General features: G+C 34.8%; 3 protein-coding genes across 6 annotated transcripts; 1 reads left to right on the forward strand and 2 right to left on the reverse strand.

Moving 5' to 3' along the window:
• Positions 1 to 11,469: 11,469 nt before the first annotated feature.
• On the forward strand, positions 11,470 to 80,617 carry glra1 (glycine receptor, alpha 1). The gene is given in 11 exon segments (XM_051127918.1): positions 11,470 to 12,336; positions 18,288 to 18,412; positions 30,239 to 30,277; positions 43,032 to 43,099; positions 47,930 to 48,153; positions 52,851 to 52,933; positions 53,596 to 53,733; positions 58,868 to 59,082; positions 64,672 to 64,818; positions 77,821 to 77,925; positions 77,927 to 80,617. Coding segments are annotated over 11 exon segments (1,374 nt in total). The 5' UTR covers positions 11,470 to 12,289; the 3' UTR covers positions 78,110 to 80,617.
• Positions 80,618 to 86,758: 6,141 nt separating this feature from the next.
• On the reverse strand, positions 86,759 to 92,974 carry g3bp1 (GTPase activating protein (SH3 domain) binding protein 1). Of its 2 annotated transcripts, none has more exons than XM_051127915.1 (12): positions 92,820 to 92,974; positions 91,562 to 91,678; positions 91,391 to 91,472; positions 91,130 to 91,303; positions 90,134 to 90,224; positions 89,937 to 90,027; positions 89,527 to 89,737; positions 89,291 to 89,392; positions 88,203 to 88,320; positions 87,762 to 87,887; positions 87,555 to 87,664; positions 86,759 to 87,468 (listed from the first exon to the last, which is right to left on the reverse strand). In XM_051127915.1, the coding sequence occupies exons 2-12, from the start codon at positions 91,654 to 91,656 to the stop codon at positions 87,238 to 87,240; spliced, it is 1,431 nt and encodes a 476-aa protein (XP_050983872.1). In that variant the 5' UTR covers positions 91,657 to 91,678; positions 92,820 to 92,974; the 3' UTR covers positions 86,759 to 87,237. The 2 variants fall into 2 exon arrangements, with proteins under 2 accessions (XP_050983872.1, XP_050983871.1); XM_051127914.1 differs by having other exon boundaries at positions 87,762 to 87,890.
• A 3,904-nt stretch (positions 92,975 to 96,878) lies between these two features.
• sparc (secreted protein, acidic, cysteine-rich (osteonectin)) lies at positions 96,879 to 106,436 on the reverse strand. 3 transcript variants are annotated; one of them, XM_051127921.1, is made up of 11 exons: positions 106,276 to 106,395; positions 102,214 to 102,457; positions 101,891 to 101,960; positions 101,693 to 101,719; positions 101,162 to 101,249; positions 100,401 to 100,522; positions 100,050 to 100,170; positions 99,407 to 99,540; positions 97,635 to 97,783; positions 97,366 to 97,514; positions 96,879 to 97,283 (listed from the first exon to the last, which is right to left on the reverse strand). In XM_051127921.1, exons 3-11 carry the CDS (start codon positions 101,945 to 101,947, stop codon positions 97,255 to 97,257), a joined length of 876 nt encoding a protein of 291 aa, XP_050983878.1. In that variant the 5' UTR covers positions 101,948 to 101,960; positions 102,214 to 102,457; positions 106,276 to 106,395; the 3' UTR covers positions 96,879 to 97,254. The 3 variants fall into 3 exon arrangements, with proteins under 3 accessions (XP_050983878.1, XP_050983879.1, XP_050983877.1); XM_051127922.1 differs by having other exon boundaries at positions 102,214 to 102,364; positions 106,276 to 106,358; XM_051127920.1 differs by lacking the exon at positions 102,214 to 102,457 and having other exon boundaries at positions 106,276 to 106,436.
• Positions 106,437 to 122,572: the final 16,136 nt, after the last annotated feature.

Genomic DNA, 122,572 nt, shown 5'->3' on the forward strand with positions numbered 1-122,572 from the left:
ATTAACGTTACTCCAAATTTCACAAAAAACTTATGGATGTAATTATAACATAAGTCACACGTGGAAGTGATTTGCTGTTTTTGTCACTCTTGTCACTTGTTTGGCAATGTACATCAGAGAAATAGTCAGATTTTTTAATGTTCATCCAATCTCATTTTGTTTCTATTTTAAATATGTTGTCTCTGAATTGTTTGGCTACTGGAAAGAGAATATAGGGAAATATAATTTAATTAGTGTTTCTTCTAGCCAAATTTCAAATATATAGTGCACAAACTACACATTTACTATAAAATCATTGTCAAGTTTCTTAAGGGATTTGTATTTGTGTATTCTTTCTTGTTTCTATGTTTTGTTTTTATAACTGTGCTGTCTTAGTAGTTTGATGTTTGTGCTGTTTAATAGAAAAACAAAATCAGGAAAAAAGAAATCACATTACGAAGTCCCAATCTGAATCAAATAATTCGCGAACCCACACTGAAGTTCAATCTTAAACAAATAATTCGCAATTTCAAATTTTAAAAATACAAAGTTCTGATCTGAATTGAAAGATTCAGGAACCCGCTCCGAACTTCTGACTAAATCAAATTATTTGCGATTTGCATACTGTGATTTGCATACTGGTGACATTTCAGTAGGAAATTTGTTGAAAGAAGTTATTTTTAGATCTGCTTGTATTAGTCTATTAAAAGCAGATGAACACAAAACAGCTTAATAACATAAAGTTAAAGAGGGTAAACTTTATCATTCAACCGTGCATGTATGTTTTAAACACTTAAGCTACCTTATATGTTTTTACAGTGGTTTTCCCATGTATTAAATGTTCGCAAGTATGCGGTGAACATCATATTTTTACCCTTTGCACGTCCTTTGGTGCCGTAAGCTAGTCAATGCATTTTCCTGTTGACATGATGTTATGTTGTTGCACGCCAATACAGTAGACTGTGTTGCTAGCAATGCTAAGGACATAAGTGTAATTCCTAGGAAATGCCTGAATTGAAATTTATACCTTGAAAGCAATGTAAGTTAGTCATCTACAATCATGATGTCATTTGCTTTGGATGTATGCACTAAAAATCCACCATGGCTCTATTAAAACAACTGTCCGATCTCAGCTGAACAGTTACATTATGTCTCTTTTCCACTCAGGACACTCCACTCCTCACACATGAATCCTTCCTATACCAGAACTTTAGTTTAGTTCCCGAGGGATGTGTAATTGCATTCGTCTCAGACCAACGGTACAAGCAGACAAGACTTATGCATTATTCATCTGCATTCCCTTTGCTGTAGTTCAAATTAGAGGTCATCGTCTAGCAGTGGACGGGGTGATATTACACTAGCCCAATGGAAATAAACTCCTACTGTGGTGGGAAGGAGAACCATAAAACTTTCATTGTATTTACAAGTACCACCTTGTGGTTTAGGTTTCTTACAAGGTGTTTTTGGTCCAGGTCTCTCTCTCCCTCTCTCTGGTTTACCTGTCATAATCTCCCCACCTTGACACACTGCAGGAACTCTCCCCGATCATTGATTCTGCTGAAGCAGTAGAGAGCTCAATAACTCAGCAGGCTCACCCTAACACCTTAAGAGCGCAATTAACGACAGAGACACTCTCATTTCTCTTCTCTAGAATGAAATTGATCATTGACATTCATACATTGGGTAGTGGAGGCATTGATATTATCAGTACAAACAGATAGTGGTGTATTACAAATCTGTTGGGCTCTCCATACACGTACAAAGAGGCCTTGTTATTTGGCCTTTTCAGTGTTTTGCTAATCTGTTTTCTTTAAATATTTCCATATTGTTGTCATTAAGAGCAGGTGTTTTCAAACGTTGGGGTCATAAGGGGATGCAAGCAATATTAATATATTAGTGTTTACAAAACAGACCAATGTTTAAAAGTCTGGGGTCAGTAAAGATGTTTTTGAAAGTCTTGAGTCTTTTACGCTCAACAAGGATGCATCTATTTGATCAGAATTACATAAAAAAAACTGTATTATTGTGAAATATTATTACAATTTAAAATAATATATTTTTTAATTTATTTCTGTAATCAAAGCTGAATTTTCAGCATCATTACTCCAGTCTCCAGTATCTCATGATCCTTCATAAATCATGCTGATTTCTTATTAATATCAATGTTGAAAAGCATTGTGCCGCTTAATAATTGTGTGGAAATGTGACACATTTTTTTTTTCTTCTTTTTTTTTTTTTGATTTAAAAAATGCATTTATTTATAGCATTTTTTCATAGTATTATAAATGCATTTATTGTTAGTTTTGATCAGTTTAATCATCCTTTCTGGAAAAAAATGTAAAAATTACTGACCCAGTTCTGAGGGGAAAAAAGAGACTGTGACTGTGTCTCATAATTCTGACTTAACTCACAATTGCATGTTATAAAGTCTGAATTGCAAGAAATAAACTCACAATTCTGAGAAAAAAGTCTGAATTGTGAGTTTTTATCTCAATTCTGACTTTATTTCTCAGAATTGCGACGAACTTTGCAGTTCTGATTTTATAACTTGCTATTGCAAGTTTATAACATGCAATTCTGAGAAAAAATTCTGAATTGTGTGTTTATATCTCACAATTCTGACTTTGATTTTTAGAATTGCAACAAATTCGCAATTGCAAGTTTATATTTCATAAATTTTTCACAAATTAATTTTCACAAATTCAGAATTACGACTTTATTTCTCAGAATTGCAAGTTTATATCTCACAATTCTAAAAATAAAATCAGAATTGCGAGATGTAAAAGTCGCGATTACCTTTTTTTAATTTTTTTTATTCAGTGGCAGAAACAGGCCTCCATAAATATTACACTATCACACTTATTATTTTCTCACACAGTATAGATGGGTTTTTATGCACAAAAATATAGCTGCTTTATAATTTAAGAGCAACATCTAACAAACAGATTATCATATTTGGGAATCAAAACATGAGTTATGAAATAATTAAAGTTTTTGCATTGCAGGAAAGCAGTTGTATGTAGCATGTAATGTAGCAAATCTGCCTGGAATATCATTGGCTAATAATGACGTCAGACCATGATGAAGGTGTCCCACGCGGCTCCTTCCTTAGATTTTCAGATTCCCAGTGATCACCCCAAGCGGTCATATTCAGAGGTCTTTGCAACCTCAAAACACGCATCACTTGTATTATTTTTGAAATAGGACAGTGCTCATTTCAAGGGCAGTCAATGCTGGGGACATAACATGCTGTGGCAGTAAAGCACCAACCTTGCGATTTATCAGTCTGGCTAAATTAAGGAGATTGCAAAACGTGGTTCCCCGTGCGAATATGAACAAATGTGGCTTTTAATGTGATTGCCGGAGGCAGTTGTGCCATCAGTCAAGGTTAGGGCCGGTAGCGGTCAGGGAGTGGTTTCGTACCCGTCTTAAATGTGCGACAACAGTACATGTGGATGCTTTGAAATGGCACCTGTTAAAATTAATGAGCCAGCTCTCCTCCCTTCATATGCATGAGATACTTTTGAAGACATGATGGCACCGTGCGTCGGATTACAAGACGCACGCTCTCGCGTCCGATACAGGATGCGGTAATTTACTCTGGCAAGTTGGTAGAATCATTCATAAGCCACTCGGTTAACACATAAACGAATTTGTCAGAACAGACAAATAATCTCGCATCGGCTTCTGCCGATTTGTCACACGGCATCAGCGACACACGCTCCCTGTGATCATTTTGAGCCTGGATGAGAACCAGAGGATGTGCTCTTTCACTCCAGAGACAGGTGGATTTATCATCCCCATAACAAATGCTAGACACATAATTCCCCTAAAACTGAAGCCAGATGGAGGAGGGAATCATAACTAGCAAATCGTCTCGGCTCTGTTTCTGCAGCAGGGTGTTCCTTATAAAGGGAAATCGGCAACGATGCAGCATTGAGGGCTGGAAATTGCTGACAGTTCTCTGAATTGGCATGTGTGACCTGCTAACATTGGCTCTCCAGCGTGTCCTTGCTCCTGGATGCGTGATCCCGAGCACAGGTGTGCCCATTCAGCATGAATGATCAACGTTATGTGCCATCCTGTTGTATACTGAGATGGAATGCATTTCCCAGTTGCTAAAATGGGTCTGTGTTTTATTATAATAAGGCTAGACAGAAAGCTAGGGAACCTCAGTCATGCTTGAGCAAAATTGTCTCGGTTTCCCCAATGATTAGCTTTTTCCAGGTCATTTTACATTAATATAAATAGGTACAACTAAAAAATAAAGGTTCTAATAGGCATTGATGGTTTCATGAAGAATCTTTAGCATCCATGAAACCGTTCCATGGAATAAAAGCTTCTTTATAGTGGAAGGTTCTTTTGGAAATTTATTTGATTACAGCAAAAGCAGTAATATTGTAAAATATTTTTTTACTATTTAAAATAACTGTTTTCTATTTGAATATATTTTAAGATGTAATTTTTTCCCGTGATCAAAGCTAAATTTTCAGCATCATTACTCCAGTCTTCAGTGTCACATGATCCTTCAGAAATCATTCCAATATGCAGATTTGCTGTTCAAGAAATATTTTATTATTATTATTATTATTATTATTATTATTATTATTATTATTATCATCAATATTTAAAACATTTAAGTACATTTTTTCAGAATTCTTTGATGAATGGAAAGATCCAACGATCAGCATTTATCTGAAATAAAAATCAGATAATACAAATTTTATTGCTTTTGATGCTTTAAATCAGGGGTCACCAAACTTGTTCCTGGAGGGCTGGTGTCCTGCAGAGTTTACCTCCAACTTTCCTCAACACACCTGCCTGGAGGTTGCAAGTATAGAGGGTATGCATTGACGTCACTTTCCCGCCGGGACACGCCCCCTCAGCCAGATGAGTGGCAAAAGAGCCTTCAGCGTCAATGGATTCAATGTGACCGATACTTTAAATTGATCAAAAGTAATGCTAAAGACATTTATAATGTTACAAAAGATTTCTATTTTAGATAAATGCTGTTCTTCAGAACTTTCTGTTCAAAGAAACCTGGAAATATTATGCTCAGCTGTTTTCTACCTAACCATAAAAATATTTTTTGATCAGCAAATCAGAATATTAGAATGTTTTCTGAAGGATCAGTGACTGGAGTAATGATGCTAAAAATTCAGCTTTAAAATCACAGGAATACATTACATTTTTAAATGTATGCAAATAGAAAACAGTTATTTTAAATACTAAAAATATTTCAAAATTTTGCTGTTTTTGCTGTAATTTGGATCAAATAAATGAAGTCTAAGTGAGCAGAAGAAACGTCTTTAAAAAACATTAAAAATCTTACTGTCCAAAAACTTTTGACTGGTAGTGTAGTTCACTCAGAAATGAACATTTGGTGAAAATTTGCTCTTTCTCAGGTCATCAGAGAAATAGATTAATTTGTTTCTTTATCAGAATAGATTTAGAGAAATGAATTACATCACTTGCTTACCAATGAATCCTCTGCAGTGAATGGGTGCCGGGAGTCCGAACAGCTGATAAAAACATCACAATACCGTCGTAAGTAATCCACACCACTCCAGTCCATCAGTTAATGTTTTGCAAAGCAAAAAGTTGCATATTTGTAAGAAGCAAATCCACCATTAAGACGTCTTCTATCCATAATAATACAGTATCCATTAAAAAAGTTTAAATCAGGAGAGAAATATGCACAGATTAAACACTGTTTACAAGAGAAAACCATCCAAAACAGCTCTAAACAAATATGTGGGTGGATTTTGTTGTGAGAGAACGCTTATAAACATTAGGCTTTAATTGATGGACTTGAGTGGTGTGGATTACTTGTGATGTTTTTATCAGCTGTTTGGACTCTCATTCTGACAGCACCCATTCACTGCAGAGGATCCATTGGTGAGCAAGTTACACGACACTAAATTTCTCCAAATCTGTTCTGATGAAGAAAAAAACTCATCTATATTTTCTATGGCCTGAGGGTGAGTACATTTTCAGCAATTTTTACAGCTATTCATTAAAGAGTGTAGGCTTCTCTGACACCAGCTGTATAGAATAGCGTACCGCCAAAGGTCAGTAAGTCACATCATTCTCTTCGCATTATTTACCAGTTTAATTTATCGGCTGTAAATGCAAGCAGAAGATGTTTTATTGTACATTTCTATTGCTGCTGAACCACATGTATAGAGATGATTACCAGCAAGCTGTTTCATCAAGAGAGAGATAATATGAGCACGCTACATTGAACTTATGAGTTTGTGCAGCCTTTGTATCTCCCACTGAAAAAGCTCCTCGTTTATGATGAAGCATACAACACATTTCCATCTTTTCATTTCATGGCCTTTCCAGAGGAAACACATCCTTGATTACACCAAGAATATTCCCTATGTCTGCTACATAAAACTGTATAGGGCAGTGTAAGGCTCAGGACCGTCGTAAGTCATTTTGATGCACTGGTTGCTACAAAAGCACACTTTTTATTTAGGTAGAGAAGTGGATTATCTATCTATCTATCTATCTATCTATCTATCTATCTGTATGCGTATATTTAAAAGGTTTACAGGCTAATGATCACTACTGACGCAGTTAGTGCTGTTAAAAGTTAATCTGTAACGTAATGTAATCTCATACTGTATGCTAACCTAGTTACATTACCTAAGAGAGACATTCAAAAGAAATATGCTGTGTTAGACACTCCGTGTCCCGTGGATTGGGAAATACTGATCTAGATGAATCAGTCAGCTCATTCACCTCCCACGGATGGAAATGTGAGATGAAAGTAAGAGCTTTCTATGCCTGAACAATAAGTGACGGTGCTTACATAGCACCATTGAAAATCGACTTTCGTCACACTGATCATATGAAACTAACCGGATTAAATTAGGAGCATTTTCTCATTAGATACCAATTAGATATGTTAATTCAGTGCTTAGATGCAGTATATTTTAGATATTTATTCTTTTGGTAGCTGACTAATGCATTTTTATGTCTTGGCTTTTATTGATGGACAAATGTTAGAATGGAAAAAAGTGCAAGAATCCGATCTGGCTCTCCGGTGCTGTGAATGGAAGTAAACATTTTATAGTCATGTTCTCTTAGATTAATCCTGTCATTCTGACATCCTGTTCAGCATGTAATGCTTGTGTTAGCAGTTTTACATGGTATATATTTTTTTAATCTTAACCTCCTATTCAAAGGTTTTAATATAGTGTGTTCAAAGCAGCCTGAACTGACATTATTCAATTCTGTCTGCGTTTTGGCCCACTTACAACAATGGCAGTGGGAACAATGCAGAAGAGGTAAGTCTTCCTCCAGTCTTAGCCGTGGAGTTGTTGATGTCTTTAATCACTTCTTTCTGTTCTGTTTGTGTTGTCAGGGATAACGAAATTTAACTGAATTTCTAGACTCCTTATTCATTGTGAAATATTAGGGCTGTCAAGGTGTTATAGAGTTTGACAGAGATAGACAGAGCATCTATGAGTCACACTTCTGTAAAAACAAACACAGGTCTGTAACTGATCACAGATCCAAGCTCATCCAGACACTTTAAGATAATAATAACAGATATATAATATTGACTTATTTAATAGATATTCCAAATTACAAGTTCAAAATTACCTAAAATAAGACTAGGATGCTGACTGTATTACGTTGTGACAGTGTTTATTCGAAACACACGTTTGTTATGATTACATCATGTTTGTCTTTACACTCGCAACTTTGCGCTGGCAAACATCATGCTTGTTATTATGCCTGCAGTGAAGTGACACTGAGCTGCAGTGAACTTTACTCCTGATGTGTGTTGCAGCAATGACGAAGGAGAGGCTGGGACTACTTGTCACATGGGATATATCTCAGTAACTATTATTTTGACTCACAAGTCCAATTATGCCAATGTATGTTTTCTCCAGTAAAGGGTTTGTGATTTAGTTAAGTCTAGTTCAAAAACCTTTGAAATTAGATTTTTGTGAATTCTGTCTTCTAAATGTGACTCTCGACCACAAAACCAGTCATATGTAGCATGTGTATATTTGTAGCAATAGCCAACATTGTATGAAATCATTTGGTTATTAAGTAAAGATCATGTTCCATGAAGGTATTTTGTAAATTTCCTACCGTATTTGATTATTAATATGCGTTGCTAAGAACTTCTTTTGGACAACTTTAAAGGCGATTTTCTCTTTTTTTATTTTTTTATTTTTGCATCCTCAGATTCCAGATTTTCAAGTAGTTGTATCTCAGCCAAATATTGTCTTATCCTAACAAACCATAAATCAGTGCAAAGTTTTTTTTAATTCAGCTTTCAGATAATGTATAAATCTTTTTTTTTTTTTAATTGACCCTTATGACTGGTTTTGTGGTCCAGAATTATTAGAATTATGATCAAGCATGTTTTTGTATGTTTTGTTTGTCAAGTTTTAATCCATTATACTGATAAATATGAAAACTGGGTTCTCTTTTTTTACATTATTCACTCTTTTAACCAGTGTTAAAATGTGCAGTTTTATACACTATCTCCAGATACCTGTTTAAACATTTGGAATGTTGTACCTGGAATGATACAGTTACATTCTGTTAACTTTAATGTTTTTGGAATGTTCCAAAGCAGTGTTTCTATGTTTCTATGTTGTGTTTTTAATAGAATTAGGTAGAAAGAACATTGCAAGAACAACTAGGCTATATGATAAAGGTATAGTTTTTTTCCCTTCCTGTTTTATGAATTGTTTTTGTTTTATAACTTTTTCAATGTTCCAAATCAGTGTTCCTAGATTGTTGTGTTGTTAATAGATTTAGGTGGAAAGAACATTACAGAAACAACTATATGATTAAGGTATGGTTTTTTTGTACCCTGTTGTGACAACATGCCATACAAAAGGTGAATGAATAAATGTCATTATTCACCATTTTAACCAGTTTAGTGAAAATGTGCGGTTTTATACACTATTTCCAGATACCTGTTCAAACTTTTGGAATGTTGTACCTGGAATGATACAATAACACTCTGTTAACATTAATGTTTTTTGGAATGTTCCAAAGCAGTGTTCACAGAGTGATGTGTCGTAGAGTGATCACTGCTTTATTAATTGTTTTTGTTTTATAGCTGTTTTAATGTTTATATTTTCCTGAAAAGCCTATAAAAGGCTATTTATGAAAATGTGCAGTTTATACACTATTTCCAGATACCTGTTCAAACTTTTGGAATACTGTGCCTGGAATTATACAATAACATTCTGTTAACATTAACGGTTTTGGAATGTTCCTAGAATGTTGTGTTGTTGATAGAATTAGGTGGAAAGAACATTACAGGAACAACTAGGCCATATGATAAAGGTATAGTTTTTTTTTTTCTTTATGAATTGTTTTTGTTTTATAATGGTTTTTATGTTTATATTTTCCTAAAAAGCCTATAAAAGGCTATTCTTGGTTGATTTTATTGTACCCTGTTGTGACATTATTCCATACAAAATGTGAATGAATGTCATTATTCACCACTTTAACCATTGTATTGAAAATGTCCAGTTTTATACACTATTTCCAGATACCTGTTCAAACTTTTGGAATGTTGTACCTGGAATGATACAATAACATTCTGTTAATATTAATGTTTTTTGGAATGTTCCAAAGTGTTTCTAGAGTGTTGTGCTGTTAATAGAATTATGTGTATAGGTATAAAAGGCTATTTCTGAAAATGTGCAGTTTATACACTATTTCCAGGTACTTGTTCAAACTTTTGGAATACTGTGCTTGGAGTGATACAGTAACATTCTGTTAACATTAACGGTTTTGGAATGTTCCAAAGCAGCGTTCCTAGAATGTTGTGTTGTTAATAGAATTAGGTGGAAAGAACATTACAGGAACAACTAGGCCATATGATAAAGGTATAGTTTTTTTTTTTTTTTCTTTATGAATTGTTTTTGTTTTATAATGGTTTTTATGTTTATATGTATTTTCCTAAAAAGCCTATAAAAGGCTTTTCATGGTTGATTTTATTGTACCTTGTTGTGACATTATTCCATACAAAAGGTGAATGAATGTCAATATTCACCATTTTAACCAGTGTATTGAAAATGTGCAGTTTTATACACTATTTGCAGATACCTGTTCAAACTTTTGGAATACTGTGCCTGGAGTGATACAGTAACATTCTGTTAACATTAACGGTTTTGGAATGTTCCAAGCAGTGTTCCTAGAATGTTGTCTTGTTAATAGAATTAGGTGGAAACAAAAAAATCTGCCTTTTATGATTTTTTTTTTTTGTTTTCTAATTGTTCCAGAAAAGCCAATAAAAGGCTGTTTATGGGTGATTTCATTGTACTCTGTTGTGACAACATGCCATACAAAAGGTGAATGAATAAATGTCATTATTCACCATTTTAACCAGTGTATTGAAAATGTGCAGTTTTATACACTATTTCCAGATACCTGTTCAAACTTTTGGAATGTTGTACCTGGAATGATACAATAACATTCTGTTAATATTAACGTTTTTTGGAATGTTCCAAAGTGTTCCTAGAGTGTTGTGCTGTTAATAGAATTAGGTGTAAAGGTGTAAAAGGCTATTTATGAAAATGTGCAGTTTATACACTATTTCCAGATACTTGTTCAAACTTTTGGAATACTGTGCCTGGAATGACGGTTTTGGAATGTTCCAAAGCAATGTTCCTAGAATGTTGTGTTGTTAATAGAATTAGGTGGAAAGAACATTGCAGGGAAAAAAAAAATAAAAAATCTGCCGTTTTATGATTTTTTTTGTTTGTTTTCTAATTGTTTTAATGTTTATATTTTCTAGAAAAGCCAATAAAAGGCTGTTTATGGGTGATTTCATTGTACCCTGTTGTGACAACATGCCATACAAAAGGTGAATGAATAAATGTCATTATTCACCATTTTAACCATTGTATTGAAAATGTCCAGTTTTATACACTATTTCCAGATACCTGTTCAAACTTTTGGAATGTTGTACCTGGAATGGTACAATAACATTCTGTTAACATTAACGGTTTTGGAATGTTCCAAGCAGTGTTCCTAGAATGTTGTCTTGTTAATAGAATTAGGTGGAAACAAAAAAAAGTTTTTTGTTTTCTAATTGTTTTAATGTTTATATTTTCCAGAAAAGCCAATAAAAGGCTATTTATGGATGATTTCATTGTACCCTGTTGTGCCAACATGCCATACAAAATGTAAATGAATAAAAATGGTTACAAAATAATAGTTGTTGGTTATACGCTTGTTGCGTAAAAATAAACAAACAACAAATCGCTTCTTTTATCTCTTCAACAGTCTAATAAACATCGTAATTGGTTGGTCAGAAATACCCCAGTGGCGCGAACAGATTTATAGGCACTGCAGCTCTCTGCCATCCAATGTCTTTTGTAGTATGTTGTAGTATGACTGAAAACTGCCATACGTGAATACATACATACTGCCCTAAAACAGCGTCCAACATATGGCAGTGCCCATCTCCAATCCGAGGAGGAGGCATTTGTCTGGAGTGCCATTCAGACCAATGACAGCAGCATGTGGGCGTGTGTTGAGAGTGTGTGAGGTGCTTTTTGAGTTTAGTAAATGACTGCAGCAAGAAATACAGTGAGGCTGAGGGGGCTTATGAGCGATGGAACAGGCTCTGCGTGCTGAAATATCAACGTTTGGGCTTTTCTGACGAGGATTCGTGAAAAACGTTGAAAACGAAAATGAGCAGCGTCTCCTAACTGGACCAGACAATGGAAGTAGCTTCATGCAGCATTAACAATTCACCCCTGGGAAACAAGTACGTACCAAATCAGACTACCTCAGCCAGAGGTAGCTACAACTAACGCGTGGCTCGAAAGCGGCACATTGGTTCATTGGGATGCGTGTAAAAAGGAGCGTGGAGGAAAAGAGCACACGCGTATGCATGTTTTTCCAATGACTTTGGAGACATTCCGGCGCTCTGAGGAGATATAGTGCATAGTTTCGGTTGTTTTAAATGTTTGCGATGGAGCGTCTTTGAATATTCCTGGCGACTGCGCGTCTGATGCTGCTATGGATCGTCCGGAATGAACATCTGAATTTATCTCATCGAGTTTTTTTTCACAGCGCTGCTTCCACCTGAAATTCCGCAACCCGCGTGAAACAGGAGCTCCGCTTCACCTACACAGCCGCTGTCGGGAAAATGACCAGCTCGTCTGCATGCTCTTGAGATTTGTTTGGCCTTTTTGGGAATCTGAAACAAGCAAAGGACGAATTGTTCACCTCAGAAGTGAGAGAAGAAGGAATTGTAGGGTGCACTGAGCTGTAGCCAACTACATCTACTCATCTCCAACCTGACACAATGTTCGCACTCGGGATTTATTTGTGGGAAACTATTGTATTTTTCAGGTACGTATCACGCTGTTTTGATGATACACTGTTTTCTTTACTGAAACGCGCTATTTGTTCTACCGTTTTCGGTCGATATAGATGCTTTCTTTAGTTTTGCTGACAGTATTGTGTTGAAGAAAATAGGTATGGGCATTTAAAGTAACGATTGACTCGCTGGCTTGCTAATTCATTTACTGTAATCTCATCTCTGCTAATTAAAAATAAACTAAGTCATAATTCCGTGTCATTCAGGCATCTAAGTCAGAAATAGCAAGGATTCCCTTTAAAATAGGCTAAATAGCGAACACTAGTGGCGATTCGGCGAATAGAAAGTTATCAACAGGCATATGAAGGCAACTCATAATGAATAGGCTAGTGTTATTAAAAGTTTGTGCGATTTATTTATTTAAAAGTTTCAGAACAATTATATAAAGTATTTAAAATAATAATAATAATAATAATTTATTTATTTTATATATATAAAAAATATTTTATATTTATATTTAATTAACTTTATTTTATATTTTATTTTATTTTATTTTATTTTATTGTATATATATATAAAAAATAATAGATTATGTCAGTAATGTTGTGATCATAATCGGTTGAGATCTTGCGCAGCTCAAATTGTCTTTTTGTCAACCCTGTATCGCTTTTAGCAATCTAGTCAGCTGTCTTGAAGACATAGCGAAACACTAACATTTTTTGTAATGTGTTTATGATGTGTAAATCTATAAAGAAGTGATACATAATGACATTATTTATGTTTTTTTAGCAGTAGACAACGATTGGACAGCTGTTGCTATGGTTACGTCATAGCGCAACAGCGATGTCACGCGGGTTTATTTTGAAAGCGATATTTAAATGTATCATTATGTTAAAACAATAAATACTTTTAAAACCCCTAACCTTATTATTTGAAGGGTGCAAGCCTTAATTACCAGGTCAGAACCCCTAACTCCTCCAAAACCGCCAATCTAAATGAGGGATGTTATGAATTGTTTAAACCATAATTAAATATAACTGTTATAAAATAATAATTTAATATAATTATTATTCAATAATACAATAATAGTTATATGAGAAGAAAGTGTAGGCCTCTGAAAATCTTACACCACTTTTAACGCTGATTTATTAATTTTCACATTTTAATTAAAAATTAATATTTGATTTGATAGATGCAATTTCAGTTTCTAGGTTAATGGTCCACATATGGATTATTCTATCATAATACTGATTATCTCCAATGTAGGAATCCTCTAGAACGATAAATGTACCACAAAAGGATTCATTTTATCTAGCCGGTGGTTTGCAGTAATTATTTTGCATTCTACGGCCAGTGTTTAGTTAATGAACTAGAATCAGGATATTGCAGTCTCAGCTCTTGCCGCTGAACTTTGCAGAGCCTGTTAATTGATATCTCTTTCCCCGTCTCAGCCTACACCCCAACCTCATTTCACATGCGGACTTATTACTAAACATTGATCACTCTGTCAGTGCTAATGCCACTGACGAATACAAATTGTACACAAACATAATTTGCTCTATGAGTTGCATCTCTCTAATTGATTTCCATATTAGCCTGCGCTTTTTCCATGCAGGAATTGTCAGGTGAGAGGCTGCTGTGTGCATGTCAGTGGAGGAGCTGAGGCATGGCTGTTAAAATACAGCACATGCATAAAGCAGTCATGACGTTATGTCATCACACTATCACACTAAAATATGCAGGTGAAGGCGTGAATGGCTAATCCAATTAATGGCAGAGGCAGTGGCGTGCATGTAGTTTATACACACTGTAAGAACGTGCATCTTGTGGTAACGTCTTAATTAATTGGCTTTAGTCAAAAACATTATTTAATGACTAAATAATCCTCATTTAGCCTGAGGAGAGCAAGATATTACAAAATTGCTTCTTGAAGTATTACAAGATATAAGAACGTTTGAGGAAACGGCATAATAATACAAAATAAAAAACCTGTAAAAATATAATTTAAAAAATGTAAAAAAAAATATATATATATTTAATAATAAAAATATAATAAAATGTTTAATATTTTAAAATGAATACAAAAGGTTAAATTTGAGTAAAAATAAATAAAATTAAAATAAAAATTAAAAGATTGTCAGAAAGTCATCAAATCCCATTAAAATAAAATACTTGGTGTGTAGGTTTTGTTAAAGCAGAGTCAGGAAAAAAACGTGAAATGAAACCAAGCAAGGACTTGTTTTTGTAGTGCTGTGCCAATGACACTCTGTTCCCTGTGTCATTTTTATTTGGGTATTTATTTATTTATTTTTACAATGTCATCTTTTTTCGGTTTGCATGAAGAGCCAGATGTGCCCTGCACTCATTTTGAAAGTGTAGTTGCATTGTTTTTGAGACATTACTGCATTTCCTTTTTCTGTTGAAAATTGCTGTTAAAAGCTTAGAGATTAAAAATAAAAAATGCACTTGCCTCAAGGGGTTAATATCTGCTAATAGAGATTAGTATCAGAGTTTAGTTTTGGTCTCTCGGGTAATTATAACTGCACAGGTAGTGACAGTAATGAAATAAGCGGATACATGTGTGATTTTTATTTTGTGCTCTACCTCAGAGCTTTTTGCTGATTAAAAGTAGAAGTAAATGAGGGATGGCTAGTTCAGTATCTGGAAGATAAACTCTATAAATAGTCTTCTAATGTATCATTAATCAAAGACAGAATTGCAGCACAGATAGAAACACTGACGAGTCACTAGCAATACTCATTTTGATTTCGATCCATTACCTTTCAGGTCTGAAGTGTGCATGCGGAAACTGTTTGAAGATCAAGTACGTTTGGGCTTATTGTGATATGTTCTCTTCTGTCCTTCAGTTCTGTGACCGTACAGACAAATTAAGAGCGTCTTGAAGAAATGGCATCTTGGTGCCAGAGAGGCCTTTGATTTCTTGAGTGTTACAAGATCAATAAGGATTGTGTTCATCAGTGGTCCTAAGAACATAATGAGCTACACTTAGGGCTAATGATTGGATGCTCACATTAAAGTATGCAGGTCTCTGGGTTGTTTGCATATATTTTCTGGCAGGATGCTTGGCTTTGGTTCCTGCAGCATCAGCAGAAGGATCAGGCCCTCTCCACTGCCATGACCAGCATCGATCAAGGTTCATTTGTTCAGCGCTGCCTTGATTAGTGAAACCATTAATTACTAAAGACGGAGTTTAAAACGAATCCAGCTTAGCTGGAGACGGATATGCAGGGAAGCAAAACTAATAGAGACTGTATCCTCAGATTTTACACTGTCACAAAGATTTTTTTCAATGGTGCATTCATGTAAAGAGCCTATAGTGACAGAGAGTGGTTCTGGAAGAGACTCGATAATCTGGCATGCTGTGACTAATCTTATTATGTTTGCATTTGAGAAGTTTTACAGTAAACACAAAGGAATTTGTTTCTCACAATCAGAGACAATTCATGCGTTTCATTTATATAGTGTGTATATATATATGTATATAGCCAAGGCTGGAATAATTAATATGTGACCCTGGGCCACAAAACCTTAAGTAGCACAGGTCTATTTGTAGCAATAGCCAAAAATACATTGTATGGGTCAAAATTAATGGTTTTTCTTTTATGCCAAAAATCATTAGGATATTAAGTAAAGATCATGTTCCATGAAGATATTTTGTAAATTTCCTACCATTAATATATCAAATCTTAATTTTGGATTAGTAATATGCATTACTAAGAACTTAATTTGGACAACTTTAAAGGCGATTTTCTCAATATTTTGATTTTTTTAAACCCTTAGTTTCCAGATTTTCAAATAGTTGTATCTCAGCCAAATATTGTCCTGTCCTAACGAACCATGCATCAATGGAAAGCCTATTTATTTAGCTTTTAGTTGATATCTGTTTAAAAAATGACTCTTATGATGTTTTGTGGTTCTGGGTCACATACTAATGAAACATTTGACTTAAGTACAAAAATAAATTAGGTCTGAGGTCTCCTTTTTTGTTTTGGCTAAAATTGCTTTGGATTATAAAAACTGATATACTGTGAAATATTACAATTTAAAATAGGCATTACTGCAGTCTTCAGTGTTACATGAACCTTTAGAAATCTAATATTCTGATTTGCTGCTCAAGAAACATTTTTTTATTATTCAACATTTGTTATTATTATTATTATTATTATCAATGTTGAAAACAGTTGTGCTGCTTCATTTTATTTTTTATTTTTTTGTGGAAACCATGACATACTTTTTCAGAATTTTTTTGATAAATGGAATGTTTTAAAAAAATATTTATTTACTAAAAATAGATGAATTAAAATTAAATAAATTATTAAAAACAACAAACACAAAAAAACTAAAACTTTAGCTAAAATTAACATGGTAGTAAAAAATATGTTTAAAAAATCTATTTCAAAAGAAAAAAAAATAATGTGACCCAGGGCCACAAAACCAAACATAAGGGTCAATTTTTTGAAATTGCAACATCTGAAAGCCAAATAAATAATATTTGGCCAAGATATGAATATTTGAGAATCTGAGGGTGCAAAAAATTCTCAAAATATTGAGAAAATTGCCTTTAAAGTTGTCCAAATTAAGTTCGTAGGAATGCATATTGCTAATCAAAAATTAAGTTTTGATATATTCACGGTAGGAAATTTACAAAATATCTTCATGGAACATGATCTTTACTTAATATCCTAATAATTTTTGGCATAAAAGAAAAATCAATAATTTTGACCCATACAATGTATTGTTGGCTATTGCTACAATACCCGTGCAACTTATGACGGTTTTGTGGTCCAGGGTCACTAATAGTATCTCAATGATACTAAAATGGCACTGCTTTATTGCCACTTTTATTTGATAAACAGCATAAGGAAAAATAGCCTGTGTTAAAGTGAAACAGTTTGCTTAAAAATGTTTTTCATTTAAGAGTTCTTAGGACAAATCACACATTTTTTTTTTTTTTACCTCTAGATGAGAGATGTGGAGCAGCACTTCAGAGGGAAGTTTTTCCTATGATGTATACGCATTTAAATGCCAAACGCTTCTCCAGTTTAATAGTTTCCCCGGCACCAGTAAATGTTAATGAGCAAAAAGAATAATGATGTGCATAGCAGAAAAAGCCTGACTATTGGTTACTTCGAAAACAAAGCATAGTCAGTGACGCAGAAAGTCAATGGCTATGAAAGAATAATGGATATGCTGCCAAAACAGGAAGACGGGATTCAGTGGCTGGTTAAGAAAATAGAGCAATTCCCCACAAAGAAAGACGGCATGAAATTGGCAAGAGAAGGACCATGTCTCAAGGACTTAGATGAAATCAATATACCACAGGCTATTTTATGATTATTATCCTCCATTTTTGTCAGACGCACTGATGCTGTAGATTTAAAAAAACGTCCATTGTTCCTGTGAATCTTCAGCTGTGTGATTCAGGACCTGAATCAGTCGATACATATTAAAGTCCATCATGTAGCAGATAAAGAGCCCTAAGGAAGCACTTAAAAATGCTACTAATCAGCACTAAAAGTGCTCGTAGGCTAAAAAAGCCTGTGGGATATGTTATCATGTGACTCACAGGCAAGTTAGTGACCTGACATTTAGGTTACACCAAGGTGTCAAAGCGACAAACGTGCACCCTATTATCACTAATTAAGTCCTAACGGCTTCTAATGCTAATGAAGACATGGATACTCATGTATGACTTGGTCTCTTAATTTCCATGTTCATATAGCACTTTCATGGCTTCTCCTTTAGACAAAAGTCAATGAGCTTCAGCTCTGGAGATTTAAATCCAAAGCTAATTTTTTAATCAATTGCTCAGTATTGAAAATGACAGCACGTAATGTAATATCAGAGTCAGAGATATCGGTTTGCCTCAGGGCAGAGAGTGTAATAATTTAAAAGATGTCATAATGCATAACGAATGTCCTCCTCTGTTCTTTAACGCACCTGTCTTTGTCCCAATCCACAGCTTGGCAGCGTCCCAACAAGCAGCGGCTCGGAAAGCTGCCTCCCCAATGCCCCCGTCAGAATTCCTGGACAAGCTTATGGGAAAAGTGTCCGGTTATGATGCAAGAATCAGACCTAATTTCAAAGGTAGGTGCATCCACCAAGACACTGCTGGATATCACAGGAATGTAGCCAAACGCTGCTTTAAAAAGCCAGTTTAAAGGAGAAGTCCACTTCTAAAACAAAGATTCACATATAATGTACTCACTCTCTTTTCATCCAAGATGTTTATGTCTGTCTTTCTTCAGTCGTAAATAAATTGTTTTTTGAGGAAAACATTTCAGCATTTTTCTCTATATAATGGACCGATATGGTGCCCCAATTTTGAACTTCCAAAATGATCAAATTGTTCCGGTTCATGACAGTTGGTGTATGTCAGAAAAACTCCCATCTTATGTTCTCCCCTTTTTTGTTGAGGGTGTTTGATCTTCTTTGCATGTTTACTTTGCAAAGACTGTGTCAGTACTTCTGCAGCGATGTAGGATGATTTTAAAATAATTTTTGAAGTTGAGGGAGAAAATACGATTGGAGTTTTTCGACAACTGTCTTGAGACAGAATACACAGAGTTCCAGGAGAGAAAGGCAAGACGGGCGTTTGAGAAAGTATTCAAATTGTATTTTTTAAATGAAAAAACCCATCGTTTCTCTAGATAAGACCCTTCTTCCTCGGCTGGGATCCTTTGAAGCCGCATTTAAACTGCCTTTTAGAAGTTCAAAATCGGGGCACCATATCAGTCCATTATATGGAGAAAAATGCTGTAATGTTTTCCTCAAAAAACATAATTTCTTTACGATTGAAGAAAGAAAGACATGAACATCTTAGATGACAAGGGGGTGAGTACATTATATGTGACCCTGGACCACAAAACCAGTCATAAGTGTAAATTTCTCAAAATTGAGATTTTTACATCATCATAAGATTTCTGTTGATGTATGGTTTGTTAGGATAGGACAATATCTGGTGGTGCAAAAAAATCTAAATACTGAGAAAATCGCCTTTAAAGTTGTCCAAATGAAGTTCATAGCAATGCATATTACTAATCAAAAATTAAGCTTTTACAAATTACAAATTATCTTCATGGAACATGATCTTTACTTAATATCCTAATGATTTTTGGCATAAAAGAAAAATCGATAAATTTGACCCATCCAATGAATTTTTGGCTTTTGCTACAAATATAGCTGTGCAACATAAGACTGGTTTTGTGGTCCAGGGTGACATATGTGAATCTTTGTTTTGGAAGTGGACTTCTTCTTTAAGCACATATTTAAAGATTTGGCATGCAAAAATGTGTATGATAAGTGCATATGGATGATTGATTATTTGTAACCCTGGACCACAAAACCAGTCATAAGGGTATATTTATTAAATCTGAGTAAATAAGCTTTCCATTGATGTATGGTTTGTTAGGATAGGACAATATTTGGCTGAGATACAACAATTTAAAAATCTAGAATCTGAGGGTGCAAAAAAATCACCTTTAAAGTTGTCCAAATGAAGTTCTTAGCAATGCACATTACAAATCAAAAATTAATTTTGATATATTTACGATGAAATTTACAAAATATCTTCATGGAACATGATCTTTATTTAATATCCTAATGATTTTTGGCATTAAAAAAAATTGATAATTTTGACCCATGCAATGTATTTTTGGCTATTGCTACAAATAGACCTGTGCTACTTACGACTGGTTTTGTGGTCCAGTGTCACATTTGTCATTTAATACAAACAAGTGATATATTGTGACAACATGTCGCAAGCAACACTTTAAAATTCTAATTTTAAAGCATATTCGATTCAAAGCTGATACACGAAATTCCATTTTCCCTCTAAAGGTTACTTAATAATAATCAAAGAACAGCAGCCTGCTAAATATCTCAATGGTTGACACATATATTTTGTGCAGCCGTTATATTAGGAAACCTGGCTGGCTACATTCCTGTTTAAGGTCCATGATCTTGAATCATTATCCTGAGTGAATGTCTGTGGTGGTACTCGGTATCCTATATATTATAGTGTGTGACGTGTGCTGGCAATGTTAGAAATAGCCACTGCAAGATACATGTCAGAGGTTTCCTTATATTCAACAATATATTAATGTCAATCACTGCAAATTATAGTGTCTGCCTGTTCCTTAGCTATTCTTGGAAATACAAGTTCTATCAGTAAAAGACAAAATCAGTTTTACACATATTCTCTTTGTAATACATATAGCAATTATAACACACCTACAAATAAAACATGTATTTTGAATTACATTTTGGACATTGCGAGATTAAATGGTAGTTTGTGTTTTTCTCTTACTTTTCAGAATTCGGAATTGTGTAATAAGAATTTATATATTCACTGCTTATGTATTATGTTTGTGTATATTGTATATATTCAATTCAATTTGAATATTGACCCTCATAAAAATAATATTTGAATGCATATTGTTTATTAGAGTCGAATGTATTAGATGTTTGATATTTTGCATGTGTGTTGACCAGTAACACTTTATAATAAAATTTATCAAGTGTTATATTATATAGTGCTTGACAAATCAGTACTGTGCATTGAAATATGAACTCCTGATTTGTTAAGCTTTATATAAAAGTTGATTTATTGATTAATGGAAGTTATTATAAAGTGTTCTCTTTTGACCAAGATATGTTTAATGTAATGCAAACACTTAAACCAAGTTAAAAATCAGAAAATGTGAACAGTTTATATGTGTGCACTCTCACTCTTCCTGTGAACCTATAGGTAGGTAAAAGCATTACTGAATGATAGAAATATTACAGTAATGTATCCCAAGACTTTGTCCAGACTGTTAAACCTGCTTGAATGCTTAAATGGCAGAGGGCCCCTGTCTGATTTTGAGGCCTTGCATCTTAACCTTGCTCGTGGCAACGGATTTATTTCTTTTATTTATTTATTTCTGTTGACAGTCAGTGCTGTGATATGGTGAATGAATTCTGACATCTTAAATTTTGCTGTTTGCTGAGTTTTGCTGCAACCTTGTTTATGGTGAACGACGTCATATTGCGGAGTTGGCTGATTGTTTTCTCACTTAAATTTACCCTGAAGTAGCAGATATTCTCAGCGTCATAAACTCCGCATGGCTTTCGACGTGTAATTTATTTGCCAGAAATCGAATTCGGTAATTAAAACGAATCAAGTTGCAATGCCAATTGATAGCCGCTGTCTGAATCAACACTGGCCCTGTTTCGTGAACTCATTATGTAATTCATTCAGTTCATTTCATGAGGGCACATGAGCCCTGCGGTCACATGACCCGACCAGACATTATGAAGTACAAAGGTTCGTCACGGCTGTCAGGTCAAGCGTGTAACTGCACTCTGAGCCGGAAGCTCACGCGTCCTCTGCTCCGCTAAAGACCGCATCCCTAAAATTCATCAAGCAAAGCAGCCTGACAGCATCTCTCCATAAATTTGGGAGGAAAAAGCAGAGAGCGAACATTAAAACGGTCCTGCGCTCCTACATAAACAGCATGTGATGTGAGAAGACATTTTTTCCAGCTCATGGTGAGGAGGAGTTCACCTCCTCTGATTACTCTGCCTCTCCTGCAAATTTGGTCATACAGTGAAAAAAGGGAGTGAAAAAGATAAGAACTGCCTGAAGCAACGAATGTGCTGGCATGAGAAGAAATTACACTGATCATGACTGGGACTCACTGTGGGAAATCCTTCCAACTGATTTAGTTGGGACCATTTGAAATGGAAAGCTCATAGCCCTGGCATATTTGGGGCACCCCATGCAGCTAGGACCGGGAGAGAGATGTTTTCAGATCTTTCACGCGTATCTTTTCAGTAGATGAATTATGCAAGATTGCATTTCAAGGCTGAAGTGTGTAATTTTACCTGTTGATAAGTTTACAATAAGGTTCAATTCATTAATTTTAGTTAATGCATCAGCTATTATGAACCAACAATGAACAATACAGGATTTATTAATCCAGGTTTATGTCAATTTTTATATACACAAGTTTTTTTAAATATGTTTTAGAAAGAATTTTCTCGTTTTTGCAGACAAAGGCTGCATCAAAAATACAGTAAATGCAGTAATATTGTGACCCTGGAACACAAAACCAGTCACAGGCAGCAATTTTTTCAAAACTGAGATTTATACTTCATCTGAATGCTGAATAAATAAGCTTTCCATTGTTATGATAGGACACTATTTGGCTGAGATACAGCTATTTGAAAATCTGGAATCTGAGGGTGCAAAAAAATCTATAATATTGGGAAAATATTGAGAAAATCGCCCTTTAAAGTTGTCCATATGAAGTTCTTAGCATTGCATACTACTAATCAAAAATTAAGTTTTAGGTAGGAAATTTACAAAATATCTTCATGGAACATGATCTCTACTTAATATCCTAATGATTTTTGGCATAAAAGAAAAATCAATGATTTTGACCCATACAGTGTATTTTTGGATATTGCTACAAACATACTCATGCTACTTATGACTGGTTTTGTAGTCCAGGGTCGCAAATATTGTGATTGATTATACTGATTATACAAATGATTAATTTCCTAAATACCCCATATAATTAGGCACATATCAAACCTCCAAAAAATCATATTTTCCCCCAGGCATTTTTATTATTTTCACCCCTTTTTTTTCTCAACCCTGAAACAGACAAAATGGGATTGGTTTAAAAAGGATTAACACAGAACTTGTTAATTAATCTACATACTGCTCATGTGTTCCTGATAACAATATAGTGATAACAAATGTAACATTTATCATATTTTTCACATTTTTATAGGACTGAGGCTAAAAACAAATTGTGTGACTACAACGTCTTTATTTTTGTGACGAATATTTTTTAATTTAGAAGTTTACCTAAACCACAATTTACTGTTTTAGTCCTTAACTTGTCAGATAGTAATCAGCAAGAAATGCTTTCTTTCTTAATCGTCTTCTTTATATTCTTCCAGAAATATTAATGTGACAAGTTGTGACAGGGTTGAAGACGGTAACACATTTGAAGGGATACATTGCCTTCAATTTAAATTTTTGGTTTTGTTTCTTTCTTGTATTGTCCTCTTATTTCTGGGACAACATATCTGTGTGCCCAACACTGTCTTTCTGCTGCAAATATGGGTGCTTGTCAAAGTTTAAGTTGACATATTACATCAAAAAAGGCGTATATAAGTTGTCATGATTTTGGTAAGAATATGTTTACTGAAACTGTGACTATTTTCTATTTTATTCATTAAAATGTTTAATAAATAAAGTAAATAACCCAAATAACTCAATGGTTTTTTACTCAAAATGGCCACTGCTCCTCATTTAGTAGGAGAGTAGACCATATATGCGATAATAATTGATTAAAATAAAATGTTGAAAAATAATTTTCTGTCTTAATTTTATGCAGTGGGATTGAGTTGTTAAGGACTTTACCCTTCCTGACTATAATATGCCTTAAAAATATATAATAAAATGATAATACTAACCATTTTCTGCACCAGTATTAAAGAGACCTGAATTATGTCATTTCTGGTGAATAATGTCACATATGAGCAGAATCTAAATTTTTATGACTAAAAGACATAACTGTAGTTAGTCTGTTTTTTACAAAATATCTTGCAGTTTTTTTAGAAATATATTTTTTACATGAAAGGAACACAAATAAATGCTTACATTATTTCCAGAAATCACAGACACTGCACATTTTGTTAATCATTTTCTAAGTACAAACTCAGTGAAGTGCCTTAGGGACATAATAAAAAAGGCTTGGTTTAACATAGACATAAGACATTATTTTATGCTAAAAAATATAAAAATACAATAATTATTTTTATTCATTACAATGGGCATACCAAAGTATTGTGAAAAGCTTTGAACAGTTAAATTTTGGTAAACCACAACTTTAGAAACTCTTTGGTACTGAAATATTACCGAATCCCAGGAATGACTATTTTCTATTTAAATATATTGTAAAACATAATTTATTCCTGTGACGTAAAGCTGAATTTTCAGCATCATTACTCCAGTCTTCAGTGTCACATGATCCTTCAGAAATCATTCTAATATACTGATTTGCTGCTCAAGAAACATTTATTATTAGCAATATTTAAAACAGTTGTGCTTCTTAAAATTTAGGTGGAAATTCTGATCATTTTTATCAGGATATATTTATTTTGTAACATGTCTTTACTGTTGCTTATGATCAATTTAACATGTCCTTGCTAAATAAAAAGTATTTGTTAACACTTTCTATGAAGCCCATGTTTATAATACATTATATGGGTGTTCTTAAAGCATTATAATGAATGCATAATGCATTATAAAAAACCTTATGTTGTATCGTCTCATGAATATTCATAAGAACAGTTTTAATGTATTATAATATTTACTTATTTGTGATTTATAGCTTATAAAAGTGTGATGATTTATAACACAATGAACACGTTGCATCTACTTAAATTACAATTGATTATATTTCTCATAGTTATAATGTATTATCAGTCTCATATTTTGCCATGTTACTATTGTTGCTTTACTTAAAGCAGACAAAACACACTGTATTTTTTTTCAAACAGCCAGATTTCAGATATTGTCATAAATACACAAGCATTGTAATGTATTGTAATTATGATTATTCATGAGATGATATAACATATTAGGATTTGTTTATAATTCATTATGCATTCATTATAATGCCTTAAGAATACCCTTATAATGTATTATAAGTACGGGCTTCACGGTGTTACAGAATACTTTTTATTTAGCAAGGACACGTTAAATTGATCATAAGCGACATTTAAGACATGTTACAAAATAAGTATATCCTGATTAAAAAATGATCAGAATTTCCACAAAAATTTTAAGAAGCACAACTGTTTTTAATATTGCTAAAAATAAATGTTTCTTGAGCAGCAAATCAGCATATTAGAATGATTTCTGAAGGATCATGTGACACTAAAGACTGGAGTAATGATGCTGAAAATTCAGCTTTGCATCACAGGAATAAATTACATTTTACAACATATTTAATTAGAAAATAGTTATTTTAAATTATAACAGGGTCATTCCTGGGATTCAGGAATATTTCAGTCCCCCAGAGTTTCTAAAGTGGTGGTTTATCAAAAACTCTTCAAAGCTTTTCACAATACTTTGATATTCCCATTATAATGAATAAAACTAATTAGTGCATTTTTATTTTTTTTTGCATAAAATAATATCTTATATCTATTCAATTTTTTTATAATGCGTTATGCATTCATTATAATATCTTATATTAGTATTATAAATAAGGGCTTCATAGAAAGTGTTACCAAGCATTCTTTAAAAATAAATAAATAAATCAATCTTACCAAACCAAAATTTTTCAATGGTAGTGTATATTTAAATTATTATTTTTTTTTTTTTTTGTTTTGTTTTGTTTTTTTGTTTTGTTTTTTCAAATGCATTCCCCCAAAATATATCTCATTATATATCATATGCATTCTGACCAGCTCAACGAAAAGTTGTGAGTAGGTGGTTTGGACTGGACTATCTGTCTGACTAATAGCAAAAAGAAGAGAAACCTGTTTAAACGCTGATCTTTTTTTCATATTTCGATTGGTACCAAAGATATTACACATTTTAGCTTTAAGCCTCAGTTTTAAAAATCATCTTCGGTCGAATAGAGCATTTGGTAGCGCTTGCTGACAGATCAAAGTGGCGCGTTAAACAAATTGGAGACGTGTGAACCTGAGAGGAGCGGGAGCGTTCGTCCGCAGACAGGCCGCTAGCTTGAGCTGTAATCTGCGGCCGCTAGTGATGAATGGTTTGGAGCGCAGCTGCGCCTCCCGTACCCACGTTAACCTTGTCCCTTCTCATCAGTCACAGCGAGGAGCCGCGAGGCCGACAGCCACGAGGTGCTACAGATTCCGCCCAAATCGCACAATCATGGGCTGCGGTTTACCATAGAGCAACGCTCTTCCTCCCGCCCCATTTCAGATGAGCTGCCACCACGCATTATAGTCATGATCAGTGTAATGCTTTCTGATTACTATGTCACTTTGCTTCTGAATGGGTTCGATGAGACAAGTGTACATTTGTAAATATACAATCTGCTGCGGTATATTTACTGATTGCTTTTTTGTTTTCTTTTTGGATGTCCTGTATGTCTCTGTTACCTCTTTGCATCTCCTCCTCATTCATGTTAAAGTGCAGAAGCGAAGCCTTATTAGCTGGTGGAGCTTGATGTTAATTTGGTGCTATCAGCACATGCTTAATGGGACTTTAATAGGATTAATGGGAATTCTCTAATGAGTCGGGGTGCAGCGTTCACATACAAATGGCAATGGTGAACCTACTGATGCTTTTCGCTCGGTATAAATGATGACGAACGACTGAAATCCTGTTTCTTACACGATGCTGGATAACTTATCTGCCATCTTCGGAGAGCGGCAGAATGTATGTTCCTGCCACAGTCTGCTTTAAGAGGCCGCTACAAACGATTTTGTAAGCTTTCAGAGATGCTATGAACTGTATTTCCACCATGGGGGTAACGAAGCGTCTCAGGATCGCGCTAGATAATTGCGTTTTGATCTCATGGGTAGGGAGAGAAGGCGGTGCGTCGATGTGAGCCTCCAGAAACATCACAACAGAACAATCAAATGACACCGAGACGGAGCAAGGTTAGATGTGATTTTAATTTTTCATACACGTTTTAGCTCATCGCCTACAAATTGTTCCAATTCTCACAGGGACGCAGAGACGATCATCCATGGAAATTTAATTCTAAAACTTCTGTTAGTCGCATTTGAACTCAAGGGTGCAACTCCAGAGCGATTTATCAATGTCTGCACACTGGAAAAAAATGCACTTACTTTGAAACAGTTCTCACTCAGAAATTGCTTATCAATTTTATTAATAATTTCTAAGAAACAAGTAACAGTCAATTAAATGTGGAATTTTGAAGCCGGTTATTGTATTTTCTTATAAAGCCTACGCCAATAATCTTTGTTTTGTATGCAATTTTTGCGCGATTCAATTGAGATTGGCTTTACGTAATTAATATTTTGTTATCAGTGCACTTAATTTATTGTTTTATTTCCAGATGGGTTTTCAATTAAAATATGAATAGAAAACCATTTTTACATGATTCAGTTGAGTTTCTTTTGAGAAAAACTGTGGCATATCATATACAAACAGAAATTTAAGGGTCTTCACAGCAACCCGTCAAAATAAATGTTTGGTCTCATTTGAGAAAACTTTGACAGAAATATGTTATATAATGTAATGATAGTACTATTAATAATAAAAATCTTATTAAAACATTATTCATTAAGGAATATTTACCAGAAAATGTATTTACCAAAATTTATTTACCAGATAAATCTAAATGCACAACACAGTATTTATTTAAATAAAATAGATTAATCAGAGATGCTTTTAATTATTAAAATGTAATGAAATCTTTAATTTGGAGTCCCGAAAATGAATGGGAAAAAAAACCCTGAAATTGTTAAAAAATAAAACTGAATTTAAAAACGTATTTTAGGAGCCTTAAAAATATTTTTTAAAAAATTATAAAAAAAATAATAAATAAAAAAGTTGCTGTTAAATTGCACAAGTTTCATGATTTAAAAATGTTTTTATGATTATTTTCTTTTTTTAATAACCATTAAAACACAGTCTGTAAAAATTAAAATGGAAAAAATGGAATGTTGACATTTTTGGGGGAAAAAAAATAATTTGGGGTGAAAAAATAAAAAAGGAATTCCTAGGGCTCTACTTAATTAATTTATTAAAAGTAATGATTAAAAGTATGAACAGAAGACTGAAATAGTATTTTCATAGTTTACAAAGTTCAATGATCTTTGTTTTATGTGCAATTTTTACAGGATTCAATTGAGATTTGCTTCAGATAATTGTTAATATTTAGCTGTCAGTGCACTTGATCAATTTATTGTTTTATTTCCAGATGGGTTTTCAATTAAAAGTATAAATAGAAGACCGAAATAGTATTTTCTTATAAAACATACTCCAGTAATTTTTGTTTTATATGCAATTTTTACTGATAAAGAAACTTAAATGTCTTTAAAGCAACCCGTTAAAATAAAAGTTTGGTTTAACTATGGACCTATGACAGAAATCTATTACTTAATGTAATGATAGTACTGTTAATGGTAAAATTATTATTAAAACATTAATTTTATAAAATCAATTAATTAGAGATTACTTTGATTATTAAAATGTAATGAAATCATTACAATGGAATCCAGAAAATTAATGGAAAAACAGAATTTGATAAAAATAAAACTTATTTCAGGGGGGCTTAACGTGATTTTTGTTAACAGTTTAATAAATTGCTGTTAAATTTTAAGTTTCATGATTTCAATTAATTATGCATGCTTTTTGATTAATTATCTTTTATTTAACCATTAAAAAAGTCTACACAAATTAAAAAATGGAATGTAGGGAAAATACTGAATTTGGAAAAATAAAACCAATTTCTTTGGGCCCTACTTAATCAATTAATTGTTTTATTTCCAGATGGGTTTTAAATTAAAAGTATGAATAGAAGACTGAAATAGTACTTTCTTATAAAACATAGTCCAATATATTACTCAGTTTTTACGGGATTCAGTTGAGATTGGCTTTAGATAATTAATATTTATTGTTAATATCAGTGCACTTACTCAATTTATTGTACTTAATTAGATTTTTTTCTTATAAATTGTGTTTTTTAACCATTTAATATGCCTTTTTTCCTTCTCTGACCTCTCAGTATTAGCTCTGTATATGATTGCTGATGGAAATGCACCGTCAGAAGTGGGCTCCTGTAAAATATTTGCCGCTAATGTCATTTATCTGAGAGCTTTAGATGGGAAAATCAATGCCGGGTCACGCGGACTGGGAATTGAATGGTTAAAGTAGCGTTTTCACAAAGGATAAGCCTCTTGGGAAGTCCTGGATTATGCCGGCGTCTGCGTTATTGGTGAAGTCGGGCTGAAGAAGAACGGCCTGATTTTGACGTCCCTAAATCACCCGTCTACCTTCATGTGTGTATGCTAATTAGGATCCACTGGATGAGTGATTTTCTGTTTAGGGTGACGCACAAATGACGACCACCCACGGTGCTGGTGCCTCATCGGGATAGACTGAAATGCATTCGCTGTGGCGCATTACTGTACACGATATCTGTTGGTCGCACACGTGCATGGTAGTGTTTTATTATAAGGAGCATCTTTTATGCTTGTGATTACCATACAGAACTGCACAAGAGATGCACTGTTGTTGTAGCTTCTGTATGGTTCTGATGAACATCACAAGAGAAAACGGACTGGAATCTAGTGCACTGTGACCTGCCGTATGTTTTCTAGATGAAACATTTAGGGAAAATGCCCCAAATTGGTTCTCTTTGCAAAAGCGGGAGCTGTTTTGTAGCTCCCAAAGTAAGTTCCCATTCCTTTTGTATTGCACAATCCTGCAACCCAATGCCAGGCAAATCAATTCGATCTACAAAATTGCATACAAATCATTTTACAGTTTGTGCAAAACTCAAAGTGAAGCCAGTTTGACATGTAGTCTTTGCATTTTCCCTCTCTCTAGTGTATTGCATCTGTTAGTGCATTTTGCCTCCCGTGACCAGATATGCATTGCAACCCCCATCCTTTCTTTCATTTCAGTGCTTTGCCTCTTGTCCTGCCCGCTCTGAAGTTTTGGACGAATAAGTGCATCCCTCCTTACCTGCTCTTGCCCTTAGTATGCCCTTAGCACCCAATATTCCCTGCCACACACTTCAACGCACAAAGTGTTGGCAAGTGTAAAGTAGAATAAGTGAGCCATGCTGCTTATGTTTTTTTTTTCTGTTGTTGGTTCCGCAAAAAAAAAAAAAAAAAGCTAAACATCTTGCTGTTAGAATATCATGTTATTAATCCTGATCTTTTTTTCATTAGACCCACAAGGCTCCAAATCGGATGGTACTCACAAGAAAGGTACTTTCTTTTTATTTATCCAGGTTATACAAGCTTATTGATGCAATCATGCAATCCGGGCGATATCTCATCTGAGAACCGGCTAAATGATGAGTTATAATGAGTTTGTATGTTTTGCTAATGGTTGAGAGTGACCTAACTAATGCAACTGACATCTGGTCTTTTACGAAATGGCATGCTTAAAAGCAACACCAGACGACGCATTCACATGTACGTGGTGGTTTTAGTTTACTTGGATATCATTGCTTGACCTTTAGTTACCGGTGGGAGGATAAGAGTAATTGGGCCTCAGGCAGGACATTTGCAAAAATAGCATGCATTTAATTATTAATTAGCTTCTTTTTGCTTTTGCTCTGGAAATGGGTATTTATTTAATTTTGGATGTAGCCTCCAGTTGTTGGTTTAGTTTTGGAGCTTGTCGACTGCCACTGTTTAGTGCCAGTGTGTCCCTTTGTGTATCCGGGCATGCTTTTTATCTGTGCACCATTGATTTTTTCCTCTGATCTTGGCTTAAATTATAATTAAATTGGGAGAGCAAATGAATTTCTACACCTGACTGAACAAAAAAAAAATGTTGACACTGTTATTCATCTGATCTTATCAAATGATCTTGCTTTCAGATATTGCGTTTAAATAATCTCATATCTGATTTTGATGTACAGTCGTTCCCGTAATGCATGTAATGTTGTTTCTGTGAGTATTGAGGCTGCAGAGATGCAGTTTTAGTCCTTTGGGCTGCTAGATTCTTAATTTAGTTTTATTAAAGGCATTATATACAGCTCACTCCCTTTATGTAGACTAATGTGAAGCCTTGTGGATGTTTGTCACGGCTCCTGTGTTCTCAAATGAATGATCATAGGAGAAGTATCCACAAATCATATTATTACAGTGTTATTCTGCATTTATCGCACAGCGTTTAATCATCATTTCTCCTAGCTGAGATTACTGCTACCTATTTGTGTGCTGTGTGATGTTTAATGTGTATTGTATGCATATATTAGCAGTGCGTTAAGAGCTATGTTCATAATTAGTTTTGAGCTTTTCAAGCCTTGGTATCTTAAACATAATTAGGGATGACCATGTAAAGGTTGCTGCTTGAAGCAGAGAGTTGTAGATGTCTTTGAAAATGATTTTTAATTTGTTAGGCATGCAATGGTTCTGAATGGGGTTGTTTTTATTGCACATATTTTATTTAAGTCATTTGCACATCCAATATAGAGCTCAATGTAGTGAAGAACCAGTTCATTTTGAAGTTGCAAGGAAATATGGCTTTGCAACATTTAGTTTTCTAAATTTTTTTCCATTACTCAGTTTTTTTTTTTTCATAATAACCACAGTATGTAGGGCAGTAAGCTAATACTGTATGTTAAAATCAAGCTATTCTTTTGTAAAAGTTGTTAGCTACACTACAAACTATACAAACAAAGAAGTACTTGCTACAATATACAAGTCAATATATATGAAGATATATAAAAATATATATATCAGGTTATAAGTTAAGAGAAATATTAGCAATTAGTGTGACAGCATCAAACTTATTATTTATAATTATATAAACAATATGTGAACTGAATCGAAAACGGTTAAATATGTTTAAAGTATTTAGCTACATATATATTTATTTATTGCTACGAAGAGGATGTAAAATGCCTGAAAACTTGATGAGTCAAATAAATACATTTTATAGCAGGTTTATTAAAATAAAGCATTCAAACAGGCTTGCAAACATATCTCACAAATCCTTTTATAAACAAAGTGTAGAGAGTGTAAATAAGAGATTGATTGTGCAGTGTAGAGAGCTTTGTTGATTATAATGCAACTTTGTGAGATCACAATGAACTAAGATGATTGACAGCTTTTAATGATTTTTCAGGGAGTTTGTAAATAAGATATTGATTTAATACAAGAGTTAAACAAGAAGTTAATATTAAGTGACTTACATTGTGTGACTATAACACAGTTGCCTGGTTTTGCTCTATTTCGTCATCAAAAATAGTCTGAAACAAGTCACAACTGAGCCGCTGCACATTGGTGTTTTGTTTATGAATGAACGTGCGTTTTTAAACTAGTGAGTCAATGATTCAATTTCCCATTCATAAAGAGAGTCACTTGCTTTATTTCTGAATGAATCTGCCGTTCAAATGAATCAAATGAATGAATGATTCAGTAATTAAATCAGTGACTTGCTGCCACCTACTGGCAGTTTTAGTTTTAGTTTTCAGTTAAGTCATTTAATATTTCTGTGTTCAAAAAAGTTTATATTTAAAACATTAATTTCAACATGAGTTTATGGATTAAACTGCACTTATGCCACCACTGAGCATCATTAAACATGAAAATACACCTACCACTTTTGTATTCTTCTATGCTACCTCTGTAGTACAAATTAATTTTGTTAGTACTGATTTCATTTGATTGGTAACTAATTCTTATTCTGTTGTTTAGTTAGAAATTTTAAAAAGCTTACTTTTTTATATTTGACATAAAAGATGACATACTTTTAGTAAAGTTAGAAAAATGCCATTACAAAGGTAAAAACAAAATTCCCCTGTAAATCACTTTGAGTCAAATATCACCTTGTAATGGGAGATATTATCAGATTTTTTGATTATTGAATAGAGAGTGCTCCTAAAATTTCGACTGTGCTCCTAAATTTTTTTTAAGTTAGGAGCACAAGTGCTCCTAAAGAGAAAAGTAAGCCTAGAGCTTACTGTGTATATGTATTTTTGTGTATATATATTGTCCCTGGACCATTGACCATTAGTTAAGACTAAATAAATAAGCTTTCCATTGATGTATGGTTTGTTAGGACAATATTTGGCAAAGATGCAACTATTTGAAAATCTGAGTGTGCAAAAAAATCTAAATATCAAGAAAATTGCCTTTAAAATGGTCCATATGCATTTCTTAGCAATGCATAGTACTAATTAAAAATTAAGTTTTGATATGTTTACAGTAAAAAAAAAAAAAAAAAAAACCTTCATGGAACATGATCTTTACTTAATATCCTAATGATTTTTGGCGATAATTTTGACCCATACTGTGTATTTTTGGCTATTGCTACAAATATACCCGTGCTACTTAAGACTGGTTTTGTGGTCCAGGGTCATGTGTGTAGCATTTTGTCAACTACACAGTTTAAAGAAGTGCTTGTTAATGGAAAAATTACACTATTTTGAAAATAAAATGTTCAAAATATTGAAAACTGTGTATATATATATATATATATATATATATATATATATATATATATATATATATATATATATATATATATATATATATAAAACATAAAATGATAATAATAATGACCACTGAAATCTGGATTGGGCAGATGAGATGGTTGGTCATTTCAACGGAGACTCGTCACATTAATCTAATTTTCTTCTTATCTCTAATCTTATTATTTCATCCGCATAGCTGCTCTGTATAATGAAACAATTGACACAGTCTCTCCTATCGTTCAAACCATCAGTTAACCTCAGTGTGAATCAATTTTGTGGCGATATTGACCATTTTATCTCATGACTTGTGCGGCCGAAGCTACCCAGGTAATCCAGTGTAATCAAACCGTAGTCGACTCATTCTCTATTCTGGCCTCGGAGCCTCAGCCCTCCTATTGATTTATGTCTCTCTCCAGCCTCCCTCCTCCAAGGCTGTCATGTTTCCCCTATCAGTGATGCTAGCCTCAGGGGCAGGAAGAGATCCTGGTAATTTAGCAGGGTGTCATTACTTATAGGCATGTGACAATGCTAACTCAGACACTCTCTCTGAAACTAGCTGTCACTGCACGGGCATCTCTTCCCGTCTGAGCCGCCGCTGTCCGACTCTTATGAATTTTAATACAATCCCCTTAATGGTTAGGGTCGCCTCCAGCTGAACTGAACCTGGAGTGATGGATGGCTGTGACTCCTGCTCAATCTGGATTTGGTTTTGTTGGAATGGGTTGTTTTAAGTAGGAAACACATGGAATATAAAATGATGTTTCAGGCTGGGATACATATAGCTGCTCTTTATGTTCGTTAGGCAGACTGTTAATTGTCATTTTGTGCATGTAATGATTTGTTGTAGTGCTTAGCTAACACATTCCAGGGCTATATTGCTTTTTTAATGCATAGAATGTTTTGTTTGTTTTTGAAGTGATCTGGTAGAGTATTCTGATATTTTTTTGTCTACTTTGTTATATTGGTTTTTGTTTTTGTAGAATTCTAAAATAGTATTTTCTTTTTGTACTATTTTATACTATATTCTGTTTTAGTACTAGTCTAGTATAACATTCTGTTTTGTGTGTTCTATTTCATAATATATTCTGTTTTTAGTATTATATTTTTAACTGTTCTGTACTATAATTCTATTTTTAATAATGGTCTATTATAGTGTTCTTTTTCTGTTCTATTTTATACTATATTCTGTTTTTTTCTTAGTATTATATTTTGTGTACTTTGTGTTTTAAGTAGGAGTCTATTATAGTGTTTTTGTGTTCTTTCTATAATATATTCTGTGTTTTAGGATTCTGTTTTTGTACTGATCTGCACTATAATTCTATTTCAGTAGTAGTGTATTATAGTGTTCTGTTTTTGTGTAATATTCTACATTATAATCTGTTTTTTGTAGTACTCTAAAATAATGATAATATTGTACACCATGTTGTTTTAGTTTAATAGTAGCCTAATGTATTCTGTTTATGCTATTTTATATTATGTTCTCTTTTTTGTAGTATTCTAAAAGTCTAATATTGTCATTCAGTTTGTTTACTATTTTGTGCTCTATTCTATTCTGTTCTGTTCTATTGTATTGCTCTGTTCTTTCCTGTTATTTATTCTATTCTATTCTATTCTATTCTATTCTATACAGTTTTTAGTAGTAGCCCAGTATATTATTCTTTTTGTTTTTTAGTTTTTTTTTTTTTTTTTTTTAGTATTCTATTAGTATTCTTTAGTATTCTATCATTCTTTTTGTGTATTATTCAATTCTTTATTTTGTAGTATTGTACTTCTGTTTCTGTGCTACATTCTTTTTTTATTTATTTTTTTTTTTTTTACTATTCAATAGTATTATTTTTAGTAACATTTTTAGTTTAATATTTATAGTCTAATATAATATTCTGTTTTGTGTGCAATTCTATACCATTCTTTTGTTGTATCCTGTTTATTTTTTTACTATTCTGTGCTACATTCTGTTATTCTATTCTGTTCTATTCTATTCTATTCTATTCTATTCTATTCTATTCCATTGTTAGTAGTAGTCCAGTATATTATTATTTTTGTGCAGTATTCTGTTCTTTTATTTTGTAGTATTCTATTTGTTTCTGTGCTACATTCTTTTTTTTTTTTTTTTGTTGTTTTTTTTTTTTTTTTTTACTATTCAGTAATTTTTTTTAGTATTGTTTTAGTTTAATAATTATAGTCTAATATAGTATTCTGTTTTTGTGTGCAATTCTTTGTCATATTTAGTTTATTTTTTACTGTTCTGTGCTGCATTCTGCATTCTATTCTATTATGTTCTATTTTTAGTAGTAGTCCAGTGTATTATTCTTTTTTTTGTATTATTCAATTCTTTATTTTATAGTACTTTATTTTTCTCTTTGTGTTACATTATTGGTAGTAGTTTTTTTACTATTCAAAAGTAATATTTTTAGTAATGTTGTTTTAGTTTAATAATTATAGTCTAATATAGTATTCTGTTTTCGTGTGCTATACTATACTATTCTTTTGTCATTTGCAGTTTTTTTAACAAATCTGTGCCTTTCTATTCTATTCTATTCTATTCTATTCTATTCTATTCTATTCTATTCTATTCTATTTTTATTAGTAGTCCAGTATATTATTCTTTTTGTGTACTATATAATTTTTAGTATTCCTTTTTTTTACTATTCAGTAGTAATATTTTTTAGTAATGTTGTTTTAATACTTAGTCTAATATAGTATTCTGTTTTTGTGTGCTATTGTATACTATTATTTTTCGTTTTTTACAAATCTGTGCTACATTCTGTCTTTTCTATTCTATTCTATTCTATTCTATTCTATTCTATTCTATTCTATTCTATTCTATTCCATTGTACTCTATTCTGTTTTTATTAGTAGTTCCAGTATATTATTCTATTTGTGTACTATATCATTCATTTTTTACTATTCAATATAATTATTTTTTAGTAATGGTCCTGTATATTATTATTATTATTATTTTTGCATTCTATTCTATTCTATTCTATTCTATTCTATTCTATTCTATTCTATTATATACAGTTTTAGTAGTATTCTGTTTTTGTTTCTGTGCTATGTTATTTTTTTGTAGTATTTTTTTGTAATGTTGTTTTAGTTTAATGTTTATAGTCTAATATAGTATTATGTTTTTTTTGCAATTCTATATCATTCTTTTGTCGTATTGTTAATTTGTTTACTATTCTGTGCTACATTCTGTTTTTCTATTCTATTCTGTTCTATTCTATTCTATTCTATTCTATTCTATTCTATTCTATTCTTAGTAGTAGTCCAGTATATTATTCTTTTTGTGTACTAATTTATATATATATATATATATATATATATATATATATATATATATATATATATATATATATATATATATATATTTTAGTAATGGTCCTGTATATTATTTTTTTGGCATTCTATTCTATTCTTTTTTTGTAATGTTGTTTTGTACTGTTTCGCTCTATATTGCTCTATATTGCTCTGTATGCTGTTGTACCTTATTTTCTGTAGTATTGTGGTTTTATATAGTAGTAGTATAATACTGTTCTATACTATATTCTGTTTTGTAGTATTTTAGTATAGTATTGCATTTTTTGGTGTTTAATTTTTAAATATTACTTTAGTATATTTTGTACATACTATATAATATTTAATATATAGTATAAACATAATATTGTGTATATATGTACTACATATACAATACTATTTTTGTCATTTTTGTAGTAAACTATATACTGTTTCTATTGATTTTTATACATTTATTCTTTCAGGTTATAATCTAAACTGTTTTCTCTTTTTGTAATATTCTATACTGTAGTTATACTATATACTTCTATGTACTATAAATGTTTTTTTGTGTGTTGTTTTTGTTCCACTGTAAATCTCTTTACACTTGAAGATATCGCCGCTGATACCATCATCACATCAAACAACAACATCTCAACAGAAATGGATTTTGGATTATGTAGCTACATGATTTATTTGTTTTTTCCCCGTTTCACTCGTTCTAAAGAAGCTCAGCTCCTTTACTGGAGCTTAACACCTTTTTTTTTTTTTTTTTTTTTTACCATGTCTGTGTAACTAGAGCAGCGCAAATTGAAAATTGCCCCATGCCAATAGATTTACTCAGCATCAGCCCGTATGTCAGGACATGAAGAGTAAGAGGAAGCCCTTGACATTTGCCCCGGTGTTGATTCAGTGAGGTGTGATGAAAATAGTGTGCTAACACGGAAAAGCCGGTAGGGCGCTTTGCTGTCCCTTTGTTACCAGTAGATCTCACTCCACCCGCTAGCCGCCTTGCCAAGACCTTATAGGTGCTGCCGAAGCCATATAAATATTTAATGCCTCGGTGCCATTGTATTTCTGCTGAGAACAGCTCGATTTTTAACATGAGCAATATCATTAAGCTTTCTTTATTTATATCAGACACTTTCATTTGTGGTGGTCCACTTACCTGGGAGGCATCTTAAGTGCCCGATGTTTGTAATAAATCTGTTTTGCTCCCGCACCAAAAGCGTCCTCCGGGTACAACATCTCGTACGCCATTTTCCCACCGGCTGACCGGCGTAAAACAGATTAATGGCTTTTGAAGGCGTATCGTTCTCCAGTTGCAGCTAGGTAAAGAGATGGACTCTGCTATTGATCAGTTTAGACATGGACCTTGTTAATGAATGACTATAAACCTGTATGAGTTGTGGTTGTTGGTTTATGAAGTAGTAATTGGTCTCCCGGCTCACTGTTTTTTCTGTTCGGTGTAATTTATGGGTGTTCTAAAGAGGTTATACTTTCCCAAGGGACTTTTGATTAATGATTGTTCTGTTTATGCACGAAATTCGTCACAGTAATGACTCTCTGAATGTCTCTTTTCTTCGTAAATACTTAATTGTGCGACGTCAATACAGTACTGAAAACCGTTCCCTCACTTTCTCTCTGGGAAAGACGAGGCTGATCTTTGCGACTCGCGTGTCCTGTTTTTGTCGGTGTAATAAAGAGAAGCGCAGTGAAACGTGTGAGGCTTCTAAACTACCGTCACCTCTACGAGATGAGGGTGGAGGCACGGCTCAGAAATTAAGGTCTGATTCGCTGGGAAAGACAGCTAAGTAAAAAATGTATAAATAACCTGAACGTCCCTTCGCTGGCGGTTGCTTCCCCTCTGCAGTGAGCTGCTCTTAGGAGAGCGGGGCGCAGATTGTTTGGCAAAAACATGGCAAAGCAAATCATTCTTGGCGATGACTCACCCGTTCCTGACAGTTAATGAGCTCTGTCTTTCTCTCTCTTCTCTCCTTATTGGAGGCTGGGCTCACAAATGAACTGCAGTGGGGGTGAAGACATTAGATTTCCTCTGCGCTGCGCCACATACGGCAAGGAAAGCCAAGAACAGACAAATGATTACAGCCGGTATAATACCCAGTGGAAGAAATAAGCCAAGAGCAAGAAACTATGGGGCCTGACACTGTATAGAGGCTCAAACAGGAACTGCCTGATAATGTGCTACAATTTGAGCCAGTTCCAAACCTATTTAGTCGCCTGCAAAGGCTGGTTCAATAGGTGCACTCTTAAAAATAAAGGTTCTTTTTTGGAATCTTCGGTTTCGTGAAGAACCTTTAACATTCATAGAACCCTCTCCAAGTTCTTTATAGTAGAAAAAGGCTCTTTTAAGAACCTTTTTTTAGGAGCCACTAAAGGGACATGGTGGGTAGCTAGCGGTAGCCTCTAACATTATAGCGTGTAGTACATAAAATTTCACTCACCACTTGAGAAGGAGAGATGACTGATAGGACGATGGTGAGTGATTTGTATGATCGCGAATCTTGAAAGTGAAAGTAAAAAGCGAGCGTGCATTCAAAAGCGATTTCAATGTCCCCCATATTAAAGGATTAGTTCACTTCCAAAACAAAAATTAACAGATAATTTACTCACCCCCTTGTCATCCAAGATGTTCATGTCTGTCTTTCTTCATTTGTAAAGAGAGTTTTTTGAGGAAAACTTTTCAGGAATTATGTCCATATAGTGGACTTCTGTGGTGCCTGTGAGTTTGAACTTTCAAAACGCAGTTTAAATGCAGCTTCAAAGGGCTCTAAATGATCCCAGCTGAAGAAAAAGGGTCTTACCTAGCGAAACGATCTGTTATTTTGTAAAAAAAAAAAAATAAAATTTATACTTTTTAACCTCAAATCTTCTGCAGTGATGTAGGACGATTATGACGTTAGAGGAGAAAATGAGATGGGAGTTTTTCGACATACCCTGTATTGAACCGGAATGCACGGAGTTCACACAGAGCTAGACAAGACGTGCATTTGAGATTAAAAATTTTATTTTATTTTTTTAAAATAACAAATCGTTTCACTAGATAAGACCTTTCTTCCTTGATTGTTTAGAGCCCATTTAAACTAAATTTTGGAAGTTCAAACTCGCAGGCACCATAGAAGTCCACTATATGGAGATAATTCCTGAAAGTGATTTCCTGATATCCACAGTTTATATAGTGTATAATTACCCAGTGATATAATTGTTAGAGAAAGCATAGAAATATATTTTTTCCTCCCATCTCATATTTATTCCCTTTTAAGGCTTCCATAATACATGTCATTTCCTTTCGGAAAACGATATTCAGAATTGGTCACATCCCTAGTGATTTAGTTTAAAAGCATTTTTTATGCTGGTTCCAAGTCTCTTCACATCCCGATAGCAATCACTAAGTTAAAGGTGACCTATTATGCCCCTTTTTACAAGATAATACGTCTCTGATTTGAGTGTGTATGTGAAGTTTTAGCTCAAAATACCCGACAGATAATTTTTTCTAGCTTGTTAAAATAGCCACTTTTAGGGTATGAGCCAAAACACGCCATTTTTGTGTTTGTCCCTTTAAATGCAAATGAGCTGGTGCTCCCGGCCCTCTTTTCAGAAGAGAGTGGAGCTTCAAAAGCCGGCAAAATCAAAACAGGACGATCTCATGCACTGAAAATGTCAGAAACTCTCACTAGCCTTATATGTTTGAAGTAGAATCGGTTTATAAGTGTGTCATCTGATTGTACTGTGCATAATAAGTGTGCATTTAGGAATTACACAGACAGGGAGCACTGGTCTCATGGTGCCGTCGCGTGCTATCACACACTTTATCAATCCCACTTGTGATTATGAGCTTGACAAATTCAAGTGGTCGACTTCACATTGTTTTCAAATGCAATTTTTAACTACCACATTCCTATTTACGATCATTCTGGTTGCATGTAAAGGCAGCATCAGTGAAAACAGACAGAAACAATGGTAGCTTTAGCAACATTAGCTTTACAGAGTGCCAAGATGCACTTTCAGAAAGGCAATTTGGAAAACAAACGCGTGATGCTTACTTAGTCTGGAGCTGACGTTCAAGCACGAAGTGTTGGTATTGATCCCTAAACATATAGGGGACTAGACCAAGTTTTTTCTGGGACATTTCCTTCAAAAATGAAGGTTGAAGGGAGTCTATGGAGACTCCTTTTCCGTTGGTGCATCCCAAAACACAACACTTGTAATGCCTCTTTGTCGCTGACATTGTATCTGTGTCTATGCTTGGGGATGACTTTTTCCTTGCAACAATGTTATTGTAGGGAGAAATCTGGATTTGTGTTTTCAGAGAGACTTTTATTATTTATTGGGGTTATAAAAAAAATTAGTGGGTGGAGTTTTAACCATTATAGGCTGGTTGCGGCCATACTACCGTGTTCAAACACCTTATAAAAGTGATTTTTGCATAATGTGTTTATATCATCTGTGAAATGTTTTTGAAGCTAGCTTGCTATTGCTAACCTCTCCAAAATCACCTAATCTACCTTTAAGCTAAATTATGAGGTAACATCACATGTGACCTTTAATGGTAATGCACTACAACGAGTGAAAAAATAAATCCAAGATGGTGGAAAAAATGATGTTGCTTTATAAATAATGTTATATTTTGGTTAGTGTTGGAAAGTATGAATAAAAATGGCATATTCCATTGCATAACGTCTTTAATTCTGCTGAACTACTTATTTTTAGGATTGTTAGAGATTTGTGCTGTTAGCTTAGCAACACCTATTCAAATCAATTGCGAGTTGAGTCTATGTTCCGAATGCTAATCATATGGTGCCAGTTACGTTATAAATTGTTTCGACTGTGGTTACAATTCTCACTTAGAAAGTAGCTGCCTTTGTAGTTAGTTGGTGATGAGGCAGCTCATTAGGTTTTGAAACAGAGCCCTTATGAAAATAAACCATGGTTTTACTACAAATAAAACAACAGAACATGGTTATTGTAGTTAAACCATGGTAACCACAAATTAACCATGGTTTTGCTACACTAACCTAACCTAAGTTTTGCTAAGTTTAACCATGGTATTTGTAGTAAATCTGTAGTCGGTTAGCCAAAAAACATGTCTACAACACTTTTACTGTAAAAAAAAACACGATTAATTTTTATAAGGGAAATATAATCCTTGGTCAGGCTAGGCACCATGTTGAATTCAACACTGATGAAAACAATGCTGTGAAGGGTTGGATTGCAGTCTTTACAATTTCACGCACTGTATAAAGGTCTTGCATCATGTCATTTTCACAACTCACAATTTTCAAAACTGTTTTATGGAGTATGTGCTCACTCTTGTCAAAAATTAAATATGGCACTACCCCGACTAAGATCTGTTCCTCAATTAAAACACTTCTGATGGCAGTTGTGTGTGCACAATTTGTCAAATCATACATGTAAGGTGGATTTATTTCCAAGGCAATAGTTTTCTTGTGGATTACACCTCAGGAGAAATTTGCAGCCTTTATAGAGCGACTAATAAATTTTGCCCGACTTTGCAGATTGCAATATGTTTCTTTGCAGTAATCTACTCATTCAGCACCTTAGGATGCTGCGTGTGGCTCGTCAGCAGGCAGAGAAATGGGGTTCAGGGTTTCTCCAAGCTGTTCAGCAGCTCTGTATCTAACTAAATCAGAAGTCTGGAGAAGCCTGACAGGGTCTTTACGAGGCCATGAGCGCCGTGTCACTCAGAATATCCCCCTTTCTGTGTTTACAGAGCCATATGTGATGGATTGCTTGGTTCTTTTAACGGCAGAAGTATGGTTTCTGTTCAGCATCTCCATGACTGCAGGTTTTCATTTGTGCACCAGCATAAGAGATTTACTTGTATTTCTAAAACAGAAGTGGGAGGAACAATGGCTTGCCTTTGAGGGTTTGTTCTGTCCTGATAATAAAATCGCTGGTCCTCGTCTTTACAGAAGACTCACCTCAACATCCTGTAGAAATAATTTGACTCAATAATTTAACAGTTTCTTTGTTTTGTAGGCTAAGATGATGCATATATCTTAAAAATAAGATTTACGTGGTTTATGTCAATTACAGTGTGCTTATTTAGCAGTCAGCAGGTAAGTTTGGATTAGTATTGTAGTTGTTTCTAAATAAAAAAATATGTTTTTGTAAGATTTGGTGAAATTTAGAGAATAACTTGTTTCATTTTATCAGTATCTGTTAACTTATTTGTTGTTGTTTTTTTTTGTTGTTTTTCTTTTCTTTTTCCACAGGTCCACCTGTGAACGTAACATGCAACATTTTTATTAACAGTTTTGGATCCATTGCTGAAACAACAATGGTGAGTATATTGATTAACATGATGCACATGATGAATGGAAACTGATGAATGAGTTTCAAAAGAATCAGGTGTATTCATCTATTTTTCTTTTTTTTTCATTTCTATACTTTTTTTGCTCAATACAAATGATTAAGTTAATGTTAAACTGTAAAAATTAACAAATTTAAATGTGATTTATTTTTTTTAATCTGTTCTGTTCATTTCAAGGTTTTAGTTAAATGTTTTAATATTTTGAGATTTGTTTATTTGTTTATTTGTTTGATATTTTGAGACTGAATCGCAGAATCCAGTCATAAAAACGGAATTTACTGAATAACACAGAATGTCACTGAATTTCAAAATTTGAATGAAGTAATTAAAAGTAGGTCATTACACTTAAATCAAATCATACTCATTATACTTTCAATAAATCGATGTGAAACTGTAGATTAGATATGCTTTTGATAATAATATTTAATTTAACCATTAAAAAGGAGTAAATATCCAGTAGAATTAAAAAACGGAATTTGGAAAAAAATAAAACAGATTTCATAGGGCCCTAAATAGAGGTCTTTTCTCACTATGCAAAAAAGATGATGGGCTAATGAAATTGCTGACAGGAGTTAATAAAACCTACCCACAATTTCACTAAAATGAAGTAATGAATTATTAAAACATGCTCATGATCAACCTAAAACGAGAATTAATTGTAAATTCGTGGCTGCGTCATGAATATTTTTTTCCCACATATCAGGTCTGGGGCTCTGTACCATTCATTTAATAATCATTCTAATAAAAAAGTCTGCACCATACCCTAGTGAAAAAAATATACTAAAAATGTATTTTAAATATATTTATTTTGTGATAAGGATCCTATAAATGTGCAAACACCCTATATTTTTGGTATACTAAAATGCTCAGTACACTTAAATTGTGCAGTTGTCTAACTAAAGATATACTGAAGTATATTTGATTGTGCTAAAATGGAACTATTGCAAGTATACTTCAGGTGCTCTTTAAATATCTTGCATCCCAGGTGAAAAAATTGCACTTCCATAATATACTTTTCAGGCACTCATTTTGTACTTAATATGCTAAAAATTCTATAGTTACCACTTGTAGTACACTTGAATCCATTTTTCATACACTAGTACACTTGGCTGTACTACAAGTGGTAACTAAATGCATTTTTAATACAGAGATAGTATGTTAAAAGTACATTTTAGTTTATATTCATGGTGTTCCAAAATAGCATATTTGAGTACACTTAGATTTAGACATACTAAAGAGATCATACAATCCTTAAAACACATTTAGACAAAATATTAAGTAATATGCATTGTGCAGTAAAGAAATACTCCAAATGAAGTTTAATTATAATTTTAAATCAATCTTGATTAAGTGACATGTCATTAAATATGTTTGAATTTTAAATTGGATTTAAAGTATACTTGGTATGAAATAAATGTATTTTGAAATAAATTATGTCATAGGTTTTACTAGGCTAACTATAATGATAACGACACAGAGGAACGATATTTGTGACTCTGGACCACAAAACCAGTCATAAGTAGCACAGATACATTTGTAGCAATAGCCAACAATACATTTGAATGGGTCAAAAAGATTTTTCTTTTATGTCAAAAATCATTAGAATGTTAAGTAAAGATCATGTTCCATGAAGACATTTTATACATTTCCTACTGTAAATATATCAAAACGTAATTTTTTCATTGATTAGTAATATGCATCGCTAAGAACTTCATTTGGACAACTTTAAAGGTGATTTTCTCAATATTTCAATTTTTTTGCACTTTCAGATTCTAGATTTTCCAATAGTTTTATAAACCAAACATCAACAGAAAGCTTATTTATTTAGCTTATATTCATTATTTTAATTTATTTGTATTTTATTCAGATAAAGTAAAAATATACAAAATGACTGGTTTTGTGGTCCTGGGTCACATTTTTTGATTGTTTTTTTTTTTTTTTTTTTTTTTTTTTTTTTTTTTTTTTTTAAATGATGAACAATGAAAACATTAACACCCAATACAAATTCATACTGCTTTAAAGGAGAAGTCCATTTCTAAAACAAAGTTTCACATATAATGTACTCACCCCTTGTCATCCAAGATGTTCATGTCTTTCTTTCTTCAGTCGTAAAGAAATTATGTTTTTTGAGGAAAACATTTCAGGATTTTTCTCCATATAATTGTCACGCTTCAGGCAGGAACAGACTAACAACGACGTAATGAAACGAAATATCTTTAATAATCCAAAAGAAACACTGGAAACACTGGAAACACTGGAAACACTGGAAACACTGGAAACACTGGGAGGTAACGTTAACGTCCGACAAGGAAAGGGGGAAAACACACGCTATATATACACAGACTGATTACAACCACAGGTGCAGACAATAAGGGAGATACCAAAACACACAGAGCTGCAGGGGGAAATGATGGGAGAAACCAACTAATCAGTCCAGGGGTGTGACAATAATGGACTGATATGGTGCCCTGATTTTGAACTTCCAAAATGCAGTTTAAATGCGGCTTCAAACGATCCCAAATGCGGTTGTAAATGATCCCAGTCGAGGAAGTAGGGTCTTATCTAGCGAAACGATGGGTTATTTTCATTTTAAAAAATACAATTTAAATACTTTTTAATCTCAAATGCTCACACAAAAAAGGTAAAACAGCGATATAGTACAATTTCGAAGTTGAGGGAGAACATGAGATGGGAGTTTTTCAACATACCCTAACTGTCATGAACCGGAAAAAACAAGAGGAGTGTTTAAATTAAAAAAGTATATAAATTGTGTTATTTTTATGAAAATAACCAATAGTTATGCTAGATAAGACCCTTCTTTCTCGGCTGGAATTGTTTACAACTGCATTTGGGATCATTTGAAGCCGCATTTAAACTGCATTTTGGAAGTTCAAACTCGGGGCACCATATCTGTCCATATCAGTCCATTATATGGAGAAAAATGCTGAAATGTTTTCCTCAAAAAACAATTTCTTTACAACTGATGAAAGAAAGACATGAACATCTTGGGTGACAAGGGGGTGAGTACATTATGTATGAATCTTTGTTTTGGAAGTGGACTTCTCCTTTAAAGCGGCAGACGACGAAACTGCAGCACAAGTTTATAATAAACAGACTATCCGATGTTGTGTATGCTAATATAATCATCATTTTTGGGGAAAGATGGTGAACTGAAAATGTGCACCCATTGATTATATTGATTATATGCCCGCAAGTACCTCTTGGGCCATGCTGTTTCTAATGTGTTTTCAATGTGCATACATTGCTAGATGGTTGCAAAAGCAATACAATTTTTCCCAACATTGATCTGCTGAAGGTTTTACTTTTTCCGAGCACAAAAATAAGTAATGCCAAGATTTCCTGTTTGGCACCAGCTGAGCGGGGCCAAAACTTCAGCAGCTTGCAGAAGTCCCTCAAGCAGAACAAATGCAGCGTTTTCCACTCTTTCTTTCCTCCATAACCAGCGGAATTGATCCGAGTTGCTCATGCTCGTGTTCACACTGAGCGAGCGGCGGCGAGGTGGCGGGGCAGGAGCAGGTAACGCCAGTGATATCGATAAATCTTTAGCGCTTGTAGGGCAGCCGAGAACAATGTTTCATCCAGTAATGATCTGACCGACTCCGGCCACTCCGTTCCCCCCGGCCTTTCACTGTCCTAATTGTTTACCTTCTTTGTAAGGCACTGGGCCCGCGGGACAGGCGAGCGGCTATTTAATTAGCTCGGCAGCTCTTTCATTTTCTCGAGGAAGCACGAGAGAGCGAACGTGTGAATTTCGACGTCGGTCATTTGTTAGCAGAGTTGGGCGCACTGGAGTCGTGCAAACTTTTTCTAATATGTCACCGTCAGGATAGGATCTGGCCTTGGGCTTGAATCGCATTATGAGTGGGTTGTTGCCATAAATCACTCTCCTTAGCCTAGAGAAATCAAATCAGAAAAAAGCAGCGTGCACGCTGATGAATGTGCGCCCACTCCTCGCTTGTTTGCAAAATCATTCTGTCGGAAACTAGCTGTTTGGAGCATTTGACTGCGGGCGTCCTGTCAGATAATCGCAGTAGACAAGAGCAAAAGGTTTTACTAATTTCACTATATATATATATATATATCCGTGACGTTAAATGTGTGTAATTTGAAGAGGAAAGATGTGTTTACATAACACCTGAGATTACGCCACCGGTAATGAAGCCGCTATGTTGTTCTCACAGGGTTCATTTTGCATCCGTGGGCTGTTTATCATAAAGGAGAAATATTGACAAAGTAAAATCGATGGGACTTGTTCTTTTCCCGTGCTATGGTGGCTGCGCTCTCCGAGCGGCAAATCTAATAACCTGAGACAGATGATTCTCCTCCATCAAAATATTTCGAGATTCTTGGGATGAACCGGTCACCTTACATTAGGATAATTGCCCTGAAATGTCCTTGCATGTTGAAGCTGATTGCCATTGCAAAGGTCATCCACTATATTCTGTCCCAAGGTACATTACTGCCCAGACGGTTTAATGGTCTCCCTGAAATGATATAACCACATGCCTGTTTTGGAGGAGAATTGACAATTATGGCTGTATGTTGGGGCGAAATGCCAGTGCTTTACGGTGTCTGCTTTTATGCACTCTCTGCCTGCACAGATAACAATTATCTCGAGCAAAATATATACTGAGGTGACAACAAATTTACCTGGACTAAGGTTAGACGTACTAGCATGTTCTTGTGAAGCTTCACAGGTTCCTGAAGCTTGATAAAATGTGCCAGTCTCGCTTCCTCACCTCTGATCTGTTGACATGGCTGTCTTTGTGCGCCCAACAGGATTACAGAGTGAACATTTTCCTGAGACAGCAGTGGAACGACCCTCGGCTGGCCTACAGCGAATATCCCGATGACTCCCTTGACCTTGATCCCTCCATGTTGGACTCCATTTGGAAACCCGATCTGTTCTTTGCCAATGAAAAGGGAGCCAATTTCCACGAGGTTACTACTGACAACAAGCTTTTGAGGATCTCCAAAAACGGGAATGTTTTGTACAGTATAAGGTGAGAGGAAAATATGTAATTGATTCTGTCAATAATATATAATATAGAGATGTGTTTGCACACTTGTAAGGGAGACCGGGGCTAGTTGTCACAGCAGTGTTTACTGCTGTCTGTATTTCTCAGGGTGGATTTATTTCTGTGTGCCCTTTGAAAATATGACATACAGTTCATTAAACACACGTTGACCTTTTGGATAACATGGCTCAGGTCAGGTTGTCACACTATATGGTGTAAGTTGTTAAGTTGTTGCAGTGGAGCCTGCCATTAAACATGTTGTGTAATTAAAAAAAAAAAAAAAAAAAAAAAAATATATATATATATATATATATATATATATATATATATATATATATATATATATAGGGGACTGTTAAGAAGGACTGTTCGGATTGAGTTGGGCAGGTCATTACACCAGGAGGGTGCATTTAATGTGAAAGTCTGTAAAAGTGATTTTGTGCCTCTTTGGGATGGCACAATAATGCACCGTTCACTTGCAGAACACAGGCTTCTAAAGGGCACATAAGTCTGAATTATTAAAGAAATTATTACTTTTATTCATGCATTAAATGATCTAATTGATTAATTAATTAATTTAATAAATCCGCTGGTGACTGTAAAGACTTTTTTAATGTTACAAATGATTTTTATTTCAAATAATTGCTTTCTATTAATCAGAGAATCCTGGGGAAAAATCCTTATTGCGGTTTCCACTAAAATATTAAGCAGCACAACTGTTTTAACATTGATAATAATCAGAAATGGGTAACACTTTATTTTAAGGTGTCCTTGTTACACGTTACATGTGCCTACTATTATAATAACACTTATTTAAGCATAATTACATGCAAGTAACCCTAAATCAAACCCTAACCATATAGTAACTACATGTAGTTAATTAATATTACACATACACTGCAACAAAGATACCTTAAAATAAAGTGTAACCCAGAAATATTTCTCAAGTAGCAAATCAGCATATTAGAATGATTTCTGAAGGATCATGTGACACTGAGGACTGGAGTAATGATGCTGAAAATTCAGCTTTGCACCACAAAAATAAATTACATTTTACTATATATTCAAATAAAAAACAGTTATTTGAAATTGTAATAGTATTTCACAATTTTACTGTTTTTATTTATTTTTTAATAAAATAAATGCAGCCTTGGTGCGCATAAGAGACTTCTTACTTGATCCTAATTTTTTTTAACATTTCTGAGTCTTGTTAAAGTCATAGACTGTTTAAACTGCACAGCATGTTTGCGTCATTGTGTGGTATTATTTAAAATGATCTTTATTATTAAAAAATGAAATGGCTTAAAGCCAAAAAGATATGAGTATCCTTCCAAGCGTGTATCCCGTTTCTAAATTCACTTTATGTCTTATCATTGTAGCATTAAAGAGGACTGGGCTTGTAGTGAATAGCCGTGTGGATTGGGAAGTCTCATCTCTTAACTTGACACTATCAAATGAACCTTTCAGATCAGTTTGGTCTTAGCTGTGAACTCCCTCTAAATTGCAGCAGCCACAGTGCACAGTTAAATTGAACATTTCAGGTAAATAACCACTATCCTGTGATAGTGGCGTGATTACAGCCTTGAGTGAGTTTCAAATCAGAGCTTGGCGCTGGACTGTTTCTTTATCTAGCTTTAGGATCGTATGAGACAGAGTTAACAATCATAGATTTAATACAGTTTGGGTGCATTTCTTAAAGGGACAGCCAGCTAAAAATAAAAAAAAAAATCTCTCATTATTTGCTACTGGTCCAGTGCTGTATGCTATTTCCATGATAATAACAATTCATAGTGACCACAAGCTGACAAAATGCACCATAGAAATGGTCTAGGCTATATTTTTAGTCGTCTGAAGAGCAGAACAGACTGATGTTTAAGTTATTCACCGATAATCCTCTCCTCCGCTGCAGCTCTCAAATCAAATTTGGCATCTATGTTCCAGGTTGGACATCAATAACATCAAACATTATTGGTTCTCCAGTGTCTCATAACCAGGTGCCTCATAAAACTAAAACTGCTTGTGCCATGTTTGATTTGAGGGCTGCAGTGGAGGTGGAAATTATTAATGAAAACAACCAATGACAGCGAGGGAATAATGACAGAATTGCAATTATACGTCCAGTGTTGATATTTTTAATCAAAACTAAAGCTGTTAAAAAACAAGTTATTTGAAGTAAAGTTGAAATCTAATAAAATCTAAATAGTATTACATGGTGTTCTTACCAGATGCATGCAGTAAAAGGTATTTTGAGGTTTTGTCCCAACCAGCTGCGACGGCGATGCACAACGAGCGACAGCAGATTCTATTTTAGAAATTATTTCTGTGACATCGTAGCTGGAACCACACTCAAACTATGGCAATAATAATCTCAGGTACTGACTGTGTGCTTATTTAATGTTAAAATGATCAAAAATTTGTTTGCATGACCTTTGTTGCCATAATGAAAGCAAAAATTGATAATTTACCTCAGATCTTGAACATAAAGTAAAGCAAACATTAAAATTGTGAACTTTGTTTTGAACCAACAAATGTATTCTATGACAAAGATTGTATCAGTCAGGTATGTATTTTGAATAATTTTAATATTTGTGACCCTGGACCACAAAACCAGTCATAAGGGTCCATTTTTTTACATTTTGAAATCTGAAAGCTGGATAAATAAGCCTTCCATTAATATATGGTTTGTTAGGATAGGACACGATTTGGCTGAGATATAACTATTTGAAAATCTGGAATCTGAGGGTGCAAAAAAATCAAAATGAGTAAATCACCTTTAAAGTTGTCCAAATGAAGTTTTTAGCCATGCATATCAGTATTAAAAAAATGTAAGTTTTGATATAATTACGGCAGGAAATTTACAAAATATCTTCATGTAACATGATCTTTACTTAAAGAAGTCCACTTCCGGAACAGCAATTCACAAATAATTTACTTACCCCCTTGTCATCCAATATGTTCATGTCTTTCTGTCTTCAGTTGTAAAGAAATCATGCTTTTTGAGGAAAGCATTTCAAGATTTTTTTTCATATACTGGACTTGATTGGTGCCCCGATATTGAACTTCCAAAATGTAGTTTAAATGCAGCTTCAGAGGGCTCTAAACGATCCCAGCCGAGGAAGAAGAGTCTTATCTAGCGAAACGATTGGTCATTTTTTTTTATACTTTTTAAGCACAAAAGCTTGTGTTGTGAGAATGAACGAACGACTCAAAAAACCCGAAGACGTAAAACAGGTGAACTAATTCCAGTACAGAACCTAATTTGTTAAGGGTGTTTAATCTTCTTTGCATGTTCACTTTGCAAAGACTGTGTCGGTACTTCTTCAGCGATGTAGGATGATTTTGAAAAAATACGATTGCTGTTTTTCGACATACCCTAACTGTCTTGAACCAGAATACACAGAGTTCCGGGAGAGTAAGAGAAGACGAGCGTTTAAGATTAAAAAGTATTTAAATTGTATTTTGTAAATGAAAATAACCCATCTTTTCGCTAGATAAGACCCTTCTTCCTCGGCTGGGATTATTTATAACCGCATTTGGGATCGTTTGAAGCCGCATTAAAAAAAATCCATAAATGTTTTCCTCAAAAAACATAATTTCTTTACAACTGAAGAAAGAAAGACATGAACATCTTGGATGAAAAGGGGATGAGTACATTATATGTGAATCTTTGTTTTGGAAGTGGACTTCTCCTTTGAAGTGTCTACATTTTTAAAACATTAAAAGTTTTATGTTAAAAAATATCTGAATATTATTTATGCATGTGTAACTGCGGGTTAAATCATTCCATGTCCCTCTGAGCTGCATTAAACAGTCTAACACATCTAAATGGCACTTCAGATGCTACTTCTGCAAATATGAATTTCATTGATACCAGCACAATAACACACTTTGCAAAATATTGTCTAATTGTTGTTATTGATAAAATCACAGAAACTATTGAGATATATGTTTTGTCAATATCACACACCCCTAGAAGCTAGAATAAAGGATGTTTGTTTGTTGATTGGTTAATTTAAACACAGATGGTCTTTCTTTTGACATATTGCATGTTCAGATATTAATACACAAAATATTGTGAAAAATGATCAAAAATGCAAAAAAAAAAAAAATGCTGGTAAGGAGTTAAGTTTTAAAATCACTAAAACTAATTATTGCTAATACTAATGCAAATGATCAATACATTTGCTAAAATAAAATAAAACAAAACAAAGCGAAAAATAAAAATAAAGGCCAGTTCAATATTAATAGTATTATATTTCAATGCAGAATTAATGTCCACGACTTCCGGTTCATTAGCTGCTGTGGGGAAATAACGAGAAGAATAACTAAGTGCAGTAAATGGCAAAACTGTTAGCACTACAAACCACTGTGTTTATAATTAGGATAATGCATTAAAACAATATGGTAAGACACAAGTTTGCAATTTCAAGCGGCAAAATGAGCTTTTTTGTACAGCTAAAAATAGCTGGAAGCAAATAAAGCCAGACGCATTAAATTTACAAATGGCTGCGACCGCTCTTACGGGAAAAATAAGGCGGGTGTAATTATACAAAAAATACTGATTGGGTAAACTGTTCCTTTAAATTGTAATGGTTTGACCAGTGAAAAAGGAGGAAAGTAAGAGCTGTCTAATTTGATCTGTTGTGGAGTTTGTTGCTGATCGCGGCTGTTGTTGTTCTCAGAATAACACTGGTTCTGGCCTGCCCCATGGACCTGAAGAATTTCCCTATGGATGTGCAGACCTGTATAATGCAGCTGGAGAGCTGTAAGTATGCCCTGATCCTTTCAGCCAGATGGAGAGGATTTATTCAGCGGTGCAGAGATGGATGTTGTACTGGCTGGCACCAGCAGATGAAGAGCGTAGTGATTTAAAGCCGCCTTCAAGTAGATTCAGCAGTCAGCAGAGAGACGCTTCGAGCGCAAGCCAGCGCCGGCCCTTCCTGCCATTACGCTTCTCTGTTATTTACTATTGATTCTCAAATTTGCCAAATTATAGCGTGTTTCTGGGAGGGAAACTTTGTTTGATTGAAGCTTTTTGAAAATTATGAGCACTAGGAGTCCAATGACGGATGTGGAAGGGTTTTTTGTTGAGGGGTAGAGTGTTTTAGAGTGGGTGACGGATGGGGTTATGTAATATTTTAACAAATCTCTCCCGTTTTCTACATCATGCAGATAAATGCACTAGCTTTGATTATGGTCTGTGATTTCTTGCCACATTTTGCCATTATTTGTATTGATTTTTCAACGTTGGGTAGTAACTGATCGCATGTAATCTGGATTACGTCATCATGTTCCAAAAATTAAGTGCTTGTAATTAAAGTATATTACATTTTTAAATACTCATAATCAAATTACAGTTCATTTTTATGGATTACATGTTCCTGCTGGCACAAACAAAGCTTTTTTCTGTCATTGTTCTTCCACTAGTTGGCTACACGATGAACGATCTTATATTCGAGTGGGATGAAAAGGGAGCCGTGCAGGTAGCGGATGGACTGACTTTACCTCAGTTTATATTGAAAGAAGAGAAGGATCTGCGCTATTGCACCAAGCACTATAATACAGGTGAGTGTCGCTCATCTGCATGTGAAGCTGTACACTACACTACACACCGGATACAAATGCTAATCACTTTTGTTGGATCTTTTGTTACAAAGCACTTGGTACCCAGACGGGTTCAATGAAAGGTTGTGGACCACAGCTCTGCTTTGAATCTTCTTCATGAACTTTCGATTGGGTTAAATACCATCTGTTCAGCCAGCGTTGACAGTCAGGATTTGTTACACTCCAGATAAACTGGAAAATTGCTGAAGGCCAGACTAGTTCAGATCGAAAATAGAAGCAAGCCAAAACAGCAGGGACAGTCAGAGCAGATTCCCTGTCTCTTTTCTTGAATTATTATCACTGGGGATAATGAGAGTTTGTGTTTTTGTTTTGTTCGATAAAGTTTTAGTGGATATACTTTATTTTTGCTTTAACATTAGGCTTTTTTTAAAGGAGGTCACATTTGTCTGAACTCAGCTTAAGACGTCACAACTTCTAAAAGAAAAAAGGTTACTGTATTATGTTAAAATTACATGAAACATTCTTTGATTTAACCTTAGATTTAGTTAAAATGGGATTCAAATTTTACCATTCCAATTTTATTGTGTATAATCTAATTTAATCATAGCATTGATGCTCAATCATGAAACACAGACAGAATTAAATTTATATGTTTAAATACAAATATTTGCTTTAAATTGAATTTACTCAAAAACAAGACAATTACATAATTTACACTATATATAATGAGCAGTTACAGGCATTGCTACAACCTGACATATCAGCTATGCAAAATTTTTTACTTGTCACAGAATATTTCTTAATGAAGAAAAATATGTTAATGTAGGTTTCATCTCCCCATTTTTGGCTGGTATCTTCATGCTTATTTGTTCTTTTTTTATGCTTTTTGTTTCTTTGAAAATATGGATTGAAAAAATGTAAAATATGGTTTATCATTTGATAGACTTCTGTCTATATGAACTTTGTAATAAAAAATGAAATTTAAAAATTACATTTTAAAAAACAACACTTTACAATAAGGTTCCATTTGTTAACATTAGTTAATGTTTTAACTAACATGAGCAATGAACAATGCATTCATAACACTATTTATTAATCATTGTTAACGTTAATTAATAAAAATACAGTCATTCATTATTTGTTCATATGTTTGTTCACAGTGCATTAACTAATGTTAACAAACCCATGATTTTAATCACTGACATTAATATTAATGTACTGAAAATTAATATTAATATGCTGAAATTAATATTAATGATTAATAAATACTGTAGAAGTATTGTTTTTCTTAGTTCATGTTATTAGTTAACTAATGATAAATAATGCTTTAAATAAAACTTTATGATGAAGTGTTGCCGTTAATATTAGTTTATGTTAACCAGTTTAGTTAACTATCAATGAAAAACACTTCTAAAACATTTATTAATCTTAGTTCATTTAATTCTTTACTAATACTTTATTAAAATCAAAAGTTGTATTTGTTAATATTATTTAATGAACATAAGCTAAATTGAACAAACAATGAACAGTTGTATTTTTTATTAACTAATGTTAATGTAACTGCTCATTGTTGGTTAATGATAGTTAATGCGTTTAGTAACATTTACTAATAGGACCTTTTTTAAAATATTTCTGTAAAATTAAGGCTTAAAAACGTACATACAAAAAGTTTGCTAAAACTTTACAATAAAATTCATTAGTTTACATTAGTTAACTACATTAGTTAACATAAACTAAAAATGAACAATACTTCTACAGCATTTATTAATTTTAGTTAATGTTAATTTCAGCATTTACTAATGCATTATTAAATCACAAGTTGTGTTTGTTAATGTTTTAGTTAATGCACTGTGAACTAACATGAACAATGAATGACTGTATTTTTATTAACTAACATTGACAAAGATTAATATATATAGTGTAATAAATGTATTGTTCATTGTTCGTTCATGTTAGTTAATACATTAATGTTAACAAACTACACCTTATTATAAAGTGTTACCAAAAGTTGTTTTACAGAAAGTAAATTGGTAACACTTTACAATAAGGTTCATTTGTTAACATTAGTTAACTACATTAGTTAACATGAACAATACTTCTGCAGCATTTATTAATCTTAGTTCATGTTAATTTTAGCATTTACTAATGCATAATTAAATCACAAGCTGTGTTTGTTAACATTAGTTAATGCACTGTGTTCGTGTTAGTTAATACATTAACCAATGTTTATAAATGACCTCTTATTGTAAAGTGTTACCAGTAAATCATTTGACATTGTTAATAGGCTCTTGCTAATAAACAATGAAGTTGGTTTTTAAATTAAATTTAAAAGCTATTTATTTACAAAAAGTTTACACAAATTTCTGCTCATGCGGACCTGTCGTTTTTGTTTTGTGTCAAGTACTATTCATCTAGATATCACTTTTCTCTTGTCCATATTTGCATGTGTGACTATGAGCTAATTCAGAACAAACTAATACCAGTCAGAATTCATTACTTTAATAGGGCTCAATATTTGCACAATCTCTCTCTCTCTCTCTCTCTCTCTCTCTCTCTCTCATGTCTGATGTGCATCTCTTATGCAGGAGCAGGTCATATTTCTTTACTTTGCTTGCTTTGCACTTCACCTATCACCTTTGTGTTTGTGCTCCTCAAAGTCCATGAAAGACCCTGAAGATGCCCTTACGCTCTGATCATCCCTCACTGTCTCCATTTCTCTCTCTGCATAGTCGTGTTGCTCCAGCGTGAGCACTGGACGGTCGCCGCTGTGCTGCGTACATGCGCTCTGCTGCTCCCCAGTCAAGCATTAACCGGAAATTAAAGTGTCTTTTTTCTCAGATTTATTAGTGGCAATCTATTTTGATTTGCAGAGCAGGCTTAAGCTGCAGTGTAGCCTCCTCTCAGTTTGTCTTCCTCATCCGATTGCATCCTCCAAGTCCCTTGGGAGAAATAGATACTGATGTGGTTTTAATTTTAGAGCTGGTCAGTTGCATCTGTCCTGTTTTTCACTTGGCTGTTTACGATCAACAAAGACCGCAGTCCAAAGAAAGCGTTTGCTCTCTGTGTTTGAGCTTCTGCTTGAGTCAATACTGGCATTTTTCTTTGTCTTTATTTATATTCATTTATGCAACATTGTAGTCAATAGCTAATATTCCCAAGGGTAAGGGAATAATCTAGAGGTTTATGCTGCATCAGCTCAATAACAACTGCGAAAGCTCCACAATTCCACTTCACCCGAGTAAATGCTGGAAGTTAAATGAACCTTGACCCTGACATTTTCAGCTCGGCTGTCTAGTTATAGTGTGGGAACGTGGAAGCTTTTAAACTAAGAAAGGGATTTGACAATTCTGGTTCCAGTTCCTGTTTCTTATTGCAGTTCTGGATCTTTAATTGGTCCATTTTTTGGGACTTTAAATTTAGGAATGAGATTTGACAATTCTGGTTCCATTTCCGTTTTTTGGTTAACAGTTTTTTAATGGTTCCCTCTTTTTTTTTTTTTTTTTTTTTTTTTTTGGTAAATTATGATTGTATTGCAGTTGTAATCATATTTTGCATTTGCAAAAATTTAAATTATAATGAAATTCTATTGCTGCATGATTAGATGATTTTAATAAATTCTTTTAATGGATTTTTATTGACTTTTGCAGACTGATTATTATTTTTTTTTTTTTTTTTTTTTTTTATTTTTTTTTATTTATTCATTTATTTACTTATTTGTAGGTGGCATAAACACAAAACGAGCAACCAAAATTACATAACTATTCTTTTTTTCACATTTCCAATTCCTGGATAGCAATTCCTGACCGTAATAGTTTTTTTTTTTTGTTGTTGTTGTTTTTGCTTGCAATTTTAAGGAAGAAATACAGTTCTATTGCCAAATATTTGATCATTTTAATAAAATAATTTTTTAAGAATTCTCCTTTTGATGACTTTTGCAGATTTTATTTTATTGTAAGGATTTTTTTGTACATTTATTTATTTATTTTTTTTTTTTTTTTTTTTTTTTGAGGTGCCATACATGCTAATCCAAAATATGGAAACATTTATTTATTTATTTATTTATTTATTTATTTATTTATTTTTATTCTTTATTTTTTTAACAAAGTACTACTAACACATGACATGTATTGTTGTCATATGGGAAAAACAGTCATTAAATACACTGATCCAAGTTTGTAAGCTGTATATATTTGATTCACAAAATAACCAGTTCACAAAAGTGATTTTATTTATTTATTTATTTTTTATTTTTTGGTAAATTATAATTGTATGGCAGTTGTAATCATATTTTGCATTTGCAAATTTAAATTCTATTGCTGCATGTTTAGATCATTTTAATAAATGTGATAGATTTTTTATTGACTTTTACAAAATTATTTTATTTTATTTATTTATTTATTTATTTATTTTTATTTACTTTGAGGTGGCATAAATATTTTTATGGAGGAAATATAGTTATATTGCCAAATTATTTGTTTATTTTAATAATAAATATATATATGTTTTTAAATCTTTTTGATGACTTTCGCAGATTTTATTTTATTTGTATTTTTTTTAATTATTTATTTTTTTATTTTTTTTTATTTTTTTTTAAGGTGCCATACATGCTAAACAAGCGATACTAATCAAAAATATGGAAACATTTAATTTATTTTTAATAAGTATTACTAACAAACACATAACATGTATTGTATTTGTTGTCATATGGGAAAAACAGTCAGTAACTACACTGATCCAAGTCTGTAAGCTCAGCTCTGTATATATTTGATTCACAAAATAACCAGTTCACAAAAGTGATTTATTTAGGAATCAGACTGCACTTGTTATGAATTATGCATTCAATTCCCTAAAAAGAACCAACTCATACCACTTCACATCAAGAGCCATTCGTTCTGTAATTGAACTACACTGGTCATGCTCTCTGATTTGCTTCACACATTCAGTATCTATATTTTAGTTTGGGAAACTCTTAATAAAATCGAACCTCATTTAATTCTGGTATTTTGGAACGGTTTCTGATTATGAACCAGCTTTCGTTTCCCAACTTTATTTAAACCCTGTGATGACAAAACATTGGAGAATCGAAATAAAAAGTGAGCTGACAATAAAAAAGCGCATATTATTTGTGTTTCAGGGAAGTTCACCTGCATAGAGGCTCGTTTCCACCTGGAGAGACAGATGGGCTATTATCTGATCCAGATGTACATTCCCAGTCTGCTGATTGTCATTTTGTCTTGGGTGTCCTTCTGGATCAACATGGACGCTGCTCCTGCCCGTGTAGGTTTGGGCATCACAACTGTGCTGACCATGACCACCCAGAGTTCAGGATCAAGAGCTTCTCTTCCTAAGGTCAGTTGAGTCTCCATCATGCTAAAAATCCCAATTGTTGCATATTATTGATTGTATCACTGCAGCATGTCATGGACCTTACTAGGCTCAGTCACTGTCTACATAAACATCATACTGACCGTTTTTAAACCTTGTAGGTAGATTTACGATGCTCTTAAATATGCAGCAGCTTTGTTAACAGTCACACACATTTGCTAGAAAATAATGGCAGCATTACATGCATATTTGTATGTGCCCACACTGAGCTATATTAGAAAGCTGCACTATTAATCAAAATAAAACTCAACATGGCTTAGTGTGAAATCGCAAAGTCTAGGTAAATATATGCGCTCTGCAGCATCTGGTTTTTCAGTAAATGCTGCTCTGCTCAAACTCCAAATCTCCGTCTGTTCTGAATTTGGGTCTTTTTGATATGCATTTGGGAACACAACATATACCAACCATTTTCACATACTTGTAATCAGAAGAACTTATCAACCAAGAAGCTCTAAGAGCCGTTTTCCGTCAAAACTGAAGTTGGATGATTTAAAGTTTGAAAATGAAGAAAGTAAGACCATAAATACTATGGTTGTAATTTCATAGTTAAATATAAAATAAAATTATTTTTCTTCTTTTTCTTCTTAATACATTTTTCTCAAAAACTAAAAATTTTTGAGAAATTGCAATTGCAATTTTTTTTTAGTAATTTGTATATTTTGATTTAGTTAATATTTATATTATGTTATTTTATTATAATATTTTTTTAGTAACAATATGGTGAAATATTAATATATATTCTTTTATTTCATTTTTTATTTATAATTATTTTTATTATTAATAATAATAATATTATTATTAAATGGCATTTTAAATTGTGATCACAATTTTAATCAGAAAAACCACAAATAGTTTTCCCCCCAATCATACAGAAAGTCTGAGATGCACTTGTCCTTGATGTCCAGATATGAAGTCTAGGTGGACTTGGCTTTGAGAGATAATATGTGTCTACATTTTGTTCATTTTATAATTTATAAACGCACATTTTTGTAAAATGTTAACAAGGCTGCTGCGAAATTCCCACTGTAGCATTGAATTTGTTGTAAATAAGGTTTAGTACAAGATGTTCAGTGCCAAAGGGCTGTTTGTCATGCTTCTGAAATATAAAAAAATCCAGGCCATTCATGAAAAATAATAATAGTAATAAGAATAAGTCCTTTTCATACATATTTAGCCTGCGGCATTGGGATGACTAGGATGTGGCTGTTCAGCTATTTCATTTTTCGTTAATGCTTTGCATTGATAGCTGTTTCTGTTGATGATTTTTCAATGACCTGCTATTATTGGCCATTTATTTATTTATATACAACTTATTTCATTTGTAATTCTGATGTCGCTTTCTGTGTGGCGTGGCTGTTAACAATTAATTACTTTCTGTCATAATAGAAATTGTCCATCATTTCCAAATCTCTATGTGACCTTAAATGCACTTCTTCATCCTGCTGTAGTACATTGTTCACAAGGATTTTCAGATCCTACATGCTGCAAAATTATGAGACAGGATATAGCTGTAGTTTGACATTTTGATCATCATTTACATGCATCAAGATTTGGCACAGGTTCAGATAGGTTGTCATGCCTGACTTAAAACCCATCTAGCGTGGATTTGTGAAATTAAAGAGGACTGTATATGTACGTCCTGAGGTACTGTTCCCAGTTTTGATATTGGGCAGGCTATTTTTGAGTCAGTCATGCTTCTTGCTGCAGTAGGGTTGGGTGATCTGATGATTTTATATCATGATGGATCTTAAAGAAGTCCACAATCTACTTTCCAAGGGAATTGTAGAGGTTGTGATCTTTTGTATTCTGTAATAATATTAAAACTACTGCAATGACTGCCTATAAAAATTACTATAGTTGGCGAACTGAACTGTGTATTTGTTGCATTGTGCCACTGGTGTTACTTGCAGCATAAGTTTTTCAACCTTTCAAGTGTCAGCGCAAGCTCCAGCCAATCAGACCGCCTTATGCAAATACCCTAGTGCAGACGCTAGCATTCATGCAATGCCGGAAAAGTAATGTGATTGGCTGTTGTCACTTTGATGGTTGCACCAAATTTCAGACATGCCCTCCGCCAAGAGTTGACGGCAATGGCCCATGTGAATGTACCGTAATACTTGATAAAGCCACGTTTGCGAGTGTAGCACTTCTTTGTGTAACCACTCTATTTCTGCTGCTCCAAAAGCGCCACCTACTGGCAAAGAATGCATTTGCATTTTTAAGAAGTCCGTCTGCTGTTTTTGTTCAGACCAATGTGAAAATCAACCTTTATTTTACGCAGCAAACACGCAGAGTTGTAAACGTGACAGAAGCTAATGTGCTTTCTAATAATCTGAAGAGTTAAGACATGTATGATGTATTTGTTTTAAATTAATGTAGTAATTTATATGTTTGACTCATCCCAAGACTGAAGCCTGGAATACACTACACGATTTTTGCCACAATTTTCCAACGATTTACAGTCTGGAGGAGTTGTCGCTAGTTGCCGAAAGTCAGAGCCAGTCTGCAGATTTGATTCGACACATTCTATAAACCAATTTTCAGAAGTCGTCACAGTGACGCCACTTACAGCTGCGGCACAAAGTGGTTGCAGAAAAACACTGGTAACCAGTGGAGGTAAACGGGTAAAATCCATGGAAAAAGAGGATAAAAAATATTTTTGTGCCTTTTTTATAGAGTACTGTAGTCAAAGACGCCATTTGAAGCTAAACGCAGATTTAAACAGACATACTATGGATGAAAACTGCTATGATTACTTTACTTTTTAAGCATAAATTTGATTTAAACAATAGGTCTACATAATATTCACATATGCTATTCATAGGGGACATATTGTATTAGCCCTACAGTTACAGCATGAAATATTATTTAAACCTATTACTATTAACATTTTTACATAACTTTTTTTTTTTAATTTTATCTCCCAATTCTGATTCAAAAATGCAAGTTTATATCTCCTAATTCAGACTCGAATTAACAAAACTAGTGAGTTTGTTAATTCTGAGGGGAAAAAGCCAGAAGTGTGGGATATAAACTCTGAGCCGAGGGGAAAAGAGAGAATGACGAGTTGTTTTTCCCTAGAGTTGTGGGATATAATCTCATAATTGCGAAAATAAAGTCAGAATTTTTAAACATAAAATCAAATTTACCTTTTTATTCTTTTATTACATGGCTTCATAGACTGGCACTTGAACCGCCCACAAAAAAAATGTCATCCCTGCTTCGGATCTGTAAGACTGTTCCACTGTCTAACATCAACTTCGTTGAATAACTGCTTATCGCTGGGTGACAAGCTCTTGTAATATGTCAATAACATTTTGAAAATGACATCTAATCGAAATAATCTATACTCTTTTTACATCTAAGTATTTTGTACCGTATCCGTGTATTTCTATAGCCTTAAAGGCTATCTGTCCCGGGTTTTCTGCAACCATGCTGTGCGCGGATCCCGAATGTTTACAAACAGATAATTGGTCTCTAGAAAATCACGTAATGTATGATGGTCACAGCCTCCTTTTTTTTTGTTTTTTTTTTTTTTTAACTTTAGATTTTTATTCCATCCAGTCAGGGTATATCAAATCTTTGATATTTTCAGCTGATTTTAGAACACGTATTGTTTCATTTGTCAAGTGTCTCCAACAACAGGGTGCACGTTTCTGCATGAGTTTGATGTGATCGGAGCAACTTTAAACAACTGAGGATCATACACTACCAGACTTTATTTATAACTATTTACAAAGTCGGTAGGTGTATGGTGACTGATGTTTTAAAAATCTGTTCAAATTGTATAAGTTGTGTAGTGTATTCCAGCCTTTAGATGTAATGTTTAACGTTTTATAAGATTTTTTTTTGGTTTTGAAAAACCTGTGTCTGAACTGTAAATCTTTTACCACTTAATATGTTACCACAGACATTGCCCAACCCCATTTTACTTATGCAGTCTTTAAAAGGGTCATCAAAAGCCTTAAATTAATTTTTAAAAATCCCACAGACACACTGTTTTTGGGAGAGTTAAATTCATTTTGGGCTACCAAAATGTGAAGAGTGCCTGCCTGAAAGGCTACCAGGATTTTGAAATGTTGTGAGCCCTGGTTTTAAAATGTAACTCATTTTGGCAACATATTGTTTAATGCAATACTGTGTTTTAAATAGTGCAAACAGATATAACCATAGGTTTGTTCCAGTCTGGATATTCCCAATATTACATCTCAAAATTCAGATTCAGATTTTTTTTGTGCTATAACATGATGATAAGATATTTTGTGTAAATCATCCACCACTATGTTGCAATAATGATCATGCATTTTTTTTATTTTTTTTTATTGTCAACACTCAACATATGTCATTGGATTGCTGTATCTTCCATATGTGACCCTGGACCACAAAACCCGTCTTAAGTAACACAGGTATATTTGTAATAATAGATAAAATATACAATACATTGTGTAGCTCAAAATGCTGATTTTTTTTTTTTTTTTTTTTTTTTTTTTCATGCCAAAAATCATTAAGGTATTAAAATCTTGTTCCATGAAGATTTTTTGTAAATTTCCTACCGTAAATGTATCAAAACATTATTTTTGATTAGTAATATGCATTGCTAAGATTTTCATTCTGACAACTTTAAAGGTGATTTTCTCAATATTTTGATTAGATTTATTTTACAAATTTTCCAATATTTGTATTTTAGCCAAGTATTATCTTATCCTAACAAAACCATATATCAATTATGGTTATTTATTCAGCTTTCAGATGATATATAAAGCTCAATTTAAAAAAAAAACTGACATGTTTTGTGGTCCCCATGGTCACATATATCAAGCTACATTTATCTACACAGCTTTGTGTTTTGGCTAATACTCAAAATATTATTAGGTTTTGATAATAGGTGTTATTGATGCAAGTTATTATAAAGGTTTCAATTAACAAATGAGAAACTCTTCAGTAAGAGCATCTGAGCTTAGCTGTGAAGATCAGAGCGGAGTATTTCATCAGCTCTGTCTCAGCCCAGCACGCCCCCGTCATTTCAACAATGCTTTGTGAACCGTGCGCTCTGTAATGCCACCTAAACTCCACAACCACTTTGGTCACTGGCTTGTCAAATAAAGTGAGTCTCAGCCAAGCGGTCGGGCCGGCAGCCGAGCTCTTTTCCAGGCCAAAGAAGCAGCTCTCAGCACGTCTCCCCGAGTGCACTTCAATCGCCTGTACGCGCGGAGACCGGGCCACTTTCTGATGACGATCACACTCTGAAAAAAAATGTGCATAAAGACTCGGCTGCTTTGCCGCTAAACCTAAATTCTTAAAATTGACGTATTTTATTCATTAACACTTTGATCCTCTATCTCAGACTGGGTAGAATAGTCCTTTTAGCTCTCTGGATTTTCAGATGAAAGGTATTCTTCCCTGTAATGGGCATATTTTGCTATTTTCTCAACTGGAAAGTTTTGAGTACTTGAGCTAAGCGAGTGACTCAGTGAGTGAACTTTCAGCCAGGCGGTGACTCAGAGTTGTTCCTCGTTGCTCTTTGCCAATCCTGTTGGTTTTGTCTTGCTGCAGGTCTCGTATGTGAAAGCCATTGACATTTGGATGGCAGTGTGCCTTCTCTTTGTCTTCTCTGCTCTGCTGGAGTATGCGGCCGTCAACTTCATTGCACGCCAACACAAGGAGCTGCTGCGCTTCCAGAGGAGGAGAAGGCATCTTAAGGTGAGCCCTACAGTCCAAACACAGTCCAGCGATGAGCCCTGACCCACTCTAATGAATATTCACTGTGTTGGGGATTCAAACCTTAAGTGTTCTCATGGTTGCGTTCAGAGTTACAGAAAAAAGTAAATATTTCATCAGGGCATCGAAGAGCAGAGTCTGACAAAAAATGGCATGGTGCCACATTCAGGGCTTTCAAAACAATGCATTACTACTGATGAAAATAAAAATCACAACCTAGATTTAGTAGTTCTTAAGAGGGATGCTTAGGATTCTGCAGAACATTTCAGAGAAAAAAATGTAAAAAATTATTCCTAATATATTAATTAAATGTTTAACACAATACGATAATTAAAAGTTTTAATTATGTGCCTTAATAAAATAATACACACCACTAATTAATTTATTTTCCTGATTTTAAAAAAACATGTCTTTTTAAAAATTATAATATTGTAGAATATTATTACAATTATTATTACAAAAAGTAATGGTTTTCTATGTTAATGTATTTTAAGATGTATTTTATTCCTGTGATCAAAGATTAATTTTCAGTATCACTACTCCAGTCTTCAGTGTCACATGATCCTTCATAACTCACAGTCGAGGTCAAAAGTTTACCAACACCTCGCAGAATCTGCAAAATGTTAATTATTTTACCAAAATAAAAGGGATCATACAAAATGCATGTTATTTTTTTATTTGGTACTGACCTGAACAAGATATTTCACATAAAAGACATGTGCATATAGTCCACAAGAGAAAATAATAGTTGAATTTATAAAAATGACCCTGTTCAAATTTTACATACACTTGATTCTTAATACTGTGTTGTTACCTGAATGATGCACGGTTGCATTTTTTTTTTTCTTTTTTGATCAAATGATAATTGTTTATGAGTCCCTTGTTTGTCCTAAACAGTTAAACTGTCCGCTGTTCTTCAGACAATGTCCTTTAGGTCCCAAAATTCTTTGGTTTTTCAGCATTTTTGTGTATTTGAACCCTTTCCAACAATGACTGTATGTTTTTGAGATCCATCTTTTCACACTGAGGACAACTGAGGGACTCGTATGCAACTATTACAGAAAGATCAAACGCTCACTGATGCCCCAGAAGGAGAAACAATGCCTTAAAAGCTGGGGGGTGAAAACTTTTGGAATTTGAAGATCAACTTAACAAATTTTGTTTTCTGTGAAACATGTAAGTATCTTCTGTAGCTTCTGAAGGGCAGAACTTGAACAATCCCCCCAACCCCCCTACGCTCTTAATGCATCATTTTTCCTTCTGGAGCATCAGTGAGTGTTTGAACCTTCTGTAATAGTTGCACATGAGTCCCTCAACAGGCAGTTTAACTGTTCAGGACAAACTAGGGAATCGTGAGCTAACTTTATGAGAAATATCTTATTCAGGTCAGTACTAAATAAAAAATAACATGCATTTTGTATTATCCCTCTTCTTTTGCTAAAATAATTAACATTTTGCAGATTCTTCAAGGTGTATGTAAACTTGACCTCAACTGTATGAAATCTTTCTCACCCCAAATTTTTAAATGGTATCGTATAGCCATTATATATTAATAAAGGTTTCTTCCATAAAGTAGTCATCATATTTGAAGGTACCGTTTGGATATTCTCTCATGACTTGAGCATGCTTAGACTGAAACCATCATAATGTGAGTTGAAGTTGAAACATTAATGCACCTTCCATTCATTGAGTAATGTGAGTTGGCATGGTAAAATCTTTCAAGTGGCTCAGAAAGCTCAGAATAAATCCTGAATCCCACCGTTGTAATCCTCAGTTTGCCTCTGGGCTGCTTGTAATAGGTGCAGTGAGATTAGTCTCTGGTTCCCTTAGCCCTATACAGGTAAATCCACAGAGACAGTCTACACAGCCCTCGCTGATAGCAGTCCTTCCACCATTCAGACGCCAAGGGCAAATAATGCAAACTGTTCGGTATAAATGCCACAGATTGTCATCCAAAAGATGCCTAACCCTAGCAGCTAGGGTTTGGTTAGCATGAGTTAGCCACTGCTGATAGGTAACTGCACCATTCTGGGGGCAAAAATCATTTTTAAATCGTAAAATAGCAGTTTATTCATGTTAAAAAGTTTAGGGTCAAAAGGATTTATAAATGCCTCTTTTTTTTTTTTTCTTTTTTTTTCCAGCAAGGCAACAGAATACACTAAAAACTGTAATATTGTGAAATATTATTGCTATTTAAAAAAAAAAAAAACTGTTTTCTGTTTGAATATATTCTAAAATGTTATTTATTCCTGTAATGCAAAGCTGAATTTTCAGCATCATTATCTAGTCTTCAGTGTCACATGATGCTTCAGAAATCTTTCTAATATGAGGATTTGCGGCTCCAAAAAAAAAAAAAAATTTTTACAATATACATTTTGCCTGTCATTGTTTTTGTTCTCCGAAACTTGAAATGGAGAATATTTCTCCATTTTGTGTTTGACGTCATGGCTTCAGATAGTCGCTGAAGGGAATACTCTCACAAAGCTCATATGGCCGTATGATTAAATATTAGTGTGTATATGTAGTGTTTTCATTTCAGGAGGCGCAGCGCAGCAGTAGGTTTGCTGCATTATCATTATCACCCCCTGGTTAATGAAACTCCCCGGCCACAGTGATCCACGGCTGGGGTTCAGCCCTTCATTCTGCCTCACTGGGGCTATCAGTCAGTGCCTGCTCTCTGCACTGCAGCCCGGAGCTGTCACCTCCCTGCACTACACAATAAAACAACTCCCCGGCATTACCACAGGAGCTTATCGACCTCCTCCTCCTCCTGCATGTGCCTCTGAGAGGCAGCTGGCGTCGGGTGTAGAAAGAGGATTCCCCCTGCTGGACAACATAAAGATGTGTGCTCAGCAGTGATGGGACTGACCCCAGAGGAAGCTTGTATTGCAAATACTTGAATAGTTATTAATATACGAATCTTGAAATTGCTATAAAAATAGAGTCCTTGCACGTACTGCACATTGGGCAACCTGAATCTAGCTTGTCACTCTCGCATTAGCTTACTTGCTACTGAGTTAATGAAATCTAGAAGTGTCTAGAAGAATCCCTTCAGAAATCCTTTCCCGTAGCCCCTTGTGTCCAGAGTGCAATAGTCAGGTTCCGGAAGTAAAATCCCATTCATTTTCTCTATAGGGTTTTTTTATTTTAACGATGACTTACAAATCATTAAAGACAGACCTACTGTGAGGCACGAGGTTGTTAAACGATGGTATGTGCTTTTGTTAAAGCCATCAGCCTGCGTTATTTCAACTTTATTTTTTTAGAAATAATCATGCAATGAAATTTCTGTTGAAAAACTACATTACCCATGATTCCGCATAGAAATTTCCACCAATCAGAGAATAGCAAAATAACAAATCACGCTAAAAGAATACTTTAGCAGGCATATTTTGCAATATAAAATATGTTGTTTCTTTGTGCATTAACAACAACTTTAAAATAGATTTTAAAAAATATATATTTTTTTTATTCATCTATTGTTTTTAACTCGATTATTTGCAGTGCTTCATGGGATTGTAGTTCTTTCCCTCATTGTATTTTTGTTATTTTTTTTTTAAATGCTACTTTGCTTTAAAACAAATGTTGTAATGTTGTGATTCACTTTGCAGCTAGTTTGTTGGTTCATGCCATGTAACTCTAATGTAAAAAATGTGTGTGAAAGATATTTTAGAAAGTGAAAGGACACTATTACACTCTATTGAATGCGCACTTCAGAATCTCACTGGGAGTAGAAGGCCTTCTGAGTAGTTTTATGAATACTGCGAATTACGCTCTAAAAATTGCTGGGTTAAAAACAACCTAGCGCTGGGTAAAAAATGGACGTACCCGGCGGTTGGGTTAAATGTTTAACACAACTTTCTGGGTAGTAACCCAACTGTTGGGTAAAAACAACCCAATTGCTGGGTATGTCCATATTTTACCCAGGGCTGGGTTGTATTTAACCCAGCAGTTTTTAGAGTGTGGAAATTTTGTTTTTTTTTGTTTTTTTGCCAACAATATAGTAAAGTAGTATGTATATTTTTGGCCGTCGTAAGGGTCCATTTTTTTGTGATTAAGATTATACAGCATCTGGAAGATAAATAAATAAGCGTTCCATTGATTTATGGTTTGAGATGCAACTATTTGAAAATCTGAAATTTGAGACTGCAAAAAATGAAAATATTGAGAAAATCGCCTTGAAAGTTGTCCAATTTAAGTTTTTAGCAACGCATATTACTAACCAAAAATTAAGTTTTGATATATGGAAATATCCAAAATATCTTTGGGAACATGATCTTTACTTAATATCCTAGTGATTTTTGGCATAAAAGAAAAATTTATAATTTTGGCCAAACAGTGTATTCTTGGCATTTGCTACAAATACTGTTTTGTGGTCCAGGGTCACATTTGAATGCAGCATTAGTGTGATTGAACTTCCAGAAGTCAGCTAATTAGGTTTTACCTTAGAATTATTTCAACCAATCGGAGTGAAGGATTGAAATATGAATAGCATAGTAGTACATGAAGGTATGACTGAAATAGGAAATTTAACTAATGTTCCAGTTCTGTGTGCCAAATGCATGAGACAGTGAACAGTTTTGAGTGAACAAAGCCAAAACAGAATTAAAAATGTAAATTTAATTCATCATTATTACATGCAGAACCTTTAGGGTTCAAACGAAAATGCAAGCTCACTTCCCAGTGTTTAATCCTAAAAATGAATGACTGAGGAACAAGTTAATTTGCCTAAGTAAACTAATTTATCACTCATTCTTTAATAAAATAGTCCAGTTTATGTCTACACCGCATGAGTACATACTGCATGGCCTGTGCTATAACTGGGTGACACAGTGTGACCTCTGGACTGCAGATGTCTTTGCTTTGCCTAACAATGACGAGAGCATATTAGTGAGTAGCCTATTGATGGAGAGTAATCACCTCGTTAGGGCTGATTGTGATGCAGGGTGGATCACTCTTAGAGAACTCTGAACACTGCTGCTGCTGTTCATATGGGGGGAGATTGTCTATGCAAATAAGCACGAGTAGATAAGTAAACCGCCGTCACACTCCTCTGGCTGGCCGTCCTGAGTTGGGGTGGTGAAGGTGCAGTGTGAGGCTGATTTGTCTTGTTTTATTCGGTTTGGTGCAGTCTGAATTATAGTGCAGCTCAGCGTGCTGGAGTGTTTAATAGAGCTAGAGGTGTTGAGTGGACTTGGCACTGGGCAGTAGTTTGCTGCAAAGTACTGCAGTCTTTTGTTGTTGCTTATTATGGCACTCTCTGGAATACTTGATTCCTATTGGTTGGTCAGATCATTCGAAAGTCAGGTGTTTTTAAATAATGTTAGGTAATGTATTCTGACTACTTTTGAATTACTTTTTATGTAGCTTTTGACATTGTATTACTCAGGGTTTTCCAAACTGGAGTAAATAAATGAACTGCAGAGGTTTTTATGAGTTTATTTAAAATCTGTTAATTAATTAAAACGAAAAATTGAATACATTCAATGTCATTTTTACATTTGGAATATTTTATTAGTTTACATACATGTCAATGTGACCATTAGCCAACATCAGAGTTTAGCAGTGTCTTGTAACTTAATTTTTTGTCTCATTCCCAAATTTAAAAGCATGAATTGCAAATGAAATTATTACATTTGCATGTCCATTCTATATTGTAAATATTCAAATGACACACAGTAAAATTTGTAATTATGTAATCCATAAAAAAGTAACTGTAATCTGATTATGAGCATTTTAAAATGTAATATAATCTACTTACAAGTACAAGTAATTTAGTAATCTGATTACGTAATCCAGATTACATGTAATCAATTACTGCCCAGCACTGTTTGCTAACAGTATCTGTGATTTGTTCTTTCTCTCCACAGTCTACAAATACGATAATAAATATGATTAATCAATATTTCATATTTATTTATAGTCATACTGATGCTTGGCAAACCTCTAACAGAATTAAAATTCTGCACGTAGTATGTCCTGCGCTGCTTGTGCTGCAGACATGAATGACATGTCAAATCATGTGGGCTGTTCAAGAGAGGATTACTTTTCTAAAATGGGTTGAACAAAATCCTGTAGTTACATTGAAGGAGATCATAGCACCTTCAGGCGAGCTCTTTTGACTTGTCAGTAAGCAACCACCCAGAAGAACCTAAAAACCCTATAGCATAACGTGTTAAAAACTACTTAGAACAACTACATAGCAACACCTTGGCTACCTTTTAGAACACCTTTGCATAGACTACTGCAGGGGAACAAATTGGTAAACTCTGTTCATGACTTGGTAAATCGAGGGAAGGAATTAGTAAATCGTGTTCATGATCTGGTAAAGTGATGGAATGAATTAGTAAATCGTGCTCACAACTTTGTAAACGGAAGGAACAAATTAGTAAATCATGTGCACAACTTAGTAAACTGAGGTAACTAATTTGTAAATTTTGTTCACGACTTGGTAAACGTAGGGAACAAATTGGTAAATCGTGTTCACGACTTGAAAAACCGATGGAACAAATTAGTGAATTTTCACGACTTAGTAAACAGAGGGACAAATTAGTCAATTGTGTTTACGACTTGGTAAACCAATGGAACAAATTTTTAAATCGTGTTCACAACTTGGTAAAACAAGGGAACAAATTAGCAAATCGTGTTCACAACTTAGTAAAGCGATGGAATGGATTAGTAAATCGTGTTCACGACTTGGAAAACCAATGGAACAAATTAGTAAATCACGTTCACGACTTAGTAAACCGAAAGAACGAATTAGTAAATTGTGTTTACAACTTAATTAACCAAGAAAACGAATTAGTGAATTGTGTTACGACTTGGTAAACCAATGGAATGAATTAGTAAATTGTGTTCACAACTTAGTAAACAGAGGGAACAAATTAGTAAATTGTGTTTACGACTTGGTAAACAGAGGGAGCAAATTAGTAAAGCGTGTTCACAACTTAGTAAACTGAGGTAACTCATTTGTAAATTGTGTTCATGACTTTGTAAACCGAGGGAACAAATTAGTAAATCATGTTCACGACTTGGTAAACCGAGGGAAAAAATGTGCAAATCACATGTGCAACTTGGTAAACCAAGGAAACAAATTTGTAAATTGTGCACATAATTTACTTTATTTAATTTTTTTTCACCCTGCATGTCATGTGCGGGGCTCCATAGAATACTTTGTTGAGTGTAATCATGTTCAAAGTCCCTGAAAACCTCTGCAGTCCCATTTAGCCAATCATTGGCAAGCATCATATTCAAGACACGTAAAAGCTTTAAAAATCATGTGGGATATTATTGATGCATTTTATGTGGTAGAATAAAACATGAAAATATGTTGAGCTTGGGTTAACCTCAGACCTTATTTCAGGTGTTTAACCTAAAACCCATTCAATAAAATCTGTGGACTTTGGATTTAGGACTCATTCCTGCAGCAACATCTATTGTGGTAGTAACTTTTTTTTTTTTTCTTTTTTTTTGGCAGATGCTTTGTTATAAGAAAAAGCGCAAGGCTAAATACATAGCTCTATAAATACAAAACGGAAGTGTTCATTTAGTAAGCATATTTGGAATCAGTGCTTGGCCTGAAATGTCGCTCTTGAGCCAGCAATTCTCATTATATTCTGGAGGTCACTGCACAGGGTTATGGGAATAGAGATTTTTAGATGTGTTTGGACCGACGATGCAGCTGATGTCAGTGATTGTTCTGAAACAGAGCTGAAAATGATTCTGGCCATTAAAGAAACCGGAAAGGCATAATACACTTGCATGATATACACAGAGCAAATGCTATTTGTCGGTTTCTCATTTAAATTCCCAGCATTTATGAGGGCACAGATGTTTATTGGCGAAAAATCACATTTTTGTAAACATATATTCATTCAAGACTCATAACCATTGAGCACATCAGCATAATGCCTGAATCTGTTTCACACACAGTTCATAAAATATTCATTCCAACTCACCCATAGGTGATAAAACAACAGATACATGTAAATGCAATGCATTGTAATGCCCTACACAGATAAATGTAGTACATCATCCCAGTCTCAGCATGTACGACGGAGGTGACTTTCACTTTAATATATGCTTAATGTAAAATCAGCACTGTCCCGGACATCTGATGCTGAATATTTTGAATATATATACGATAAAGGCATGAGGCTGCTACCTTACAGCAATTTCAGTTTCTGTCATTTATCACAACATCCCAATAAAAGGCATCAAAACATCAGTCACATCTACGGGCTTTGATTGATGAAGGAGCCGAGAGGTCCTGTATATAGCGGTGGATGCCACACCCCTGATTTGCAAACGCTGCCGTGAGCTGCATTCAGACGCACGGCCGTAATATCGCACTCCGCTGTAAACCTCGAGCGAGCGTTCGGCTTATTGTTTTTTTCCCTCCCCTCTAACAGTCGGACTGGGAACGCGGCTGGCACGCCTAATGCAGTAATGGCGGAGTTTTAATTAGGAAGGGAGGGTAATGAATCTGGCAGGGGCCGGGCCGGGAGGGAAAGTGACGCAGGACGCAGCGGTGCTGCAGCCCGGCTCCTCTTTACAGCTCCACGTCACGTCTCGGAGCCACCACATTAATCATATGGCAGCAGAAATAAAGCCGAGCATCTGTAATACTTACAAATGGTGAGCCAGTGCAACTGAAGGACAAGGAAAGGTCGTAGCACCCCGGCATCAAAGATAGCGTCGTATACGAAAACAAAGGGGCAGTGGAGTAACATCACCCCTCACACACACACATCCTGGTGTGATCTTCCATTTACCCCGACACACATTAACAGTTATAAATGGGATGGCTGAAAGACAAGGACAGAAGGAGGACAAAGTGTCTAAAAATGGAGTCCTGAATAGAAAATGGCTGATCTTTCAGTAAAAGCGAACAGGATAGTTCCCCGCACTAGTTGTTTGCACCTGCAAATTGAAAACATGCATTACGGACATAATGACCCTATTTCGCATCCGCGCTTTGTGTTTAAACAGGCACAATCACGGTGAAATATCTACCCACGCCGAAATGTAATTAACAGAGGTGGTTATTTTGGTCCTGTTTTCATTAACGTGTACGATCGAGTCCATCTGCTAAATCTCAAATAAGAGCGTGTGGAGGTGGGGAGCAGGGCAGGGTCAGTCCATTAACTTGCGTGAAATATTGTGACCTCTGACTACACCCTGTGCCGTCTAGCTGACATATGTCAATAGTTAATACCCATAAAAACATCTAATCCACCCAACAGGAGTGGAGGATTTAAGGACATACTCCACCCAAAAAATTTAAATTCTTTCGCCCTCATGCCATCCCAGATGTATCTGACTTTCTTTCTTCAGACTTACTTTCTTTTTTTCCTTCCCAAATCATGGGCGGTAACCCAAAAGTAAGACAAAGGCCTCTTTTACATTACATGGTTCAAGTGACCCAATTCTTTTTTTTTTTCCTTCCACTTATCACATATGACCCATGATCATGTAAGGGTCATTCTAAACTTGTGGGTACATCTCATGTCCGTGAAGTATATTTTTAATACATTTTCATCAATATAAAGCCCCAATGCTTAATTTTCTAGTACACAATTATATTTTTCCCAAACACACTACTGTATGTTCAAAAAGCCATATCTTTTGTTCAAAAATGATGTTCATATCTCGTACAACCCTGATATTCATCTGTCTGATTTTGTGACGTTGCTCATTCTACTCTGCATTTAAGCATGAAAATTGCCTCAAATATAAATTTATTTAATAGTTTTTTGTTTAGTTAGATTAGGTTTTCAAGACATTTGGATGTCCACTTCAAAAATAATAAGTGTTAATTGTGATAAAACCTGTTTTATTTGTCTGAAAAACCATTGTCAACTAAGTAACCCCTCTCAAAAAAAGGAATGGTTTGTCCCATTCTCACATAATTTGCACAGTATGATGATATTTCCTCTAGAAGCACATGGATGAAACACTAGAAGTTATGTTCTGTCTTTGCCCTAAAATTGGTTAAACTAGCAAACCTGTGTCAAGAGTGGATTAACTGACTGTCAACAGTGTTACACATGTATTATTGCTGCAAATTTTAACTAGAGACAATTTAACTAAAACTTATGTCTTATGAAAATATATCTCTAAACATACCATATACTCAGTAGTTCTAGGCTTTCATGTTGAGTATAGGCCCAAAACACTAAAAATGTCAACTAAGTTACCTGTCAACGGTGTTACCCAGTAATGGTAACATGGTAGCAAACAGTAGCAAACAGATGGTGCACATATTCCTGCAGATCACCTTTATTTATATAGCACTTTATACAATATATATTGTTTCACAGTAGCTATGTAAGGTCATGTTGGGGTTTTTGGGAAACAGGAAAACTTTTTTTCTTCACATTGTCAAATTCTAAATGTACCCCTAATTATAGAATGACCATAAGAAGAAAAAAAAAACACATGGGTTCTGATATTCTCAGACCGGTTTCAGGCCTCATTTATATGTGGAAACAATTCTGATTTGAATCAGATATGTGCACTTGCGTCCCCTACATAAGTGGACAGATTGGATATTCCTGTTGATGCAGTGTTGCCAAGTCTGTGGTTTTCCTGTAGAATTGTGCTATGTTTGTTTCCACTATTTTAGCCTGCGGCTTAGAGAGACCTATCCCCCCCCCCCCCAAAGACCCCTGCCGGAGGGGAAAACATTCGGCTAGTTTTGAATAGTTTTTGGGCTGGTTTTGTTCCACAGACCTGGCAACCTGTCAGTACATCTACCCTGGGTTTTTCGCCAAGTGTCGGGTCACTTTTAAAAGATAATGTAAACTGGTCATCTGAAAAATCAGATGTAGTCAACAAATTGGAATTGGGTATGGAGAACTGCAGTGTAAATATAGCCAAAATTATCACGATGGTAATCCATATGGCCCCAATTGATGAAAAAATATGTTCTGAAGCAAAGCGTAAAAATAGCAGCATTTTAAACTTCGCTAACACTTTAGTATAGGGAACAGTTCTTACTATTAACTAGTTACTTATAAGCATGCCTATTATTAACATTGTGGCTGTTTATTAGTACTTATAAAGCACCTATTATGCACAACCATATTCTACATCCCTAATCCTACCAGTACCTGAACTTAACAACTACCTTACTAACTATCAATAAGCAGCAAATTAGGTGTTTATTGAGGCAAAACCCATAGTTAATGGTTTGTTATTAGCGAGAACTGGACCTTAAAATAAAGTGTGACCTAGACCTTTACACATTACACAACTTTGTAGTGTTTCTGTGAAGCGTGAACTAATGAATCTATGTATGATGTTAGAAGTGCCTGAACTTGTTACTGGAGGGCCACTGTACTACAGAGTTTAGCGCCAACCCCAATTAAACACACCTGAGCTAAAGTTATCAAGGTCTTCAAACCCATGAGAAATTTCCAGGCAAGTGTGTAGGAGATAGCAGTCTGACTTTAAACTGAACCCCACAGCCCGGTTGTGCATTAAATGTTTTTAATGCGCAATGAGGAGACAAAGAAACACACGACATACAGTGTGTTTGCAATTTGATGTGTAAAAAAGGTTATTTTTGTCACTTATGACTTGTTTATCCATTGGGGTTTGGCTGTGCATTAGCATTTGTTACTGTCGTAAAGCAAAAGAAACAGAAGAAGAGACTTTCAACCAGCATAACAAAAAATAAAGGGATAGTTCACCCAAACATGAAAATTCTGTCATTAATTAGTCACCCTCATGTTGTTCTAAATCCATTGTGTTACTCTTGATAATGGCGGCGGACTGTCCCGGGACTCAGGGAGAGAAGAAATCGTTTAATAAAGTTATTTTTATTTCCTTTGTGCAAAAAAGCATTCTCGTAGCTTTATAAAATTATAGTTGAACCACTGATATCACATGGACTATTTTAACAACATCCTTAGTATGTTTCTGTGCCCTGACCGTGGTAGGACCCTTGCTGTCTTTGCAGGGTCAGAAAGCTCTCAGATTTCATCAGAAATATCTTAATTTGTGTTCTGAAGATGAACAAAGTTTCTTGCAGGTTTGGAATGACATGAAGGCAAGTAATTAATGATTAGAATTTTCATTTTTGGGTGAGCTGTCCCTTTAAGAGTGAACCGTAATGGTTATTTGATAATCTGGTTACACTTTATTTTAAGGTGTCCTTGTTACAGTGTAATTATACATTTAAGTACTGAGTAATATTAATTAACTACATGTACTTACTGTATGGTTAGGATTAGGGTTTGGCTTAGGGTAACTTGCATGTGTTTATGCATAATTAATTGTTATTATAATAGAAAGTACATGTAACATGTACATGTAACAAAGTGTTACCAATAATTTTACTCTTTTTGTTTTTTTTTTAATAAATTGTTTATTATTTTAATTTGTCTAAATGATGAGACGTCATGGTATATTTGAAGGGCTATTTTGGATTATTAATGTCAAGTAATGTCTTGTGATACAGTGTTTAAATATGTGACCCTGGACCACAAAACCATCATATATTTAGCAATAGCCAAAAATACATTGTATGGGTCAAAATTATCGATTTTTCTTTTATGCCAAAAATCATTAAGTAAAGATCTTGTTGCATGAAGGTGTTTTGTAAACGTCTTACCGGAAATATATCTAAACTTAATTTTTGATTAGTAATGTGCATTGATAAAACTTCATCTGGACAACTTTAAAGGTGATTTTTCTCAATCTCACGTTCAGATTCCAGATTTTCAAATAGTTGTATCTCAGCCAAATGTTGTTCTATCCTAAAAAACCATACATCAGCTGAAAGCTTATTTCAGTTTTCAGATGATGTATATATGTCAGTTTTAAAGAATTGACCCTTATGACTGGTTTTATGGTCCAGGGTCACATATGTGCTCTGAAAACTGGTTTACACCTCACCAGTGAAGACACTGGATTGCACAGTACATTATTTATTTAAGGTGAAGTGTGTGAATAATGGGTTTCTTGACCGATTGACAGGAGGACGAGGCGGGAGACGGCCGATTCAGCTTCGCCGCCTACGGCATGGGCCCCGCGTGCCTCCAGGCCAAAGACGGCATGGCCATCAAAGGCAACAACAACAACGCGCCCACCTCCGCCAACCCCCCCTGAGAAGAGCGTGGAGGAAATGCGCAAGCTCTTCATCAGCCGCGCCAAACGGATCGACACGGTGTCGCGCGTAGCCTTTCCGCTGGTCTTCCTCATTTTTAACATTTTCTACTGGATCATTTACAAGATCATACGCAGCGAGGATATTCACAAGCAGTAAAGAGATGCGAATACAGCCGCCTCCACACCCCTCCCCACGTCCCACCGTGCCCGCCTTCCTCTCACTGCAGCGCTCTCACTCGCTTACGGTGATGACGAGTCCCCGGCAGAGGTATTTATTCCTTTTTTCGTCTCTTTCTCTCCTGTCCTCCTGAATTATCCGGACCTGTGCAATAGCAATGCAGTAAAATGCATGATATATGAATGTGGCAATATATTTACTAAAAAAATGAAAATGACTAAAAGTAAATATTCAACTTAAGAACTTCTGAACTGATGACTGGGAATCCAAGAGGAAAACTTGTAAAACTTTTTTTGCAACTTGAAGACGTACTGCATTGCGTGAATACGGAAAAACATTACTGCTGTAATATATCATATATTTAAATGATAATACTTCAGTCATTGAAAATGAAACATTTTTGGGCGTCTCGAGGCAGTTTGGGGCTTCCATGAATACACAATGAAAATGTCGCAGGTCCCAGAGACCGAGATTTGCTTTGGAGTCTCACGATGTTTCATTCTGATATCAATTATTAATGGATCTTGATGAGTGCCAGTGAAAAAAAAAAAAAATTTATTCAAGCTGTGGTCAATGTGTTCCTCTATCTGTGCTCATTTTCAGGTTTCTTTTTGGTTTCAAACAGATTATGTTCTGTTCACGTGCCAAACATCAACCTTTAGGTTGACCCAGAAAAAAAAAAAAAACATTTTTTTATTTATTTTTTTTTAATTCATATGTTCATCTTTGGATGTATAAGCTAAATAAGCTAATAAAAAAGACTAAATATTAGTATATGTAAAATAAAATATACTTTTAACTCTTTGCATTTTTTTGGTTTTGCCATTTCCATCTCAGAATATGTCAGAAATGGGCAGAAAGAAAAGCAAAGGGATTTTCATAACTCATATTTCATACAGTGTTATTTTTCTAAGCGTGGTTTAGCAGTACAGCCAGTGCCATGGTAATAGATCTATATTTCCAACCAAATGTATATTACAGTGATTTTTCAACCTGTGTGTATAAACACTGCATTGTGCAACAGAATAAACAAGTGCACAAGGTTTAGTTTATGAAATTTAGGATGCATCTTCATCTGGCTTCTCTATGCAATAATCGTATATGCAATTATTTTCAGTGTTCATCATGTCTAAAATGGCCATTTTTATTCCAAAGGCCCCCAAAAAAATGCTTTTTCATACATGCTCAATTTTCTCTTCCAGTCATGCTCATTTGCTGTCTATGCATGGCTAGGGTTTTTTTGTGGCGCAGATGATATAGATGTCATTTTTCACTTTTGTAATGTTTTGTTTGACTGCCGAACTGAAGAGAAACACCATTATATAAAGTGAGCATGTGGCAGGTTGCGTGATAGATGCTCTGTGCAGGATATGCAAGATTTTGCCATGCGTAACATACTTTTTTTTGCGTGTGTGTGTGTTTGACACTTTGTTTGTTTAAAACCAAAGAGCAGTTTTGTTACTCTTGTCATTGCCTTTCAGGTTTTCAAGCTCCAGTTTGACCTTTTTTTTGTGTGCATTTCATCCCGTTTGATGTGACGTTGACCAATTTTGTAAAGCCTGTAACATTTGTAATTTATTCAGTTTTTCACACACGTATTCAAGAAAACCTACAAGTGTATGTATTTGTACACTGAAACTATTCAGCTAGTCATTTTGTGACAGTATTACCATTTACATTTTAATCTAAATAATGCTATCAATGTTTTGATGTACATGTATCATTTTGGTTAAGAGTGAAGCTTGAAGCTAACAGTTAATTGATGGCACGTTATTTATTTAATAATTATTATTTTTGTTGTTTTAAATTAAAAAATATATTTATTTAAAAATTTTATTTTTTGAAATAAATGATTTATTAATTTATTTAAAATGACCAGGCACCATAGTAAATTTGAAGGGCTATTTTTGATTATTAATGTGAAATCTTCTCCCTCAAATGAATTGGCTTGTGATGCAGTGCTGTGAAAACTGGTTTACAACTCACCGATGAAGACACTGGATTACACCATATATCTACTCGAGTTACTCTCAGAAATTCAACAACATTGTAATGTGAAACGCTATCCACACGCTTACCTCCACGAGCAGCACAATGTAGCAAGAACACATTTCACACATCATTTGAATGTTCACACGTGATGAATTGTGCTGAAAGGAGTGTTCACGACTGGATCTGTAACATTGCAAACAATATTAATCATCGTTATTTCGAATAGTTACCCAACTAGTCATTCTTCCAGCGGGTTACGCTTCATCTGAGACTGATAGAGGCACACGACGTATAATATACATCACAGTGTACAGCGTGGAAAGTGCGAAAGTTGCTTTATACACTCAACGTGCTCATTCTTGACTCTTGAGCTGGGAAACTCAAATATGTAGTCAAAAACACATTTAGAGAACATTTGTAGAAATATGTTCAGCTTCATGTTGCTGTTAATGACCGATTTCTTTATTAATGAACCCTGCTTAAGGCTATTCACGACGTCGCTGGACTGTCCCCTGTGTAAATGACAGCAGTGGCGCCCCGGGCCCTCACACACTCCACGTGCTAAACGCAATATACCAGACAACTTATAACAAATAATAATACTGGCTCGGGAACACGAGGACAATGTGATGTGAAATATGTGCTATATGCAATTTTGTTCTTTGGCTTAATAATCATGAAAATATCAATTTAATGTCCTGATGGTTTCAGAATCTTAATTTGAGGCATGTTTTTTTTTGTTTTGTTTTGTTTTTTTAAGCGTTCATTTGTTCTTTTGGTATTTTGATTAATGCCACATTGGATTTTATTGCAACTGCCCAGGAAATGACTGGAAGTGATGACGGACATGGCGATCATATGTAACTTGTACGCAAAACTGTGGGTAAAATTTATTTTTGCACAAGTTGGTATGGCCTTAATTTTTGTGTTTCTTTGCTTCTGTTGTGTATTGGCACAAAGTGCATCTCTTCATTCGCTTCCTGTCATAATCCGAGTGCACTTCCGAGCAGTGAAAAGAACAGCAAATTCTTATTTTTATGTTCCAATACTAAAACATGGAATTTTGCATGAATAGAATTAAATGGCAGATATTTTTGGCTTGTACAGAAATGTGAGCAATTTGAAGAAAAAAGGAATGTACCATTTCTGCTATATCTGTATATAACACGATATTTATTGAAATATGTCATAATGCTAAATCTAATTCTACTATTAAAGGTTTTCTGAACTAAAACATCTCAAGGGTTTGTGAGAATTGTGATGTTTGTGTGAGCTGGACTATGAATCATCGTGACCTGTGGGTCAATGACGTGTCGTCTGTGTGCGTGTCTCTTGAATTTCATTTATTCAGAGAAAAACGTTCCATAACAACAAAGACTTGATTACACCTCTTCTATGATGAACATGTTTTCAACTTTTGAATTAAAATTCTTTTGTATACTGTTGTCCGCAATCAATGTGAAAAAATGACAGGGTTGTTGCAATGGCAAAGAAGTAAAAGGGGCTATCATTTTTTTCCCCTAAAGAGCAGAATGTGAAGCAGTTACGTTAGTGCTTCTGATATTACTCATATGACAAAAAAAATGGTCTGATATGTCAAAGTCGGTATGATACACATATATTACATTCAGGAAGCCATTTCATAGTTGTAACAAAAACCATATATATGTTTATATACACTACCAGTCAAAAGTTTTTGAACAGCAAGATTTTTGATGTTTTTAAAGAAGTCTCTTCCACTCACTAAGCCTGCATTTATTTGATCCAAAGTAAGTATCCTTCAGAAATCATTGCGATATTCTGATTTGCTGCTTAAAAAACATGAATTATTATTGTTGAAAAGAAGCTGAGTATAATATTTTTCAGGTTTCTTTGATGACTAGAAAAGTTCAGAAGAACAGTATTTATCTGAAATAGAAATCCTTGCTAAATAATTAATAAGCATTAATTTCTATAATTCTTTAATTATTCATTTCTATAAATAATGTTACAAAAGATTTTTATTTCAGATAAATGCTGGACTTTGGATCTTTCTATTCATCAAATAATCCTAAAAAAATGTACTCTGTTTTAAATATTGATACTACTACTACTACTACTACTACTACTACTAATAATAATAATAATGTTTCTTGAACAGCAAATCAGCATACTAGAATGATTTCTGAAGGGTCATGTGACACTGAAGCGTGGAGTAATGATGCTGAAAATTTAGAGGTTGTGCTAGACTTAAACATTGTCCGTAATTTTGATGGACTGGGACGTAAAAATTCTGTCATAATCTATTATTACCCGTCATTTTAATTTTCATATTTCAATTAGAATAACACATTTAATTACTTTTATTTTTGTTCACATTTTCATTTTTAATCATGAACCTACAGGACGACAGCGCAGTGTTTAAAAACAACAAAATACGCTAGGGCTGGGTTTTTTTATTTTAATTTAGTAGATACTCATTTTACTGAACCAATATCGATTCATAATTCACAAACGATCGTTTGGTCTATGCTGTTTTCGCTTGATGAATGAACTACGTAGCGCGTCTTCCGTCCAATAAATAGCAATAGGCTAGGCTTTGTGTTACTTTTGATATGAAACAAAGTCTCAGATTTGAAATTTTGTCAATTTCCTTTGGAAATTCAAGCAACAAATACCGTTTTGGCACTCTTTATTGTGGCGTGATAGATCGTTGTAGCTTCTGTGCACTCGTCTGTGTGTAATCAAACGCATAGGAAAACATTCGTGATGGTTTCGTTTTTGTTCTGGATCCCCTGCTCTGCTGCCAGACTGGAGCGCAACCACCATCTGGACAGGGGTGGGAATTACAGCTACAATTTACAATAGATCACCCTCAGAGTAATCTGTGAAAATGTAGGATGGGCATCAGATTTTTCCATCACTGATAAAATCAAATTCCGTCAATTTTCGGTTAACTCGATCTCTGATCTATATATACACCATTGTTAAGCAGGAATAATTCTATTATTGTATTACAGTACTTATAAGATTCGAAGTCACACTGAATGTTGAGATTGTTTTTAAAATTCTTATTTTGAAGCATTTGTTTGTTTGGAGCTTTATATACCCCGACCAATTTTTAGAGGAAAGTCAATTAAGCAGATTCAGGCACTGGAAAGTACACTTTGCATGAATTTCCCAGAGGCCCCGTACGGCTGCATTTGAATACACCCATACTTGGCCTTATGGCCATCCTCGCTCAGGCTTTTAAATTATGCAAGTGGATTATGAACCACAAAGGCTCAGTCAATTTTTCCTCTCGCTCGAGTAGTCTGGAAGAGCCCCCTCCCCCCCATCTCCAGACCACCCGGCCCCTCTCACCGCCCCGGCCCGCGCTTTACAGTGGGACTGGAATTACATTACAGCTGACACCGAAAACCGCCACGGGGCCTGAAGCCAGTGAAACATGAAGGCTTTGACAGAACGTTTTTTTCCCTCAATATATGAGAAATGAATATTTTCAGTCTGAGCTGGGAATTTTGAGCATTTGCTTTTATTAACAACTTTTGCAATAAAATAAAAACTCTGGAGGTAAAATGTTTTTAAAGGGATAGTTCACTCAAAAATGCAATGAAAACTCTTGTTATTTACCTACTGATCCATGGATACACAATGTAGAATGCGAAGGTCACTCTTTTTCATGCAAATATAATAAAATCAGCTTCCAGAAGGTCACAAAAGTGCCTTAGAAAAAAAAACTAATACAATCATCATCAGTGGATCCTCTGCAGGGAATGGGTGCCGTCAGAATGAGAGTCCAAACAGCTGATAAAAACAATCCGTACAGTAATCCACAACTCCAGTCCATCAATTAATGTCTGTGGATTACAATTTGTAATTATATGTTGATTCATATGATTCATATACACATGTATATATATATACTCTTCGCGTCTTCTAGCTCTTGCTTAAAGTCACTTGAATGTTTAAATTCGTAAGACAAAAAGCACGCAGTTAATACATGACATCATCTGTTTCGAGTGCTGTTTTTAAGGTGAAATATATGCGGGAATTTTCTGCGTTTTAAACGCTAAGTAGAAATTCGCGCCGAAATTCAAACCCTGCTATGTTATGCAAAATTTCTCCACATCTCTTCCGATGAGGAAGTAAACACATCTACATCTTGGATGGCCTGAGGGGTGAGTACATTTTCATTTATCAAATGAAGTAAAAAATTAATTAAAACAGTGGCTTGTACAGACATCTGGAAGGGCCAGGAAAGAAATTAAAGTTTCTCATTGAATAATGACTGTAATTTCTGTCTGTTCCTCACACGAAGACGTGTGTACTGTAGTATAAATCATTCTGTATAAGTCATTCTGCCAGCTTTTTGTTGGTTTAAGGTATAAAAGCAGCACCAATGGGGACTAATTGCAAGGACAAAAGGAACCAGTACATTGCTTCAAAATGTCCTTTTAAGATACACTTTGGAACAACATGAGGGTGAGTAAATAGAGTATTTTGGGTGAACTAACCCAAAAATAGCTGTGCCAGTGTGTGTTGTGTTGCGGAGCCCAAGGCTTTGTGAGGGTCCAGCTGGGGGGCCGTATGTTTGGTGGGTTTGACCAGCTGTGTGAGGACATATTGAGCTCATGTGGGTCATGGGGGGTGTGGGGCTTCAAAATAAAGTGTCTGCACTTTCCCTCTCATGAATACTAATGCTGAGCCACCTGCTGGTCAACACACTCCGACATCATGACTACAGCTAATCACACTCACTGTTAATCTAGTTTATAAAGTGCTACAGTTGTGCGTTTTAGTCTGATGCAAGCACATGAATTCATAATTAGGCCCAGTAATCTCAGTAATGCAATCACACTGAGAAAATAGGAATATGACTGGCCAGCATGTGCTTCAGGATAAGGTATCTGTAAAGAACACTGCTGGGGCAATATAACATATTGATATTTGTTGAGAGTGGCAGCACAATATTGCAAAATCTCATCATTTTGGTGGCTGGGTGATGGATGTCTATAGGTGCAAAATTGACTTTTCTGTTATGACCAGCACTACCCGGCAGTAATGGAAAAAAGATTGAGCCAATGCAATGAGGATCATCATGCTGCAGCCTTTAGAAATTAGATTTGCATATATTCTCATATACATGCACACACACACACACACACACACACATACGTATATATAAATAGTTTACATATAATTTTAAAACAAGTTAGATAAAGAGTAATCTAAAAGTAATCTAAAAAAGTAGCCACAATACATTGCCTAAAATGAGTAACCTCGATTATGGTACTACCCAGGTTTCAATTTCATCATGTAATCTGTAATCAATTATAGAATTAAAACTAGTTTTGGAGAGTGGTTTACACTATTAATTTCCTTACCTGTCCAACAAAAAAGCAACTTTGGCATCACGTCTCGTTTTCTCCAACATCAAAATTCTTTTGCAATTTTTTTTGTTCCTTCAACTGTACAGGTATTGATTCTCCCATTGTTTACGCTACTAAAAACTTTTTTTTTTGCTCTTCACATTACCAAACAACACTATGCTACTAGCATATCTTCAGAAGCTGCAGATAATGTGCACAAGGATTCTCTCCGATGTTCAGTGAAACAACGTTGGTCATGTGATTTCAATGACACTATTCAGATGACTCTTCACAAAATCAATTTATTTCTCAATGTATAAAACTTAAATTAGTACTGAATGACTGAAAGCACCTGTAATTTCCATGACACTATCATTCATTTGTTAATGATGCATAAGCATTTTAAAATCAATTTTACAAAGCGCAACCAAAGAAATATTCTGGATATGAAGAGGGGGGAACACAATACTTTAATTGCTCTTAAAAACACAAACTAGAGAACTGGTTTGGATTTCTCCCCATTTCAAATGTTTAAATAACCAGCATTTAAAAATTCTTGTTCAGTGCAGTTCAGAATGTTCAAAGTCCCATTATGGAAGGCATTTTCTGTCAGCTATAAATAAGTGAATTAAATTACAAAAATGAAAACCAGATCAAATTTCATTATAGAAAACGGTATGCAAAATATATGCCAAAATTGCCAAATCATGTTAAATCATCTACATGGCTTGAATATGCCCCGCCCACTGACTGCCACATAATTTGCTTACAGGTTGACTTGGAAAATGAAAACAGAAATGTGAACTATGAAATAAGAGACAATAAAATGAAAAGTAAACATTAGATTTTAAAATGGTCACTTTTGTGTGAGCATTAATAAAAAGCGGTGCAAAAACATTTGTATGTTCTATTTCATATTTTCCTTTTCACTTCAATATTGGCAGTCTTGCCTTGAGAGTGCAGTGAAAATGTCAAATCTCCAACTGCATTTTATTTTTCAATTAGGTAGGAACCATGCATTGTCACAGTGGAAATTAAGTTGAAAAATGAAAAACCAAATAATGAACTTTGGCACACATTGTGTGTAAATGTTAATCTAGTTTTCATTTCTTAATTTAACTGACTTAAAATGAGCAGAAACTACCTTCCATAGTCTATAAGTTACAAAAACACTAATTTAAGTTGTATTTCCAAGCTTGGAAGTCCAATTCTGCATTTCCACATTTTCCCAGTGGCTATAGGAACCCTGTCCGTATTTCTTCCCCCAGACAAGACACACCCATGCTTCAAAATAGTACATAGAGTTTATTTTGTTCTCTCAACAGTGGAGTTGTTAAAATATGTTGTCATTCTTGATGAAGTGCAACAGTAGAAGGCAAACAGGATTCTTTACATGCTAGATAGTCACTCACACACAACCATGATTTGACTTGGCAACAATTCCAAATAAAACCATACTTGCACTTGACCTGAAAGCGGGTGCTAGCAATACACAGGATTGCCCAAGCAGTAAAAACACGTTCCTTTAAGAAACAGGGAGAGAACGCTAAAACCAAATGCTAGGTTTCTCCTTTCCCCAATTCAAGTAGTTTTGTTTTTCTACAACAAATTCAAGTTCAATCTCAGAAATAAAAGGAAGAGTCCAGATAAAGAAGAATCATCGCACTCCTGGGTCCTGGAGTGAGGGATGGAGACAGGGAACAGGGAAGCCATCTGTGTTAACCAGGGTGACTTGCATCAGCAGTGAATGACATGGGAGCTGCCTCACTGACGTGGTCCTGCGTAGCGGCCCTCGCTGGGTCCTGTGCCTCGACCCGCTCCAAAACTGGGTTTCTGAGCCATGCCTCCACGGGCTGGCGGTCCCCTTGACCCGCCGACCCTGTCGCGTGGTCCTCCCGGGCCTCTGGGGCGGATGTCTCGCCGGTCGCCTTCACGGGCAGAGCGGGTCTTCTTTTCCTCTACGTTCAGCCGAACGTCTCCTCGCAGTTTAATGGGCTACGGCGTAAAAGAAAAGGTCATTCTGATGATCCAGCATTAGTCAAAACATCCTGTACTGCACAACATCTTAAAGTCACACGTACCCGATTGTTGAGGATCTTCTGCACGGGCTCAGCATCATCAAATACCACAAATCCAAAGTTAGGCAGCTTTCCACCACTGTTGATTCTCAGCTCAAGGACGGTGCCATACTCTGTGCAAGAGAAATAAGCAGTCAAGTCAATACAGGAAAATTTGATCTACATTTTAAAATCAGCTCAAGCAAAAAAAAAAAAAAAAAAAATGCTTACGTTCAAAGAACTCCTTGAGCTCGTTCTTGTCCACATCGTGAGGTACGTTTCCGACAAAGAGTTGGTGGCTGTCAGGATACCGGACCGTTCGCCGCACCTCTGACTCTCCGCTCTCACCCTCCCGCACTGCTAACCAGAGATTAAACATTAGACAAATGACACTGCCATCTGCATATGATGCATGTCCTTTCAAGTTGCTAGTGGACCAGCCATGATGTGTGCTTTTAATTTAACTTTCAATTTTGTGGGAGACACCATTTATATGCGGACATAAGGTTCATTACAATGCTCAGGCTGCCTTAGGCAGCTTTCCCAGAGCCAATAAGATTTTGATAGATTGCAAAAATCTGCTAATCAAGTCTTACGTAATAATTAAAAAAAAAAAAAAAAAGCATACATGTTCACATGCACTCATACTAGATTGATTACACTTTTGCACACCTCCTGGTCTTGCTGTTCTGTTGGCTGGAGAGGGTCCTGGTCTTTGGTCACGTGGTCTCTGGTCTCTCTGGGGTCTCTGCGCTGTGGTCTGTGTTTCTGCTTTTACCTCGACACGCGGCTACGGATCACAAAAATACAGTTAAATACACTGCATTAACTATATATATATATATATATAGCAAAAAAAAAAAAAACAAACAAACAACACACACTACAGCCTATTATAGTCATAAAATGCAACCACATTAATTGGATTACAGAAATGCAAAATAGACTAAAGGAATGTAGTAAACATTTGGGATCTGATCCCAGCAGTTGAAAGACTTTTACCCACAATAGAAATAATTTCATACAGTGTGTTCAGACACTTTTTCTATTGAGACTGCAGGGTCGTAGGAGTTGTATAAGTGAAATAAAATAAAAACCCAAACAATATAAAACCGAAACGTACAATAATAAGCTACACAGTTTAAACTTATTCTTAATTTAAGAGATTGTAAAATTGTCACGCACTTGCATTAAAAACAGAGCATAAAGTTTAAAGATACTTGCATATTGTCTCCATGAAATCAAAATAGATTTTTTTTTTGTTTTTTTTTTTTAAATGAACGCGTTAACCTTAAGGTTATCTGTGAGCTAGTGTGCTCCAAAACAGATTTTGTATTTTGAATTTGTATTTTCTGTGCAGTGAATGGCATGTAGTGCACTACATAAGGGGATAGGGAATGATTCAGTGCAAATATGCATTCCGTTGTCACATGAACCACCGCAGCATGCACACAGCCTACTCCGGTCCCAAGAGATGATGGCACGGAGCAGATCATATGCGCGAGTCTGCGCAGACCACAAAACGTATTGGACACATTTGAGATCTTCACAGAATACCATTTTACATATAGATACTGCAATATGGATGAGACTGGCTGTCATACGCTGTCAAATGCAGCTTTACTAGCTCAACGCTGCATGTTTCAAAGCACTTCAGTGCACCTTAAACAAATGTAAAAAGCAACTTCCCATACTAATATCCAGGATAACCCTAAAACAATATTTCTTTGAGAGTGAGAGAGTTGGTTATGAACATCTACCTGCGCAGATGGGATTCGGACAACATGTGGTGGGACTCCTGTGGCAGGGACCACTCCTCCTGGTGGGAGATTCTTGCTAGTGACTGAAGCCCATGAAGACGGCTGAAAACAAGAGAGCATTTGACGTCACAGGTGATCTCACTTATCCGGTTTGTGATGACTGTACATCGTCACAAATACAGGTCTGTTGACACAAGAGGGACCCAGCAGACAGTGATGAATGAGTGCGGTCTTACCCGGTTGTCCTCTGGCATGGTGGGTGCAGTGTCAGCAGGTGTGGGCGAAGGGGGAGATCTCTGACTCTTTTCCTCAATGTGTACCTCGGGCTCGCTGACAGGCTCCGGTTTCAGTTCCACAGCTGCTGGCTCAGGCTCCACCTCTGCTTCTGGCTCAGGCTGGGGCTCTGGGGTTACGGACACCTCTTCTTGCGGCACCTCGGGTTCAACGCTGCAAGCGCACAAACTTGTATGAAATTTGCAAAGACTCACCCCTCTTTCTAGAGGGCGTCATATTGAATAGAGACTTTGATTTCTAATAGACAAGTGTGTCAGATTTGTTTTAACCTACAACACACCCGCATAGCTTGCATCCTGCTTTACTACCAAACAACTAGATTAAATGAGCTGCAAAAAAGAATCCTAGTTACCAAGGCGGCTGTTCATAGTACCCAGCAGACTCCTCCTGGACCACTTCAGGTGAGTGCACCCGCTCCAGTTCCTCCACATCCTCCTCAGACTCTGTGAACAACAGGAGATAAATGAAATCATCTGCTCACAGCAAGAGCAACTGGGAGACAGATTACACTGAAAATGCCTAAATACACCAATAATATAAGCTGCTCACCCTCAGGAGGTTCTGAATCTGAGTCCCCAAATACTTCATCCTGGTACCGGAAGATGTCATTGTGTACATAGAACTTGTTTGCAACTGTTCCCTAAAGAATCACAGCAATATAAAAACCAACAATGAATAAATGTCTTTTTGCCAGATATTGCTGCATTATATAATAATGATCAAAACAGGCTGATGCTACAGAAAACCAAAACCCTTGAAAATGGGGAGTTTTAAGTCCTTAAGTCGAACATTATCACACTTTTCAGCCATCGAATGTCTATGATCTTTTTAGTCGTATGAGAATACTGGACTAGGACTGTAATTATTTTAAAAGATAAAGTTACCCAGATCAATATGAACAAGGACAACTGAGTCAATGAATGGAAAAGATTGGAAATGAGGAGTAAGAACTGGACACTACAGTTTGAAAGAAAGCTTCAGTCCACACAGAATCAATATCTAGCCAATGATTTCTCCAAGTGCATAAGAAATCACAATTGATCCCACTTACTTTGTTAAAACACATTACTAGTCTTGTGGTGAACAATTCAGAGTTAACCAAAAAAAAACTATTGTCTTTGTAAAATTTGCCTCCCCTCTAGAATAGCAAACAATTTCTTCAGCTGATGTCCAGTAGTAAGTCTAAAGCTATAGGTGACACAGAGGTGCCTAGTTTATTTTTATTTTTCTTATTTCAACCATTCAGCTTCTCTCTGAAATGCATCACAGTACTTACGTTTGTTGCAACTCCCACTTCTAAAAGGCTTTAAGATTCAAAAATCTTCAATATTGCCATGACTTGGAGTATTGTTTCTATTAAAACCTACAGTGATGGCCTATCAACTCACTTAATAGGTCTTTGTAATTCAGGTTTCGCTCTATGCAACCTCACGTTTAAAATAATTTATGTCTGCACTGGCATATATTCAAAGGCAACAGTTTAATTCACCCGAGGCCATGCTAACAATTTGATCTGATAACACATTTATGAAGAAACGTTCATACCTCAGGTGCCAGAACAAACGTCTGCATGAACTTCCTCATAGGCTGCATGTTATTAGACAGCTCCCCCAACACTTGCACCACCACTCCCTCGTTCAGGGTGGCATGAGCATCGACGTGCCTGATTTTAGTGTGACAATCACGGAAGCTCAGAGCCATCACCTTCTTATGGATTTCCTGTTGAGAAAGAACAATATTATATTGAGCTACTGCACCAAATCATAAACAGCATTAAAAATTCACAACTCTTGTATTAAAACTCACAGACTGCCCATAGACTGCTTCAACTGGTTTGCCATTATTGTCCAGACCACCGTGTACATAAGACGAGTTCTTGCCGTAAAACCTGAAAGACAAAACAAGTAACGTTTAGGTGTACTACACTCACTTGCGTCTAACAACGGAAATCTGAATATATAGGCAGCAAATTCTTACCTGTGCAGGTAGTCAGGAGCCTGGTTCAGCAGGGTGTAGTACTGTCGGACAAACTCTCGCCCGACAAGCTGGGCACTTGGCTTCTCCATCACCATTTCTTTGGTCAACTGGTTTCAGCTAAAACAAAATGACTCATTAAAAATGATGACAGAAGAAACCTCTACAGAAGAAAATTTACATTTTTCCACCCTCATGTTGCTCCAAAGCTGTATGACTTTATGCTAAGGAAGACAAAAGGAACTGTCAGGAACCTCCTTTTGTGTTCCTCAAGAAAAAGTCATATGGGTTTAAACATGAAGGGTATGACAATTCATATTCCTGGTTGAGCTAATTTTTTTATAGAGGTAAACTAGATCTTGTAATGCGAAATCCAGGACAGACCGTTTAAGTGAAACTGAAACAAATCCCTTTGTTAAGTCCAAGATCGAAACGCAACGAGGCCGATAACGTCGATACGGTTTCTACAAAAATGAAATAAAGGCACACCCTATAAGAACAGCATTTAAATTTCTCGCAGATCGGCTGGTTTAGCTGCTCATCGTGTAGGGTGGGACATTATTGCCAATGGAAAACTGAGTCTTAATCAGACGGACCCATTGTGAAATGGATTCAAGTAGGCCCGAACACCACACGCCGCGTTACTATCTTAAGCCCGGTTCCTTTGTGATCACACTGAGACACGTGATGATATTAAAAATCCAATATATATTCAGATATGTCCGCACTTTAAACAAAAAACTTGATTTTCTATAATCACCATTCATGATTCAGGCACGTGCCCAGCAATTTGTCGCATAAACTCGGATGAGAGGATTCTTACCCACAGTAAAATCCCAGATTATACACGAGAAATAAATGTTATCGATCTCGCATAAAAAATAGTGTAAAAGACGGGTAATGTACTTCAATTGCTCGGCAAACGCGGGATCTCTCTTTGACGGAAATGTCGGCTGGTGGTGAGGGAAATGCGGCTAAGCTAATCCTCAGAGCGTCGACCTGCAAAAAACCCTCTCAGCGGCCTAACGTACGTTTTACCGCTTCAGCCCTCAATTAAAGCGTGATATTTATCATCCGTAAGACTTAATTATGAAAACCGGCGAAATTATACACTTGTATTAAACAAAGCCGTCACATAAAGCACATGGCTATTAGCTGCGCACAGGCTAACAGAGAGTACGTACGCTAACCGCACAAAAACACAAAAAAGGCTGCATTTTTACTTTTTAACACAATATATTTAATCAAAAAATTAACTTACCGAGAGGGAATCAGTAATGTGTGTTTGGGTTGAGTTTAGAGTGATTTAAGTAAAGCACCTCCTGCGCCGGTAGCTGTGAAGCTTTTAGCTCAGACACTGGCAGCAGCGCGTGTGGCGAATTGCCGGTTTCACATTAGCTACTACTAAATCAACGGTTCGCCTGATCGTAGACCCCAACAGCCAATCAGATCGACGCAGTGGATCGCGCATCCAATCAGCATTCGATCTCTCGCAGAGCCCCCCGGATGAACCAATTAACGTTAACTATAGGGACCGTTCGTAACCTATTGAAAACGAGAATGAAAGGAAGGATCAGAGCAAGGTTTGTTAGGCCTGCACGGACATGAACAATGTGGAGAATAACGTTACGCAGCAGCTGCCCGTGTTGTTGCTTTGCGCATTTTTGTTTGTGAAGCTAACGAGTTGCCAGGTGATGTATATGTGGATTAGAAACTGTACACTGCAAACATTTCAACTACCATTCTAAGACATGTGAGAAAACAATAAAAAGAAAGTATTTGGGTGATTTTTAGAAGAAGAAAAGTACAATGCAGGTCTTATTTTACTTCAGAAATCAAAATACATAAAAATACTTAAAAGCAAGGCATTTTTAAATTAACTGTATTACATCTGAACACATATGCCTCATTTATGTTAGCATAATACTAATATATATATATATATATATATATACACTACCGTTCAAAAGTTTGGGGTCAGTACATTTTTATTGTTTCTTTTTTCTTTTCTTTTTTTTTTAAGAAATTAATACTTTTATTCACCAAGGGTGTATTAAGTTAATAATTAAAAGTTTATTAAAAGTTAATAATAAATAATTTACATTGTTATAAAATATTTATATTTTGAATAAACACTGTACTTGTTATTCATGAAAGAATCCTGGAAAAAAAAAAATCACAGGTTGCAAAAAATATTTGGCAGCACAACTGTTGATATTATCCAACATTGATCATTCTAATAATAAATCCGCATATTAGAATGATTTCTGAAGGACCATGTGACACTTAAGACTGGAGTAACAGCTGATAAAAATTCAGCTTTTCATCACAGGAATAAATTCTATTTTAAAGTATGTTCAAATAAAAAACATTATTTTATATTGTAAAAACATTTTGCAATATTACTGTTTTTTTCTATATTTTTAATCAAATAAATGCAGCCTTACTGACCCCAAACTTTTGAACGGTAGTGTATATATATATATATATATATATATATATTATTATTATTATTATTATTATATATATTTTTATTATTATTATTATTATTATTATTTTGCAAACTAGAATTTGTGCTGATTAACAAATGTTATGCTGTATTTATTTAGCTAATTAAAATGACTGTATAATGATTTTGCTTTACTGCAATAAGAATCCCAGTAAAAATGGATAGTGTAGAATAAAATTAATGTCCAGACTCAGTTCAGTAATGACAATAGTGGGGTAATTATTTTTAATTTTTTTAAATTACAGCATCTCAATGGCCCTAGTTGATTGATTGATTAATTTGTTTATTTATTTGTTTGTTTATTTATGTTTCCCATATATAGAGTCTAATTGAAATTCACCCATTTGTTTGCAGTAGGGTCTATTTGGTGTTTTGAAAAATTGTAGCAGTGATTTTTCTAACGTTATAAACGTAATTCCCCAAAATTGCACTAGAGTTTATTATAAATTTTGTTCATTCTAAATTATGATTTGAAAATCTGAATATTTTGAGATAATACAATGTCCATTAGGGGGCGACACGCTTCCCATACATGCAACAATTTGCTTTTGGAAACGATACAGATCATTTGTTTGCATTTTTAAAAGAATATTCGTGACTATCAAATCCCACCGGGTTATCAACAGTTCCCATCAGTTGAGTTTAACCAAACATTTTTATTTTAAAACGGCTAGCCGAACAAGATAGATCTCATTGGCTGTTTGGGTTTGTATTGGGTTGTGAGATTTAACATTTAGATTGGACTGCAGGCACGAAGAGAGTGAGTTCAGCTAATCTCTCAAAAATGTTTATTATTTCAATCAACTGGGGTGGAAAAAAGGTTTATGCAAACTAAATATTTTTGTATTAATCTGTTCAACATGTTCTGTGGTATTCACCAATGTTGGAGTGCTTCTTCCTGTAACTCAATGTGCATCAATTCTGTCTGATATAAAATAGTGTATCAAATATTTATTATAAACATTGGCAAATATAAGTGGAAAATATTTTTATAAATATCTGATGTATTAAAATGTATGGACAGCTGTGAAATCTTATTTCATATTTTTTAAAGAAAATCTTCTGTCAGTAGTATTTATTTAAAAGGCATGCTTATATTTCAGGTTTACGTTAAGTGTGTACTATATATGTTATGAATTATCAGTCTGAGCACAGGTTGCTTTAGGTGAAATGGGCGAGGAACCTTTTATTCCAGGTCTACGATGAGCTTATGTATTTAAATCTGTATTTACAGGCGAGTGGTGTTGAATGTTTAGCTATAAAATCAAATGTTCTCTGGATAAAAACACTAAAATCAACTTTAAAATTTGAAGAAATCACTCTCAATAATTTCTGACACTGGTAGTGAGTGATAACGTGTGTCATAATTTTGATCAAATAAGGAGAAAATTGGCTGAAATAGTGGTAGATTTTTGTCGAGTGATTCATGTTGGGATTTTATGGCTTGTGTTAGTAATGTTACATTTTTTGTGATCTGCTTTTAGTGTTAAGAAGCAGTGGAGAAGAGCGTTTCTCCCCCTCCCCGTTGTAGAAGTGGGCTGGACTGCAGCACAGTGTTCTGGCTGGAGCTCTGCCATTGTTTGAGATTCCTGACGCGAGTGTCTGGCTGGAAGGGTAAGCATGGTGACTGGGTAAATCCTGCTCTCTCTAGCTCTGCTTTCCCATGACCATGTATCCCCTCTGAGGCCATAAACTATTTTTCCCACTGCTTCGTGCAATATAGTACATGCAACATACTTAAAACGTAAATCTGCTTTGGGCTGAACAATTGTAGACCCTGACTTAGTTGTTTAGAAATGTGAACATAGCATAGGAAACATTAGAGCACACAAAAACAAACATTAAAACTATTGCAAATTTCCTGCTTTCTGGATCTGGAATAATCTGAAATGTTTAAAAAAACATTTTTCTCTACCTCTGATGCCTCTGATATCATACTGTAGCTCTAAGCCTAAATTATTAATAATTATTACAAATCTACAAATACATGCTTGTTAAAAGATCCATTTCAGTTGACATTTTTCAGCATTTAACTGTTCGGTCTAACCAGAATTACACAGTTAAACACTGAGGTAGCCACATTGGCTCATAGACTTAAAAATAATGTTTTAAATACAGGGTCTTAAAATATATTTTTAAAATGCAAAGGCAAAAAGGAAATTACGTAAACATCCACTCCACCCTCGAGGAAACTACTAACATATGTGCTCCAGATTTTTAGCCCCGTTGACCATGCAGCATTGTTTTCTTTGCATATTTACAGTGTTTATGTAGTCATAGTCATATTTACTTCAATGCTAAAATTATGCCAGGTGCCTGAATAAAACAAATGATCTGCAAACATCATGTTTGACAATGTTTTTCATTTTGCCCATAGCAAACATTAAAGTATAAATGGGTTATGCAATTATATACCTGGGGGAAACAGATCAAGATAAATGGAGAAATGCATGCAAAGATTGAGTTGGAAATTTCAGTAGCTTTTATTCATGTAAAGAAATTCATAGTGCTCACATTGTGGCAAAAACTGCAAATGTATGTGAACATGTTAGAGGGAGAAAAAAATTCTCATCCTGCGAGATTCTGTCCTCTTGAATTCAAATAATATTTCCTTTTATTAACTTTAAAAACACTCAATATTTGGCCCTGATCTCTGACAGGAAACAATATGCAAATAAAAACATCAGCCTGCAGACATTCAGGGCTCAAATGAAAAGACGTTTTTCAGATTTAATAAAGACATCAAAACAATAAATCCACCACCAAAGAGTGCAACAAACAAAACTAAAAGTTTATAAAGCAAGCAGAAAGAACATTTATTTGGAATCTTTATTTTGTTTTTTGTACATTTCCACCATCAAAACTCCAAACTTACAATTCAAGCCCTGATTCTGAGTGTAAAAAACATATGTGGATCCATTTCCAAAACAAAAAAAGTGTTCATCATATTTAACTCTCTTTAATACAGCCTGTCCAACAGATGCTTGGCCAACCTAAAAACGGGCAGTGTTCAATCACTCATTGTGATAGTTACTGTGGATTGTGCATTATTTTTATTAAACATTATGAATGTTTAGTGGTATATGCAGGTTGTTAGAAATCGCAATTAGCACCTTTACTTTGATTTTAACTTAAGGGTTAGCACCTCGCCCCGATAATAACTAGGAAGCGTCAATGGTAGATGTGCTTAGATGACAAGGTCCTTGTCGATGTCCTCTGAAAGCAGAAAACAGCTAAAGTTAGCAAATAAAATTAACCAAACATAGTAAAAATATGAACGGCATAGTCAAAAACTCACGCTCTTTGATTCCAAAGCAGTTGGCCCACTCCTCAAGAGCGATGTACTTGTCTTGGTCAGCATCGCACTGCTCAAAGAAGCTGGTGGTGCAGTGCTCCATTGGGATGAGAGGAGCACGCAGAGGAGCCAGCTCAGTGTGGGACAGGAAGCTGATGTAACATGAAAACACATGCACATTTAATTTAAAAAGGTAATTTCCAAAACATTTGTTTTTCAGAAATATATTAGGTATTGTTACAAATCTAGCTGTGAAAATGAGTTAAACATACCCATCAACAGGGTGCTGGTCAAGCTGGCCAAACTGCCAGTGAACGGGGAAGATGTACATGTTGTAATTCTTTTCGAAGTCCAGGGCCAGAAGGTCCAGAGAATGATCACCAGCTCCCAGCCTCTTCTCATTCTCGTAAATCTTCTTCACCTACAAACAGAGCATGAAGTTTGCAGGCAATTCAAAAGTTTTGCCATCTGGATTGGACTATATTCAATTATACATGCACTCTATTTCTTTTTGCTTCCCTAAGATAAGGCTCCTATTGAACTTATCTGCAGTTTAAATTCTGTTCACATTGTTATGTAGAGGACAATGAAGTTCTGGAGGCTGAAAAAAGTCTTTTGCAATTCAGGCTTATTGGAAAAGGACTGTACCGGGTGCACTACTGAGCAAGTTAGAAACAAAATATTAGGCAAAAAGGTTAGTTATCTAACATGTCTGAAAATAACATACCACTTACACAAGACCTAACTGACGTTAAAAATGCATTAACTAATGCAACTATGCAATTTTCGCTTGCATTTGTCTTTGATGTTTTTTAAATTGTGATTTGTGTTTCACAGGACTACACCTGGTGTGCTACCGAGCACGTTTACTATGTTAGAAACAAAATGTCCAGTGAGTCGTGTAAAAAGATTAATACTCTATACTGTGTGAAAATAACATATCACCTACACAAGACCTAACTGATGTTAAAAATGCATTAACTACGGCAACCATGCAATTTTAGCTTGCTTTTACATGTTTTGAGTTTTTTTTAATTGTGATTTGTGTTTCAAAGGACAGTACCAGTTGCATTACTGAGCAATTTTACTATGTTAGAAACAAAATGTCCAGTCAGTTGTGTAAAAAAATGAATGCTCTGTCGTGTCTGAAAATAACATACCACCTACACAAGACCTAACCGATGTTAAAGATGCATTAACTAAGGAAACCATGCAATTTTAGCTTGATTTTACATGTCTTTGATGTTTTTTAAATTGTGATTTGTGTTTCACAGGACTGTACCGGTTGCGCTACTGAGCAAGACCTAATCAATGTTAAAAATGCATTAACTAATTCAACTGTACAATTTTAGCTTGCTTTTACATGTTTTGAGGTTTTTTTAATTGTGATTTGTATTTCAAAGGACTATACTGGGTGCGCTACCAAGGAAGTTTACTATGCTAGAAACAAAAATGCCCAGTGATTCATGCAAAAAGTTTAATGCTCTTTCGTGTCTGAAAATAACATACCAAGGCCTAACTGATGTTAAAAATGCATTACCTAAGGCAACCATGCAATTTTAGCTTGATTTTACATGTTTTAAGGTTTTTTAAGTTGTGATTTGTGTTTCAAAAAACTATATCGGGTCTGCTACCGAGCAAGTTTACTATGTTAGACAAGCCATACATATGGAGGTGGTTTTGCAATGCAAATGTCAAATTGAATTAATTTACAAATAATAATTATGATCTGCACCTGTGATCTTAATTTGTGTGAAAAGGAATAAAAGTATACGTATAGTGTAAGAATAAGTATACAGCAGTCAACAGTTGAAGTGGATCAAAAAAATTCATGAAAGTTGTCGTAAGATCAGAACAGGTATTATTTTGGTTTTAGGACAACTTTGATGAAAAGTTTTGATCCACTTCAAATATTGACTAGTACATATAGGTATGTTTTTCTAGAGTTTTGCAAAAATGTAGATAGAGGCATGTTTTTCCAAAGACCCTATGCTGGCATTTTTAGAGGTTTTTCATTCTATAAAGAGCAAAAAGTTCAACTAACCCTAAGTTTCTGCTTCTCGGTGAGCAGGTTATTGTCTTCATCACGCTCGTACAGGGTCACCAGCACGTTCTTCAGCCAGTCCCTCATGCGCAGAGGAAACTCATTCAGCTCACTGTCCATGCAGGCGGCGATGTCTGAGGAAACATTCAAATATTAAAACAATCCATTTGAAATAAATAATAAACAAACAGCATGCCTATGGCACATATTTTAGCATTATGCTCATGGAGTCTAAAAGGGGCCAAATTACAGCCCTCTGGCAAATATTAGTGTCATAGCTGTTAGGATCTAATTCGTTTATGCCAGAAACACATTTTCTGAGTCTCTGGCTGAGACACCCTGCTTAGCAATGAGACTACACCACAGCGGGAGCTCCATTTGAGCCCTTCAGTCCCGACTCATCCCATCAGGCGTACAGCGGCGGTGGATGAGGAAGATTTAGGGGGATTGGGTCTGCTTTGTGAAGCAGCACTGGCAAGCTCAGGCTCGTCCTGTGCTCAGTGTTTGGAGGGGGCAACAGGGACGCCTCAAAGCTACAAGCCATCAATCACTCCAAAGCACTCAATTCCACTTACGAGTTTGTGAGTGGTCTAGATTTTACTTTCAAAATCCGCCTTGTTTTACTTCTCTGTTATTTACTCACGTTTGCAGGGTCCGATGTAATCCAGGTGCAGTTTGTGGCCCTTCTTGGTGCCCTCCAGGGAGCATTTGGTGGCAAAGAAGTGGCAGGAGGACTCATAGGTCTTGTTGTCAGTGCCACAGACCTGTGAAATAAAAGCCGTAAATATGAGCAGCCATAAATGCCACAGCTGTCAACTTGACAGGTTAGATTTCCCCACGGTATCACACTAATGTTTGCTGATATTGTTTGCCCAATGCATAAACCAGCATTTCAAACAATCTGCTCAAATAGTGCGCATGTACTTCCAGGCATTGCTGTCACTATACATGTGGAGACATGAGACAGATGTGAAATGAAGGAAAAGACACGCACATGCTCGAAATCTCCAACGGGAGCGGGGCAGGTCAGAGGGTCCTGGCACACACACATGGGCTGGTTGCTGTCATCAACCTCGCACACTTTGCCTTTCTTGCAGTGATGATTTAGGCAGGGGTCTGTATGGAAAAAGCATTTAAGACAATATATTTAATATTTGTAATTTTATATTCAAAATTCATTTTTAATACTGTTTGTATTTGTTTTATGTTATACTTTTTTTAAATGTAATTTTCTTATTCATTTATATTTTATATGTTATTTTATTATTTTAAAGGATATATATCCAAATTTTGTTTTCCCCAATACATTTTAATTATTTTTTTAATTTTGCTATTAATTTATATTTTATTTTTTATTTTATTCCTTTAAAGGGCATATATTCAAAAATGTTCTCCACCAGTGGATTTACATTTCTTTCCCCTTTCTAGATATTTTGTGGTGGGCATGTGGCTGGAAGACTGGCACTGGAATCAACTTAGTCCTGTATAACCATAGTCTGTCTGAACGCATAATTACAGCTGTCTACTTTTGACTTATTTGCAGCCTGTTATTACTCATGGTCTTGTATACTTCTACAACCTACTTCTATATAATCTACACACGTTATCACAATCACGCTCCTGCATAGCGACAGAAGGCATGATGCAAACTGCAGATAAATCTTTTGAGAGGAAATAAACGCATAACTTGGGTGTATGAAACAGCCTCAAAACAATAGCAAATAGTCTGAGGTGTGGAAAAGACATTGAACTTACTCTCAGCAATAACATCCTCCACGACTTCAATGGCCTCATCAAACTCTCCGGTTTCCACCTGGACTGGGTTGGCTCCCACTTCCAGCTCCTGAATTATGAGACAGAGAAGTATTATGGGTATAGCCTGTACAACCAAACCCAGTTTTAAACACAGCTTTCCTCTTTTATGTGAAGAAAATATGCAAACGCTAAACTTCAAATGGATCAAATGGGAGGCGAATGACCCACATTAAGGCACAGCCACAACAAGAGTTTTGCTTTTGTATTCAACAACTGGCATCTGTGTGCACATGTGGGGAAGCAGTGAATTGTAATTAGTCCCTTTCAGATATATTTTCAAACTTTATGGATTTCAGTACCCCGGGGGAATGTAACAGGAAGTCGAACATGTGCATATGTAAACACATCTGGTCCCATAATGGGGGCGAGTTGTCTATTTTTGGCCATTGAATGGCTTGACAAGTTTTCTTAAAAATGCACTTTGGTCTTAAGAAAAGAGATTTTTCCAAATATTAATTTAATTCAACATACCTCTTCAACAACTGGCTCCTCTTCAGTCTGTAAAATTAAATTTATATGGACTTTAGTCACAAAGCAACATTATAGAGAGCATTACAGACATAAAAATTCTCTTTGGCTTTGATTTTTTAATATTACATATATATATAAAATATTGAATATACATGGTTTATTTAATTATATATTTTGTTCCTTTTCAGATTTACTTACTGGAGCAGCCAGAGTCTTGCCAGCGAGGCAGAACAGGAAGAAGATCCAAACCCTCATCTTGAGTTTCAGCCTAAGCAAAAATAAAAACTCACATCATCCTCTACGTCTACAACACTAAAAACCTAAGGTAATCCGAAGGATTTACACGGCATGTTAGTATTATGCATGCAATGTGTGTTTTCCTGGAGTATGAGACCGATTCACACACATACATACTTTTAATGTGGCTTGAGATCAATAGCACATCAGTTCAAGACCTCAGGCACTGAACCACACGCATTCAGGCCAGACCTGCTCTGTATGCTCAGCAACGGATAACTAACCTATAGAAGTCAGTCTCTCCAGACGAAGAAGCTGATTGAGATAAGAGCTCAGTCTGTCTTTGTTCTGCTAGCTCGACTGCTTTCCTCTCGCTCAAAGAGCGTCTGGAAGACCGACTGATGTGATATGTTCTTCTTGAGAAACGACACTCTCCTGCGGGAAGATAGGGGCTGTTTGTCTGAAAGCACTCATTCTCCTGTCCATTTTCTCTGTACCAGAGATCCCTCTTCTTTTCCCCTCGTCTCTCTGTTTCAATATAGATATAGTTTGTTTATGGCTGGAAAGTTCAAAGCAGCCATAGGCAGACCATCACTGAGTGATTCTATCAACTTGTGCATTTTTGGTGCACTGAAGATCAAAGCCAGACACTGTTGTTAATTAAAACACAAATATCATGCCTTTTCTTGATATAAAAGGCGCTTTTCTTAATGTTTTGTGATTGAGATGCATAAAAACTGTTTGGTTATGAAAGTAGCTGGTTATTGAGGGAGCATCCATCGACCAAGCTCTTGTTGTGAGTATGATGAATATGCATCATGGCATATTTGGTCTTTGACTTTGTATGCAATTAAAATCAAAGCTAATTTACACCCCTCAAGCTGTGGTGGGCCGTTTGTGCATTAGTGGATAATGGGTGGGATTACTGCATATTATCTGCTCATTTATAATTGGCTGACTTGTAGAATTCTTATGGGAGTTAAGGGGTCTTCTTGAAATCACTGACCTGAATATAATTTGCTCAGCAACTGCTGAGAATCTCCTTGGCTTATTGCTCAAGGTTGAAAAATGCCACGTTTCTTCAAGGAAAATCCATGAAGTGAGTTAAACTTGGAATTAAGTGTACTTTCCACACTAATCTATTTTCTAAATGCATCTTATTGATGTCATTGTAAAATATTCATATGTGTTTCTTTCTTTCTTTCATTTCAAACTTAAACCTCTGGTTTCACAAACGAGGCTTAAACCTAGTCCTAGACTAAAATGTAAGTCTGAGCTGTTTTAACTGAGAGAAACTTGCACTGATCTTGAAATAAATCAGTGCTTTTGTTTTGTCTTTAGATGCACACCAGTATTGTTTTTTTCTAAGGCAAGTTTATAAAAATTACTTAAATGTCCTAATTGAACAATGGCCTAATCCTGGCTTAGTCCAAACCCTGTCTGTGAAACCGGCCGTAATTTTTAAAACTTAACTTGAGACTTTTCTCTGGTGACATATACTGGACTTCTCCAGTCATTCTGTCTGCTTAAACACCATTTTGGCTCTAATTGACCACATTTTAGTTGGTTATGTTGTCAAATGTGGTTTTAGGTTTCAGATGACCTTGAAATATATCATGCAAATCCTACATTTGATTTGATTTTGAGTAATATTGTTTGTCACTTCAGTGAAGAGCTCTTGTTGTTGAGTGCATGACGCATTCTGTCTCTTGTATTCTGTACATGAAAACCGTGTAAGCAGGTGTGTGAACCTTTCAACAGCTCTTCAGTGTTTTCTTTGGCAAGGGAAAATAAGGTGGCCGAGGTCAGACGCCCCATGTCTCTAGACTTAAACATGGAAAACTACAGAGACTCTGTCGCCCTCTTCAAATGCTGACGTCTTAAAACGTGGCAGACAAAGAATCTTTTTGCCTTCCGATGACAAAAATGCCCTATTTTAACAGGCCGAGTCTGTGTGAGTCATAGGACGAAGGAAATGACCTGACATCATGTCCCACAATTAATTTGGAGGTGCGCTCTGTTCCTTTCAGGAGACGTCTTGGCACGTCTACGCAAGTCATTTTTTTGGCCGAAGTAGAAGTCTATTACTCTGGTGGAGTCACTTTAGAGCAAAACAACTTATTTTATTTGGAAGGTCGCGTTCAAAATCAAACATGCCCGAGCTGAAGGAAAGTCAGCGGTATAAAGGATTCCTTCTCAACCCTGTATTTAATTTAGAGTTTAGTTAGGTAAGCAGGTTGCGGGGCGTAAACCAGGAGGAAAACAGCAGCTCAGTACTTGCTGTTTTTTTCCAAAGAGTCATTTTCCAGAAGCTCTGCAGACGGAGGTCTCTCCCTCTCTCCGGAGTGACAAAACAGGTGGTTCAATCTCTAGATAAACAAATGAGCTGCAAAACAGTATCCACCACATTTGACTCGCTGCCAGTCTTGCAAATTTAAATACACGGCATCTGATTTCCCTAACAATCATACCTTCGCCCTGCTTACTCTAATATCATAGCCTTAGGTAGCATATTGAACACAAACAGAATAGCATCAGTGCCCAGTGCTGGGATAAAGGGTTTGGCATGGAGGGCATGCTTGATTTATGGAGCAGGAAGCCACTTGGCACGAGCACTAAACCTCTGCATGAGCCACCTGTCCATTACGACACATTACTTGCTTGCGTCTGTGCGACGTTTAGCGCTAAGGAGAAAAACAGACTCCTTCTTTTTGAAAGCTCCCTTGGAACAAACAGTGAACCTGCAGTCACATCTGAGTGACAAAAAGTGGGGTTTCAAACTAATCTGTCTTGACATGCAATCGCTGAAATGCGCCAAATCAACAAGGTTTTTGTTTCGCAGGAAATGAAAGCTCATCTCTCTGGAACCCAATCTTGTTGTTTGCAGTAATGAGGAATCGCTTTTACAAAGCTAAACATTGAAAACAAGGTGGGAGGGAAAAGGAAATTTCATCCTCTGCTGAAAATGAGCACAGGGACCTCTGAAGTGGACAAAAGACAGTCAAAAGAGAGTGACTGAGCAAAAAAACATCCATGTAACCCGAGTTAATGACCACCTGACCTTTTTAAGTCGCCCGCCCTTCCCCCCTTGCTGTTTGTAAGTTAAACCGCTCTGTTATTACAGCCTAGCTGTCTCTTTATCCAGTCTGTGAGAAAGGAAATGAATTTCATCCTATAAATATAAACGTATCACCTTGGAAAGACCTTATCTGTGGCCGAGAAAATATGACTTATTCATTTATATTCCTATCCGGTGAGCGTGAGCCACGAACCTCCGAGTTAAAAATGGGGTTTAAACTAGATCCACATTCTTAACCTGATTTGTTGGACTTTTTAGTTTTTTAGATTAGTTTTTTCACTAATCCATATGCGTTGTAAATATAAGCCCGGTTTGTTGAGTTTACAATTGATGAAAACCATTTCTATTTCACCCAAAGGCACATAAAGTGTTTCAATAAAATGGTTATTTCTGCCATCTTTCTTAAATGAAAATCTTTCGGCACACCAGGGGAAAATATTATCTATGTCGTACCACATATTTCTCATAATATCTTCTAAGATGTTGTTTCATATGCAGATATATATGTTTAAATTTAATATAAAAATTTAGCAATTACATTTTATAAATCCAAAACTTTTTCAAGTAAACTTTAATATAACAAAACAGGCTTCTCTGGCAGCTGTATGCTGACAGTTTATCTTCACACGATTCTTGTTTGTCTACAGCAGCGACATCTGCCTCTGTTCGACATGGTCTCAAACAGCTGGTGAAAAATTGCCATGGAAACACGCATTCCTTTTGATGGGAGTAATTGGAAGGGGAGGGGTCTATCGGGTCGACTGTCTCCCCTCCCCCTCCATCCCTGACTCTGTCTTCACCCCTCCTGCTGCATATGTGGCACACAATACCTCAACATTGTGTTGCTCTGAGTGCTACGATACACGGTTTAGGTTAAAACTTTCAATATGAACATTTGCCTGGTAAATAATATGTTTGCATACATTTAAACAAAAAATGACCTCATGAATGTATATGCAACACACAAAGTTTATATAAAACAACAGACACCTGTTTCCAGTGGAAGTTTCAGATTGAGGTCAGTGCTTTTAGTAAATCTGTGCTTTCATTACATGCACATAGGAATGTGATCTTTACAACCTTACAATCTTCTTAACATGCAAGTAGGACAAAAATCAAAAATCAAAAATCAAGCTGCTATCATTAAGAATTGTTTTGGAGATAAGTTTTAAAAGTGTTAGTAAATCAACACTTGATCGTGAGAGTTTATTCGTTTTTCTTACTCGGGATGTAAGAATGGAAAGAGGACACAAACGAATGCTCTTACCTTCTGTCCGTCTTACAGAGAAGCCAGAGGAGAAGTCAGCTGGTGAAAGGGTCTGAAACTATCTAACAGCAACACAAGTTCACACAGAAGACATTTGCTGTGGGCAGGTCCGGTCAACCCCCTTCCCTTCACTCGGTTAGGGTGGGACGTCCCACAGTTAACTCTGTGTATCCAACTCACGTGGACCTTTATACTTAATGTATACTCTCCACTGCAAACTTTTAACTAAATTCATGTTTGAACTTATTATTAGTATTAGTCATATTGTTAAACATTACTTTGTTTAATAGTTTAGGAAAACTGCTCTGTATCATAACATTTTATTGCTAAAAACAATATTTTTAGTAAACTTAACGGCTTCCGAATGGAAGATCATAATTTGTGATCTACAAAAAATCCCCCTACCAGCTAAGTATTATTGAATTAAGCTTCGTGTCAGATCATGCAAGTCAGTGCTGACGCAAAGAAAGACCGAATAACAAAGAAAACTGGTTTGGGTTTGTCCACTTGGTTGTGCCTTTTAGTCTTTTGTTGAAACTAAAAACCAAAAGCATTATTGCTTTAGTTAAACTAAAGTTTATAGCAAACACTAAGCAAAAGTAACCTTATTTCCTAAGCACCAATATTAAAAAATGGAAAATAAATACATTTTAAAAAGCCATAACATAGGCCTTTATGAAACTGTACTTGCTTTATGTGAGGGAGAGATCAAATTTATTAATCATTTTATAAATCTGTTGCTACTTTGATGTAATATTTGATGTGTGATTCCTATATGTTATTATATGCTATATATGTGATTTTTCATCTTTGTTACACCTGGACTACCCTAGTAAAAAAGTAATAGATTTAAAATGCATTTATTTTATACTAAGTATAGTTCAAGTCTATTAACATATTTACTTACTGTTATAAAAATTGTAATTAAACTTTATTTGTACTTGTGCACAATTCACATTTCTTAATATTAAGCCTAAAATATGTTTTACTGTCACTGTTGATGAGGATTGTATGATCTTTAAATAATATCGGTCTTTAAATCAAAATATTTAAAGTGTACCTTAAGTATACTTACAATAGTTCCACTTTAGCACAATAAAATATACTTAAGTATATCTTTAGTTGTACTTCAACCCTACTTCCGGACAATTAAAGTCTGTTAAGTACAAAATTGGTTGTTCCAATTTAGCAGACTTTAAGTATACCAGTTTAGTAGCCTAAAATACAATTGCAGGGTCTTTTTATTAAGTGCATAATATGTGAATGTAGTTGTAGTATACTTAGCATAAAATAAATGTATTTTAAATACATTTTAGTATATTTATTTTTCACTAGGGCTATCATTGCTTTAGTTAGACTAAAGTTTAAACAAATCTGAGTAAAATTAATTTAAAGCTACTGATAAAAATGTTCTTATTTATAAAAGCACCAATATAAAATAAATAAATAAACGAATAAATTACAGCCATAACATAGGCCTATATGAAACTGTACTTGTTTTATATAAGGGAAAGATAAAATGTATTAATTATTTTATAAATCTTTTGCTACTCTGACACTATATATGCGCTTTTTTATATTTGATTTATCAAAAAGGAAGCAAAAAGACCTGGACTAGAAACGTTTCTGGTGTTCAGTCAATTAAGGTCAAATGAGTCATATATGAGTCATACACTCATATATGATCCTAAAGAGCATAACATAACACATAATCTATAGTGGCTGACTGTAAATGTAGCATGTATTTTATATGGGCAGCACATTTTTTTTTTCTTTTTTGGTAAAAGAGTGTCAAATGGTTGAATCCTCAGAAAAAAAAAATCCGGTCTGAGAATCCAGGGGCCATCCCACTGTACTGTCTCTTAGTTTTTTGTGTCCTGACCAGCAGGCTAAACTAATCTCATCTAGTGTTTCATTCCGCCCATGAGGCATCTGCCTAAATTCACAGTTCGCTCTGTTGTAGATTGCTAATGTCTGTACTTTCTGAGTGTGCAGAGCGGTAAGGAGAGAAACATCTGGATGAGACAACACTGGAAAAAAATAGTTTCTCTGCAACGTGGCATTTTCCATTCTGGCCTGTGCAGACACTGAAAGCAAGGCCACGGAGGAGGTGTAATTATTCTATGCACTGCAGACGTGGCGCTGTCTGTGGGATCTGAGAAGATCACAAAGGGTCATAGACTCCTTGAAATTTATAACAGCAATTGAAACACATTTCAATTTCAAATACACATTTCTATTACACAGAACAAAAATAAAGAAAAAAAGAATGCATAAAAGAAATGTATATACAGTATAGAGAAAGTAAAATTATAGTAAAATTAAAAAAAAAAAACTCTGTTTTTAGTATTATCATTAGAATTTTTTTTATTAGAAATGTTGCAAAAATCTTTTACAATTTTACTTCACTCTTATTTAATAATATGTGTTTTGAAAATGTGTCAAAATATTACATCACAAATGCTGGCTCTTGATTTATTTTGAAAGAAGCCCTCTTTGGTTGGTTTACAGGAAACACCTCTCTTGGGTCCTGTCTGAAAATAGCTTGATTCTGAATTACACACCAGACGGTGGGATTTCGACCACCATTTCCTCAATAAAGTTCCACAGGCTCTTCAAAGATTCACATCCTTTAAAGAACAAGGTCTCTTTTCATCCTAGTTCCTGTTTAGACTTTATATAACTGGACTAGAAAATAATATCAACACTGGACGGGAATATATCAACACACATTAGTTTACTGTATGTCTACATAGGAGGATGTGTGCATAAATCATATGTTTTGTAGATCAGTAATTAAAACTGTTAGGGTTCAACATATTACGTAACTTTGAACGTCAGTACATAAAGCAATACATTTTCACCCTTAAAAAAAAGTTGTGATGGCAAGTACAATGACAGAATGTGTTTGGCAAGAGAAACCTCTCTTTGTCATTACGTCAGCTGAAAGGAGCCCACACAAATTGAATGTGTCTTTTGACAGTGAACTGTCTCATTGTCTCAAGAGCTGCTCTGTCATTTGGAAATGGACCCCGTCATCTGCCAGTGTGGCTACTGCATAAACTACTGCCACAAAACACAGACACTATTTATGAGATCCAGGTGCATAGTATTATAGATACTGCAAACACTGAATTCAGCTTCACTCTAGAAATAGACTTTGAGGACAGGTCCCTTGTTCAAAGGCACAGTGGTTTTTGCTAAACAACTCAAATTCATTAATTTAAAACTTAAAACCGTAGTGTCCACTGCACAGAACTACTCACAACCACAAGATATATGAATTGGCAAGCTATTGCATATTTATATAAGGGCTAATGAACCCATCCTGCTGTTATCACCACAATAAACCCTGGCTATGGCAAGCCATTTTGACTTTTAATCACTTCCAGGAATCTTTGATATCAACAATTCAATTTTCACAAGTTAACAGCAATGGAATTTTCGTTAATAATGGAAATTCTTGATATTTGAATTTTTACTAGTACCAATGATAGTTATTGATATCAGAAATGGAATTTTCACTAGTTGGAATTCTTGATATCAGAAATTGAATTTTCACTAGTAACAACAGGAATTTTTGGTGTTAGAATTGTTACTAGCACAAATGATAATTCTTGACATTGGAAATGGAATTTTCATTAGTAACAGTGGGAATTCTCGATATCAGGCATGTAATTTTTACTAGTACAAATGATAATTCTTGATATCAGGAATGGAATTTTTACTAGTATACTAATGATAATTCTTGATATCAGAAATGGAACTTTCATTAGTGGGAATTTGTGATATCAGGAATGGACTTTTCACTAGTATCAGTGGGAGTTCCTGATATCAGGAATAGAATTTTTACTAGTACAAATAATAATTTTTGATACCAGAAATGAAATTTTCACTAGTGGGAATTCTTGATTTCAGGAATGGAATTTTACTAGCGCAAATGATAATTCTTAATATTGGAAATGGAATTTTCACTAGTAACAGTGGGAATTCCTATATCAGGAATGGAATTTTTATTAGTACAAATGATAATTCTTGATATTGGAAATGGAATTTTCACTAGTGGGAACTCTTGATATAAGGAATGGAATTTTAAATAACAATCAGAATTTTTAATGTTTGAATTTTTACTAGCTCAAGTGATCATTCTTGATATCGGAAATGGAATTTTAACTAGTAACAGTGGGAATTCTTGATATCAGGAATGGAATTTTTTACTAACACAAATGATAATTCTTGATATCAGGAATGAGATTTTCACTAGTAACAAATGGGAATTCTTGATATCAGCAATGACACTTTACTAGCACAAATGATAATTCTTGATATTGGGAATGGAATTGTTACTAGGAACAATAGGAATGATTGATATCAGGAATGGAATTTTACTAGCACAAATGATGATTCTTGATATCAGGAATTCAATTTTTACTAGTAAAAACATGAATTCTTGATATCAGCAATGACATTAGCACTCACAATACTCACAATAGTATTACATTTAATTGCAAAATGATACTATTTAAAATGCAATTACAAATGAAATTGCTTAAAATCTTACTCGTTCATTATCTTAAAACATTCCTTTAAGACAAAATATCCATTGGTCTGACACAAGATGAACACTGTATTACAGTATATATAGTTTTATATATAGTTGTGTTTGCATGAAATGAGAGACATAAAAGTAACACCAGTTTCAGTTACCCACATGAGGTCCACAAATTAAGTTGCAAATCAAGTACATGAATTTTAACAAAATTTTTGCAGCCTGTGGAGTGTACTGACAGTATTAATCTCAGTAAACTATGGTGTGCTATACGCAGATTAAGCCATGGATTTAACAGCACTGTCAGTGATGCTGCAAATCCTTTTTAGTGTAGGATTAGATGTAATCTGTGACTATAAAGTGGCCATCTTATCCGAGAGTGAAGAGATGTTGAGGTATTAAAGTAAAAAATGTGTCGTGATGAGAACTCTGTATGGCTAAAGGAGCAGAAGGCAATAGTGTGCGCTAGACATAATACAATAGCGCTTCCTCTGTATGCCTTATTTCCTTTTCTCCACAGATGACTTGGACAGATAGACGTGGAGAGAAAACATCTGGGCATCGCTTCAGGAAGACAATAATGGTAAGCTGACAGATGGAGCAAATGGACAGAATAGTGAGCACGTCATGATTGTGTCCTGGACTAACTGGATCAGAATGCAGTGGTGTGGGCGTGAGAGGCTGTCAGTGGGACGGGTTGTTAGTGGTTGGTCCAGATCTGCTGCTGAAGGTGACCTGGTGACGTGTACATTAAAGGCTTGAAGCCTAGGAATTATGTTCAAGTTGTGCTTAAACTGATACAGTGAGACTCACACATGAAGGGCTTGCCTAACTGTCATCAAAATAACATTCTTATGTTAATAGTCAGCATTCTGACGTTGAAGTACAGGGTGATTTTTATATGTAGATGTCTTAACTTAATAATATGGTGAGCTGTGAGTGTTAGCTCAGATGTAGGGCTTTTCACACTGCGCTTAACTTTGAATTATCATTGTTCTAAACTCTGCTTTTAACCCTGGTAAAGTATGTTCACATTTGTAATTTAGAAGTGGGGTTATGAAAACCAAGTCCAATGCAGTGGTGTTGTAAACAGTGTGAAACGATGAGGTGTTGGAATGCTTAGCAACAAATAAACAGTTGTGTGCCTCATATTCACTTGCTTTGGATTTTTGCTAGTACAAGTATAATTCTTGACATCACAAATGGAACTTTCAGTAGTAACAGTGGTAATTCTTGATATCAGGAATTGAATTTTTTAGTAGTAACAATCTGAATTTTTAATGTTTGAATTTTTACTGGCACAGATGATAATTCTTGATATCAGAAATGGAATTTTCACAAGTAACAATTGGAATTCATGATATCAGAAATGGAATTTTCAGTAGTAACAATCTAATTTTTTAATGTGTGAATTTTTACTAGCGCAGATGATAATTCTTGATATCTGAAATGGAATTTTCACATGTAACAATTGGAATTCTTAATATCAGAAATGGAATTTTCACAACAACTGGAGTTCATGATATCAGAAATGGAATTTTCACAAGTAACAACTGGAATTCTTGATATCAGAAATTAAATTTCCACTAGTAACAATCTGAGTTTTTGATGTTTGAAGTTTTAATAGCACAAATTATAATTCTTAATATCAGAAGTGGATTTTTTATTATAGTAACAGTGGGAATTCTTGATATCAGGAATGGGATTTTTACTAATACAAATAATAATTATTAATATTGGAAATTGAATTTTCACTAGTAACAATGGGAATTCATGATATCAGGAATGTAATTTTCACTAGTAACAGTCTGAACTCTTTATATCAGATTTTTTATTTTTTATTTTTATCAGGAATGGAGTTTCACTAGTACAAATGATAATTCTTAGTATCGGAAATAGAATATTCACTAGTAACAATGGGAATTATTGATATTGAAATGGAATTTTCACTAGTAGCAATCTGAATTTTTAAATTTTTACTAGCACAAATTATAATTTTGATATCAGAAATGTAATTTTCACAATTGTAATAGTGGGATTTCATGATATCGGAAATGGAATTTTCACTAGTAACAGTGGGAATTCTTCATACCATTGGAATTTTCACTAGAGACAGTGGGGATTCTTGATATCAGAAATTGACTTTTTACCAGTACAAATGATAATTATTGATATCAGACATGGAATTTTCACTAGTAACAGTGGGAATTCTTGATATCGGGAACTACATTTTTGAAAAGCATCATTTATTTCAGTCAATGTGTCATACTAATAAGAAACTCTTCTTCCAACTACAGCTCGTAGTATGATGTGTTGCTGCTTGCGAATTTTCATTTGAACTCTGGTTTTAGGTAACACCGAATCGTTGAACTATGTTGGAAACAATGCTTTTAGGAAACACACCCCAGCACACTGATATCATCACACAAATCTCAAATGTTGTTTTAGTCATTCTTAAATGCCTAAGCCATAGTCTGTCATCCAAATCATTTGGTATAATTACCTCCCGGAACCTTTTCACACGATTGCAATCCCAAATATCAGGCATCCGCCTCCGAACACATTATAACATGACAGCATTTGTTACAGTGTCTGCATGCTCTGAGGCGCAAATCATTTACACTGTAGGAAAAAAGAGCCACAGGCTTCCCCGTTTGCTGCATTTTTATTATTGGTACTTTGCACCATTTCCCCATGTAGGAAGTGACAATTTTATTCTCTGGAACACATAGGATGGAAACAGATAAATTCGCAACTTTGGATGGAAACATAGCTACTGACACCGCAAATATACAAATAAGAATGTTAACCCAGGGTTTAAAGTACAGTGGGAAACCCAGGATTATCTAGGATTAATTGTTAACCCTGTATGAGCAGTTTGAAACGTGAAGCAAAATAATCCAGGATTCTGTTTACTGGGGTAGTGAAAAGCCCTTAATTCAAGCAAATTTAGCAAGAAGCAAATCAGGGATCTAAAATCCAATTTTAACAGAAAAAGGAAAAACCAGAAAGAATTTAAAAAAAAAAAAAATTCAACAAAGAACATGAGAATGTTCATTAGACTTTTGGACCCCACAGTATATTTAAGTTAGAAACAAAAAAACTTCAGGCTAAAAAGGAGAACTGCAAAATGATCAGTGCTAATTTTCCCTTTCCCATTTATCTTCACTTTTCCCCATTTTCTCTCCTAATGTGAGAACAACACTTCAATCATCTCAATGCGGCTCGTTTTTAATCAGTTATTTTTAAAATGACATTCCCGAAGGCCAGTTATTCTGTAATAATCCCCACAAGGAGCATTCGATACAGAAGACATTTAAAACATTTGACAGCGGCGATGACAAGAATATTAAGAGTGAAAATATGATCTCATAAAAACGTCCTTGCGTTGCCACCTCAGCAGCTTTCTTTAGAAATCTGAATGGAATGAATAATCCATAGAGTCTTCCTACCAAACATCATTTAAAGACAGAAATTAAAGCGGCGTTTAATCAAACCCCAGTGTTCATAATTAGCTTCAGTTTTGGCTCCATCTGTTAAGCTTTTTAGCAGCTAATTTAGCACATAACCAATAACTGCAAACCTGTTATAATTTACTTATGACTATATAAAATGAGGGCAATTGTTTCATTTTTTACCTATGCACACTGCAAAAAAAAAAAAAAAAATTCTGTTTAGTTGTTTAGTAAAATATTAAATGACAACAGACACTAAACTCAAGCATCCACCACAGCTATTAATTATGTATAAATAATTACTCAAGAGCCTCAATTTCCTATAGGTAACAACCTGAGGGTGAGTAAATGATTTTCGAGAGACATTTCAGTTGTTTTAAGCATAAATTCTTATTTTTGAAAACACTGGGCATTTACTGAGAAGTTTGCACACTAATTAGAACAGGGTGTGTTGTACTGCTGTGCTTCTGCTACACTGGATGCTGCTTGCCTTGATGAGCGTGCATGATTACACTTGTCTCTACCTGCATGGCATCTCACTCTATAGTCACGTCTTCCAGGCTCAAAATCTTGAGAAAGGAAGGAATTCTTTTTCAATGCCCTAAGTGGCATTTTTCAGCTGATTTTATCCTTTGCAAAAACATTGCTGTTTTCCAAAGCACCAAGTGGAAAAAATCCAAATATTCTTAAGAGCAGTAGTTGTTTGAGACTAGATTTGGCCAGGACTTGGATGCTCAGTCCTGAAACAGTATTAGTTAATTTGTGAAGGCGTTGGTGTGAACAGGGAAAGCCCTGTTTGAGCCTGTCACCAAGCGGTTGTGTCTGAACATGATGCTTTTGTGTGCATGTTTTATGAGTTATATTTAAGTATTAAATTTATGAATTTCACTGAATTTCATCACGCTTATTTGATTTGCTCTCCTCATTTGTTTCATTCTCTAAACTGAGCCTTGTTAAGCATTAAACAATTTAACCTGGTGTCTGATAGGCCTACTGCATCAACAGATTATGAAAATATGAAAGAATTTGAGCATTACCATTAGAGCAGACTAAAAATATGTTTAATGTTTATTTTCTACAGGCTGTCCTGAGAAAGAATCTAACGGTATGAATTTGGCTGCAATGCTGCCTGGTCAGCCGAGGATATTCAGGCATAAGCAGTGACCTTTAATGGTACTTTTAAATCAACTTTTATTTAGGCAAAGACTTTTTCCAGTTTAAAAGGATTTAAATGTATTGCATTATTTCAAATATTATTATTATTTTTTTTTATCATGACTGAAAAATTCCAAAAATGTTAAATTAGCTAATGAAAACATTAAAAATGTATTAAATTAGCCAATTACATATTTTTTTTTTCAAAATCATAAAATGTAAATATGTAAATACATTTAAATGTTATTTTAAATGTATATTATTCTTATTGTTCTCATTTGTTTTTAAATCATGACTAAATAAATTTTAGTAAATAAATTATAGTCATAAAAGTGAATAGCATACACGTTTACTCCCATGCAGTGAGCACGCAGCCATCATATCATAGCATGGCGCAGACATATTATGTCTGGCGATTTCTATCTGCAGTACACTTAGATGGCATTCTGTCCAACATTTCAGGCTGTCTGAGAACTGCTGTCATGTTTACATTTTCTGCAGCAGTTTCACAGTATCTGCTGTATAATAAGTAAGTGTGAATTGCTGTTTGCATTTCACTGTTTTATTTTGCAACGTGGAAGTGAGCTATTTGGCTATTTTCTTTGAATGCGCAAGACTTCCGATGCATTAAGTTACTTTAGTAAAAGTATAACTAATTGTGTTACATAGTTACCTTTTATGAAAAGTAATGTTTTACGTTACTTTTGCGTTACTTTTTCTCGTCTGGGTTGGGTTTGCTTGACTGTTTTTAATATAAACTGTTCTATTTTTGGCAAATGTAAAAGCTCTTTAACATCAAAAGTGAACTGAATAAGCCTCAGGCTTATTCTAATAAAAATAATATAATTTATATACTTTTTAATGTCAAACGCTCGTCTTGTCTTGCTCTGTCTGAACTCTTACTTTTTTTTCAGTTCATGACAGTTGGGGTATGTTGAAAAACTCCCATCTCATGTTCTCCCTCAATTTTATTGGTGTTTTACCTTTTTTGTTAAGGGTGTTTGATCTTCTTTGCATGTTCACTTTGCAAAGACTGGGTCGGTACTTCTGCAGTGATGTAGGATGATTTTGAAATTATTTTTGAAATTGAGGGAGAAAATATGATTCGAGTTTTCCGACATACCCTAACTGTCTTGAGTCAGAATACACAGAGTTCAGGCAGAGCAAGCCAAGATGAGCGTTTGAGATTTCAGTATAAATTGTATTATATTTATGAAAATAACCGATCGTTTCGCTAGATAAGACCCTTCTTCCTCGGCTGGGATTGTTTACAACCGCATTTGGGATCGTTTGAAGCTGCGTTTAAACTGTATTTTGGAAGTTAAAAATTGGGGTACCATATCAGTCCATTATATGGAGAAAAATGCTGAAATGTTTCCCTCAAAAAAACATAATTTCTTTACATCTGAAGAAAAAAGGCATGAACATCTTGGATGACAAGGGGGTGAGTACATTATCTGTAAATTTTTCTTCTGGAAGTGGACTTCTCCTTTAAATACATAAAGGATTTTATGTTAACATTTAGTAATGCAGGTTTGCATAATATTCTGAGTTTGCATTTCATAGTTTTTATTCATTGTGAGGAATACTCAATCTGTCTTTGTGCAAGTGTGATAAGTAATTGCATGTTCACAATTAGAACTACAGTAAGCATCATGTTTACATGCACTTACTCCTGATTTCTCTCAACATGGGGACAGGAGAGCTGTCAGTCAGTAAACAGAAAAACCAACTGGCATTACATGAAAAAAATATTTTGGATATTTTCTAGTAAATTCAAAAGTATGTGTTACCCCCAACACTGCCAATCTGTTTGACTATGATAATAAGTTGGAATAATATGTGACCCTGGACCAGTCATAAGTAGCACGGGTATGTTTGTAGCAGTAGCCAAAAATACATTGTATGGATCAAAATTATCAGTTTCTTCCTTTTATGCCAAAGATCGTTAGGATATTAAGTAAAGATCATGTTCCATGAATATATTTTGTAAATTTCCTACTGTAACTATATCAAAACTTAATTTTTGATTAGTAATATCTCAATATTTTGATTTTATATTTTGCACCCTCAGATTTCAGATTTTTAAATAGTTGTATCTCGGCCAAATAATGTCCTATCCTATGATGTATAAATCTTAGTTTAAAAAAATTGAGCCTTATGACTAGTTTTGTGATCCACACATATGATAACAAAATACCAGTTTGCAATACAAAGCAGTATAACACACTGTTTTTGTACATGTAAATAACTTGAAGCCTCGCATATTCAAGTTCCAAACAGCTGCACCTGTTCTAATGTTAAAAATAAGTGGATGATATTAAATGCAAAAATATAATGCCAGATTTTTGTCCACTTAATTGGATCCTGAAAAGTGGGTATTATACAACAGATTTCTGAGATAAAGCCTAAATAGGTTTGGTTGAACTATAAGTTAACATTGCCCATTCGCCCACTAAGTCACAAAAGTGGAAAGGAAAAAAAAAATTACATTATGATTAAATTGAAAGACTTCATTAACTTAGAAACAAACAAACAGAAATGATCTTGCTAATGGCCTCTATTTGTGATCTGCAGCATCACTGAAAACACAGTCAGTGAGTCATTTATTTAAGGAAATGAATGAGCTTGAGACAAAGTTCCTGATAGCAATCGAGGACTTACTCTGTCCCGCAGATTTGTGTGGAGATACTTCATTTGTCATGCAAAGAGAAAAAAAAACTGAATACTGGCTCTTTGTTCAAAAAGGAGGTCAGTAATACATACTTGTATCCTTGTTGTATACAAGGGATTTCCTTGCCATTCACTGACTTATCCAGCTGACAAGAGCCGCTGGAGATCTATCTGACACTTGTAACAGTTGCAAAGGCTTCTCCAGTCACTACACATGGCCTGGATGGCTGAGCATTCCTTGCATTTTCTCTTTTTACTAGACATTCCAGACAACAAAAGATCAATTGTGTTGACACCACAGTAGCATGAGTGAGTTTCCAGCTCAGTTTGCCTTACTGAGAACCAAGCAAGCTTTGAAAAGAGTGACAGAAGACAGTTATACTCTCGTTTTTTGGTTAGCTGTTAAGTGATGCAACTGCAACTGCAACACTGCTGTCCAGACTGGGAGATTCTTGGAGTTAAATAGTGTTTCATCAGTAAATAAATATATATATATATATTCTATATACAGTGCAGTTGGTAAAATTCATCTAGGACCTCACAGGACCTTTTGTGACAGTTGTATACCCCTGATGGCAATCCTGGTTCAGCATAGCTGGATTGCCTGTCAGCATGTCCTGTGCTTTTATAGGCTACTCCCTTAGCAATTATAGCAGCTTGAACAATAGAAAGCAAGCCGCTGATTCATTCTTTCAGATTCTGTTCAGGTAAGAACCTGTTCTACATCAATGAGAACAATACTGCACTCACTTTTATTTTCTGATCTGTATTCCACACGCTACACCGTGCTGATAATACACAAAAATGTTATTGCTATCAAGCAAACACCCATTTCTAAAGTACAAGATGTACAGCAGTTTGCATAGTCATTTGTACTTTAATGAAACTTTGTCCCTTGGGCTGCTCATTGTCATACATACTTATGGGCAGCAGTTTGATGACTCTGCTTAACAGCATTTTGTAAAACAGATGGTATGGCTCTTCTTTGTATATATACATTAACAGTCAAAAGTTTTTGAACAGTAAGATTTTTGATGGTTTTTTAAAGAAGTTTCGTCTGCTCACCAAGCCTGTGTTTGATTCAAAGTACAGCAAAAACAGTAAAATTTTGAAAAAGTTTTACTATTTAAAATAACTCATTTCTGTTCAAATTTATTTTAAAATGTAATTTATTCCTGTGATTTCAAAGCTGAATTTTTAGCATCATTACTCCAGTCACATGATCCTTTAGAAATCATTCTAATATTCTGATTTGCTGCTCAAAAACATTTATTATTATTATTATTATGTTGAAAACAGCTGAGTAGAATTTTTTCAGGTTTCTTTGTTGAATAGAAAGTTCAGAAGAACAGCATTTATCTGAAATATAAATCTTTTGTAATATTACAAATGTCTTTATTATCTTTTGATCAATTTAAAGCATCCTTGCTAAATAAAAGTATTAATTTCTATAATATCTTTATAGAAAAATTATACTCCAAGCTTTAGAATGGTATAGTGTACAATGTTACAAAAGCTTCTTATTTTTGAACAGCAAACTGGCATATTAGAATGATTTCTGAAAGATCATGTGACACTGAAGAGTAATGATGCTGAAAATTAAGCTTCGATCACAGGAATAAATTACATTTTAAAATATATTCAAATAGAAATCAGTTATTTTAAATAGTAAAAAAAATCACAATATTACTGATTTTTCTGTATTTTGGATCAAATAAATGCAGAAGAGAATTCTGTAAAAAACATTAAAAATCTTACTGTTCAAAAACTTTTTAATGGTAGTATATATATATATACTTGTTTGTTTAGATGTGAGGTAGATCCAGTTTACATTTAAATCTTTAACTGCAGTGGGAACAGGTTTGTTAAGAAAAAATAATTATGCATTTAATGAAAATACAACAAGTTTAAAAGCTATACTTCAGTGTTTAATCATCTCTCCCACATCCAAATATGTTACGAACACTTAATATACAAAAGTACATTACTACATACAGCAGTAATGATATTAATATTTACATATATTACATATCTCAGTCCAACAAGGGCCATTGGCCTGAAAATTTAGATTTAAAGAATGCTGCATGGAGAAATGGCTTTGTTTTATTGACAGGGTAACATTGCCCCCTACTGGTGAACTGCAGGCAGTTAAAAATATAAGCACAGTCCAATGCAAAAAAAAAAAAATGTATTACTTTATTAGGAGCCTTAGCTCAGAAAATGAACTCAAGTTGAGGGGGCCATATATATATATATATATATATATATACAGTGGCACCCACTAATATGAGCAAAAGTGACTGTGAAAATAAATCTGCATTGCTTATGCTTTTGATCTTTCATTTAAAAAAAAGTAAACAAAATTCTCACCTTTCATTGAAGAATGGAAAGTGGGGGGAAAATCTTGTCATGAAATAATTGTTTTTCTCTAGTTTACATAGCCACAGTTATCGGCAACCAATTATTGCAACGTCCTTTTCCCAAGATAACAGTTCAGAGTTTTCACCTATAATGCCTGATGAGTTTGGAGCACACCTGACAAGAGATCAGAGACCATTCCTTCATCCAGAATCTCTCCAGACCCTTCAGAGCACTCATTTTCTACAGGGATAGCCATGAGATAGCCATGCCAGAAGCTGTGCTCAGAGACACATTTTTGTGTTGATTTTGATGTTTATTTTGGATCATTGTCTTGATGGACGATCCAAACATGGTCCATTAGAAGATTTCTTACAGTGGCTGTCAGGTTTAGATTTTTTATCTGTTGGTATTTTAAATCCATAATGAGATGCATCTGAACAAGATGCCAGAGGTCCAGGACCTCTGGCAGAAAAATAGGCCCAGCACATTAAAGATCCAGCAATATATTTAACTGTGGACATGGGGTACTTTTTAATCCCTGTTTGTACTAAACCCATCTGGTGGGTTTGCTGACAGAAAGCTCTTTTTTATGTTTCTTCTGACTGTAGAAGCCAGTCCCATTTGAAGTTCCAGTCATGTCTGACAACTGAATGTGCTGGAGTTTGTTTTTGAATGAGCCTGGAGTTTTTTTTTTTTCTCTTGAAACCCATTTGAACAATATGTGGTGATGTGGGGCTGTTTGATATATTTTTTAGGCTTTCTGACCCCAAGATTCAACTAATCTTTGCAATTCTTCAGCTGTGATCCTCCGCGTGCATTATGACGATATAGACACACGTCCACTTCCAGGCAGATTTGTAACATCTTTACAGAACATCTTTCTTAATTGATGCCCTCATAGTGGAAATGGGGATTTGCAATGCTTTAGCTATTTTTTACAGCCACTTTCTATTTTGTAAAGCTCAACTATCTTGTTCTGTACATCAGAACTATATTCTTTGGTTTAACTCCTTGTGATAGATGATTAACGGAATTTGGTTCCTCATATTTATAATCCTGTGGAACAGGAAGTCATGGCTGGACAGTTTCGGTCAGCCTGGTGTGCTGCAAAATGTAAATATGAATTAATATACTTCAGAGATATTTTAGTCATAAGAATGTCTATGATAATAGTAGCCAACATGCATTTTCCCCCACTTTCAATTGTACTGCTTCAATGAAAGTTTAGAATTTTGTGAAATTTTTGAATTAGAGGTCAAAAAGATAAATAATGCACCAAGGGTGCCAATATTAGTGGGTGACACTATATATATATATATATATATATATACAAAATTGAGCTTTATGTATCATCTGAAAGCTGAAAAAAAAGTTTTCCATTGATGTATGGTTTAGGACAATATTTGGCCGAGATACAGCTATTTAAAAATCTGGAATCTGAGGGTGAAAAAAAATCGAAATATTGAGAAAATCACCTTTAAAGTTGTCCAAATGAAGCTCTAATTAATGCATATCACTAATCAGAAATTAAGTTTTGATATATTTACAGTAGGAAATTTACAAAATATCTTCATGGAACATGATCCTTACTTAGTATCCTAATAATTTTTTGCATAAAAGAAAATTTGATCATTCTGACCCAAACAATGGCTGTTGCTACGAGCTACTAATACATTGCAGATATGCTCACTGAATATAAACCTAACAGACCACTCAGATCATTAGTATCGAGTCAGTTAGAAATACCAAGGGTTCACACAAAACAAGGGGAATCCGCTTTTAGCCATTATGCTGCCCGCAGTTGGAATCAGCTTCCAGAAGAGATCAAATGTGCTAAAACATTAGCTACATTTAAATCCAGACTCAAAACTCATCTGTTTAGCTGTGCATTTAATGAATGAGCACTGTGCTATGTCCAAACTACTTAAAAAGCACTATGTATAATCCTTTTCAATTTTTAACTGCCTTAAATTTTATTTTAAATCAATTTTTAAATCATTGTAAAAGTTTTTTTTTTTGTTTGTTTTATTGCTGTGAATATTGTTTTTATAATTATTTTACTGCCTCTTTGTGAATTATTGTTTTTATTATTGTTTTTATGATT

Source organism: Labeo rohita, chromosome 14, assembly GCF_022985175.1.
Source record: "Labeo rohita strain BAU-BD-2019 chromosome 14, IGBB_LRoh.1.0, whole genome shotgun sequence".
NCBI classification, from domain to species: domain Eukaryota; kingdom Metazoa; phylum Chordata; class Actinopteri; order Cypriniformes; family Cyprinidae; genus Labeo; species Labeo rohita.

Excerpts from the sequence above, each read along its gene's own strand:
- g3bp1 (XM_051127914.1), bottom strand. The coding sequence starts at position 91,656 with ATGGTGATGGAGAAGCCAAGTGCCCAGCTTGTCGGGCGAGAGTTTGTC. Across the intron at positions 89,393-89,526 it reads CCATGCCAGAGGACAACCGG|CCGTCTTCATGGGCTTCAGT; the intron begins GTAAGACCGCAC and ends TCTTGTTTTCAG. Across the intron at positions 88,321-89,290 it reads TCCGAATCCCATCTGCGCAG|CCGCGTGTCGAGGTAAAAGC; the intron begins GTAGATGTTCAT and ends TGTGATCCGTAG.
- sparc (XM_051127920.1), bottom strand. The coding sequence starts at position 101,947 with ATGAGGGTTTGGATCTTCTTCCTGTTCTGCCTCGCTGGCAAGACTCTG. Across the intron at positions 101,250-101,692 it reads AGGAGCCAGTTGTTGAAGAG|GAGCTGGAAGTGGGAGCCAA; the intron begins GTATGTTGAATT and ends CTCATAATTCAG. Across the intron at positions 97,284-97,365 it reads CTGCTTTGGAATCAAAGAGC|AGGACATCGACAAGGACCTT; the intron begins GTGAGTTTTTGA and ends TTCTGCTTTCAG.